At 38.3% G+C, this 121896-nt stretch overlaps 2 protein-coding genes across 3 annotated transcripts in view; both read left to right on the top strand.

Moving 5' to 3' along the window:
* Nucleotides 1–5242: 5242 nt before the first annotated feature.
* Nucleotides 5243–65751, top strand: LOC130921372 (sodium-coupled neutral amino acid transporter 3-like). Of its 2 annotated transcripts, XM_057845195.1 has the most exons (17): nt 5243–5474; nt 26735–26893; nt 27065–27085; nt 27242–27323; nt 27407–27522; nt 35039–35112; nt 35380–35472; nt 38568–38649; nt 47184–47266; nt 49296–49354; nt 49833–50003; nt 52905–52984; nt 53070–53170; nt 53978–54102; nt 54190–54334; nt 59600–59703; nt 59790–65751. In XM_057845195.1, the coding sequence occupies exons 2-17, from the start codon at nt 26790–26792 to the stop codon at nt 59892–59894; spliced, it is 1545 nt and encodes a 514-aa protein (XP_057701178.1). In that variant the 5' UTR covers nt 5243–5474; nt 26735–26789; the 3' UTR covers nt 59895–65751. The 2 variants fall into 2 exon arrangements, with proteins under 2 accessions (XP_057701178.1, XP_057701179.1); XM_057845196.1 differs by lacking the exon at nt 27065–27085.
* A 44951-nt stretch (nt 65752–110702) lies between these two features.
* LOC130921375 (serine protease 33-like) overlaps nt 110703–121896 on the top strand; it is a 23439-nt gene continuing 12245 nt past the window's right edge. The window contains exons 1-5 of the mRNA XM_057845198.1: nt 110703–110731; nt 110816–110937; nt 113991–114014; nt 116298–116472; nt 117215–117480. Coding sequence (XP_057701181.1) covers nt 110718–110731; nt 110816–110937; nt 113991–114014; nt 116298–116472; nt 117215–117480 — 601 coding nt within the window. The 5' untranslated portion in view covers nt 110703–110717. The remainder of the gene's footprint in view (nt 110732–110815; nt 110938–113990; nt 114015–116297; nt 116473–117214; nt 117481–121896) is intronic.

Below are 121896 nucleotides of genomic sequence, written 5' to 3'. Positions count from 1 at the left end.
TGGAGAAAAGAAAGAAAACCAAAGAACTGTCTGAGAACTTGAGAAGCAAAAATTTGAGGAAGCATGGGCAATCTCAAGGCTACAAGTCCATCTCCAAAGACCTGAATGTTTCTGTGTCTACCGTACACAGTGTCATCAATAAATTTTAAGCCCATGGCACTGTGGCTAACCTGCTGTTTCACTGTTTGACTGCGTGCATGGCATTATGAAGTCTGAAGACTACCAACACATTTTGCAGCATAATGTAGGGCCCAGGGTGAAAAAGCTGGGTCTCCTTCAGAGGTCATGGGTCTTCCAGCAGGACAATGACCCAAAACACACTTTCAAAAAGCACTAGAAAATGGTTTGAGAGAAAGCACTGGAGACTTGTAAAGTGGCCAGCAATGAGTCCAGACCTGAATCCCATAGAACACCTGTGGAGAGATCTGAAAATGGCAGTTTGGAGAAGGCACACTTCAGATCTCGGAGACCTGGAGTAGTTGACCATAGAAGAATGGTCTAAAATTCCAGCAGAGCATTGTAAGAAGAGAGGGGCGGAGCTGTCAACTGATCCCTACCTGGTGGTGTGGTGGCTCCGATGGCGGGGGAAGATTCTGGCCAAAACTGGCAGGCCCAAACATAATGTGAGGGTCTGCTGGCAACGTCTGGCAGAATCCCCTGTCAGAAAGAGCTTCAACACCCACCTCCGGCAGAACTTGTCCCTTGGGAGGTGGCTGACAAGGAGTCGGAGTGGGCCATGTTCCGCACCTCCATTGTTGAGGCGGCTGATCGAAGCTGTGGCCGTAAGGTGGTTGGTGTCTATCGTGGCAGCAATCCCCGAACCAGCGGTATGCGATGCCGTCAAGCTGAAGAAGGAGGCCTACCGGGCCTTTTTGGCCTGTGGGACTCCGGAGGCAGCTGACAGGTACCGGCTGGCCCAGCGGACTGCAGCTTCGGCGGTCGCCGAGGCAAAAACTCGGACATGATAGGAGTTTGGCGAGGTCATGGAAAACGACTTACAGACTGCTTCGAGAAAATTCTGGTGCACCATCTGTTGTCTGAGGAGAGGAAAGCAGTGTACCATTAACACGGTGTATAGTGAAGATGGGGTACTGCTGACATCGCCTCGGGACGTCCTGAGTCAGTGGGGAGAATACTTCGAAGACCACCTCAATTCCACCGACACGCCTTCCTTTGAGGAAGCAGAGTCTGGGGGCGACGAGGTGAACTCTCCGATCTCTGGGGTTGAAGTCACCAAGGTGGTTGGAAAGCTCCTCGGTGGCAAGGCCCCGGGGGTCAATGAGATGCGCCCGGAGTTCCTAAAGGCTTTGGATGTTCTACTACATCCCGAGGATATCGGGGACAGTACCTCTGGATTGGCAGACAGGGGTCGTGGTCCCCCTTTTTAAGAAAGGGGACCGGAGGGTGTGTTCCAATTATAGAGGGATCACACTCCTCAGCCTCCCCGATAAAGAGGTGTGTCCGTCAGGAAGTCGAATCTCAGATTCAGGAGGAGCAGTGTGGTTTTAGTCCCGGCCGTGGAACAGTGGACCAGCTCTACACCCTCTGCCGGGTCCTCTAGGGTGCATGGGAGTGTTTTGTGGATCTAGAGAAGGCGTTCGACCGTATGCCTCGGGAAGTCCTGTTGGGGGTGCTCCGGCAGTACGGGGTACAGAGCCCCTTGGTAATGGCTGTTTGGTCATTGTAAGACCGGTGTCAGAGTTTGGTCTACATTACCGGGAGTAAGTCGAATTTGTTCCCAGTGAGGGCCAAGGCTGCCCTTTGTTTCTGTTCATAATTTTTATGGATAGAATTTCTAGGCGCAGCCGAAGCATTGAGGGGGCCCGGTTTGGTGACCTCAGCATTGCATCTCTGATTTTAGCAGATGATGTGGTGCTGTTGGCTTCATCAAGCTGTCACCTCCAACTGTCACTGGAGCGGTTCGCAGCCGAGCGTGAAGCGGTTGGGATGGAGATCAGGACCTCCGAATCCGAGACCCTGGTCCTCAGGCGGAAAAGGGTGGAGTGCCCTCTCCGAGTCGGGGATGAGATCCTGCCCCAAGTAGAGGAGTTCAAGTATCTTTGGGTCTTGTTCACGAGTGAGGGTAGGAATCTGCAGTAATGCAGACTCTGCACCAGTCCTTAGTGGTGAAGGAGTTGAGCCAAAAGGCGAAGCACTCGATTTACCAGTCAATCTACGTTCCTAACCTCTCCTATGGTCACGAGCTGTGGGTCGTGACCGAAAGAACAAGATCCTGGATGCAAGTGGGCAAAATACGTGTCCGGGTGTCCGGGCTCCCCCTTAGGGATAGGGTGAGAAGATCGGTCATCCGGAAGGGACTCTGCGTCGAGCCGCTCCTCAGCATTGAGAGGAGCCAGCTGAGATGGCTCAGGCATCTGGTTCGAATGCCTCCTGGACGCCTCCACGGAGAGGTCTTCCGGGCATGTCCCATGCACCGGCGGGAGGCCCCGGGGATGACCCAGGACACGCTGGAGGGACTGTCTCTTGGCTGGCCTGGGAACACTTTGGGATCCCGCCGAAGGAGCTGGTTGAAGTGGCTGGGGAGAGGGAAGTCTGGGCTTCCCTGGTCAAGCTGCTGCCCCCGCAACCCAGCCCTGGAGCAAGCGGAAGCTAGTGGATGGATGGATAATTTAAAAAACAATCAAGAAATTAAGGAATTAATATAAACTATGCAATTTATTTTGACGCTGCCTATTAAAAGAATCAGAATCGAGAATGGTTTGGAACCGGAATCAAATGTGGAATCGGAATCGTTCAAATTCAAATGATGCACAACCCTACTTATGATAGTCTTATGAAACCGCTGTCAAAGTTTTACCTATTAACCCACATAAATCATCAAACAAGCCATACTGGACTACAGTATAAGACGCGGGAATTAAAATGAGTGAAAAAAGTAGCAGCTTATAGTCCGAACATTCCATTACTTGAAGACAGTATGATTAAATACGAATTGTTACAAACTTTACTGGTTTATCTCTGCTTGACAGTGTCAAGCAAAGATGTTTTTACAGCCGCACGCAGGACAATCTGCATATTGCCTATTTGACCTAAACAAACACTGAACAAAGATGGCAGTGACAATTGACCCCTGAGGGTTATATGTGGCCCCTTCTTGGCCCCTGTTCAGAAATATCTTAGAACCGCCACTGTTTCTAATATTAAATCTCTAAAAGCCAAATATCCAGACCCATGCTGCCCATAAGGCGAGCTAGGCAAATCCCTAAGGGTGCAGCAGTGTCCAAAAGGGCATCAAGAAAAATATTCAAATAATATTTGATGAAGGCAGTTTTCAAAAAATTATACAAAAGAACAACAAAACCGTTCGTAATAAGTCTATAAATAATAATGAAATCATTTTTCTAGTGTGCCTTCTGCCCATTTCATTTTTTCCTGTGATGCGATAATTTCACCACAGACCCTCGTCTCACCTCCCAGCAGACCAGCTAGCTACCTGAAGGTGCTATTTTTAGCCTCTGCAATTGAGCGACGTTATGGTGACAAGTCAACTCCATGAAAAGACAAAAGCCCTCAGGGTCAGAAGAAAAAGAAGAGAGCATAAACGTGAAGAAAAACAGAGGTTTGTTGTGATATTTTCAACAGCATAAGCACGTATTCTTAGCGCAACTGCCAGCTATCCGTTATTTACATAAGAGTTTATATGACTAACAGCATAATTTTGGTTTAGCAGTATCATTAGCCAGGCTGTTGTTTTAGAAATATTTTCAGTATTCAGCCAGCTGTGGATTAGTTTTATTCAGTTAAATTTACTGCCCCTCCCATTTTAGAGGAATTTGGACAAAGTGTATGGGGGGCTAAAATTGTCTTGCTTATTTTCATGTGATGTGAACCCATTTTACATTGTGTTAAATTGTGCTTTTCAAATAAATTTGCCTTGCCTAAAAGTGCCAAGGTTGATTAAATAAATACACCATGAAATATGCAATTAATAATTTCAAAGTTCTGTGGTACGGGGGACTAAAAGTGCCACGTATTTAAATGCAAACATTTGTTATTAAATGTGTCATTAATTCATTAAAATGGTGATCACGTTCATGTAAATTTTTTTTTGCTACCATTTATTTGTCATTATTATTGGATAGTCATGTGTAGTTGCAGTGCTTCAAGAATTTAATTTCTTTTAACTACGCCCATCAAAGATAGTGGCCAGATCCAATAGACAGGTACAGTAGGCTGCAAGAATTTAGGCGCTATTATGGTTATGTCATGCTGGTTTCACAATCAACAGCTATTTGACTAATATAATGTAACATTCCACTTTCTTCTCCTTGTAGATGCTCTTCTGAAATATTTTCCTTCTACCTCTGTACATCCTGGGCCATCTTTTACAGCAAACTCATCCACATCAGCACCAGGTCCAAGCCCACCAAGTCCAGGAAAGAAGTGCACCTTCCAAAACAACTGTCATATGAAAGTGCAATAGATGCTTTTGCATCAGTAAAGACAAGGTAAGTAAGGTTATCGGTCAAGGTGAAAAAAAAGTTTCATTTTAAAAGTGTTCTGTGTGTCTTTATATAGGTTTGTGTGGGTGGCTGTTAATCTATTTTGTAATAACATTTGTAATTTATTTTATTTGTTTTTTGATTGTTTTTTTTTGTTTTTTTTTTTTTTGGTGCTTTTGGGTAGTTATTAGAGCATTTTTCTTTTAATTTCTGCACTTGATCGTTGTTGTCTTTTTAATATATTACATATATTATATATTATATTTATAATAAATTACAAAGCGATAATGTCATTTTTTAGTGCTTTTTGTTCGGAGCCAGTGTACATTTTGTGCTCTAAAGGTCGGAAACTGCAACTCTTGGATTTGCTCAGATTAAAATTTGCAGGTGGATGTACTGTATTACTACTTCCCACCCGTTTCACCTCTTTATACGGGAAACGAGGGCTCATTTGCGAGTTTAGCGGACGTTCGCCGGAAATTTTAAGCTACTTTACTATTGATAACAACTTGTTGCGCCTATTTATTGAGACTGACATGATTTACACACACGCATGGACACACAACGAAACGAGTGACGACCATGTCTTTTTGGAATGGCGTGTTCTACCGTGAGGCTGAGCAGAAACGAGCGTGGTGATATGCGCACTGGCCTCCCCGTGCGTAAATGGTTTTCCACTTGAGCAACAGGAGGAGGAGGAGGAGGTCGTGTACTTGTGGGAAACGTGTGTGTACGCGCGCGCGCGTGGCGTGGGTGGGTGGTCGGCTAGGGGGGTTGGAACGACCAGAGGAGGCGGACCTTCTCCAACCCCCACAGTTTGAGCTGCAATGTGCTTCATAATGCCGACCATTTCTCCACAATCATTGCTCGCTGCTACTGAGGGGGGCGAACATCAAATTGTGCGTAAAACTCCCAAATACATTTAAATAAAGGCACCAAGAAAGACTGTCTCCTCTTCATCAGCGCGCCTGGGGAATTAATCCTGACCGTTTCACCGCCAGAACCATTTTGGTAAGACATATGTTCCTTCAATTCTTTTTTTCCTCCTAATTGATACGCTTCATTGTTTGTATTGCCCATGCTGTTGCCACACTGGATTGATCCGGTTAAAGGGACGAGCAGATAAATCAAAAGTCAACATGTCAGAGTATTGTAATTTGAGGACCACCAATCGGCGCACAATGTTAAGATTCGTGGCTTTGTTTTGTCTTGAGAGAAGCGTCTTAATTCAATAAACCAAAAGAAACCACTTGTTTGGGATCCTCTGCAGTGAGCGCATGTCACGACCATGTGGCAGAAGACTGACAGATTGTGTTCCATCTTTTGCCTCACATGGCTTCAAAAACATATATGGTAAAGTGCCCAGGTGTTTTTATTTTTATTTTTTTTAAATTTGGTGTATCAGGCTCTAATCAGCATAACTGTGGGACAGCAGCAGCAACACGCAAACACAAAATGCTTGTTAATGTTATTTAAAATGTTTATCTAATGAAGCTCGACTAATTGTGGGCTCTTTTGCCTAACATTTCCGAGGTTCTTGTTTAAAATCTCTTCACTCTGGTCTACCTGGGTTAGTTTTTTTTTTTTTCCTTCTGGGTATGCTGTCTTCCACTGATAGTCCAAAAACAAATCATATTTACAGAGATATACAGTGGGGAGAACAAGTATTTGATACACTGTCAATGGGAAAACCCATTGGCAGTGTATCAAATACTTGTTCTCCCCACTGTAGTAGTGATTGTGAATGGTCATTGGATTGGCTGGTGACCAATCCCACCCAGCTCAAGTACGACTCCAGTCAGTGTAATGTGTACAGTATGTGTGGGTTTTCTCTGGGTACTCAAGTGTCCTCCTACATCCCTAAAAATGCACAGTAGGGTGACTGAACGCTATAAATTGTCCGTGTGTTAGTGACAATGGCGTAAGTTTGCATAGGGATGTTAGGGACATAACACTAGCAACTTTTCAGGATGCTCAAATTGTCCCCACAAACTTTTAAGCAACCTTATTTGCAATATATAATGAGTTCAGTTACAGGGGTCATTTACAGTATCACAAAAGTGAGTACACCCCTCGCATTTCTGCAGATATTTAAGTATATCTTATAATGGGACAACACTGACAAAATGACAAAATGAATGTCTGTGTGCAGCTTGTATAATAGTTCATTTATTTTCCCCTCAAAATATAGTCCTTAATATCAAAACCCCTGGCAACAAAAGTGAGTACACCCCTTGGAAAAAATGTACAACGTACAAGAAAGCCCGCAAACAGTTTGCTGAAGACATGTCAACAAAGCACATCGACTATTGGAACCGTGTCCTAAGGTCTGATGAGACGGGCGGGCTTTCTTGTGTACAGTCTTCAGAAGAGGCGTCCTCCTGGGGTGACAGCCATGCACACCAATTTGATGTAGAGTGCTGCGTATGGTCTGAGCACTAACAGGCTGACCCCCCAACCCTCCTCTGCAACAATGTTGACAGCACTCCTGTAATGAATCACATGACATTTTGGAGGGAAAGCAACAAGCAGTACTCAATTTGGACATTTAGGGATGTATGTAGTTTCTAATAGGGTGTACTAACTTTTGTTGCCAGGGGTTTAGATATTAATGGCTATATTTTGAGTTATTTTGAGGGGAAAATAAATGAACTCTATTATATTAACTCCACACAGAATACTTTTCATTGTGTCAAAGTGTCATTTTGTCAGTGTTGTCCAATGAAAAGATATAGTGTCAAAGTGTCATTTTGTCAGTGTTGTCCAATGAAAAGATATACTTGAATATCTGCAGAAATGCGAGGGGTGTGCTCACTTTTGTGATACACTGTAGATCAGGGGTGTCCAAACTTTTTGCAAAGGGGGCCAGATTTGGTGAGGAAAAATGTGGGGGGCCGACCTTGGCCGACGTCCTTTATGTAGAACAATATTTTTAAGCAAATTTTAGCAAGCCATTCTGTGTGTCACATTTGCTTTATTATTTGTTTTTAATTAATAATTTCAACAGTCTCGCAACTAGCCTTTGCAGAGTTGTCTTTCGACTCTCGGGCTCCTGTGAAATACTGCTACTGTGAAATTAAACTAGCTTCAAGTTGCTTCAATTTCTCGCTGCGAATCTTCCCTGTAATCTTGTCGTACATGTCACTGTGTTTGGTGATATCGCCTCACATTGAACTCTTTAAAAACAGCGACTGTCTCTGCAAATGAGGCAGACACAGTTGTTGCGTATTTTAGTGAGGAAGTAGTCCAAATTCCACCTATCCTTGAATCGTCGGCCGTTGCAGTTAACTTTCCCTTTTTTTGTTGATTGTCGCCATTTTACAAAATTGGAAGTAAAGGGTCACACGGCGTAATGTTGCTTAGAGTGCTGCTGCCTTTTAGTGGGTAAATGAGGAGCAGCATTTAGTGTGTAAGCTACTTCATATGCTGGTAACAGTACTGCTGACCAATTTATTAAGTCTGTGTGCGGGCCAGACGTTATTTATTTTATGACAAAGGCTGGGGGCCGGATGAAATTTGACCACGGGCCGCATTTGCCCCCCGGGCCGGACTTTGTACATGTCTGCTGTAGATTGTCTTCCTATATTTTGTAAAGATAGAATTGACCGTAACATAATTAAGCGACTGAGTTTCATTATGTTTAGACTTACTTTTACCCCATTTTTTCCCTCAAACGCACGTTTGATTGGCTGATGACCAGTTAAATTCCCTTGTTTTCAGTGTAAATCTACCATGAAAAAGTGAAACTATCTGCCAGTGCTTCAAGTGAAATTTACGCACTTAAGATTTCTTGAAATAGGATTATTTTCAGCTAGCTATTTTACTTAACACTTAGTATTTTAAGCAAAAAGTGAGTATATTCAACCCCCCCAAAAATCAGAAATGTTCATAATTCAAGAATTGATATTGTTAAGAACATGATTTGAAAGCATTTTTTTCTTGCTAATGGTGAAAAATGACCAACTTTTGGACTTCAGGGTTTAATAAGAACAAATGGTTATATTTTCCTAAAGTAAAAGGAATAATCTAACAGGAATAATCTGACCCATTAATCTGTTAACTAGTCTTTGACACTCAAAACAAGATGGAGGAAATTATTCGACTAGATTTCAGATTAAGACGTTATAAATTAGCTGTGTGAAAGCTAGTGCAAGTCAAGCTAAATGTGTACATGCAGGTTATGCTGTTATATAGTCCCTACTGATATTGAGACCAAACCTACGTCCTTGGTTTGTGAGTTAAAAAGGTTTGTCTATTTGTGCCCTGCGATTGACTGGTACCCACTTCAGTGTCTCCCTACCTCTTACCCATAGTCACCTGTGATAGGCTTCGGCACCCCCACGACCTCTGTACAGATAATTGATGAGCGGTTTTGTCATGTTTGTTGACAAACCAATACAGTGGACTGCAAGTAATACAAAGTACGTAGAAGTAAGTCAGTGGACACTTGATCAGGTATACCTACACTGGATAATGAATTAAAGCCAGATAAAAGCATTTGCGGTGTTCATGAACAACTGTTTCTTTAAACAATTTTGCCAAAATGTATAACTACATAGCCACAACCTTGCAGATGGCCAATTGATTCCAACTTGGCTAATTTGCTGTTTGATGAAGTCCAACCTGATATCATCAGCTTTAAGCAAAGTACACAGCCACAGTAACTTCATGATGACTTCTTAGCATTATGCCAGTCAATTATAAATTAACAGTCAAAGATTACTGAGATCCATTCTAATACAATAGAATGGACTATAAACTGCAGCTGTCCACATTGTATTACAGGATATGCACATCAAACAAGGGGTGGGACTCAATTAAATAAAATAATCTAATTAAGGGTTTGTAATGAAATAAATCGTATTTGAATTCCAAAGCAATATTGATCCCGAAAAGTTATTTATTTTTTATATGACCGTAGTGTGCAGTATTGTGAAATTAATTGCAGTTAACTGCATATAAAACAGTTTTACCCAGGTAAAACCTAAAAGATCTGAAGTTGAAGTGCCATTTAAGACATTTAAATGGTGGGGAAAAACAAAACAAAAACAAGTTCACATCTGTCTTCTTTAACTGCATGAACTGCATTGATCTTTTGTAATTACATTATCATAATTAATGCGTCAAAGTCCCACCCCTAATCAAAACACATGCAGCTCATATAATGGTAAAAATAAATTATAAATTTGCCACACTGGGCTATATATGTTGCAGGGTTCAACTTGGGAGGAAAAAGTAGCGGTTTATAGTATTAAAATTACAGTGTTAAAGTCACAATTATTGATTTTTTTTTTTTTGATTAAGTGATTTTTTTTCCCCCACTTGAAATGAGTTATGATGCACTTTTGAGACAATGTGTGTATTTCCTCTTTTTTAATGTTTTATGAATAAACTCGCCTGACTAACTTTCACTTCAACATTTGCATCAAAATTTCTTTTTGGGTGTGCTTTTGAAAGCACACCCACCCTCAGCATTAAGAAAAATACCCCCAACTTGCCAACTTTCACGCGACTTTCAGCCTGATTAAAATACAATACCTGGGTGGAAAGTTAGTAAGGCCACCCATCAATAAATGACAAACGTGAGTGAGATGTCCATTTATTTGTTCTGTACTTAATTGAAAATATATGTATTTGTGAGTTTGGACACTGATGTGTTGACTTGGTACGTGGTGAGCATTTTGAAGATAAACCAGAAATAGTCAACAAACCAACTGTACTCATAAAAGTACAATGTAAGTCATGATGTGATCTGTGTACATTTTCAGCTGTCTGTGGTATAAAAAAATAACGAATGGCTGCTATAGATTTTTTAAAAGTTAAACATTACTCATTCTCTTTGAAGAAGAATGTGATCAGTTATCAAATTATACTTAGATTCCTGATATCTTTACCATTTTGAAGCGCTTGACAAGTTTCCAACTCGTGTGTGTGGGTCCAGTAAATTATTCAGTGAGTGCACTTTATTTGGTCAACCATTTTAGAAGAACAACATCAACAAAAAAAGAGAACATACTGTAAGTCTGGTCATTTAGAGTCAAAACGGGGTCATGTTTTTAACTTTAGCCACCGATCTGAACATTAACAACACGTTGTATGGATTTTTCCTGCTGGGTTCATCACAGTGGTCTTGTGTGCAGATCGGTCCAGTTGCGGCCAGCAACCTCGCCATGTGCACACCAGTGCAAGCAGACGTTGCACAGGTGTTTTCTACATGCGAGTAGTCAGCTGTACTCATTTGTCATGCTGGGAGGAAACCCATGAATATACCGTATGCACAGTATCATGGCTGCAGCTGAGTAATGTTTTTTTATCACCATTTTTAATAACCAATTAATCTATTCATTATTTTTGTATTGAAAAACATGACATTTGAAAACATCAGTGCAGAAAATGCCTAAATGTGGAAAAAAAAAAGGTAAAAATGTTTAATTATAAATTCAATTTATTCACACATTATTCAACGTATACAGTGCATGGACATTTACACACAGTTCATGTAATTAGATGCCCAAAAATAACACTCCAAAGAAGCTATTTAAAGCTTTTAGTAAGGGCCCAGCTTTCCACAAATATGGTATATTGGCCAGATATCCTTATCCTTATGAATGTGGACAGCATACACATACACACACCAATACACATGCATACATTTAACTATGGACAATTTCAACATTCTGGTTACATTGGATTTGATCTCAAATACCATACAGTGGTATGAAAAAATATCAACCTTTTGGAATTTCTCACATTTCTGCATAAAATCACCATCAAATGTGTTCTGATCTTTGTCAAAACCACACAGATCAAAAAACAGTGTCTGCTATACCTAAAACCACCCAAACATTTATAGGGTTTCATATTTTAATGAGGATAGCATGCAATCATGACAAAAGGGGGAAAAATAAGTAAGTGAACCATCACATTTAATATTTTGCCCCCCCCCCCCCCCCCCCTTTGGCGGCAATAACTTCAACCTGACGCTTCGTGTATCTGCGGATCAGTCTGGCACATCGATCAGGACAAATCTTGTCCCACTCTTCTCTACAAAACTGCTGTAGTTTAGTCTGATTCCTGCGATGTCCTGCATAAATTGCTGTGTTAAGGTCATGCCACAGCATCTCAATGGGGTTCAAGTCAGGACTTTGACTTGGCCACTCCAGAACGTGTATTTTGTTTTTCTGAAACCATTCTGAAGTTGATTTACTTCTGTGTTTTGGATCATTGTCTTGTTGCAGCATTATCCTCTTTTTAGCTTAACTGTCTGACAGACGGCCTCAGGTTTTCCTGCAAAACTTTTGAATTCATTCTTCCATTAATGATTGCAAGTTGTCCAGGTCCTTAGGCAGCAAAACAGCCCCAAATCATGATGCACCCTCCATCATGCTTCACGGTGGGGATGAGGTGTGGATGTTGGTGAGCTGTTCCATCTTTCCTCCACACATGACGTTGTGTGTTACTCCTAAACAATTCATCCATCCATCCATCCATCCATTTTTTCCCCGCTTATCCGAGGTCGATTCGCAGGGGCAGCAGCTTTGATCCGCCTGTCGATCTCCCGTTCCATTTTTCTGTCACTTGTGAACAGGACCCCGAGATACTTGAACTCCTCCACTTGGGGAAGGACCTCATCCCTGACCTGGAGAGGGCATTCCATCTATTCCCGACTGAGGATTATAGTCTCGGATTTAGAGGTGCTGATTCTCATCCCGACCGCTTCACACTTAGCTGCGAACCGCTCCAGTGAGAGCTGAAGGTCATGGCCTGATGAAGCCAACAACACCACATCATCTGCAAAAAGCAGGGATGCAATATTGAGGCCACCGAACCGGACCCCCTCAGTGCCTCGGCTGCGCCTAGATATTCTGTCCATAAAGGTGATGAACAGAACCGATGACATAGGGCAGCCTTTGCGGAGTCCAGCTCTCATTGGAAACGGATCCAACTTACAACCGGCTACACGGACCAAACTCTGACACCGGTCATACAGGGACCGGATCCCCCGTATCAGGAATTCCGATACCCCATACTCCAGGAGCACCCCCCACAGGACTCTCCGGGGGACACGGTCGAACGCCTTCTCCAAGTCCACAAAACACATGTAGACTGGTTGGGCGAACTCCCGTGATCCCCCGAGAACCCTGCTGAGGGTATAGAGCTGATCCACTGTTCCGCGGCCCGGACGAAAACAACACTGCTCCTCTTGAATCCGAGATTCGATTTCCCAACGGTTCCTCCTCTCCAGTACCCCTGAGTAGAACTTCCCAGGGAGCCTGAGTAGAGTGATCCCCCTACAGTAGGAACACATCCTCCGGTCCCCCTTTTTAAAAAGAGGGTCCACTGGGTTGAACCCCAATCTACAGGCAGCGAGTCGGGGGCGCAAAAAGTATGCCCACACCTGCTCGTCGCCTCTCACCATGGGCAACTCCAAAGTGGAATAGTGTCCAACCCCCCTCGAGAGAACTGGTACCAGAGCCCAAGCCATGTGTGGAGGTGAGCCCGACTACATCGAGTCGGAATTTCTCAACCTCACGCACAAGCTCGGCTCCTTCCCAACCAGAGAGGTGACATTCAACGTCCCAAAAGCCAGCTTCTGCAGCCGGGGATCGGATCGCCAACTACCTCTCCTTTGGCTGCCACCCAACATTCGACCCACCCGACCTTTTTGGCCCCTCCCACAAGTGCTGAGCCCATGGGAAGGAGAACCCACGTTACCTCTTCTGGCTGTGCCCGGCCGGACCCCATGGTTGAAAGACCGGCCACCAGGTGCTCGCCACCATGCCCCACCTCCAGGCCTGGCTTCAGAGAGGGGCCCCGGTGACCTGCGTCCGGGCGAAGGAAATCGTAAGTCATCATAGAAGGTCTTTGGAGTCATTCTTTGTCTTTGTCCAAACAATTCAACTTTGGTTTTATCAGTTCACATTCTTTTTTACCTCTCAGAGTATTCTGCGCTGAACTCATGGCATCATCTTTGGTGGATGGCCACTCCTTGGGAGCGAAGCAACAGTGCCAAACTCTCTCTATTTGTAGACAACTTCTCTGGCCGTCGATTGAGGAACATCCAGACTTTTAGGGATGGTTTTGAATCCTTTCTCAGCTTTAAACATATCAACAATCCTTGATCACAGGTCTTCAGACACCTCTTTTGACCAAGCCGTGATCCACATCAGACAATGCTTCTCATCAAGACAATTCTTACCCGGTGTGTGTTTTATAGTGGGCAGGACAGCTTTAAACCACTCATCAGTGATTAGGCACACACCTTACTTAAATTGTTGGGTAAAAATTGGTTTTAATTGCTCTTTAAGTCTCCTTAGGCAGAGGGTTCAATTACTTTTTCCCCCCTTCTGTCATTGTTTGCATGCTATCCTCATTAAAATACGAAAACCTATAAATGTTTGGGTGGTTTCAGTTAAAGCAGACACTGTTTTTACATCTGTGTAATTTTGAAAAAGATCAGATCACATTTGATGGTGATTTTATGCAGAAATTCCAAAAGGTTCAGATATTTTTTCATACCACTGGAGGAATGTTATTCAAACAATCAGCATATTAAACATACATTGCTAGGAGTTGTGTTTTGTTTTTTTTCTTAAAAACTGAGATGGAGTGTGACATTTTAAGGATTTTGTCAAGTTCATTCCAAATCTGTGGTCCTCTGCACACAATGCTGAAGCTTGGAGCCTCAAATACATTATCTTGTCTGTTATTTATTTGGGCTTTATCTAGATGAGACAAATGATCATCGACTCAATGTGGCAGGCAGTGCGGCGTCTCATGCAGCAATGCCACCATTGAATTCATTGTGGTTGGCTACAGTTTACCCAAGGAGCCGCTGAATTTCAAGCCTTACTTTTGAGAGCAGCAGCAAAAAATTACAACCTCCCTCACCAAAATACATCTGTCGTTTTCATGTGTCTTTTATGTAATGTGGACTTTGTGTAATATTGCTAGGGTTGCAGTTATCGATTACGTAAGTAATCGATTAATCTATCAATTCGAATAATCGAGTAATCGGATTACGAACATTTAATGCGTTGCAGAATAAATTTTAGGATCTGCTTATAAATAAATGTTTATGCTTGCAATAATATTTATTTTGGCTTGCCAAGATTACACTTTTAAAAGAGCATTAAATGCAAGTACAAAATAAAATTCCTGCTTCTTGAAACTATGCAAAGTTGCACTTTCATTTGACAAGAGCAATAATGCTTTTAAAAATAAATTAAACGACATGGTCTTAGCCTCAAATGCTAAATAAATAAATAAATAAGAATCTAAGTACAACAAAACAACAATTGACTAACTTGCGTCACAAAGGTCCGCTAGCTTAAATGCTATATAATGCTAACTTTTTTATTTTTATTTTTTTGCAATGTTTTAACAAATCGTTCAAACACATATTCCCACAAAAATACGGCTAAATGTACTTCTAATCTGAATAACGAAGGCATAAACAAACATATTAGTGCAATCAAAAACATGCCTTAAATTGGTCTTGACAGGGAGCAGCTGGATTCAGCCACGTTAGACGAGTTTTGTCATATTCACTGTTGCCACTAGAGGGCAGTGTATCTACTCGAATCAATAAAACTAAATGCGACACTTTCAAAACAAACCATTAATACATCACTCTAATTAAACAAATCTTTGAAGCAGCAAAATTTGATTCAAAGCTTTGTTTCCTAATCGAATTACTCAAGTTAATCGTTGCAGCATTGTATTGCACAGTGTAGCAGATAGCCAGCCGTGAGCAGTATCTCCCAGCTGTGGAATCGCTGCATTTGGGAGATCCTTCCTTTGGCGCATACAATCGCCTACAATACTTCCAAGTGTCTGCTAAATTTCAAGTGAATTTCAGCCAAATGTATGCATTTACTGATGACACGAGGTACCATGCGTGCTTCCTTGCCTGGCTGCTTGCTGCCGGCTGGCTGTTGTGCTCTAGCACAGCAAATTTGATAAGAGAGATGCTGCTTCTTGTGTTCACAAAACCCTGCTTGCATGGTAGATGAGTTCTGTAAGTATCATCCACTTTAACAAGCTATGGTAACAGGTATACATTTGGCACTTGGATGGGGCGTGGTTTGAGCACGGTCAGGTGACACAGTGATACCTGATGTCCGGCCTTTTAAAAAATTTTATTTTTTATTTTTTACTTACCTATGGTTTACTTCAAATTTGACTTGATAAACAACCCAATCAAATCATTTATTCTTGTTGACATCCACTGGACTGTTGCTGTCAAAGTTAAGCAAAATTCCTGTTATGTCTTGTGTGAATAGCTCTATTTTAGGCCATGCCACTGCATCTCAATCAAGTTGAGGTCAAGTTCAGCAACTGATAATCGTGCGGCTCAATGCAGAAAATGTACATCGCTGTGTAAACAATATGACGGTGGACCCACTTTCAGGAGGACCTGTTTGTAAGAGGCTACTGACGATGGACTTTGGCTTGACAAGAAAAATATTTGCTTATTTTGGATTTTTTTGCCTGAGGAACAAGGGCCAAGTGGAAACTTACCATTCTGTATTTGTTATTTTAGCACTTGATTTAAGTCATACAAATGATCAAGTAGATTGGTGGTAATGACAGTTTAGTTTCTGTTTGTAACTTAGAGGTGTCCTGGAATATTCAAAACTCCTGTTTTTAGACACTCATGTGTTGAGCATATCATCACATCCCCATTCCACTATTTGACTAAAACTTATATTCCATTGAAGAATTAACAGTGGTAGAGCAACTATTAAAATTGTGAATGTCTGGCAGAACATTTAACTGTTTTACAATTACGTGGTACCTTGACATACGATCCTTTCGACATCCAACGTAAAATTTGACTCATTAGTTTCGACATATGACGACATGCTCGAAATACGATGAGTTATGACAGCATCGCAACTCGCAAGTTCATTGTTTTCCCGCAAGACGGACAAACGGCGGATTTTCTTGTGAGACAAATCAACAGGGTCCCAAGAAGGTTAGTGAAGGTAGTGAAAAAAGCAAAAAGGTGACGCTTCCCATTGAAAATAAGAAGGGAATGATAGAAAAATATGAGCATGGTGCATGTGTGTGTGAGTGAAATGGCTAGACATCCGACCACCGTTCGCTAGTAAGTTACAAATGCTTTTGTTGTTTCATATTTTTTTTCATAAATTTTTTGTTTTACATGTGTCTTATTTAATGCATTTGTTAAATTAGAACACAGCTCACCGTATCCACATGCACCCGGCGTCTCCTCCCACCACTGTTCGCCAGTATCTATAAGTTAAGGTGACAATAAAAACGCTTTTTTAAAATTTCCATTTATTATTCGTTTTGCTATGTGTAACTACTATTACTAATTGTACTTGCAGTATTTGTTAAGGATTTATCGTAGGTTTTTGGGCTGTGGAACAAATCAATCAAATTATAATGTATTCTTATTGGAAAGTCCCGCTCAACATACAACCATTTCGACTTACAAACCATGTCCTGGAGCAAATTAAATCCGTATGTAGAGGTACCACTGTACTTTGTCCATCAGTTTGTTGTACGTGATGTGTTTAACTTTTTATGGAAGTTTCCTGTACGAAAACATGATGCAAACACATTTTAATATTTAGGCCACTAGTCAGTGATGGTGGGGTGGTACATTTACCTGACCTGGGTATAGGCAGCGCAGTATTAATTCCTACACGTTATGAGTGCAAATGGTTTTCATCCCTGTGCCTGTCTGTCCATCTGTATGCCTACATTACTTAACAGCATTTACAGTTTTATGAGAAACTACAAATATATCATTAGTGTTTAAGTCACAAAAGTCCCCCGGATTATGACTATTTCAAAAAGGGTTAAAAATAGCCGACCAATGAATTGGTCTGGCCAATAATAGACATGTCATCCAGATATAGTGTCCTGCTCTTCTTCTTTGGCAAAATATTTGTGGTTTGGAAGCAACTTCTGTTTCTTAGGTTAACATGTCGATAAATAGTTGCTTTTGCAACATAAAATGTCTTTGGCAGTCATCAGTGTCATTGACCTTGTGTTTGCCTTCCATCAGGCTCCTATATTGTTACAGTAAATAGAAAATAATGTCAAATTGTTTCTGTTCATGTTGCCTGTTTAGTACTTATTTACTAGGTGTTTTTTTTTTTTTAAATACATATTTATAATACTGTAGATGAGCAAGAAAAAAGTGGCAATCTCTAAATTGGCAACAATGATTCTGCATTTCTCAGTTTGTGGCCATGTTTGACGTGGAGACAGTGCATGTCAGTGCACTTGGGATGCTGCACATTTAGTGATGTGGCCACAGCTGCATAAAGTCTGGCGTAATGTGCAGGGTTTCACAAATGTTTCCATAAATTGCCGACTGCTTGGCAATTGTTTTTTGTGGCATTAAAAATTTGAGTAACAGTCACATGAAGAAACTCACCCATCGAGCCGTCGTCCTAGAGCTATATAAATATCTACAGCACAAATACATTTTGTTTTAAAACAATACCTTCCTCATATTTAAAATTTCATAAGTAGCCTTGGGCTGCACAGATACATACTGTAGATATGGATCAATCTATGAATTGGTCAACCAACTATTGAATTGAACATGTATTTATTTTATCAGCTATCAACCAGCCTCATTTTAATTGGCCCTCAGAAAACTATGAAAATATCATCGAATATGGCTCGCACCAAGAGCTCAAGTTCGGCCGATACTCTATTACACTACATTTGGGACCATATTTTGACTTCCAGAAAAGAGGACACTAGGCCTGGCCTCGAGATACTTAAATTTTACTTGAAGTTCACTCAAAGGAATAGCCAGTACGTAAAGTACGTAGTTGCTTATTCAGCTACTTTAGCCCTACGTAATAATACTTTTATTCTTGTTGTAATAGTATGAGAAAAAAGTCGAACTATTTGGCCTACTACGAGAATTAACGTGGAATTAATACTACTTTACGTAGCACGTTGCCACCTGTGTTAAAATCAACACTCATAGACTTCATTATGATACTGATGTGACATGGGGGGCAGGGCCGATTAATAGGGGGCCTATCTCCGTCAAAGCTGACCGAGTGGAAATTCTTGTGAATAAATGCGTAAATCCCTTAATTCTTTATAGATATGAGTGTAAAACGATGTAAAACGTCTCGATTCTTTGTTATAAGAGCAAAGAACCAGGCAGTTAGCATTTATTTTACGTAAATACAGTATGTCGAATGTGCTGCGGTCACTTCATGAAAACAAAGAGCTTTTTCCGTTGAAAATTCTTGTAAATAAATGCTTAAATTCCAGAATTCTTTATAGATATAGACGTAAAACAGTCACGATTCTTCGTTAAAAAAGCAAAGAACCGGGCAGTTAGCATTTATTTTGCGTAAATATGTCGAATGTACTGTGGCTGCCTTATGTAAACAAAGAGCTTTTGGTGTTGAAAATTCTTGTGAATAAATGCTTAAAATCCTAAATTCTTCATAGATATGGATGTAAAACAGTCTTGATTCTTGGTTAAAAGCAAAAAACTATGCAGTTAGCATTTAAATATTGCGGACTATGCACAGAAAAATACGAGTCATCATGATGGTTCAGAGTAACATAGGAAAAATATGCATATCAAGAAGTACAACTAACGATTATTTTTTATAATCGATTAATCGGACTATTAATTAAATGATTCATTGGATAAATGTCACTTACCTTCAACTTGGAAATATGATCCTTTTAACTTCATTTTCCTGGTCAGTCGGTGCCAAATAAAATCTTTGAAAGTGACTTTAATATCTGCACTTTCGAGTCATGTTGTCAGCAGCGCTCAATCTCAAATACTTAATTTTTTACAGTGCTTTAAAGACGCCACATGATTGGACAGGCAGGCGTGATCATAGAATAGGAAGCTTAAGTCTGATTGGTGTAATGGAGTCATGTGTTTATTGTTGCGACGTCTCATTTGTGAAACTAGTAGAGCCATCGTTGGCATTTGCTCTGGCAAAAAAAAAGTAAAATCTAATACTATATGTAGAATGAAAAACGTAATGATCATTGTAGCCCAAAGTAGCGGAATAAGAGTAGCGTCTCTTCTACACAGATCTAGTCAAGTAAAAGTAAAAAGTATGGCTTAGTAAAACTACTCTAAGAATTAAATTTTTCCCAAATAGTCACCCAAGTAAATGTAACGAAGTAAATGTAACGCTTTACTACCCACCTCTGGTTAGATGATGGTTCATAAAGTTTTTCTTCAAGTATTAATCACAAATTTTTAAACTCAAGCTTTTTATTAGAACTCTTGAAAGTAATGCCGTATCTTATGTTTTAATTTTGTGTTCAGTCTATAGATCATGGAGCTCTGTTCTGTCCTAAAGTGAACTGCTGACCACAGAGCAATGTGCATCAAGTGGTGGCCACCATCACAGATGAGCATGTGTTCTTGTGCACGTGGCCGAGGGTGAGCTGACGCTGCCAGGCTCTCTAGATTAAACCTCGTGCCTGTTCTTGATAGACCATGGCCACATGGGTAAGAAGTAATGTACATGTGCCTCCTCCCTTAAAAACCTGTACAACTGATACAACGGAAAATGTAGACGTGTCTTCAACAGTTTCTATGCATTTGCTTGAACATTTTCCAACCACCTGTTCAAAGACATCAAAATTCACAGCAAGCCATGCAGAGAGAGATATTTTGCTCTCTGAGCTCATGATGACATCTTCTTTTACAGCGTAACATCCGTGGAGCTATTCCTAATTTTTAAGAGTTGAAGAAGGAAATTAGCGTTCTGCAATTCTTTCACATGTTCACTTTCAAATTTAGGGGCACACTCGGTACATTTTACCACAAAAGAAATACTAAAATTTTTGTTTATTTTCACTTACTTTTTTATACACAGCCACACCATGCAAAGCAGAATCTCAAAATGTGTTCTTGGAACTGTGTTTTCCAAGAACAAGAACCAAGCAGGGTGAGGCAGCATTCAGTTTCTTTGCCCCTCACCTCTGGAAAAAGTTACTTGAAGGTCTGAAGTGTGATCAAACCATTAGCTCCTTTAAATCAGGGCTAAGGTAGTCCCCGGGTGATGACGTACCCGACTTACATGATTTCAACTTTACAATGACGGAGTTTCATCCGCCATTTTGTCTCCAGTGTTTTGTTTTTTTTTGTTTCTAATTTTGGCGCAGAAAGCATAGAACAGGTAGTACTTCCACACGCAAGTAAGAGCGCATGTACACATGAGGAAGAATGTATTTGCGCACACGAAGAAGAGCACATTTGCTCTCAGCTGAGTGAGAGAGAAAGGAGATAGATTGCAGCTGCAAGCCTGCGTGCACATTTGTTGCTTGTGAAGCATCCACAGAGGCAACGCCTGTATACAGTATAACACCTTTGGTACTGTTTATTGTGCGTTTTCAATTGTGGTCAAATACTTGGGCTGAGTTTATGTGATTATTTTTGATGATATGCGGATGCTAACTGATACATGCTAATCATTTGTTTAGATTGTTATTGCCGTATCAGCAGCTAGGTATAAATGCAAATTTAAATTGCTGGTATTGAAGAAGAAACTGATTTAATTTCATTTTTATTTTACTTTCATTCTGCAAGTGTTGATGTCATGAGCAGCTGAATAAAGTCAGCATCCAAACGGACGTCTGCCATTGTCATTTCAGAGCTTAGCTCGCTGTCTAGCTAGGACTTAGCTACAACGTCTTGGCGAGGACTGTACAACGACGTATAATACATGTTTTTGGATAATTATTTTGAGATTTGGGGGGTACTTAGGGGTACTTAAATGGTTAATTTTGACTTACGGGGAAATTCAGGTGACGTCTCCGACATAGGAACAGAACTTCAGGTCAAGTTATACAACCTTTGCTTTCTATTGATTTGTTGTTTATATTTCTATTTCCGGTTTCAATTTTTTTTTTTCTTTTTAGTATAGAACATAATAGAATAGCCGTTTATTGTCATTATACAGTTTTACAATGAAATTGTGGTGCATCTCCCTTCACAGTTCAGGACAAGTAAAAATCTCAAAAGTGGCTTGCAAGTATAAAAGTATAAAATCTAAATATAAAATTTGTTCAGGCAGTGCAAATAATCGAAATAGCAGCAGTTGACAGTGAAGACATTGAAAATTGCACCTTAATATTGCACGTAAATAAGTATTACACATAGAATAGTGTGAATAGAAGTGAAGTAGCAGCAGTTTGACAGTGAAGGCATTGAATATTGCATGTAAGTAAGTATTGCACATAGAATATTGCATGTAAATGAATATTGGACATTGGGTGATGTGGTGTTACATGTGGCAGTTCAGGGTGGAGATGGCTTTAGTAAAGAAACCGTTTCTCAGTCTGTTGAGGAACAGTTTCTTTGTGACATGCACAATTAGATAAAAAAACAAGCAAACAAAAAAAACTTACCTGCACAATCTTTTATGTAAGGGGCAAAATGCTACCATTTAAGCATCAGTCTGGAATCTTGATTGATGGGGGCCTCACACTACAAGATAATCGGGCTGTTAATTGTCCTCCAGAGAATCAGAAGAGCTATGTACATCTAGATCGCGGGTAAACGTCAGGAGAAGGAACATGAGGAGGATGGCTTGCAGGTTGTTTTTTAGTTTGAGTGTTCAAAGACCCTACTTGAGACCTGCTGTTTGCTCGCAGAATGGTTGAGAGCCATCAGGGAAATGATATTGTTTTGTAGAGAAGAGTAACTTCACTTCGATGAAAGGAAACAGACACATCAAATTATATCAATGACAAGGCTGGCAACCAACTCAGTGTGTACTCTGCCTGTTGCCCAAGGTTGGCTGGGAAAGGCTCCAGCACCTCTGCGACCCTGGTGAGGCATGTAAGACGTATGAATGACAGAATCATCTAATATCAGAATTAGAAATGCGGTCATCGAAAGAATCCACAGTGTTGTTCAATTTTGTTTTGGTTTTAAACCCTGTGCCCACATTCGTAAAGAGTGTCAGACAGTGTCTACATACAGTCGACATTCAGCCTTGTTTTTAGCCTGATATAAAGCCATGTTAATAGAGTAGCTTTTTAAAGGTGGTAAGGACTTTTACTTGAGTAATTGTTTTTCTTAGATACTTGTACTTTTACTCAAGTATTTTTTTGCATCTATATCTATACTTTTACTTAAGTAAAAAAAAAAAAAAAAAAAAAGGGGAGTATTTCACACACTACTGGACAGTTGACTATACAGAGCAGACCAAAAGTGGTTCAGGGAAAAGAAACTTGATGAACTTCTGATATTTAGGATGTTGATGATACATATTGTCTATGCCATATTTTGGGGGGGACAAACAACAACACAAGAATATTAACTAACAAAATTAGTTATTATCTGTTGCAACCTCCCTGCTATCATGTGAAACTAAAGCTGTGTCTCTGAGAAATTGCCTGGTTTGTGACACGCAGTACGCAAACAACCCAAAAACTCAAACAGAACTTGACCTTTGATTGTGCGATTTGTTTGCCAGGCCGAGCTGCGACTTTCTGGGAAGAGTTTTGCATTACCCAATCGATGCATCCTTACACTAAGTTGTCAAAGCTTTTGGTGAATGAATCTCAAGTCGGTTAGTGTTACAAGACAAGGTGTCATCAATGGAACCGTGTTACTGCAACGGAAGTAAGACAACAGAGAGCAATCAAATATTTGTTTATTTGTTCATTTTAATGCACCCACACAATGCACTGTACAAGCAAACAATACAAAGTAAAATAATACACACAGCTCTCAGTGTGATGCAGTAGTGTAATTTTAAACCAATACATGTATTGTTCAATTATTACTTCTGACAGCATAATTATCTACACAGCTACAGTATTGTAATATTTTGGATTTTTGAGGCACACCTAATGTACTATAATTAAGTGGCAGATGCTAGCACCACCCTAAAAGGAAATTATAAAACCAATTAAACCAATTTAACCAAAATGGTAATCAATTTAAATTCAGTTTCTCCAAAATTCAAACGTAGTAGTGGTAAATCAAATCACCAGTTACAGTCATTATTGCTGTTTTGTCCATGGTTTGCTGAATGCTTTCACTACTTTGAAATTGTGTTAGTCTAAATTGTTGAATATATATACATTATATATATATATTTATATATGATTGTCTGATGTTAAAGAAGCCAATGCTGTAATTGTCATTCCCAAAAGGCGTTTTCACATTATAAACATTTTACTCTGTAGAACATTTTATACGGACATAATTCTGGACAGTAACACTAGTCCAGATGCTAGCACTGATACTGTACCATGAAAGGTGTCATGAATGATTAGCTAATATTACAGTATGTAGCAGTAATTCTGAACAGCAGGTACGCCACAGGAAATGATCTAATTTCATATAATTGATTTTCTATATTATTACTATTATTATGATTATTATTATTAGAAAAAACCTTAAGTATGTTTATTTTTCATTTATCCAGCACCTAATACTTGACAGCTGGAACAATGCTCGTTATAGGCTTATTCCGCATGCAGTAATCCTATACATGCACAGTTTGCATCAATTTGCATACACACAATGCTAGATATTTATTACTCATACCTAATCCTGAATGATATGACCAAAATTGTTATCATCATAAATGTTTTCTCATCAGTCGAAATCGATAATTATCACGTAATTTTTTCTTTCAAATTTGAAGTCTGATTTTTGCCCCTGAGTGAAAGTTGACAAAACCAGATGCGGCTTTAACAAATCGTTAATGTTAGGACAAAGCCGCATGCATGGTGACAAATGACTACACGGCATTTCACAAATTTGAGGAACATTGCACAAAATTTTAAGTAAACAAAATGCAGAACATTGCACATGAGGTAAGCAAAATGCACAACATTGCAGAAAATCTGAGGTAGACATGCAATCCCAAAAAATTAAATAGCCTAACCATAAATGGACAAAATAATTTTAATTTACACTCAGCAACATGTTAAAGTCTGTTGTGCAGGAAGTCTTAAGGTGTCTGACAATGTCAACAAAATAAATAGACAAAAGAAAATGTTCAGTTTCAATAATGCGACAAATAAACAAACAAGACAGCCATTGCTTTAGAGGTTACGGGCCAGAAAAGTAAATCTGTTCACAGTATCAGGCTTTAATGCTGCTTCGTGATAGGTCCGGGGTGAAAGTGGGCCGGAACGGTCCGGAACGCCGTTCCAGTAAGAGATTCAGTGCCGGAAGGCAACTGTCAAAACCCCATGCTTAAAACAACCTACCTGGTTCAAGAGGAAAACAATCTACTAACATCAGATTTATCTACACAAGTGTTAACAACAAGCATAAAAAAGTGCTTGTTTAGCATCATCCGTTTCCACCGATATTTATTATTTATTTCTTCCATGGATGGCACGGAGCTCTCCGAAGCTGCAGCAGTTATGGGAGTCTGCAGTCCATGCGAACATCGGCAATCGCGCCGATGTTCGCATGGACTCAGTTGTCAGTTAAATTGGCTGACATACTGACATGTGATCAGCAAGGATAGTTAGCTCTGATAGGTTCAAATGCAAAAAAAAGTTTGTCTGGAGCAGCAAAAAAAGAAATAATGAACAAGCTTGCTGAATTAATGTGATAAAAATGGGCAATGTAACAGAAAATGTATCAGATCTATAAGAGAAAGGAAGGATTTGAAGATACTTATCTATTTAATTTAATTTAATTTAATTTAATTTAATTTAATTTAATTTAATTTAATTATATTGGCTTTGATGGGGAGGTTCAGAACATCTTTCATGTCAATCTGCACTTTGGACTTTTTTTTGTTCATTGATGTTAGGCTAATTTATTTCCTTATAATTTAAAACTGTCAATGTTTGTGAGATCTTCAAAATATATTCAATTTTACCGTTCATAATGTTAGTCATTTGTATTTATTTTTGTGAATATTTACTTGTATCTTTATTGTTAAAAAAAAAAAATAAATAAATAAAAATAAAAAAAAAGGAAATGTTTACATTACCTACACTTTTAATGTACATCCTATGTTCGTAAATAGTTATATGGGGCTATGCATTGCAAAGGTCCAGATAGTAAAATTTTAAAAAATTGAGGTTTTGCATTTAGATGTGAAGAAATGAAGGACAATGAAAATTAGGAGATAGAATATGTTGTTTCTGCTGTTTTTTTTATTTAAATACAATTTTGAATGAAAATCAGTTTCTCATGTTTGCCTTGTAATAGTATGTGTAATGCAGTAGCCTAATGCAGGTGTAAAACCATTTCTCGTGTTTATGTGTTATAGGTATAACTGTGCTCAAAGCAGTTTTCTCTGTATTTCATTGGTATTAGGAGGTTTCACCCAAAAAAAAAAAAAAATAAAAATTTACTCCGTGGCGACCTTCATGTCAAGGGGTTCTGGCAAGAAATTCTAGCCACTTTCACCCCTGGATAGGTCACAATGTTCCCTCCTGAATACCCTCACAGAGTTCACATCGCATCAATGCCCACGTCTCTCTGGTGTTCGGGTTGTGTAATTACTGTTTAAATCTATCGACTTTTATCAAACGTTTCTATTATTTCTGTTGACAAAAATTATGTGACGATAATTTCTTGTTATGGTTTTATCGCCCAGGGTTACTGATACCCTGTATGAACCATCCTGTGACTGTGACCAACTACACTCTGAATGAATCGGACCTTTTAGCGCAGCTGCTACGACCCGGGCTGGCGAAAGTGCGACAACCTGGCCAAAAGGCCAAACTCTGCGCGTTGACCTTAGTCTTAACCTCCTGTACTGACTCCATTTTGAAAGCTGGAAAAAGGCTTCGAAACACAGGCTGCCAATTTATTCAGGTCGACAGCGATCAAAAGGCAAAGCAAAACAGCAACAAACCCGGCGCGGAGGCAAACTGGTTCCAGGGGCGTAATATCACAAGTCAACAAAAGATTCCCCGAGAAAAATGACAAAAATTAAACATTGTCTTTTTGAAGGCTCTCGCGGGGCAGGCTGTGGACAGGGTTAAGGGTGTGTTTTGATCCTTTGTCTGGGGAGACCTAACATCATACTACAGAAAACCGTGACCCATGCTCATTGTCCAAATTCCCGTTTTCTTTTTTTGGGGAACCTGTCTGTTATCTGCTTGGAGCTTAGTTATTTGCTGTTTCTGCACTCAGTTCAAAGCAATATCAGTATTAATTTGGCACAATCTTGTCAAGTAAGTGTCTAGACTTGAAGTGAATTGATCAACTTTATTCAGAAGATTTGTGGCATGGTACCATCTTGTGGCACAAAAACCATCCTCCTCATGTTCCTTCTCCATTTTAGACACGACGTTTTGCTGCAACAACCAGTCCGAAGAGTGTCCGCTTCAGCTTTCACGATGGAGCAAGCTCAGTCAGAAATGAACATCTTATCCAACGGGAAAAGCCACAACATTGGAGATGACGTAGACGTGCCGATGAAGATGACGTTTCAAGATGATCAGTGAGTGTTTTTTATATTCCAGAAGCATGTACAGAACAGTCTCATGTGCATTTGCATTATTAATTAGCTTAATAACAAGTTGAGCGAGTGTCAACTAAATAGCTGTTTGCTTTTTTTTTTATTATTATTGCATGTTTATTTTATTGCCTGAATCGGTGGATCCGTCCACAGAAATGGGACTCAAACAATCAGGTACGACAGGTTTGATCTGCATTTTCTTTTTTATTTTTGTTACCTCTGTAGACCTCAAAGAATAATATGGTTTGAGCTCTAATAACAGTGGAACAAGTATTTGAGCATATGTTTAGCATTGACTTGCAGTAAAGACTATGCAATTTCTCATATTAGATTTGATGACCCAGATGGAGGACTGGAGAATGAAGAATTTCTGCCCAGTGCAGATGGAAAGAAACCAGTTCGATTCACAGATGTAAGTGAAAAATCTGAAGGGACTGCTAATACTAGTTGGGTTTTTTGGGGAGGAGATTAATATATGTTTATGTGTTTTATCAGTTCGAAGGTAAAACCTCCTTTGGTATGTCCGTCTTTAATCTGGGTAATGCCATTATGGGAAGTGGAATCCTCGGACTGGCTTACGCCATGGCCAACACCGGCATACTCCTCTTCTTGTGAGTAGTACCAATAATACACGCTGTTTTTTTGGGGGGGGATCAACTAGAGTGGCTATATTGACAGTTCTAAAGATTTTAGAGGGGGTACAGCATCTTGAGGAAAATGAAGTACCTTAATTTTTGGACTATAAGGCGCACCTGACTATAAGCTGCCACACACCAAATTTGACATGAAAACGGGATTTGTTCATAGATAAGCCGGACTGAACTATAAGCCGCAGCTGCCCTCACTGTGTTATGGAATATTTACACCAAAAGATATTAATCGATAAATGTCATAAGACCAAACGAACCACCATAAAACGTAGAACCAATTGGCAGCAAAGAAGCTTCATTTGGCCATTACTGCTCCCTTGAGAGAGACAGTCAACCTCTGCTGCCACCTGATGTCAATACTGTTGTTGTCCAACATGCCTCTTACGATGCTGCAGCGCAACATATGTAAATAACAATAAAAATTCATGTTCTGTGCTACTTATTTCCTCAGTTTGTCTTCCAGTTGTCTCATTAAATGCTCGCTGTGGTATTTGGTAACACTTTATTTGACAGTGGTGCCATAAGACCATCATAAATATGACATAACACTGCCTTGAGCATTAATGAACGCTTATGATAGAGGTTGTTTTGTGACATCTGGCAAATTATTTCACTTTTAAATACAGTGGGGCAAATAAGTATTTAGTCAACCACCAATTGTGCAAGTCCTACTTCTTTAAAAGATTAGAGAGACCTGTAATTGTCAACATGGGCAAACCTCAACCATGAGAGACAGAATGTGGAAAAAAAAACAGAAAATCACATTGTTTGATTTTTGAAGAATTTATTTCGAAATTAGAGTGGAAAATAAGTATTTGGTCACCTACAAACAAGCAAGATTTGTGGCTGTCAAAGAGGTCTAACTTCCTCAAACGAGGTCTAAAGAGGCTCCACTCGTTACCTGTATTAATGGCAGCTGTTTTAACTCATTATCGGTATAAAAGCCCCCTTTCCACAACATCAGTCAGTCACACACCAAACTCCACTATGGCCAAGACCAAAGAGCTGTCGAAGGACACCAGAGACAAAATTGTAGACCTGCACCAGGCTGGGAAGACTGAATCTGCAATAGGTAAAACGCTTGGTGTAAAGAAATCAACTGTGGGAGCAATTATTAGAAAATGGAAGACATACAAGACCACTGATAATTTCCCTCGATCTGGGGCTCCATGCAAGATCTCACCCCGTGGCGTCAAAATGATAACAAGAATGGTGAGCAAAAATCCCAGAACCACACGGGGGGACCTAGTGAATGACCTACAGAGACCTGGGACCACAGTAACAAAGGCTACTATCAGTAACACAATGCGCCGCCAGGGACTCAAATCCTGCACTGCCAGACGTGTCCCCCTGCTGAAGCCAATACACGTCCAGGCCCGTCTGCGTTTCGCTAGAGAGCATTTGAATGATCCAGAAGAGGACTGGGAGAATGTGTTATGGTCAGATGAAACCAAAATAGAACTTTTTGGTAGAAACACAGGTTCTCGTGTTTGGAGGAGAAAGAATATTGAATTGCATCTGAAGAACACCATGCCCACTGTGAAGCATGGGGGTGGAAACATCATGCTTCAGGGCTGTTTTTCTGCAAAGGGACCAGGACGACTGATCTGTGTGAAGGAAAGAATGAATGGAGCCATGTATCGAGAGATTTTGATTTTGAGATTCTCCTTCCATCAGCAAGGGCATTGAAGATGAGACGTGGCTGGGTCTTTCAGCATGACAATGATCCCAAACACACAGCCAGGGCAACAAAGGAGTGGCTTTGTAGGAAGCATTTCAAGGTCCTGGAGTGGCCTAGCCAGTCTCCATATCTCAACCCCATAGAAAATCTGTGGAGGGAGTTGAAAGTACGTGTTGCCCAATGACAGCCCCAAAACATCACTGCTCTAGAGGAGATCTGCATGGAGGAATGGGCCAAAATACCAGCAACAGTGTGTGAAAAGCTTGTGAAGAGTTATAGAAAACGTTTGGCCTCTGTTATTGCCAATAAAGGGTACATAACAAAGTATTGAGATGAACTTTTGGTATTGACCAAATACTTATTTTCCACCATGATTTGCAAATAAATTCTTTAAAAAATTAAACAATGTGATTTTCTGTTTTCCGCATTCTGTCTCTCACGGTTAAGGTTTACCCATGTTGACAATTACAGGCCTCTCTAATATTTTCAAGTGGGAGAACTTGCACAATTAGTGATTGACTAAATACTTATTTGCCCCACTGTAAATGTTAAAGATCCGAGCTGGACATAAATAAGGTTCGTGACATAATTTGCCAGATTATACGTAATGACATCTGTCATAGGCATTCATTAATGCCCATGATAGTGTCATATCATAATTATGGGAGTCTTTTGGCACCGCTGTGAAGTAAAGTGTTACCTATTAAACCAAATAAATCAACAAATAAGCCACACCGGACTATAAACCATTCAAGGATATTGAAATACATTAACTTTCAATTTTTAGACAATAATATGAAACTTTGAATATATGCAGTGATAAATTAGTTTGAAGATGCATTCACTGTAATATACTCTATTGATATTTTTTAGAATGTTAAATTGAGTTGGTAGCAGTATCACAGTAACAGCAATTTAAATGTGGGGAACAATATTGTTTTTGGCAGCCCTTTCAATTTTCATCAAAGTTTTAGTCTTTTGGACGATAATACTTATCAGTCTTAGTCATATTTTAGTAAACTCAAAATGTGTTTGTCTTCGTCTAGTTTATGTTGACGAAAACTCGAGACTAATTTCGTCTAGTTTTAGTCGACGCTCACTAAAAATGTTTTCGCCTGTAAATTTTTTTTTAAAATGACTCAAAAAATAAAGGTTTCCAACTACTGCATTTCGAATGAACAGTGACAGACGAGCACATATTCATACCTGTCAAGTTGTACGGTTTCAGCGTAATTTGTACAAGTGAGAACTGATTTTTAAATGTGTACGCCGTACGTTCAAAATCTGTACGTTTTTCGTGCAGTACGTTTTTTTTTTTCTCCGTTCAGATTTTGTCACCATTTGGGCAACGAGACAATGTGCTTTACTATGCGTTATGACGATGATTGAATGACGCAAGAAAAGTCAGACACGGAGAAAGAAGAGCAGAAGTGGGAAAGGGGGAGTTGTGAAGCCGTTGCAAACACGATGCTAGGCTAGGTGGCTCCAGTTATATCTGACTGTTGCCGACAGCCTACAAACTACGCCCACAGGATGCTACGCTAGATATCACATGTATATGAACTAGATACGAAATGATACACTTGCCAGCGTTGGTAGACAGCCGCCATCTTAAAGCAGTAGACTTCTCAGAAAGGCTCTGTTGTAATGAACCTTCCTACTGAACCAAAGTAACCTTTTATCTAAAATACTCCTAAATCGGCAAAATCTTGACTTGAATCTATCTTTAAATGATGAAACAGTTTAAAAACTTTCACATGTCGAAAATAGACAGAAGGGAACTCATGCAAAAATGGGAGTGATTTTAACTTTAACTGTTGATTCACAACATTAAATGACTTCCAAACATAGCAAAGGTTAATATGTTTTTTTTTCTTTTAATGGAAAACAAAACATGAAAGGTAACACCAGTTACTTTGCCAAGTAACTAATTACTCTTACATTCAGGTAACTGAGTTACTAACTCAATTAATTTTTGGGAGATGTAATTTGTGACTGTATTTAATTACTTTTTAAAAGTAAGATTAACAACACTGGTCATAAAGATGCAGTCTGCAGAATGAAAAGTGACGAAAGTGGAGATTTTAATCTGCCAATTTATTGCCGAACACAATTTGCCTAATGCTGATCATTTCTCAGAATTAGCAAAAGAAATGTTCCCTGACTCAAAGATTGCACTGGTAAGTTAATTTTATCAATTGACCTTTTTAATTTATAATTGGACACACTAACAAACTACTTGCAAGTCAAACTGAATTGCGAGCTGAAGTGCCATGAAGTGCAGCCATCAAGAGACATGACAGAAATTGCCAAAAGTGCTGCTTACAATTATAACAAAAGTCACTGTTAAATTATAGTAATCATTATGTAGCTGAAGATTTTGTTCTTTTATTGCACCAGGTTGTATGTGACAATGTTACCAATACAGTCATATTATTTTAAAATTTGAGTTTTACTTTTTGTTTCATATTGCACGCTATATAAACCGTTGTAAGATTAGTCACCAGTTTGCATGTTTTTAGCTCGTTATTGTCTCGTCATTGACATGAAAAAAGTGTTCGTTGACAAAATATTTTTCATTGTCGTCATCGTTAACAAAAACAGCAATGGCGGAGAAAAAGATAGATAAGGTATAATCAGTCCTTTTTTAAAGAATTCATTTTTAAGACACATGTTTTTAACTTGTGGGGGTAAATCTTTTTGTCATCATAGTTTACTAAAATCACCTAATTTGTTATTTATTGTAGCCTGGGAAGCTTGAACTGTCTTGCGACACAGTGTTAGCAGTTATATTCAGTAACATTCAAAGCCATAGAGTCTCACCCCTTGATGGAACTGCCATTTCTCATAATACTTACATAAGCGAGAGATACCACTGTTCTACATTTCCATTTGGTCAGAAGGCACGCCCATATTCATCTCCTTTCCCAAGCCCTACTTTTCACTAAATATTTATAGTTGGGTGAAGGTCTTGCAAGCCCCAACTGAGCTGAGATGGCGACAGGGCCCTGAGAAAACTCCACACCTTCACAAATTCACAGCTATTGTAGGCCCTCATGTTTTATAACTGCATTTCCTCAACTTAGACTGTTACAAGGATTTTACTTTCACCACATTAATGTACATCCGCAGAAACTAAGGGAGATTCAATCCAATAAACAAACAAAAAAATCTGCCTGTACAGACAAAAGAAGAACACTCAGAGAGTGCATACAATACCTCCCTCTTCTAAGTTAGTTTTACTTCATTGGCTTTTCTCAGGTGATGTGTAGAATGCAAGTTTGAGGCCAAACAGTGAGGTCATAAAGATTCCATACAAGTTGATTATTACACCTCCAAACATTGTTGAGGAAAGCTTGCAGTGGTGGGCAAGTCTTTGGTTTCAATGCACGGGGGTACAATTTCAGGGCAGACTGCTTGCCCATACAGACATCATGATCCTTATCTGCACCAATCTCATCACTTGTGCACCCTGCATTAAAACAAACACACAAGCAGACTAAATGACCAGTGGTTCCCAAGGCCATGTCTGACAGCTGCACTCGCACATAGAAAGCCAATCCAAATTTTATATATACACATATATTATATATATAGCAATTACTTTTTTATAATTGATTAATCAGATGATTAATTAAACGATTAATCAATTAATCAAATAAATGTCACACTTTTCAATTACTTTCACAATTAAATTTGAAGTTGTTTTAGGCATGTTGAAATTAACAATGAGGACAAAATGGATGACTAGTTCCTGCAAAAATAATATTTTATTACAGCTTCCTGATTTAACTGTAGTCTACAACTGTAGTTTTTTTTTAGTACTTAAAACTGTTAACGTTTTTAATAAAAGTTCTGAGTTTAAAACATCAAAAGTATTTCTTAGTACACAAATCAGAGAAAAGCCCGGTTCACTCAGATAAAAAAAAGTGCTGCTGATTGACATGTTTTTTCTTGTGGGCATAGCGCTGTTATACATTGTGTCAATGACTCATTTATTTTCTATAAACAAAGTAAACAACGAAATCAAATAAGGAGGTGGCAGACTGTAATGAATCAGTTTTATTTATGGTTTCTGTATAAAAAGAAATGAGGCAACTTTACTATCTTACAATAACGCAAGTGCTAATATGCTTCTCAAAAACGCAATACAAATCGACACTTAAGACACTGATGAACATATTTGCTAACTAGCTTAGCGCTCCATGCTCAGTAGTAATGTCTCATCAACACAGAATACAAACAATACATTTGGCTTCATTTACTCACCTCTGATGGAGGCACACTTGATAAAACAACACAAAAGACAATTTACCTCCCGTCTCCCGACACTTCCTATTTTATTGATTCAGCAACCCAATATGAGTGTAGCAATGATCTTTCTCTCTCTTGTTCAAACCACAGGCACGCGCAGCCTCACATTACACACAAACAAGGACCCAAATGGGACCGTTTATAGCTGGCATCAAAAATCGATTATCAATTAGTTGGCAACTAATATTTTCTACGGTGCTTTAAAGACGTAATCGTGGAATGGCAAGCTTGCGTCTTATTGGTATAATGGAGTCATGTGATTATTGTTGCGATGTCTTATTGGTAAAAGTGGTGGAGCTACTCTTGGCATCGCTGGCAAAAAAATATACATCTAATATGTAGAATAAAGAGGAAAAATGTAACGACTCTTGTGTAGACCAAAATAACGGAGTAAGAGTAGCGTTTTTTTTCCTCACAAATCTACTCAAGTATGACTTAGTAAAACTACTCTTAGAAGTGCAATTTTCTCAAAAACTTACCTAAGTATATGTAACAGATTACATGTAACGCGTTACTACCCACCTCTTTATGAGAGCGTGCATTGTCTTGAATTCCAAACTACAAGGTAAGGGAAGGGCCATAATTTATTGCGCATTAAAAAGATTAATGGCGTCAAAAAGGGTTTGCATTAACGCTGTTATTAACGCGTTTAACTGACAGCATTGATATTGTGTATATACTAGTATATGTATAATAGAGAGACTCTATTTGAAATGACTCTATTTTTTGTGGAACCTGTCACATTTAATTATACATTAACAGTTCAATATCACTAATATCAGGAGAAATCAAGTGGTTGAATAAGTTAAAAGTCTCTTGTAAAGACAGCGCATGATTCTTTCATTGCCATGACAACTGGGGATGGAGCAAATGCATGAATTGATTGGCTACTGAATGTTGCCAATTTTATGTCTATATTGATCAATTCTTTTCAGGCCTATTTTTAGAGAAAAAAAGATGGAAAAGACTTTACTGGAGACTGAGACATGCAAATACTAGTACTTGTGCAAAGCCAAGACTGTCGGGTTCATTCATGAAAATTGTTTCGATTGACAATGTGTGTGTACATTGTTTGAATTTTAAATTATTCTAAAGGTATTTTTAAATGTACAGTATTTATTTTTGTATTCATATTTGATATATAAATAAAGTGTTCAAAACATTTGAAAATTGTTTAGAATGAGACCATGTGCATATATAGTGTTTACATTTTAAACTTCATTTTATTTCAAAATTATGACAATGGTCAAGTTATATTTTCTTGGGCCTGAGAAATGTAATGTGTGACACACTCAATGCGCGACAGTTGAGAAATTTGATGGGAAGTGGAAAAAGAGCTAAACATGACTTCACAGAATTCACAACTCTGCAGTCATCAAATATATTATAATCTTCACCGCAGCCACTATAAGAATAAAAATGTAACAAACAAAAAACAAACCCAAAATGTAACATTACTGGATACTAATATGAATGTTGCAGGTTTCTTTTGACCGCAGTGGCTGCATTATCATCTTACTCCATTCATCTGATGCTCAAATCCTCTGGCATTGTGGGTAAGCATGTCTTAGCCTGTTGTAAAGAAACTCTATAACTTTGAATGATTAAATTACTGTCTTTCTGACGTGATATCAAGTTTTGGCAACGAGATGTTTGTTCTTATGCCACCTCTATTATTCCCTTATATGGATACAAATATGTATTAAGTGTTTTGTTATCTGTAATGAAACTCATAATGTTACCCTGTTGCACTTGCAGGAGAGCTGGCCCACCTTATACACAAAATCTCACCAAGATAATAAGTGATGATTTTGTGGTTTCAGGAATTCGGGCTTATGAACAACTGGGCTTCAGGGCCTTTGGCACACCCGGAAAAATGGCCGCTGGCATTGCAATCACTCTGCAGAACATTGGAGGTGAGTGGGTGGGATTAAGATTTATAGTGAGTATATTGCATTGATAACATTTTTTTTAAATGCCTGTATCACATCCAGATGACAGCTGCTTATTAATTTAAAGTAGCTAGAGTAGAGTATGACCAAATACAGTGGTAACTCTACTTATGACATTAATTGGTTCTGGAAGTAGTCTCGTAATCCAAAAACTTTGAAAATAGAGACAAGTTTTATACAATATATTTAAGATATACTGTATATACAGTGGTATGAAAAATTACCTGAACCTTTTGGAATCTCTCACATTTCTACATAAAATGACCACCAAATGTGATCTGATCTTTGTCAAAATCACACAGATGAAAAAACTGTCCGCTTTAACTGAAACCACCCAACATTTATAGGTTTTCATATTTTAATGAGGATGCATGCAAACAATGACAGAAGGGGAAAAAAAGTATGTGAACCATCACATTTAATATTTTGTGGCCCGCCCCTTTGGCAGCAATAACTTCAACCAGACGCTTCCTGTAGCTGCAGATCAGTTTGGCACATCGATCAGGACTAATCTTGGCCCATTCTTCTCTACAACACTGCTGTAGTTCAGTCTGATTCCTGGGTTGTCTGGCATTAGGCATCTACAGTAAATGGTGTTCAAGTGTGGACTTTGACTTGGCCACTCCAGAACTTGTATTTTGTTCTTCTGAAACCATTGTTGATTTATTTCTGTGTTCTGGATCATTGTCTTGTTGCAGCATCCATCCACTTTTTAGCTTCAACTGTCTGACAGACAGCCTGAGGTTTTCCTGCAAAACATCCTGATAAACTTTTGAATTCATTCTTCCTTTAATGATAGCAAGTTGTCCAGGCCCAGAGGCCGCAAAACATCCCCAAATCATGATGCTCCCACCACCATGCTTCACGGTGGGGATGAGTTGTTGATGTTGGTGAGCTTTTGCATTTTTCCTCCACAGATGATGTTGTGTGTTACTTTTTATTTTATTTTATACACACAATAAAACTAAACAGGTTTTACACATGCTTTAGGATACCACATGTAAGAAGGCGTATATGAGGAACTTATTTTCATTCAAAATTGCATTTTTTTTCAAGGATGTGCAAAATAACGCCATCTCCTAATTTTGTTTCCCTCATTTCCTCACTTCTAAAAGCAAAAAACCTCGGTTTTTACTACTTTAGAATATAACTTAAGAACAAAGGATGTACAATAAAATTGCAAATAATGTAAATAGCGCCTTATTTTTTATTTTTTTATGTACGGCATATTCCGCACTATAAGGAGCACCTAAAAGCCTTCAAATTTCTTAAAAGCGCCTTAGAATCTGATGTGCCTTATATATGGATCAATATTAGTTAATCGTCACATGACATTCCCTTCAACGCAGCTTCATCTGGTGGATGCATAATGCAACCCCAACAACTATTACTTCTGCACCTTGTAATGCGGTGCGCCCTCAATATGAAAACAGTTTTAAAATAGCCTTTTAAATAGGCTTTATTCTCTGGTGCGCCTTATAGCGCGAAAAATACAGTACGTTACTTCCATTTTTATAATTTAACAAAAATAAGTACAAATGACTCTTACATTATGCACATTGAAATGGAATATATTTTAATGGTGATGCAAACATCCACTTTTTCGTATCCATCCGTAATTTTTGGACTATAAGCCGTTACTTTTTTCCTTCATTTTGAATGCTAGAGTTTATAGTCCAGTGCGGTTTATTTGTTGATTCATTTGGGGTAATAGGTAACACTTCATTTGACAGTGGTGTCATAAGACCGTCATAATTATGACATGACACTATCGTGGGTATTACTGAATGCTCATGACAGATGTCATTAAGTGTCATCCGGCAAATTATGTCACAAACTCCATTTATGTCCAGCTTGGATCATTTACTTCCATTCAAAAGTGAGATCATTTGCCATATGACATTAAATAACATGTGTTATAAGCTTTCATTAATGCTCATAACAGTGTCATATTATGATTACGATTGTCTTATGACAGTCTTATGGCACCGCTGTCGAATAAAGTGTTACCAAATAACATAACTAGCAATTAATGAAACAACTGGAACGGTAACTGAAAAAATAATCGCTGCAATACATGCTAGGAGACATGTTGGACGACAACAATGTTGACAGCAGGTGGCAGCAGAGGTTGACTGTCTCCCCCAAGGGAGCAGTGATGGCCAAATTAAGTTTCTTGAAGCAATGAAGCTTTTCAGCCAATTGGTTAAAAGCTTCGTGGTGGTTCATTTGGTCTTATGACAGTCGTTTGATGCCGCTGTCAATTAAGTGTTACCAGTTAATATCTTTTGGCATAAATATCCCATAATACAGTGAGGATAGCCGCGGCTTACAGTCCAGTGCGGCTTATCTATTAACAAATGTCATTTTTGGTATCAAATTTGGTGGGTGGCGGCTTATAATGCAGTTTCCAATGGAAACTGCATTATATTAATGAGTATATTATATATTATTATTATTATAGTATGTATTAATGAGTTGTCTTCGAGATCGTAGTAGACATATTCCGGCCTTATTGTCGAGCCAGTTCACTGACATGGACACCACGCTCATATTTTTTAATTTTTTTTTATGATTTCCTTCTTAATTTCAATGGTAAGCGTCACCTTTTCCCTTTTTGCACCATCTGCACTAACCTTCTTTGGACCCATGTTGATTTCTCTCCCCTAAATATCCACCATGCGTCTGTCTTGCAGGAAGACAATAAAATTGCGACGCTGTCACAAATCATCATATTTCCAGCAAGTAGTCATATGTCGAGACAGATTGCGAGTCAAATTTTACGTCAGATGTCAAAAGGATTGCATGTCGAAGCGATGTCGAGGTACCACTGTACATTTGAATCATTCAACATACCTAACCTAACCGTTAATACCTCCAACGAGGATCTACAGAATTACTTAAACATATCTGTAATTCTGAACTTCTCTGAAATTCACCTCATTGGTTTGGTTCACTTGGATTGGATAGGAGCATCATCGACCCTTTGACTCTTCTCTGACACTGTGTCAGGTGTTAAAGCGAGTTCTACTCATGATTCTACTTTCTCTCTCTTGCAGCAATGTCCAGCTACCTGTACATTGTGAAATCAGAGCTACCTCTAGTCATCCAAGCTTTCTTGAAGGCTGACCCTAACGCAGAGTGAGTAGCAGCATTAATAGCACTACACTCGTGACGTTACAAGTGCACGGTCAAGGGCTTACCAGCTGGCATTAAGGGGTGTGATGTGGATGGACGCTTGTAATTGAACGCGTGTGAGGGGGGCTTGTCTCAATAGCTGTAAGCTGATTTGTTGTGGACACAATGTCAACCTTCAGTCAACTCGTGAGCAGTGTTCTACTGCTATATTTCGGTTGACCTACCATGGTCTGTCTTCATTACAGATTTTGTTTGTTTTTAAAGGGTTTAAACAGTGTGTTTTAGTTACTGTACCGGACAGTACAGCCACAGTTGTTGAACAACAGGATAACATACATAAACAGGGTTTTTACAGGTATTAGCAAATCTCATTTAATGCTTTTTAATGCCACTTTAAACAAATTTAATGCCTACGCCTCACTGCAGGTAGTTTCACACACACAAATTGTAAGTACAGTTGTCCAATAATGATTTTTAAACTGATAACCAATATCGTCCAACTCCAAAAATCTGATATCGATATCAAACCGATACCAATATATGGAACATGTTACCAATATATGCAGTCGTGGACTTAACACATAATGGCTAATTGTATTGTGATGCCCAACTGGATACTTTAACAATGATAAATGTAACAACTTAAAGGTTTTCCAATAAACATTCTATGAAAAATAAGGGAACAACTCAACTGAAGTTATGGAAAAAGTGCATATATTGTGCCATTATATTTATTTTTTAAATCAAAATAGTGCAAACATCTGTTTTTTTTTTTGTATCAGGTGCAAGTGCAAAATGCCAGTAAGGCACTGCCATATCACATACAGTATGGCTCACACAGTGCTTCTGTCTCAAAATAACAACAAAGGCACACATCTTCAGGACAGTGATTGAGGTGTGTAATGAGTTTATAAGTCATTATTTTTCAACCATTTATTGTTCATTTATATTTTTGCACCATGAATGGTCTGCTCACATAACAAATCCCAAGCATTTTCGTTTGGGGACCTCTAATGGTCAATAAGCATAACTGATAATGAAAAACCGATACCGACATTATTTGCTACCAGATAATATCAGACAACTCTAATAAATTATGTAAAATAAAAGATTTCTTTAACCGTCAAGTTTCCATTATTTTTAATGCATCGAATATTTACTTTAATGCTTTTTAAGGCCTGAATTTAGACAAAATCAGTTTAATGACTTTTAATACTTTTTAATTACCCGCATAAACCCTGATAAAGCACCCTCACGTAGGCCCAGACAATCACTCAGAGACGTCCTCTAGCTTGCGTTAACCAACCATATCTAACACGTCGACACTACAATTCATGCACTATTTTTTAAGAAATTTCATGTTTACGATCTTTCTTCACTGTGTGGTTCACTGTAGGTCAAAATTTATCTAAATAAAAGTGGCAGCAGCAGGTGCTGTGACACGGGGGCTTCATTCAGAGGGTGAGGACAAGTTTCCTCGGCGCCGCCCCTCATCGACGTTTCATGTTGGTCCTGCATGCCTCCTGCCACTTCAATCTATTGCATCAAACGGGGAGCATGGAACAAGTGGGAGGGAGTCGTGTCTCCATATATACAGCTCCTGGCTCTTAAAATAGTCGTTGATGAAGTGTGGCTGACGAACAAAATCCTGCCTTCCACTTAAAAAGTAATTAAAATACTATGATATAAATTTATTTTTAGCAGGACAAGATGTTAACACACTATAAGAGCTAAAAATAAAATTTATTGTTAATGTAGTTGTCCACACAGGGAGAAACTGAATACATGTATGTGAACTTGAGACTTCACTTGAATCTTCTGGCTCTCAAGCAAACAAAGTGTCGGGTTTCTGTTGGTTACATAAACACACGTTTATCAAGGGAAAGGAAGCATTCAACAGTGGTTTGTCCACTATTAGAGCTACTTTAACAAAATAAAAAACAGAAAAATGATGGGAACAGGTACATTTAAGGACCATTTATATAGGAACATTTTCAACTGTTTGGCTGTTCCTTATATATGACAACACTGTGATTATTCACACTTTACTTATAAGGTATTTCACATTAACTAATTGTACCATCTAAATACAGTTGCATCTCTACTTACGAACGTCACTACATACAGATTTTTCAGGTTAAGATACGCCTCAACAGGAAAATATTGCCTCTTGTTACGAAAGAAATTTTAGGATAAAATACAGTATGGCTACTACTCGCAGTTCCCAGAGTTTACTGAACGTAAAATACTTATAGCTGCTTTGTCATTGGCTATTGCCTAGCATTCCGGGCATCCATTTGGCTAAGAGGGACCTCTATTGTACGTGTGTATCCCAGTATCCTCTTCATTCGCTCCTTGTGTTCCGACAGCTTTACATGAGTTGTCATGAGTTCATTTTGTCTACACTTATAGATTAGTTGAATTTTTCTTTTATCACAGACAACTGATATGGTGACGTTGCCGTACGTGAGTGGAGTTACGGAACATATCCAAAGAGTCATGAAAAAGTACAACATAAACACACCGGTCAAACCACACACAACACTCCACCAGATATTGGTCCATCCAAAGGACAAAATCCATCCAGAAAACAAATGTAACTCCATACAGTACATGAAGTTCCATGCAAATCATGCAATTAATCATACAGAAAGAGACAAGCTTTATTACAAGAAAAACAGAATACAAGAAAGAGTGTGGGAAGGAGACAATAATAGGACAAACTAGGGCAATAAAAGAACAAGCACAACAGGAACATCACTAGTCAGCTATCACTGATCACTGCAAAAGGGAAAACCACATTATGGACTAGGAAAAGGCCAGAGTCATCCGTACCGAAGAAAACAAACATCAGCGCTGGATCAGGGAAGCCAATGAGATTCGCAAGCAGGGCCCGACGCCCACCAATTGGGACGAGGGAGCTGACACGCTCTTTACTACCTAGACCAGTATCCTGGAAGACCGAATGGTCAGCAGAGGGCGCGACTCGCCTGTCAATCTGACAGGTGAGTCACACCTTCATCCATCAGCTGATAAAGACGCGTCACACCAACACCAGTGACTTTCTGATGACGGCAGAAGTGTTCACCGAAACATGTCAGGTATTCAAAACAACCTAAAACAATTGTCTGTGATAAAAGAAAAATCCAACTAAGCTTTACATAAGTACAATAATAATAATGTTCAATAATCCAATTCTAACATGTATTTGTTAAATGCTTTAGATGCATGTTTATTCATTATAAAAGATATATGTCTGAATTTGGGGGGGCTTGGAACAGAAAATGTGTCTACTTACAGAATTTTCAAGTTACAAAACTACTTTCAGAACCAATTAATTTCGTAAGTAGAGTTATCATTGGACTGGAAAATCACAAGACTGGTTTGTTGATCCATTGACATGATTGATAATTGTCACCACTTTCTGATTGAAAAGAGACAGGGTGCAAAATAATGAAAAGAAAATAATGGAACTTGAAACAATCAAAATCTAATTGTGCCAATTTTATGTATATCTATTATCATTTTTACATCAAAGTAAGCAATAAGCAAATCATTCATTTTAAATACGTAATTGTATTGAACTCATAATAAAAGATGTAGAAAATGCCAAGAAAAAAGTACAGTAAGATTACTAATGAGAAAAAAAGTTAACCACCGATTTTATGTAAAATAAAGCCAATCTTTTTATAGCCTCTGATGCTAGCAAGGGTCAACTCCAATGTCACACAACCAATTTTTTCATTTTTCACATATTTTTTAACCCCAGGCTAATTTCCAAAATGTTCATGCTTCAAGACTTGAATCTAAAGAAAATTTAAAACTTTTATTAAACAGAACGGACAAGCAAAGTAGTAACACAATATCAAAAAGAAAGAGAAGTCAGTCTGCTTTTATCTCCTTGTACGTAGACAATAGATGATGGGATTCCATTACTTTGAATACATTTTATAAGTTTAAAAGTAGTGTATAATTTTTTCTAACAACCTGAAATTATTTTCTTGTCCTTATAATCTCTGAAGATGGGTGTACCAGAAGTTAGCTGGTAGGATGTTCCAAGACATATTGACCTGCAATGCTTGTATTTCCAAGTGATAGACTCACACAAAGAAGCATAACTTGCACTGTTCTGCTATTGTACACAGATGAATGTTTACACTTTAACATCATTCCCCCTTTGAGTTATTGGTTTTCCTTGGTATGCCGGGGGGGGAGAACTTTTCCCCCTTGTCATTAGGTATTCCATTGGCTGTCTGCCTTGAAGATGACAACCACAGATTGTTGACTTTAAACTGTTGTGGAGGGATGTCAAAACAATGAAAAAATACTGACTCCATCTAACAAAGGAGTAAGTCAGCCAGGGGCATCACTAGACCTATTACAATACTAGGGCACACTGCAACACTGGCGAGTGAGCAAACTTTTTTTTTTTTTTTTTTTTTAGCACTTATCTATCATAAAATGTCAGAAATAGGACTTTAAAATATATATTATCACACCAAAATGCAAGTTTCTGTAAAAAAAAAAAAAAAAAAAAAAGACGTTTTATTGTTTTTTCAGCCATCAGCATTTAAAATAAAATTGGGACATCCCTTGTTGATAGTCAAATCACCTCTGCTCATGCTCATCAACTTCCATCTCTCCTTTACCTTTCCTGCACTCTGCTGCTCTACTTTGTCTGGACAGAACTCACTGTAACTAAATGCAATTAATCAGTGTTTCTCAACTGGTATGTTCTGATCTAAAAGTGGTTTATTTTGCCTAAGTGGGTTACCTGGCTTACCTCTCTCATTCCTCCTTGCTGATTTATCCTTGCTGCGAGCAAATAACTTTCTAATATCCGTTGCAAGAGTAATGGTGTTTGAGTCAAATAAAAATAAAAAGTAAATCTTGTTACAAATCACAGGGACTGTAGTAACAAATAAAATGCTTGTAAAACATCTGGAAATTATAATGAGCAAACATAAAAATTTGTTAGAGGTTACATCCCAAAGATAGGCAATTAATTCACACAAATCGATTCTATTCATTTGGGTCGTCTCAACAAATAGCAATAAATAGCATCAGTATTGCTACAATTCAAATACCACTTATGATATTAACACAATATTAGACAAAGCTCTTGAGTGAGAGTCTCTCTTTACTCAAACTGCATTTAATTGTCATTGTATTTATAGCCTATCAGGTAAAATACGGAAGCTAGTCTGGCACTTTAATTTGCGACCGGAGTAGTTTACAGCGGTTGACTGATAGATAAAGAGTAAAGTTGAACCATTCAAATTCACAATTCATGGGAACAGACAACCAAACAAACTTCAACACAGAAGTAAAAACGAACAACAAGGACAGGCAGTTTATCTGGCACTAACCCGTAAAGCAGGTAGGGAGGTGCCATTTGCACCATCGACTGTATGATTGGCACACGCACCGTAGAAAAAGTGAATCTTTATTACATGGTGTCTATAATAAGCGCCAAACAGTAACTCAACTTGTGATGTATCATTGGCGCATTAAAATAGACTACCCTTCTTTGTAACTTTACAACGCATAAGAACTATTTTCCAACTTGGGAACTCAGATACCTCAACATACGGAAGTCATATGCCTATCGCAGCCAAAGTTACATGCATGAATTACCATATTAAGGAGCCATGTGCAGATTATGTAATGGAGTGAATGGAGTAATACGACTATATTAAATAGGCACATTCTGTAGAGCAGGGGTTTTCAACCCAGTCCTCAAGGCACACTGTGGGTCCTGGTTTTTGTTCCAGCCGATCCAGCAGAGACAGTTGAACCAATGAGGCTTCTGCTAAAACAAGCCACACCTGACTGCAATCAACTGATTGCACTTGTAAAACACCAGATTGGGGAAAAAGTGTTGTCATCTTGTTTGGTAAGAATGAAATCCTGCACCCACAGTGTGCCTTAGTGGAATAGGTTGGGAACCCCTGCTGTAGAGTGTAGATTATGCTATGTAGACTTAAAACTCCAAAGTTTTTTTTTTACTGATGAAATTTCTACTGTGGCACTGCAGATCAATAGACTCTACTCACATGACGTCACAAACACGCCTCCGAGCCATATTGTCCGTCTACTCGTCGTGTTGACGCATTACCGCTACGTAAATTCCTCCTATTATGGCGTGTTTTTCTGCTCGTTAACATTAATAATCAAAATGGTGAAGGCCTGTGTGGCAGTTGGTTGCAATAACAGAGAAGATAGACGGAGAGACTTGAAGTTCTACCGTATTCCGAGAGACCCGGAGAGGAGAGCGAGATGGACTGCTGCAATTCGACGAGAAAACTGGGCTCCAAACGATTACCACAGATTATGTAGTAGTCATTTTATATCTGGTAAGATGCATTTAATATATATTTAGAGGGTTTTGGGCTGACAACCACAATTAAGATCATTGCGATGCTAATCGCCGACAAAGTACAGTTTCAAATTCAAGATGCTTATTTCTTCCACCATCATTACATTTTGAATAATATTTAGCTGGTACCAAGTGAAAGAAGCTGGCCTCGTCTACGGATCATCAGTTAAACAGGTGTGTCCAAACCTTTTGCAAAGGGGGCCACATTTACTGTGGTAAAAATGCGGGGGGCTACCTTGGCTGATTCACATAGAACAATATATTTAAACAAATTTTAGCAAGCCCTTCTGTGTGTCACGTTTGCTTTATTATTATTTTTAATTCATAATTTCAACAGTCTCGTCTTTGTGGCGTTCTCTTTCGACACTCGGGCTCTTGCGAAATACTGCTGTTGTGAAATTGAACTAGCTTCAAGTTGCTATAATTTCTCGCTGCGTATCTTCCCTGTAATGTTGTCGTACATGTCAGCGTGTCTTGTTTGGTAATATTGCGTCACATCGAACTCTTTGAAAACAGCGACTGTCTCTTTCCAAATGAGGCAGACACAGTTGTTGCGGGTTTTATTGAAGAAATAGTCCAATATCCACCTATCCTTGAAGCGTCGGCCATCGCAGTCAACTCTAAAAAAAACTTTTTTTTTTATTATCGCCATTTTAGAAATCACACGGGGTAATGTTGCTTAGAGTGCTGCTCTTAATGTTTTTCAAAATTTCGTGAGAATAGGCTGAGTTTCTGTAGAAAAGATAGTTGTAGATATCAGGGTAGCAGATGTCAGGCAGAGAGGGCGAAGACAGCGGGTCGAAAAATATCGATTTAGGCATCAAATATGGATCTGGCGAATGGATAGACTGAAGCTTTTCCACATAACGCCTTTTATGCAATGCACCCAATGAGTTTACAGCGTCTGAAAGCACCGGGGCTTCCATGAATTGCACTATAAATTGCACGACAAATTGAAACCATTGTGAATACGGATAAACAAAGACGGACAATATGGCGGCCGGATACAGCAACACGTCATTCTGTGACGTTGGTGAGTAGGGTCTATACTGGGGCACGTGCCCCAGTGAAATATATCTGGCGACCCCCATGAGGTCGGCCATGGGGGATAGACAAAAAGTAATGACCTCTGTTGGCAAATCTTCAACTTACCAAAAAGTCATACAATTTAAAGTCACCTAAAAATAAATATTTGTGAAGGTGTAAATATAGCTAGTATTTGCCATTGGCTTTGTTACGCATTTTTATAGCTTGTTAGTTTGTGTTTGTATATTTTGTTGTAGTTTTTGCTCCCACCTGTAGGCCTATACAGAGCACGAATCATTAGGGGGAAGCTGCCATTTGTCTTGACATGTTTTCTCCTGTTTTTGTTTGTGCATGCAGTTAGGTTAGCAATAGTTTTTATTGTTACTTTTTGTATCATTATTAGGTTTTAGATTGGGTGTTACTCAGGACTCGGTTTTGTTTGTTTTGGCCTGGGCTGAGCCCGAAGAAAGGAAATAGTTGTGTATTTTTGCATTTTGTAAATAAACTTTCCTTTTTATTCATTTTGTCTCATTTCAAGTCTTATGTTGCATCTCACCAGATCCTATGCTGCGGCGTAACAGGAACGCAATGTACATGTCCACATTTCTTCCAATGCTTGAAATTAGAACAACTTAGAAGTCACCTAGCATTTGGAAGGTCTATGTACTGTACATACTGTATATACTGCAGGGTTTATGTTTTATGAGTATCATCAATAGAGGGCTTGTTGAACGGGGGCGTACATGTGGTGTCCGCATTTAGCAGATGGTGAGTCAGCTACAGGATTGAAAGCAAAGCAATGCCAGCATTGGATATTCTATTTGCGCCATGCATGTCTTGCCGCCTGCATCATTTGAGGGCATAAAGGAAATATGTGGCTTACATAGGGACATCAGTGTGTGGGGTTAAGCTTGTCCTTCTTTCTTGCAGCTGCGAGTGCTCTCCTTGTAAATCCTTAGTTATGTAGGATTCTATTTCAGTGGGACTGTGTAAGCAAACACTACACAACTTTAACTTGAAGGTTTTAACTGTTGGAAAAGGAAATCTGTTGCACTTTCTCATGAACAGTATAATCTAATAATTCTAAACAATGAACTAAATGAAAGTACACCTTTTTTCTTGTCCTTAACAGTCTTTGGTACTTGAATGGCAACTACCTGGTAATCATGGTATCTGCTAGTGTCATCCTGCCCCTGGCCCTGATGAAACAGCTAGGTGAGTTGACAGTCGACACTCTTCCACCACAAGATTTGTGTGCAAACAGCACATTGTCAAGACATTTGTAACTGTGCTAATGTGACTCTAAGCGCATATTATTCACACCTGCCTTTTTTGGTCCGGACCAAACTAAAAAAGCTCATGGTGTGCACCTTTTGGGCTTGTGTGAAATAACCAGCGAACTCTGGTGCAGAACAAGCAAACAGTTCGAGACCTTGTCGGATAGGTGGTCTCGGTTCACTTCCAAGCGGACCGTGGTCTGGGCTATAGCTGAAATCTTTTTTTTTTTTTTTTTTTTGCCTGCTAAAGGCTTCCATAGCCAGGAAATGTTGTTTGGTTAGCATCACAGTTCGTGGCTAGCAGTACGCCGGCTAATATGAATCGGGGTTCAACTTAGAGAAATGAGGATCGGAATGTCTACTGTCCTTGTAAAAGAAACGTGGCACCAAAGGCCTCTTATTCTCCAGATTTTCTACAAACACTTGTAATTGGCTAAACCAAATCATCATGACCATGTTTGCAGTACTCCGAAGCTCTGTGCTTGTTTACTTCCTTATTTTACTTCCCCGTCCAGACCGTTTTGTCCAATGATTGAACGGTTTTTGCACAAGTGTAGATTTGTTGTCAAATCCTTGCTCAAATTACAACGTGAAAAAGTAACCGCATCAAAAAATTCCGGACCAAATGTGTTTTGGTGCGGTCCAAAGAAAGCGAACTATGGACTGAATACGCCCTAAGACTACGGTCACCCTGCAAGATGTGATTCTGAATTTGGATGTTATCTATTTATTTTCTTGTTAAGTACAATGGTTTCATATCATTAACATTTTTAAGACAACTTTTACAGTCGACTTCTTCCGCGCCTGTAAAGTGACTCAGATGCTCACAAAATCTGATGTCAAGGGGAATTAACCCAAATCTCCGCAACGGTAGCAGTTCACAATGAATAAATAATCTAATTACATGACAAAAGCATCATTACTTAAAATAAAGTGCATAGTACTCAACAACAATGCTAATTATTTCTAGACCAAATCCATTGTCTTTTGCTCCTGATAGCTATTGTGGGCAGATTAAGTAGTAAGGCTTTACATTTACTCCATTATATTTACTTGAGTACCTTTTTTTAAAAAAAGTACTTCAAAGAATAGTTTTACAACACGATACTTTTTACTTTTATTTGAGTAGATGTTGAAGAAGAAACGCTACTCTTACTCTGTTACTTTGGGCTACACTAGAGTCGATACTTTTTCCTCTTCACCTAATTTTTGCCATGTAGAAGTGCCCACAGTGGCTCGACCAGTTTCACCAATGACACGTCGCAACAATAATCACAGGACTCCATTATACCAATCAGACGTAACAATACCATCAAATTTCCACACACAATCAAATCCTATGATCACGCCGGCGTGTTTAATCATGTAGCGTCTTTAAAGCGCCCTACAAACAAACTATTGCACACAGAGCGCTGCCGTCAACAATACCAGAAAGTGTGCATTTCAAACTCACTCCCAGTTTTTCCTGACAGCGATAAACCACTGCAAACTGGAAATATAATCATTTTTAATTTCATGGTAGAAAATATGTTTATCCACTAGAGGGCACTCATGCTCTTGGGGCGAGATGGGTGATGTTTAATTTCTGTGTATTTTTTCAGTCGAAATTCGATGATTTTGATGTGTTTTTATGGTCAAATATGGTCATGCAATAGGTTGTAGTAAAATAATAACAACAGTTTATATACATGACATTGTGCCTAGAAAAAAATATATACAATTGCTATAAAAATAAGTCAGACATAACAAGCAGTTACTCATTAATTCTTTTCATCGAATACTTTTTTACTTGTACGAGAGTACATATTTTGGATGGCTACTTTTCATTTTCCTTGAGTAATTTTATTTTGATGTAACACTACTCTTTAGTAAAACTCTTGGCTACTCCACCCAGCTCTGATTGTGGGTAGCTAATAGAGCAACTACGTAACTTCTGTAACAAGTTCCTCATTTTTGTCTTCCTTCAGGTTACCTCGGCTATACCAGCGGATTTTCGCTCAGCTGCATGGTGTTCTTCCTTACTGCGGTATGTTAATTACTCAGGAAACAATGTAAAAAGTTATGGGAAGTTCACAATAGGTAAATCGACCAATATATATTTGGTTTTATTACGCTTTTTCTGCTTTTCACATGTTCTTGACATCATGATACCAAGATGGCACCTATATGACAACAATAGTCACAGGGTGTCAACGGACTGTTGCAACTGAGAGACTGTAAAATGGCAAAGTAGTGGGCATCCTTGTTATGAATTTTATTATTCAGCACTTTGTCAAATAAATTTAACTTGTAAAGGTTGTGGCGAATTTAAGGTACTGTACTTCCTAAAATGTCACCAACAGCCGAAAATCCCCAACTTTTTTGAGTTGTACAGTGTTTATGTTCTGCTAACATTGTCCGTGTACTGCAAACTTTAGGAGCGCCATTTGTGTCTGAACAGAATCGTGACCATCATATGGATTTTTTTTTTCACCAAATGCCCTCTCTTCACACCTCTCAATCAGGTCATCTACAAGAAGTTCCAAATTCCGTGCCCCTTTGTGGAGTTCAACTCACTCAATGACACTGCAACTGACCACAACCTGAACATGTCAAACCACGTGGGCGATCACATCCTGGCTCACAAAGAGGACGATGCCATGTGCACGCCCAGTTTGTTCACCATCAACTCACAGGTAAGCCCACACACACTCTATTGCCATTAAACGATCTATGATTGAGGTAGTTGTTGGTTGTATCATATTGGACAAGACTCTCTCTCAAGACTAGGGTTGGGTATCGTTTGAATTTGAACGGTTCCGATTCCACGTTTTGATTCTGGTTCCAAACAATTCTGAATTCCGAATCTTTTAATAGGTAGGGTAAAAAACAAAGCATAGTTTACGTTAATTTCTTAACTTCTCGATTATTTTTCAAATGATTTAACTTTCAATTAACTATGATTTTCTCACAGGGCTATTTTTAACTTGTATATAAATATCAGTCTTTGAACTTGAGTATGATGAGCTTTCTTATAACAGGAGTGCACTTTCACAAAGATGTTTTTCTTTTCAAAAGCTCATGGAGAAAAAAATTACACATATTCTTTTGCCTATGTTTTAGTTTCATATGATGCTGCCATTTTACATGTTATTTAGCTCCCACTAATGGGTTAACCTGGTGCAGAATATGAAACAAACAAACAAAAAACAACTTGTAAAACCCAGTCCAGATTAGCAGTGGGTACAGTATAAAATCAGAAACAGTTTTTGTTGAGGAAAATGATCATATCTACCTTCTCAGGCAGTAAGCGTGAGCGTTCTGAACAGATAGTGTATCCTGCAGTGGAGAACACACATTCACTGGGTGTAGATGAGAGCATTCTGAACAGATAGTGTTTCCTGCAGCGGAGAACACACATTCACTGGGTGTAGATGAAGCTTGAACGCATAAATATGAGAAAGCGGGAAAAAGTCGCAAATATTACATAGGGGTAAGGTAGTTGTGAGACGCTAAGCACTTTAGATACATGTACCTTAGCTGAGAGCGACAACGAAGCATTAGTATAATTTAATAAAGATAAGGCAAAATAATAAGGATTTCCTTATTTGTAAAACAGATTCTAAAACAAAAATGCTTTTAATACTGTTGATCTTAACGGCAGCGGCAACACGCTATGTTAAGTGCTTAGCTGCTTATATTGCTACATTAGCCCGATGTAATAATATGACATATTGTCGTACTATTCCATCCATCCATCCATCCATCCATCCATCCATCCATCCATCCATCCATCCATCCATCCATCCATCCATCCATCCATCCATCCATCCATCCATCCATCCATCCATCCATCCATCCATCCATCCATCCATCCATCCATTATCCACAGGTTAATCCGGGGTTGGGTCGCGGGACAGAAGACAGATGTAATTTATTGTTTTACTTACATGATTCTGACTGGTTAGAGGACTGGCTCAGCGTGTCAAATACGCGACACTCAGCTATGCGCTACTCGGCACTTGTATTCCATGAAGCTGGAGGAGTTTAAGAATATTGGTTATGCAGCCACCTTTGCATGATATACAGGAGCTGTGTTGCAAATGTTGCACTGAGCTGAAAGGTCATTTTTCTTTGTCAAGTTGAGCCAAACTTTTGAGCGCCGCCGCACCATGTCCATGATTGAGATCAAGTCGCAAGGCACAAACACACGCTTCATGTGGCTTCTTCTTCATGGTGTTCGGCAGCTGTTTTTTCCGATCGGCGGTCAGGGCACCGAAACATGGAATCAAAATGTAAAAATTTGAACGGTTCCGGGAGCGTCGGAGTATTAGTCCCGGATCCCATCGATGCTCAATGCTCGATGTCCCACCCTACTCAAGACTTTGTAAAAATAGTTTAGGGAAGGCAGTTTTAGGTCCCTGTGTGCCAAGCAAGGTCCATAAAGGCTTGGGCAATGTTCCCTCTAAGCTGCATTTGTGCGCAATTGCGCAGTGCTTGCATATACTCAGCGCACAAACAAATCTATGCAGCGCACAAAATAAAACTGAACAGAAACATATTGTAGCGACACTAGGACTACTGTGGGCGTCGCAGCAATGTGTAAGCGTGACACTCCCGTTGATGGGTTACTACACCAGGATTGTATATAATGTAGTTGTGATGTGCATGTGGGTGGGTACGGAGAAAAATAAAGAGTGAAAAGTGAACCAGACTCCTGTGCTGATTTACTGGCGCAACATTCTGCTGCTAGTTTTTGCAAGCGCTACAGTATTAAATAATATCTAATTTTAGAACTGATAAAATGTAGTTAATTAGACCAACAAAATCATTTTGTTCAACTTAATGAGCAACAGGTGTCTAGCCAATAACTGTTGACTTCACTTATGTACGCAGCCAATCGTAGCATTGACAATGTTGTGCATATGTGGCCTGCCCATACGCGCCATGCAAGTTAGCTAGCTAACAACAGAGCAGTAAAGAGATGCAAATCATGGCGAAAGGAACGGGCAGCGATACTACACTCATCAAGCTAAAGTAAAAAAGAAATGTGTTTTTTCTAAATGGAATAGCTGTCGGATTATGTGCAAATAGAACAAGCAGTGAAACTGAGTGAGATTATTTTCTTTTCCGTTTTTTAACCTGTGCTGGATAGCTCCTTAAACATGAAGAACAGGAATTTAATAAACAAACTCCCATTGTCGTTCTTCATTATGTTTTATTTATTATCTCACCCATGCCACAACTGGACCTTACCCAGGCCAAAACAGGACTCTTCCAATGGTTAAAGCAGGAATCTCACATATAACATAGTAATTTCATTATTTTAATTAGCCATGAATATGGCTTATTCTTGCTATGATAGAAGGTTTCGAACAGGCACGATACTGGTGTGTGGCCACAGCGTACAAATCTGATGTTGCTCACAGTGGTCCCCAGTGTGCTCTGGGAGCTTGTGTGTCTGCTCAGACACATGAAAAATTATAGGGAACATTGGGCTTGGGTGAATTTTGTGTGGAAGAACTTCCATTAAAATGAACAATATTATTCCTTGTCTACTTTCTTTAGGTCTAAAGTATTATTGTGCTTCTCCATAGACGGCCTACACCATCCCCATCTTGGCTTTCGCCTTCGTTTGCCACCCGGAGGTCCTCCCAATTTACACTGAGCTCCGCAAGTGAGTTGTTTTTTGTTGTTGTTTTTTAAATGCAAGTTTTAATCATATACAATGTCACATGCAAATCATTTTTTAAATTTTGCAGCCCCACTAAAAAGAAGATGCAGAAGGTGTCCAATATTTCCATCTTTGTCATGTACACTATGTACTTTCTAGCAGCTCTCTTTGGCTACCTGACCTTCTACGGTGAGTGTTGAGACTGTTCGTATCTACTGCCTCTGCAATATTATGTAATAATGTATGATGTTTTAAACATTTTAGTTTTTTGTTGTTGTTGCTTTCTTTATTTGGTATCCACATTTCTAATGACTCAATTCTGTCAATAAATGTGTCATATGTTTTATGTGACAACTGTGTGTGTGTATATAAATATACAGTATACTGTATATGTCTATATCCGTATTGATATATGAATGGAACTCAGGTGACTTGAAGTTCCGCTCAGAGACCCCCAATTTAGCGACATTTCAAAATGTTCCTATATGCACGTGTAATACATCATTGGAAAGCTTAAAATCTCAATTTTCTGGGGGAACAACCTGTTTGGACCCTAGCATGTCGAAAGGGCAAAAATGCCTATGACCATACCTGCTGTGTCTGTTGAATTATCAAATATAAAACCATTCAGTCTCATTTTTTACTGTTGAAGGTTTATCCTAACAAATTGAATAAATATTAACAAGCTTCAAAACGTTTCGTTGAACATGCTTGGTTGTCAATGGGACATCAATATTAAAAATTTTGACCAAAAAACAAGGGATTTTTAAAAAATCTTTTTGGGTCCAAAATGGTGCTCATAACTGGTCAATGAAGAAAACGACTGTTTGGACATGAAGGTTATGGTGTCCTGAAAAAAGGGACCCCAACCAGCTCATTGTGAACATTTTTTTTTCTTTGAAATATAAAGGCAACATCATAGGCATGCAAATTCGGACAAAATAGGCTCAGGTGTTGAAGGGTTAAATTTTTTACTTTCTGAATTTGCTCCTATAGGCAACGTGGAACCAGAACTGCTGCACACTTACAGCCGTATTGATCCATACGACACTTTGATCCTATGTGTGCGAGTGGCTGTCCTCACCGCCGTCACACTCACAGTCCCCATTGTGTTATTCCCCGTGAGTTTACACATGGAGACTACAATACAATTCATTAATGTGATTAAATGTCTCATGTTACTTGGCAATGCGTTACATTATACACAGGTGCGCAGAGCTATCCAGCAGATGTTGTTCCCCACCAAGGCCTTCAGCTGGTTGCGTCACATCGCTATCGCTCTGATTCTGCTGACGTTTATCAACATGCTGGTCATTTTTGCTCCCAACATTCTGGGCATCTTCGGAATTATCGGTAAGTACAACATTAGATATTTGAAACTAAATTAAGAATAAATGCCAATGTATTTGGTATCATATCTCCAGACTGCTCCTAAATAGTTTGACACAATGCAAGTAAAATTTTCACCTACTTGCACCTGTGCAAGTAGGACTTTTGCGATTTATTATTATTATTATTTTTAAAAACATTATTATTCTTGATTTTTTTTGTGGCTGACGAGCCTCTACTCCACACTTGTTGGCGGAAATGCATTTATCAGTAATATAGAGGAAATTAGTGGAATTTAAAATATTGACAGGGTTCCTCTGGCTCATTGAAAGTTAAATTCAAGACTTATTAAATTTGCCTGAGACGGGGGCGGGCAGGACAGGACGTCAAGTCGTGTGATTTAGTTGTTGCTAAAAGTCACACCTAATCAATCGAATCACATCAGTGGAGCCACATAAACAACATTCAGTGTTTCACAAAAGTGAGTACACTCTTCGCATTTCTGCAGATATTTAAGTATATCTTTTCATGGGACAAAACTGACAAAATGACACTTTGACACAATGAAAAGTAGTCTGTGTGCAGCTTATATAATAGAGTTCATTTATTTTCCCCTCAAAATTACTCAAAATATAGCCATTGATATCTAAACCCCTGGAGACAAAAGTGAGTACACCCCATAGAAACTACGTACATCCCTAAACGTCCAAATTGAGTACTGCTTGTCATTTTCCCTCCAAAATGTCATGTGACTCATTACAGGAGTGCTGTCAGCATTGCTGTAGAGATTGAAGAGGTGGTAGGAAGCCTCTTCTGAAGATGGTACACAAGAAAGCCCGCAAACAGTTTGGTAAAGACATGTCAACAAAGCACATGGATTACTAGAACCATGTCCTATGGTCTGATGAGACGGGCCAGCTTACTTTTGTACGTCTTCAGAAGAGGCTTCCTCCTGGGGTGACAGCCATGCAAACCAATTTGATGTAGAGTGTGGCATATGGTCTGACCACTAACAGGCTGACCCCCCACCTCTTCAATCACTGCAGCAATGCTGAGAGCACTCCTGAAATGAGTCACATGACATTTTGGAGGGAAAATGACAAGCACTACTGCATTTGGACATTTAGGGATTTATCTAGTTTCTATGGGGTGTACTCACTTTTGTTGCCAGGGGATTAGATATTAATGGCTATATTTTGAGTTCTTTTGAGGGGAAAATAAATTAACTCTATTATATAAGCTGCACACAGACTATTTTTCATTGTGTCAAAGTGTCATTCCGTCAGTGTTGTCCCCTGAAAAGATATACTTAAATATCTGCAGAAATGTGAGGGGTGCGACAAGGCCAAGACGAGAAATATTACGAAAATGGAAGTAGGCTGATCTGGTGATGTGACCACGACAGACTTCAAGCACTAAATAAAATAAAATAAAATAATTCATTGTATATCATTAAGTAAATATCTTTCTGAAAGTGTCCCTTTTTTCCTTGTAAAGGCACTTATTTTAACGTGCAGGTGTGCCCAATAATATAGGCTAGTATTGCATATAAAACACTTATGGCTTACTTATTGTGTCTCTGTTTACAGTCTAAATCCACCGTGTTTGACATTCTGCTCTGTCAAGAACTGGAAATCTAAAAAACGTGACCATTACATGTTGACACAGAAAAGACAAAAAATGGATGGCCGAAAACAGTCAATATTATTGTCCCACTTATTCCACGAATTTGGGGTCATGTTTCATAGGCCAGAGGTTCGAGTTGAAGGCATTTCCGTTTACATGCTGCCAAGGGCGTCTTCAAAGCGGCCATTAGCTTGACAAACATGCAGGGGTACAAACATAGATTGCCTTTAAACATTCATCAGCAGTATGGCGGTATCAGGAGTGACAGGGAGTAAGACAAAATTAACACACATTCATACCTGTGAGTCTTGATTATAAGGGAAACACTTGTCGTGTATAGAGAGGAGCAGGGCGCTATTAATGCCCTCACTATACATTTGGAGTACCTTTGGAAGGAGGAGCGGTCTAAAACTGCCAAGTCAAAATCTAACAAGCTGAAAAAAATCCTACCAGAAAAGATTTCTGCATTACCATTAAAGCAAAAATACAAAAGAGCAACAGTGTTAAACTGGTGAACTTTTATTGAACCAAAACACCTATTTTATGTAAGAAGAATCTCATGCCATTCAATCAGAAATTCTGAAATAATGACAATCTGATCAGATGTTCAGTGTGAAATTTAGTCATCTGCCCACACTCCCTTTGGAGTCCTTGGAAATGTGTTTTGTTAACATGGACTTCAGAGCACCGCGGAATACGCACTTTTCACCTTAAAATATTATTATTACATTATCAGTAATGTGTATTTTTCATGTGTTTGAATAGGCCATAAAATATGCCACAGGAAAGAGCTAGAGTTGAAAATTACAAACACAGGAAAGCATCCTCATCTTTGCTTATCCTTTACAGGGTTTAAAGCCCATACCTCATAGACTTCATAACCTATTGACATGACACGGGAAACGGGGGCGATTCGTAGGGGGGCTATTTTCAAAAACTTCAAATTCAAATATTTACAAAACCAAAGCTGCTACCGACCTAAAACCAAAACAGGCACATACCTTAGCCATATATGAGTCTTCATGAGCAGCGGCATCCAAAAATTCAAAGTCGTTCCCTTATAAAATCTCGATTAATTATTTTCTATAGAAGTATAACAGAACTTAAAATGGCTATAAAAGTCTCAGGTTTTACATGTGATGCACAAAAAGCACCAAATGCAGAGATTATCACCTATATTTTCAGGATCAATAACAATATTTAACATAGGTTTTTGTCCAAAATAGCAACTTAATTTTTCAGTTTTTAAGTTTTCAACAGCAATTTAACATCAGAAACTGAATACTTGAGGAAAACATGCAGAATCAATCACAAATAATATGTAAATAGATAATTAATAAATTCTGTGTACAATCACAACTTATTATAGAATAGAATATCCCTTTATTATCATTATACACTATATACTGTTAGGGAATGAGGCTAGCGGCCGCCTTGCAAAAAAGGAGCTTTTCTGGCAGAAATTCTTGTGAATAAATGCTTAGATCCCCAAATTCTTAATAGATATGGACGTAAAATAGTCTTGATTCTTGGTTAAAAGCAAAAAAAACGTACAATAAGGGTTTATTTTATGTATATTGATGAAGAACCATGCTACTATGTTAGCGAATGAGGCTAGCGGCCGCCTGGCGTAAAAGGAGCTCTTCTGGCGAGAATTCTTGTGAATAAATGCTTAAATCCCAGAATTCTTCATTGATATGGACGTAAAACAGTCTCGATTCTTGATTAAAAGTAAACTATGAGGCTAGTCAATTATGAAAATTAGCCGCCTCCATGTGTAAACAAAGAAGAAAATTCCTGTGAATAAATGCTTCAATCATGCATGCATGGTACGAAAAATAAAAATATTTACCTTGAATCCTCGAACAATCAATCCTGAGACAATCCTTCCTGTTTGTATGCAGTACAACCTTCGTAGTTAAATCCAATCGTAAGTAAATCCAAGCTTAAATCCGATATGAACGTGTGCTGTCTTCGGCTATTACTAAATGAAGCTCGGCCCCCTCTGATAAGGCGTTGCGCAAAGAATGATGAAGTGACACGTCAATAGTGATGATATCTATGCATACCTTTAAGTAATTGATAGAAAATTCCAATTACAGAGGCACTCCGAGATACGAACGCTTCTGTACACGAAAAATTAATTTTTATGAAGAGTTTTTCGACGCATTCTTGCTTCATAGTACGGAAAAATTATTCATCATAATAAGATAATATGTACTGTAATATATAATTCCCATTCGCAGCAATGCAATAATGTAACTATTGTGTTGTCTACCTTATTATTCTAATAAGCAGACAAGGCATAAAACGTGAACAGTTTTGTTTTAACGCTACCAGTTGCGCAGTGTAGAGTACACTGCCTTGTATAACAAATTCTGGCCCCATCGGTAATCCCATTGAACGCTGGGTAATGGAGTAGAAAGGCCGCAAACAGTTTGCTGAAGACACGTCAACAAAGCACACGGATTACTGGAACCATGTCCTATGGTCTGATGAGACGGGCGGGCTTTCTTGTGTACCGTCTTCAGAAGAGGCTTCCTCCTGGGGTAACAGCCATGCGCACCAATTTAATGTAGAGTGGCGTATGGTCTGAGCACTTACAGGCTGACCCCCCCCCGCCTCTTCAATCTCTGCAGCAATGCTGTTCAGGGATGTTCGTATTTACTAAGGGGTGTACTCACTTTTGTTGCCAGGGGTTTAGATATTAATGGCTATATTTTGAGTTAGTTTGAGGGGAAAATAAATGAACTCTATTACTGTATTGGCCCGAATATAAGACGGCCCTGATTATAAGACGACCCCCTCTTTTTCAAGACTCAAGTTTGAAAAAAAGACTTATTGAACACTAAATTATTTTTCATACAGAAAATAATTACAGTACACCTGAAACAAATGATTATAACAATGTATTTGAGAGAAAAAGCATGTAATTTTCCCTCATTCAAATCTTAATACCTGAACATTTAAATTCGTAAACTAAAGTGCAGTCACATTTGTAAATTAATGGCTTCTGTTTTTTGAAATGTAAATAAACCAATCTATTGTGATAAAACAACAAAATTGCAATAACTGCCGTAACCATCAAAGTGAAGTCTAACTGTAACTGTAGTCTTGAAACAAATATGAATAAGGAAAAACATTGCAATAAAATATTGCAAACTGGTTAAACTTGAGAGTAGCTGAGATCTGTCATGATAGAACATCGCTTCAATGATATCTGGTGCCATCTAGCGTCGTGAATGGGTATAATGTCAAGACCGCGAATATAAGACGACCCCCTCTTTTTCAGTCTTATTTCAATGCAAAAAACACCGTCTTATATTCGGGCCAATATGGTATATAAGCTGCACACAGACTACCTTTCATTGTGTCAAAGTTTCATTTTGTCAGTGTTGGCCCATGAAAAGATATAGTTAAATATCTGCAGAAATGTGAGTGGTGTACTCACTTTTGTGATACACTGTAGCTATTTTTCCTGTTTCAAGAAATCTATGCGAGTAAAATTTACTTGAAGCACTAGCAGATAATACCACTTATTTCTAGTAGATTTTCACTGAAAACTAGGAAATTTAACTAGTTTTAAGGAGGTATGTTTTAGCAGTGCACTTGCTGTTCATTTCACATCAGTTTTGTTACACACTTTATGCTTCTTGGTTCCAGGTGCCACATCTGCTCCCTGTCTCATTTTCATCTTTCCTGCCGTCTTCTACATCCGCATTGTTCCCAAAGAAAGCGAACCGATGAACTCTCTTCCCAAGATCTTGGTGAGCCCATAAAGACCACTTCTACTTCTCAGTTGGGTGAAACCTCCTGCCATCTATTAATGCTATTCCTACACGTTTTTTTTTAGGCTGCCTGCTTTGCGGCTTTGGGTTTCTCCTTCATGATAATGAGTCTTAGTTTCATAATAATCGACTGGACGTCAGGGAACAGCAATTCCGGTGGTGGCCACTAGAACCTGCGTGAGTGTGTTGAAGAGCAACTAAAATTAAAAGCTTTCACATAAAAGTGTGAAGCAGAATAGCACACTTCTATTGATCGAGAGAAATGAAATTTTACTACAATGTTGTATACATACACTCACTAGCTACCTGATTAGGGACACCTAATCAAGCTCAGGCATCAATAATTTTATCATGTAATGTGTTTCGCAGTGGTGGTAACTGTACTGCATTACTTTGAAAGCTTTACATGTTCTCACAGGGTAACCAAGCAGTATCGAATATCCACTGCGGTGCAGTGCAGTTGACTACACACCCAATTAAATGATCAACTATTCAGGTTTTTATTATATTTATAATTGTGAAGGTACTGATACAGATCTAATTTGATTGTGGTGTGGCCTGTGAGTGTACAAGAGCATAATCGTCTTTAATTTGAACAAAAATTAACAAATACAATGATAAGCTTTGAGCTGATCTAGCCAAGTTAGCCACAAACAACATTAGATGCAAACAAAACAGTTTGCAATGCATACATTTACAATGGGTCTAAAAAAATGTCTCAAAAGTTTTTTCACCTGCGCAGGTAGAGGAAAGACATTCAAATCGAAGTGTGTATTTATAAACTGCTGTGTATTTTTTTTTTCTATTATTCCAAAAAACTGTGTTTAACTATTACTGAACTTAATTGCTGTGATACATTGTTTATAATTTGGTTTTGATTAATCAAGTGTGGCATAGATTGTCAAAATGATCGTAATTATGAAAAAAAAAAACTATATTTCATAAATTTGCACCTCTCTTCGTACTATTATGATTAAACACAATTAGCTGTCACATTATATTTTTATGGACGGAATCATACATATTTTTGTTATGTTTAGAGTTGACGTTGAACCTCAAACTTTGTATAGCTATTTTAAAATTCGGAATGACACAAGAAAGACTCGTAAAACACTGTTAAACTAATGATTGCCTTTACATTTTACATTAAGAAAAATATCAAATTATACTGTTTCTCAATTCAGGCTTACCCAACCACATTTCCAATTCAGTCATACAGTACATGTTCTGCTTGTCCTCGTTTGTGTCATCGGTTAAAAATTTTACTCAAGTAAGAGTAGTGTCACTTCAAAATAATATTGCTCAAGTAAAGGTAAAAGTAGTTATCCAAGAAATGGACTCAAGTACAAGTAAAAAAGTATTTTGTGAAAAGAATACTCAATGAGTAACATTGTGTGTAACTGCTTAAGATGTTAGATTTTTTTTTTTTAAACAATGTTTTTTTTGTTTTTTTTTTTAACCAGCACAAAGTTATATGAATTGTAAATATGATACAGTATATTAACCTATTACATACCCGTATTAAGCCAAATAAATGCAAAAAAAAATAACAATAAATGAATTCCGGCAAGAGAAAAAAAATGCAGAACTGAAGTATCCAAAGTCCAAAGAGCATGAGTGCCCTCTAATGGAGAAAATAGTTCCTAGTTTAAATAGTTGAATAGTGAATAGTTCCTTCTTCCTTCCTATTATGAAATTAAAAGGATCATATCTATGGTTTTCTGTCGTCAATTGGTGCCGAATAAAAACTGAAAGGGTGTAAAATCACCGCTTTCGAGTCAAGTTGACGGTTATGTCAAATACTTGGTTTTTTTTTTTTTTACGGTGCTTTAAAGATGCTATATGCTTGAACATAGAACGGCAAGCTTGACTCTGATTTGTATAATGGAGTCATGTGATCATTGTTGCAACGTCTCATTGGTGATACTGGTTGAGCTACTGTTAGCATCTTTGGCAAAAAAAAAAGAAGTAAAATCTAATCTGCAGAATAAAGAGGAACAATCTAACGACTAGTGTAACCCAAAGTAGCGGAGCAAGAGTAGCGTTTCTTCTTCACAAATCTACACAAAAGTAAAAAAAATATGGCTTAGTAAAACTACTCTTAGAAGTACATTTTTCTCTAAAAGTTACTCAAGTAAATGTAATGGAGTAAATGTAACGAGTTACTACCCACCTTTCGAACTGTGCAATCCAAGGCACCTATAGACAAACAAGCGTTAGATTAGCTCACATTCACTGGATTGTGCTGCCTTCATGTGATTTGGTAATAATGGTAAATACCACTTGTCGAGTGGAAAATTGCATGTGAACGCCCCCTCTAGTTCCATTTTCTATTGGAAAACTGGGATTTTATTTCATGATATCATGATAACCAAGATTCCGGGACGACCGTTTACTTTTCAAAATGGCGGAGTGCAAACAAGAAGTTGTGAATGGTAAGAAACTATGTTTTTTAAGAAGATGAATTTTTTAGAAGATTTTTTATTGTTTTTCTTATTTTACGTCAGCACCAAAATATAGAGTACACATTCTTAAACTTACTGTTTGCATTTAATGCAATCTTCTACTTGTAGTAGATAAATTAATAGCTCTTAAACCGTTTTGCCCACGCAACCAACCAAAATGAAATCCGTGCTATGTTTCTTTTTTTGCCATGACAACAAAAGCACATGAACAGGACGTACTCGTAACTACCAATTACCAAGTGGTGAGGATCATCTTTCCCAGAGCAGGTGAAGGCAGCATTAGTCTTCATTAGCCTTAGGTCTTTCCTACACAGAATAGGACCGTGGAGATTCACGCCTTGATTTCCTCATAGAACTAAAGATTGTATACTGAAATCCAACATAGCAAATTTATCAACAATTGTTATGTTTCACATTATAATGTATTTGTCAATATTTTAGTTCCATTATCATGTAGCAATGTTTGAAATATTAAATTAAAAAAAAAAAAAAAAAAAAAAAAACGATAAAAAATGATAAGAGTTCATTGAGATACTGCATGAGAAGAATAATTTTTGCCCTTTGAAATATACAAATAATCCATATCGGTCCCAAAAACAGTTTTATTTTTTTAAAAACTTTTTTTTTTTTTTTTAACAAGAAAAATTGCACAGTACAGTTTTTTACTTTATAACGATGCAAACTATTAACATTTGCTTTCCACATAACCTGAAGATTACAAAATATTTCTAATGTATTTCTTCTCATCAGGTATTACATCTTTAACACAAGGTGGTGGCTGGATGGTGTGTGCTTGTATTACAATTTTTTACCCTCATATCTCAAGACAAGAATTGGTCCAGGCAATAGCTTGTATCTCAAAAAAACTAAAGTAACTCATTTTAGTGTGTCAAGGCACCAAAAATGTAAAAATTCAAGGAGTCCTTGAGTTACGTTCCCATAACCCGTATTTCCACAGAAGTTGGATTTCACTGTTAAAGTCGAAATTGTAGTCAAAATATTTGTGTTAAAAAAAAAAAAAATACTGTAACGAAGCGGGTTGCATATATAGTATTCTTCTATTTAATGCTGCACCTAAACGCACTAAGGCCATGTCTACTACACCTAGCAGATTTTTTTTTTAATTACGTAAGATAAATACGTCTACACCTGCACGTTTGTAAAAAAAAAAAAAAAAAAAAAAAAAAAAGAAAAAACTTCCACAACCAACTGCATTCATTCATTTTAAGCACATTCATAACAATAATAGTTATTGTCCATAATAACCACTTTCTTCGTATTGGTTCTTCAATATGAAGCAAAGCAAGAGTTTGTAAAAACAATAAATAAATAAAAGGAAAAAAAAACACATAATTTACTCCAAATGTAAACATTGGTCTCATGTGTGATTTAGTGACAAAGTTTGTCGCAGCCAGTGACGTTTCCACAGTTAAATCTAGAAATAAGATGCTGTACTTAGCATTACTGCAGAGAGGTGAATGGAGAAGAATGAGAATGGTATGAGAGCTATTGTTTATTGCTAAACTTTTGGTCTGAATGAAGCATATCATAGCTTTCTTCTTTGGGGCCATAATGTGAAAAAACAAGGGCAAAAAAGGCAAAGAAACTACCGGCGCACAAACACAGACAAGCACTAAGCACATCTAAGCAGAAAGACCAGTGCTGGGGCCTAAATTGCAGATGAGGTATGGGTAGAGGTTGGTAGAATAGCCAAAAATTTTACTAAAGTAAGAGTAGCGTTACTTCCAAATAATATTACTCAAGTAAGAGTCAAAGTACCCATCCAAAAAAATGTACACAAGTACAAGTAAAAAAGTATCCAGTGAAAAGAATACTCTAGTAATGAGTAACATTTTGAGTAACTGCTTTTGTTTGGCTTTTTTTTAACATTTTTTTTTCTCTCTGCACAAACCTATCTATATGAAATGTTGTTATAATGATATTGTACAATAACCTATTACATAACCACATTAAGCCAAAGAAGTAACACAAAAAAAAAAAATCATTAAAGAGAGAAAAAGAAACAGTAACAAAGCATTATTTGTGAAGGCACTGCCCTCTAGTGGAGAAAATAGTTCCTAGTCTGAATAGTGAATACTGTAGTTCCTTCATAGTTACTATTATGAAATTAAAAGGATCGTATCTCCGGTTTTCGTGGTCAATCAGTGCCAAATAAAATATGGGAGAGAGTTTTAAATCCACGCTTTCGATTCATGTTGAGGGCATTGTTCTATGTCAGATACTTCATTTGTTACGGTGCTTTAAAGCCGCGTGATTGAACACTCTTTCGTGATCATAGAACTGCAAGCTTGCCTCTGATTGGTGAAATGGTGAAATTATTAATTATAATTGGTGAAAATTAGTAGCGCTATGCTTGGCAATAGCGATAATAGCATTACTAGCAAAAAAAAAAAATCTAATATGTAGAAGAAAGAGGAAAAATTTAACGACTCTTGTTGTGTAGGCTAAAGTAGCGGTGTAAGAGTAGCGTTTTTTTCTTCTTCATAGTAAAACTACTCTTAGAAGTACATTTTTCTCAAAAAGTCACTCAAGTAAATGTATTGGAGTACTTGTAATGCGTTACTACCCACCTCTGAATACGGGCATCATACAGTTAAAATGTCGTAGATAGAGGACATCGTAACCCAAGGAATCCCTGTATCGTAAAATGTTCTAATTCAACTGAGCTGCGACTCAAAATTTGACAAGTGTATTTGCCCTGTAGTACAACTGACAAACACACTGAGTGTATTGTCCCAAAAAATATAAAAATTAAAAGTCATTGTGGTCTCTAGAAGTGAGAAATAACTGAGACATTTTTCAAGGGAAAGGTAAGTGAAGGGCATTAAAACCATTAAGCCAAACCATGTTTGCCGATATAGTTAGTGTTAATGTTTTAGTATTTCTACTCACCCATTGACCACCATTTCATTTCAAGCTTTTAATTCTATTAATGTTGTGAACTGTTATTTTTATGGTGACTGCTTTTGTGAGAACACGCAACACTAACAACACGCATATACTGTGAGTACGTTTTGTGCTCATTGAAGTGTTTTTAATATTATTAATGGACGTATACTATATTCAATATAGTTTTAAATTGTAAAAGCACAAGAAAACATATTTTGTGATACTTTTTAAAGCGCAGTTTTCCATCAAAATGATCTGCTTGTGCCTAAAGGCGATTGTATATTCTAAAAAGATGCCACAATTTTATATATGTATAAGTATTATGTGTCGCCGTAGCTGTTCGGAATCAAATTGTTAAGGTATTTTCATAAGTTGTGAAAACCAAAGGAAAGTATTGTCTATCCCATTCAATGTATTTGTAGTGTTCTTATGTGCAACAGAGGTCTTGATTTAAAGGTGAAATGCCAAAATAACGACAACAACAACCTACCTGCTGTTTGAAAAAAGATGCCTTTAACTTTTGAACACACAAATGCAAAGTCAGTGAGTAGAACATGTTAAACATGCAAATGTACAATAGTTTCTGGAAATGAAAATTAAAGTTTATTAATAGCTTTTGGGAAATTAAACTTGGCTCTATATTGTGAATAAATGTTTTTTTTTGTGAGGCATACAGTACTGTAATTGCCGTAGTAGAGTGTAAAGTGTAAATACAAGGAAGTATTTTAGTTTGATAATAAAACAATTGTTGGTTTTCCATCCAGTCTTGTGTCATCTTTTCAGCCTACTTTTTTTATTTTTCTGAAACTATTTATAATTCTCACTTCTATAACATACTTAGGCTAGGTTCATACCGCAGGTCTTAATGCACAAATCCGATTTTTTGTCATATCTGTTTTTTTGGCGTGCCCATTCAGACTGCCTTTGTCCATTGAGACCGTTCAAGTATTACGCATGCGCACTAATTCGCAGCCTGACACGTGCTTAGCAAGAAGACCCGCATGTGCAGAAACATCAAAACAAATGACTGCACATGCTGGCTGTCATCCGTCATTCCAGGGAGATCATATTTTGATTTCCAAAAAGAGGACACAAATAACAGACATAAATAATCCTAAAAATAAAGGCTTATACAGTACGTGCATGTCACACACACAAACGGGCAGTTTGCCCCGACACTCGGCCATAAGCAGTCTTGAAATATTGCTGATATAGAGCAGAGAGAAAACACACCGATAACTCTCAGGCTTATCCTCGACTTTTTAAAAAAAATTTTTTATGACTGTTGTAAAGCTGGACCCTTCCCAAAAAGCCGTGTTCAAGGCAAGCTAGGCGCTAACGCACAGATGAGGGTGCGTAAACATGAGCACATCACCCCCATCCTTCACACACTACACTGGCTCCCTGTTCACCACCGTATTGAATTCAAAATCCTCCTTCACACCCATCCCTGTCTACACGGTGTAGCCCCCACCTCACATCACATACTTCAGCCAGAACCCAGTCAGGCCAACAGCACTCCCACCCAGGACTTTGCTCAAGACTATGGGCGACAGGGGCCTTTGCAGCTGCTGCTCCCCGTCTGTGGAACACCCTCCCAGACCACCTCAGAGCCCCGCAGATGGTGGATGCATTTAAAAAAGGACTAAAAACTCACCTTTTTAAAAAAGCTTATTCTAGCTAATTTTATTTGAATGTCTTACTTTTATCTGATTGGTATCTGATTATATCTGTGCTTGTGTGTATTTTGCTTTTAATCTTTTATTCTTAGTCTTTTTATGTATTTTATTTATTATTATTTTTCTTTTTTGGCAATGTGAACTTTGAGATTTGTTTTTCAAATGTAAAGTGCGTTATAAATAAAATGCATTATTATTATTATTATTGCACCGCTACCGTAGCGCCGTCTCTCTCGCTCTATGATGACGTAAGTGCTTCATGAATTCCGATTTGGGAGACTTGACAGTTCAGACCGTACGCGACATTCTGGAAAAATGTGGCCCAGATCGGATTCAAACCTCATACGAAAGTGATCGGATTTGAAATGGTCCACTTCTATGCAACTTGTCCTGTTCAGACCGTCAAGTTAATGCCTCGCTCGAGTCGGAAAAACACGAAAAAATCGGATTCATGCATTAAGACCTGCAGTATGAACCTAGCATAAGGTTGTTTTTGTATGATAGTCAATACAGTGATCCCTCGCGAATTCGCGCTTCAAACTTCACACCCTCAGTCCATTGCGGATTTTTTTTCAATTAAAAAAGAGAACAATAATATAGAGGAGCTGTCCTGAGCCGATCGCATAGTCTCACGCTTGTTCCCTCCCTCCCCCTGCTCTTAGTTCGTCAGAGAGTGAATTGGAGTTGTTTATTAAAGTAAATGATGACTGACAGACGGTTAAGCTTTGATCTTGCCAGAGACTCGACCTTCAAAGGGCCACATGCGTCAATCATCGTTTAACTTGTTAATAGTTGCTGTGGCAACTCATTGTATGTAAGTGAGCAGCTGGAGCGGATTTGAGTGGACACTCAATGAAGCATTTAATAAATTATTTTATTTTTTTCTTTTATCCCAGACAATTGTTTTAGGTTGTTTTATTTACCTGACATGTTTCAGGGACTACTTCTGCCTTAATCGGAGTGACAAAAGAAAAAAAAAAAAAAAAAATCAACTAATCTATAAGTGAAGACAAAATGAACTTAATACAACTAGCATTTGATTAGGACAAGCAATTTTTTAAATTTTTTTTAAAATATTTTTTTTTAACTTTACTTTTTATCTGAATGGATTGGGCGTCTGCGTTTTTTCTTGTTTAAAAATAATTCTATTGGACCGTAACATGTTTCAAACGTATCATAATTATTACATTTAAAGTGGTTAAAAAAACAATTATTGAAATAGATATATACATAAAAAAAAATTTTTATTATGCTTTGGGAAAAAGGTTAAAAAAAAAAAAAAAAAAAACGTCTTATATTTATCTCTTTCAAATGATAGATCTGAATAGATACATTGAACAGGGGGGCTACTTCACGTTTTTATTTTTTTTTTATTTTTTATTTTTTTTTATTTTTTACTTATCATGGGGGGTTCTGGTCCCCATTTACTGCGTAAATTGAGGGATCACTGTATTTTTAAATGTAATTTCTGCTGGCCAATTAAACATTTTGGAGTGCTGATGAAAAACAGCCCAGCGGTACATTACAAAACCATCTCCTGTTTGACAATTCAGGCATGGTTTAAAATGTTCATTTTATTTCATTAAATATGAATTTTTTATAGATTATGACCTACGGAATCACAGGAGTGCCAAATTTAAAATTGAATATAAGGAGAAATGAATAAATAAATGAACAAAAAATATAAAAGTATATTTTGTCATTGACTTTTACTTTTAGTCATTGAAAATCCCAAACAAAAACAAAAAAAAGACAATTTCTGTCAGTGACTTTTACTTTTAGTCTTTGAAAATCCCAAATGGAAAAAAAGAAACAATGACAATTTTTGTCAGTGACTTTTATGTTTTTATATTAAAAACAAACAAACAAAAAGCAATGGCAATTTTTGTCTTTTACTTTTGTCATTTAAAAACACAAACTGAAAAAACAATGACAAATTTTTTTCTTTGTAAAAGCAAAGGCAAAGACAATGATAAGCGAAATAGAAAAGGCAGAAGCGAAGAAAAAAATTGCTATTCTTTTTTCAGTTTGTGTTTCAATAACAAAAGTAAAAGTCGATGACAAAAATTGTCATTGTTTTTGTTTTCGTTTGACTTTTTTCATTGAGAAACACAATGTCTGAAATCATAGTTTTTATTTGTTTGTTTAGGATTTTCAATGATATAATGTTCATATTCATATTTTCATTTATTTATTCATTCATTCATTTATTACTCTGTATATTTATTTTTTCCATTCAATTATTCATTTATTCATTCTTTTTTTTTTTTTTTTTCTTTCTTTAATTTTGGCACTCCTGTGATTCTGTGCAATGACAACTGGAAGAACAAAAGTTTCTTCATATTGTCCCAATTATTTTGTATTTTGCTGTAAGAAATTTAGTATGTTAAATAAAAAACAAAATTTCTCTCAATAATGCTACAAAATTTCATTTTATTTTTGTATTTCATAAACTGCATTGTGAAATTTTGGTTAAGAAACAAATGTGAAGTTTTATTTATTTATTTATTTTATGTTATTTTATTTTATCCAGAATTTAAACCTGCATTGATAATCTGCGTTTGTCCGTTAGAGGTCGTTGTTTGTCAACCATCATTTTAACCGCATACCGTCATGCGCTTAAAATAATTACTCGTCAGTTAATGTATTTATTTCTTATACTAAAATCAACAAAATTGTAAGAAAAATAAAATTTAAAAAAATGATTCAGTTTTGTGTGTTTCCAGAGAAATCCTAAAGAGAAGGCGTCAATACAAGAGTCACAGCATGACCCAGCCAGTCTTTGATGAAAAATTAGTCATGTACTGTCAAGAATCCTCACTAACAAAACAGTTGTATTTCCTTGCCTCTTACCAGTGATGATTTAAAAAAAAATTGTATAAAGAGTAAAATTATAGATGTTCTGGGACAAAATGTAAATGTAGCTGAAACTCAAGTGTTATGCAATGTCATTTAAAATGTAAAAAAGATCATGAGCCCCCTCTGAAAAAATATTTAATCCATCACTCTTGATGAAAAACATATTTTGTTGTGTTTCTCAAAATACACGCAACTCATTGACCAAAACCATTTTAGCCATCTTGATGAAGAGATTAAAGTGAGGTATGACTCAGCAAAAATGACACTAATTGCATTGACTATAGAAAATGACTTTTTTTTTTCTTCTAAAACTAGTTTATCCTTGACCAGCAAAAAAAAAGCATCATGGTGAGTTCTGAAAATTAGTATTGATTTTTTTTTCTTCTTGAACTTATAGGAAACTTCTTTAGTGTTGTAATGAGATAGAACACTTTATTTTGTAAATATACAATGTGTGTATGTTTTTAATATTTTTTGTGTAACTGAGTATCTGCAACAACAAAATTCAAGATATGAACAGTATAACAGATCTAATGTAGTGTACATTGATAACTGAACTGGGTAAACAAAATTATAAAACGGTGTAATTTATGAGCTTTCTTTTAGAGACATGATTAAAACAAATTGTAGAACTATTTGTTTTCAATAACATTGGTTCCTACATTTTCTTGGAATAACCCACTTGTAATTTTATTGTTTTTTTCAGCCCCTTTTTAATAAAAGAGCTCATCTATTGTGTCTCAGTAACTGTGTGAATGAGGAATGTGAGTGACAAATGTTTGTGCAGGGTGGCGTTGTTCTTTGGCCCAGAGACAGATGGGATAGGCTGCCACACCGCAAAACACCTATTGGAAAAAAAAAAAAAAAAATGCAGCTTCGTTACATGACCCAACCACATCAACATTGAGTTTGCGTGTGTACAGTCCCTGACAAAATTCTTGACGCATAAGAACATAGTGACTTAAAATGGCATATAACTTTATTTCTAATTATTTCATTCTTACAATAAAACGTTTTAATGTTGAAGGCACTAATATAGACATTAATAACTGAGTGTAGAATGAAACCGTCAAAAAGTAGTGTGACCATACGCAGAGTTTAGGGGGTGGGGATGCAGGGGGGTCCAGCCCCCCCGGTGGCCGAAAAGTGTCATTACATGTAATTGAATTTCCTATACATAATTTTAAAATTAAGAGTTTTCCAGTAAAATATTGTCTATAAAAGTTGTAAAGCAAAAAAAAAAAAAACAAAAATGTATGAAGTGAACAAAAAACCGATATTTTTATAATGCTTCAAACTAATTTTTCGAACAGATCATGTGACTAGCACCTTAGACGTTCATTTGCTTTGCCAAAACCACCCGAGGACATAAGAGGCAAGATGTACATACGTTCTTTTTATAAACGTAAGCTTTCAAAAGCGACAAAAACTACTGAGCAAGAAACACGGATTAAAAATGTGGACCATGAAATGACAGAGAGCACCGGCAAAATGGTGAGAGGAGTTTCAATTTAAATTCAAAATTTAATTTAAAGATGTTTATTGTACAACAGAGCCACCACCCGTGTCTTGCCAATGTAGTTACCCCTGTCAAAAATTGTATCCCCTGGCCGCGGGAGCGCACATACACACATTAGTTATGAGTTATGTCAACTTGAACAATTAGTTGAAGCCAGAAAAGAACCACAGTTGTATATTTTGGACATCTACGTTTATTAAACTGGAGACACTCCATACAGGACTTGAATTATAGTAGTAACAGTTATAGGTCACCATACGAGTAAAACAGTAAAACATTGCCTTTTTTTTTTTTTTTTTTTTTTTTTACGTTCAGTACGTATGTTTCGTTATACGACAGAAAAAAAAAAGTTTTTTTTTTTGATGGATGGGCCATGTTTTAAAACCTTGTAGATAACTACATCACAAAAAAACGGAAATCAAGCAAATCAGTGAGGCACAGTGGCTCTGCCCATTGGATAAAATTTTTGACAGGGGTAACCACATTGGCACGACACCGGTGAGCTTACCGTATTCACTTCATGACGATTTTGGCGAAAAGTATAGCTGTGCTAAGCAGCTTGATTCAGAATTCCCCTCAAGAATGATGGGAAACAACAAAACGCTCATTTTCAACTTTTTGTTATAAATATTCTTGTAAGTTATTTTATTGCTGACACTGCGTTTCGGGTAAACAACATGTTATGCCACCCCTGCATCAAAAGTCAAACTCCGCTTAAGCTTTATTCACTGTATGTAGGCGCACCAATGATGGAGCCTACAAATGGTCAGAGAGGCCCAACCTACTCCACCCAAGATTAGAGCTCACGACAACTCAAAGCCATTGCGTTAGTTACAAATCGCAAGGCAGCATGATACACTCAATCAATCTTTTAAAGGGGTTGAGCAAATGCATCTTGATGCAAAAGATCAACATAAATCAGGACAGATAAAAAATTAGCTACAACAAGTTGCTTTCTTACCCTAAAAGAAAAACATAATAGGCCTATGTCACAAAAATAAAGGCCCAATTTAAATTGAAGCTTTTTCACTACGTAATTGGGTCACATGTGGCTGAAAGGTGAGCAATTCATGGACTAAAAAAACCATGCTCCTTCTGTCTAGCGTGCCCACAGCAGGTATAAAATGTGGTTTAATTTGTGAATTTTGAAGAACATACTGTAGATCTTTTTTCAGCTTCAGCTGAAGTAGAGAATCCTGAATATTAATAAACACATTACAATCGCCTGGACAAGGGAGGAGAGACAAGTGTACACATTTGGTAATATATTCATATGATATGCATTTTTTTTTTTTTTTTAAACCTCTCCTGTTAAGTTGCTTAGAAATAGAAAATGGTAAATCTGAGTGTGTTTGTAGTCTTAAACAGCTTTAATGTGCCAAAAAGGAGTATGGTGAACTTTCTATGTGGTTGTTTGTAATATGCTATTTGCTTAGAAGATGCAGCTGGATAGGACAGTCTTACAGAGTAGCCTTTAAGTGACTATGACATAAAAAAGCATGTATATTTTAAATTTCACGCTGTATTTTATGCTCCCGAATGAAATGGACCACTTGTATATGTGAGTAAAAGCGACCATTTTATTTATTCAATTTATCAATCCAGCTCCAGTCCCGGGTTTAGGACGAATGCGAATGTGACGTCAACCGGGTCAGCATCTCACAATACAGCATTGCTTTATAGAATGCAGATGGACTGCGGATTCAGTTGATTTTGCGGATTCTTTTATTTTTCGCATCACGCCAGCCAAATGGGCTGCAGGGTTTTGTTGCTGCACCAGGGAGAGGCGTGTGAGCCTTTTTGGGATTCAAACGGTTCCCGTTCACCCCGAGATTTGCTAAAACAAGTCAGACAAATGTGGGACCATTGGACTTACGAGAAAGTGGCTAAACTTTAGGTTTTTTATTATGTCAAATACTGGGATTATAGCACACGTTTTAATACGGAGGTGGCTTGCATTTTGTGGCTGACAATGCTCCTTGTCCACGGAGAATGCTACTCTGCGGACGACCGGCATCTTGTCGCACACCCCCATCGGTCCTCTTCACTTGCCTGCCGGGAGAGCGCTATACTCGGCTTATTGCCCTCTTCGTGTGCCCAGTGTTCTGTCAAATTTTGCACCCCATCAGAAATGTCAACTTTGTGTTAAAAATGGCCACGAATACAGCGATTACAAAGTAAACACTACAAACTTTCTTTAAATAAAGGAATATTTATTTACATTTGATCATGGACTGGACATGTAGAAAAGTTATCCTCAGACATATCCTGTCATGTTAGCTGCACATAACAACTGCACGCCGCTCTCTAACTGTTTACCTCTTAGTCGTGTAGTTAAGCAATAACTTACACCATATTCGTGTTGAACATGTATGCTTACGTTGTTCCTTGTTTATTTAGTACCCGTGGATAACATTGAGAGTCCAAATGAATGTAAAAGAGGGCTTATTCACAACAAAAACAGCTTTTGGAGCAAAATATTATAAGTAGAGTTGGGCATCGAGCATCGATGGGAACACTCCAATGTTACTGGAATCGTTCAAATTTTAAAATTTCGATTCCATGGTACGATGCCCTGACAGCCGAGCGGAAAAGAATTGCTCGAGTTCAAAGACTGATGTTTATATACAAGTTAAAATTAGCCCTGTGAGAAGTCCATATAATTAAAACATCATAGAGAAGTTAAGACTTCAATACAAACCATGCATTTTTTTTTTTTTAACCCTCCTTTTTTTTTTTTCGACCCGGCCTCTCGAGAATCGTTCGGAACCGGAATCCAAACCTGGAATCGGAACCAGAATCGTTCAATTTCAAACCATGCCCAACCCTAATTATAGGGTTGCAAAATTTGGCAGAACACCGGCAATAGACCACTATGCTCGGGTTGGGCTCGGGCAGCTACGCGCTCCTCTGACGTCAGCTGGTTTGTCCGGCAGTCATTCTCCAGCTGCTTCCCCGGCAAACGAGCTCTCCTGCGCGCAGCTGGGGAACGACGAACTGTCACTTGCTCGCCGCCGGGGGGTTGCTGATCGGCAAAGATAATCAACAACCCAGCTGCCGTGTGATATAATCCGGGGTAGGTTTGTGGGATTTTTCGCTTCGAAAGGCGAGAATAAGACTTTGAAACGCCACTCGGTTTAGAATGTCGGCTAGCTGTCACGCCTCCTGGTTTGTTTAAGCCCCCGGAAGCCAGGGCAGGAAAATAACAAAAGCCGGACTAACTCCGGTGGCATAAAATATCGTTCGGGAGGTGCGAGAAGTTGACAGTTTTGACCATTATGGAGTAATTTTGCCATGTCGTACTGAATAAATGCATTTTTAGTATTTCATATTCCATTTAGCACAAGACTTATCTTTCATGACCATACCATTTATTTAGTAGTTGGGGATAAATACTTAGATAAAAAGAATATTCTGTAAAAACATTGGAGTAGAGAAATTGAAACAATAACATTTTGCTGCTCACTTCGTCGCATTTTCCTCGTTCTGAATATTCATTCATTCATTTTCCATGCTGCTTTTCCTCACGAGGGTCGCAGAGGTGCTGGAGCCTATCCCAGCTAACTACGGGCAGAAGGCAGCGTACACCCCGAACTGGTTGCCAGCCAGTCGCAGGGCACTGTTTCTGAATAATTCCCCCTCAATGTGATTAATTCTAAATCAGATGAAATCGTGACCCTGCCGACGTCATCCTGCAGCTGGGGACGCTAGAGGGCTATAATGACAGTCAAGGTCTAAATGGCAGATAAAAAGACTCATTTTTCGTCATTTGCGCTTTGCCAAATTGTTGTATATAGTCTCAAAATATGATTCTAATTCACAAGACTTTTTTTTACCTGTAATAGGCACTTTAAGGAGGCATAGAAAAAGAACGAAATGTTGATACAAATTATGATTGAATATATGTATTTTACCTTGCTACAAGTAGCATTGCAAACTCTCTATCATAGGTTTTACCAATGCAATTTCATAGAGGCCGTTTCATACTAACGGCAGCCTAGTGTGAAAGATTGGCGGTCGTTTTGGACGAAGCGGAAATTGGAATTTTTGCCAAGAAGCGGGGCCTAAAATAGAGACTTGACTTGTTCTATTTTCACAGCGCCGCCACGCTGATGTCAACAACGCATCCAGTAGCAGAGGGGCTGGCGTGGTTCCATATCGGTGTTACTTATTTGTTACAATACTTATTTACTTTTAATATTAATCTGCAATATTCAATGCCTTCACTGTCAACTGCTGCTACTTCACTTCAATTATTTGCACTGCCTGATCATAAGACTACCTCATACATATTTTACAGTTGTGGTCAAAAGTTTACATACACTTGTGAAGAACATAATGTCATGGTTCTCTTGAGTATCCAGTTATTTCTACAACTCTGATTTTTCTCCGATAGAGTGATTGGAACAGATACTTCTTTGTCACAAAAAACATTCATGAAGTTTGGTTCTTTTATGACTTTATTATGGGTTAACAGAAAAAGTGATCAAATCTGCTGGGTCAAAAATATACATACATGGATCTGAAAAAGCGAATCATTGACTTGAACAAGTCAGGAAAGTCACTTGGAGCCATTTCAAAGCAGCTGCAGGTCCCAAGAGCAACAGTGCAAACAATTGTTTGTAAGTATAAAGTGCATGGCACTGTTTTGTCACTGCCACGATCAGGAAGAAAACGCAAGCTATCACCTGCTGCTGAGAGAAAATTGGTCAGGAGGGTGAAGATTCAACCGAGAATCACCAAAAAGCAGATCTGCCAAGAATTAAAGGCTGCTGGAACACAGGTGTCAGTGTCCACAGTCAAGCGTGTTTTGCATCTCCATGGACTGAGAGGCTGCCGTGCAAGAAAGAAGCCCTTGCTCCAAAAGCGGCACCTTAAGGCTCGACTGAAGTTTGCTGCTGATCACATGGACAAAGATAAGACCTTCTGGAGGAAAACTGTGGTCAGACGAAACAAAAATCAAGCTGTTTGGCCACAATGCCCAGCAAAATGTTTGGAGGAGAAAAGGTGAGGCCTTTAACCCCAAGTACACCATGCCTACCGTCAAGCACGGTGGTGGTAGTGTTATGCTGTGGGGCTGTTTTGCTGTCAGTGGAACTGGTGCTTTACAGAGAGTAAATGGGATAATGAAGAAGGAAGATTACCTTCAAATTCTTCAAGTTAACCTAACGTCATCAGCCCGAAGATTGGGTCTTGGGCGCAGTTGGGTGTTCCAACAGGACAATGATCCCAAACACACATCAAAAGTGATAATGGAATGGCTAAATCAGGCTAGAGTTAAGGTTTTCGAATGGCCTTCCCAAAGTCCTGACTTGAACTTGTGGACAATGCTGAAGAAACAAGTCCATGTCAGAAAGCCATCAAATTTAACTGAACTGCACCAATTCTGTCAAGAGGAGTGGTCAAAGATTCAACCAGAAGCTTGCCAGAAGCTTGTGGATGGCTACCAAAAGCGCCTAATTGAAGTGAAAATGGCCAAGGGACATGTTACAAAATATTAGCGCTGCTGTATGTATTCTATCAGCTATCATCATGCCCTCTACTCATTGAAATGGGAATAGTGGCTGTTTTCTTGTGCAACAATGAAAAACAAACGCATTGGTGCTTGGGACGATAGTAAATATGCTTGCAGCTATTCACTTCCTAACAGCGTCCACGTCAGGCTACGTGGCTCCTTCCATTTTGCGCTTGCTGTGGGCCGCTTGTCACACTGGACTGAGGGTAGTGTGAAAAGGCCTTCATACAACCCAACCCTTAATGGAACCCTGTATTAGGACAAATCACGTGTGGGTATTGATGAGTCATCATCCTTTTACTTAGAAAACTCGCTAATCCTTAACCCAGCATTTGTATTCCAGTGAGTGTCTAGTAATGCCTAATCATGTGTTGAATATTATCTGCGCCCCAGGACCCAGGGTGGACCACCCTGCCAACCTGATGCAACCCCCAACCAGATTCTGGGAACAGGGCAGGAGAACGCCCGGCCAGACACCCAATCAGGGCAAATATGAACTACAATTCATACCCTACCTTCAAATGGCTAAAACAAACATTCACATCAATGAACTTCACATGCATTTGACGAACTCCGATGTCCTGAAGAAAACCCACACAAGCACGTGGAATGAACATGCACGCGCCACAGAGGAATGCTAAAGTTGAGATTCCATACCTGTCAACCCGAGCCCGTTGGCAATCTTACAAATAGTGACATATGCCCTTACAAATTAATGACTAATCATACAACGGTGTATATAGCGTGCAATATGAAACAAAAATAAAACTCAATTTTTTAAATAATATGAATTTATTGGTAATATTGTCACATATAACCTGGTGCAATAAAAGAACAATATCTTCAGCTGTATCATGATTACTAAAATTTAACAGTGACCTTTGTTATAATTGTATGTAGCACTTTTGGCAATTTCTATCATGTCTTGATGGCTGCACTTCAGTTCGCAATTATGTTTGACTTAAAGGTAGTTGGTTAGTGTGTCCAATTATAAATTAAAAAGGTAAATTGATAAAATTAGCATACCGATGCAATCTTTGAGTCAGGGAACATTTCTTTTGCTAATTCTGAGAACTGATCAGCAATAGCTGCAGGCAAATTGTGTTCGGCAACAAAGTGGCAGAATGAAATCTCCGCTTTCGTCACTTTTAATTCTGCAGACTTCATCTTTATGACCAGTGTTGTCAATCATACTTTTAAGAAGTAATTGATTAGTTACAAATTGCTTCTCCCAAAAAGTACTTGAGTTAGTAACTCAGTTACCTGAAGGAAAGTGAGTTATTAATTACTTGGCAAAGTAACTGGTGTTTTTTTTCTTGTTTTTTCCCCATTAAAAATAAATAAATAAATAAAACATAGTAACCTTTGCTATGTTTGGAAATCGTTTAATATTGTGAATCAACTGTTAAAGTTAAAATTGCTACCGTTTTTGCATTAGTTCCCATCTGTCTACTTTCGATATGTTAAATTTTTAAAACTGTTTTATCATTTAAAGATAGATTCAAGTCAAGATTTTGCCAATTTAGGAGTATTCTAGATTAAAAGTCACTTAAATTCGCTAGGAAGGTTCACTACAACAAAGCCTTTCTGAGAAGTCTACTGCTTCAAAATGGCGGCTGTTTATTAACGCCGCCGTCTGTCATTTCGCATGTAGTGCTATAAGCATTTGATATAGGTGTGGATTGTAGGCTGTCAGCAACAGTCAGGAAATATTGGAGCCACCTAGCCCAGAATCGCGTTTGCTACAGCGTCACAACACTCTTCTGTCTGAGTGTCTCTGACTTTTCTCGCGTCATTCAACCAGCGTAGTAACGCACATTGTCTCATTGCCGAAACGGTGACAAAATCCGAACGGAGAAAAACAAAATGTAATGCACGAAAAACGTACAGATCTTGAACGTACGGTGTACACATTTAAAAATCAGTGCTCACGTGTACAAATTACGCCGAAACCGTACAACTTGACAGGTATGAGATTCAAACCGATAACATCTTGACTGTGTCGTCATCGTTTTGTAATGTTATTAATTTAATTTTATTGGGTAGTTGCTGGCATGACAATGGTACAATTAAAGTTGTGTTTTTCCCCTATGTACATGTCATTGCCTTTCAAACCTGATAGTTGTACATTTTACTCCGCCCATCCACACCCTTGTTACAATCAGCTTTCTCTATCTACTTGCTTCCTCCAGGAGTGCCTCGTTATGCTTCGGTTTGTATTAAATTATCTGTTTGCCCTGCCCGCTTCATGGAAACATTTTGCAATGTGCAGTGTGGCCTTGTCACATGTCATATCATCTGATGGGGTGAGTCACAGCCAGTAATAAACCGGTTCTCTGAACTCTTATTTAATTTTGATCCGGTTGTTCAAGTACTTTTTGTTTCCCATGCTTGTTAGCAAACATATTTTCCAGCATACGCTGCTTTGCCGAAACCTGCTTCTTGCGTTTTGGAGTTCCTGCTTTACTCTCGACTGACTTCTAATTCAAATTTATAACTGAATGTACAGTGCCTTGCAAAAGTATTCGGCCCCCTTGAATCTTGCAACCTTTCGCCACATTTCAGGCTTCAAACATAAAGATATGAAATTTAATTTTTTTGTCAAGAATCAACAACAAGTGGGACACAGTCGTGAAGTGGAACAACATCTATTGGATAATTTAAACTTTTTTAACAAATAAAAAACTGAAAAGTGGGGCGTGCAATATTATTCGGCCCCTTTACTTTCAGTGCAGCAAACTCACTCCAGAAGTTCAGTGAGGATCTCTGAATGATCCAATGTTGTCCTAAATGACCGATGATGATAAATAGGATCCACCTGTGTGTAATCAAGTCTCCGTATAAATGCACCTGCTCTGTGATAGTCTCAGGGTTCTGTTTAAAGTGCAGAGAGCATTATGAAAACCAAGGAACACACCAGGCAGGTCCGAGATACTGTTGTGGAGAAGTTTAAAGCTGGATTTGGATACAAAAAGATTTCCCAAGCTTTAAACATCTCAAGGAGCACTGTGCAAGCCATCATATTGAAATGGAAGGAACATCAGACCACTGCAAATCTACCAAGACCCGGCCGTCCTTCCAAACTTTCTTCTCAAACAAGGAGAAAACTGATCAGAGATGCAGCCAAGAGGCCCATGATCACTCTGGATGAACTGCAGAGATCTACAGCTGAGGTGGGAGAGTCTGTCCATAGGACAACAATCAGTCGTACACTGCACAAATCTGGCCTTTATGGAAGAGTGGCAAGAAGAAAGCCATTTCTCAAAGATATCCATAAAAAGTCTCGTTTAAAGTTTGCCACAAGCCACCTGGGAGACACACCAAACATGTGGAAGAAGGTGCTCTGGTCAGATGAAACCAAAATTGAACTTTTTGGCCACAATGCAAAACGATATGTTTGGCCTAAAAGCAACACAGCTCATCACCCTGAACACACCATCCCCACTGTCAAACATGGTGGTGGCAGCATCATGGTTTGGGCCTGCTTTTCTTCAGCAGGGACAGGGAAGATGGTTAAAATTGACGGGAAGATGGATGCAGCCAAATACAGGAACATTCTGGAAGAAAACCTGTTGGTATCTGCACAAGACCTGAGACTGGGACGGAGATTTATCTTCCAACAGGACAATGATCCAAAACATAAAGCCAAATCTACAATGGAATGGTTAAAAAATAAACGTATCCAGGTGTTAGAATGGCCAAGTCAAAGTCCAGACCTGAATCCAATCGAGAATTTGTGGAAAGAGCTGAAGACTACTGTTCACAAACACTCTTCATCCAACCTCACTGAGCTCGAGCTGTTTTGCAAGGAAGAATGGGCAAGAATGTCAGTCTCTCGATGTGCAAAACTGATAGAAACATACCCCAAGCGACTTGCAGCTGTAATTGGAGCAAAAGGTGGCGCTACAAAGTATTAACGCAAGGGGGCCGAATAATATTGCACGCCCCACTTTTCAGTTTTTTATTTGTTAAAAAAGTTTAAATTATCCAATAAATTTTGTTCCACTTCACGATTGTGTCCCACTTGTTGTTGATTATTGACAAAAAATTAAAATTTTATATCTTTATGTTTGAAGCCTGAAATGTGGCGAAAGGTTGCAAGGTTCAAGGGGGCCGAATACTTTTGCAAGGCACTGTAACACTAGACTTGTCTTTCAATTGTCTCAAGCAGGCCTACTGTTTCTTCGAGCTATAATTAACACATCTGCCTTTCAGTCTGGGGTTAAAGGTCTGAATCTTGGTTCTGTGGGGAGAATGCATGTTTTTGGGGAAGCTTTTCTCAGGGTAAACCCAGCTTCCTCCCATATTACAAAAACATACTTCTTAAATTAATTGAAGACTATAAATTGTCTCTAGGTGGAATTGTATGTCTCCATGTTTGCTGTGGCCAGCCCAGGGTGTACCACATACGATAAAACCAATTACACAATTTGATTCTAGCTAGCTCCATTAGCTAGTTTGTGCTCAAACAAACAGTTCAAGGCATCATTGCAATACATCAAAGATGTGTTTCACTCTTGATCTCTATTATACAAGCCCTCATGTTTCGATTCTATAGACTCGTCCGACTGCATGTGTTGAAACAAAGCTTGTTTTTGTCCAAACAAACACTTCATGACAATGCAATGACTTCAATCTTTTCTCTAGTATTTTACCTTTTGAATTACTTCAGAGCTGCCAACACACGCAATTGCCTGTTTTCTCACGCACACACGCCACACATCCAATTTCTCACGCAAAAAAAAACACAATCTGATTTTGGGCCGAGACTCCTTCGTTTCTTTTTCAAACTCTCCGACAGTAGATAGCGCTTCTCGCCACTGTAACCCTATTCGCTGCATAAACATCCTAGTTGCGACAGAAGAAAACCTTCAAGAAGACAATCGAGGGAGAAACTCGAATGGAGAAAGAATCTCTGAAGGAAGTCACAATCTGAAGATTAAGTATGTTATAATTGGTGACATATAACGTCAATTAAGTACCCACTCTTTTAAACTTTAAATCTTGAAAGAAATTTGTTTGTGTTTGTGCGTGTGAACTTGATTTTGAGTTGTAAATGTAAACTCAGTTCCCATAACAAGCAGCACGAGATCACCTTGTTAGCCTCGTAGTATTGCCTACTGCAAGCATGCTCAAAACATCAGCTCATACAGGCATGAAAATCACTCACGTTTCGGCGAAATTCGCCATTTTGAAGTCAAAAAGGGGTGACCTACGTGAATTGTGTAGATCTGAGGAGAACATTTGGGGGGGGGTCGTTAATCCATCTAACTAACTAACGAAATTTTATTTTATTGAAGTTGTTACACCTGTCGCGATATGCAATGAATCCATTTATCGCAAGTTAAATAAAAATGAGGGCGATAATTTTCACGGCTGCGTTTTATCACCGCGTGCAAGCATACATTTGTGCGTGCGTGTATATGACATATGAGACTACAGTTGTTGTGTCCAGATGTTTATTGGTCAACAACACACCGTAGAATTACAGTTCACGCATACAAAATAAGGAAACAGATCTAAACACTGTAAACGTTAGCATTGCTACACTGAGACTAATGGGAAAAAGACAACTTACGTTAGCCTGCTATAAAACATAGTCTTTTCCAAAATGCAAACTTGCGGTTAAAAGGTGACACTTCAAACATGAAAATCGCTGGTTAACAGCATTTGCAAACGAAAAAATGACCCAAAAAATCTATTAGTGACACCACAAGCAATGACGAAAAGTGCTTTTTAGGGAGCGTAAAATTGTTAGCGGTTTAGCGAATGTACTTCCGGTGAACATTTCAAAATAAAGGCACGTCACGTTTGTCATAAACAACGATTTCTGGAGTTAATCCCACGTACATCAGAATTAATACTATAATATGTAAATACTATAATACTACAGAATTCAGATTTTACACCAAGAATAACTTTAAAATGACACCTTTTTTAAAAATTATGATTGGCAATTAATATAATTATTATAATACTATTATATAGTATAGTAGTATACTATAATAATAATTAGGGTTGTTCCGATCATGTTTTTTTGCTCCCGATCCGATCCCGATCGTTTTTTTTTTTTTAGTATCTGCAGATCCCAATATTTCCCGATCCGATTGCTGTTTTTTGCTCCCGATTCAATTCCAATCATTCCCGATAATTTTTCCCGATCATATACATTTTGGCAATGCATTAAGAAAAAAATGAATAAAACTCGGACAAATATATACATTCAACATACAGTACATAAGTACTGTATTTGTTTATTATGACAATAAATCCTCAAGATGGCATTTACATTATTAACATTCTTTCTGTGAGAGGGATCCACGGATAAAAAGACTTGTAATTCTTAAAGGATAAATGTGACTTTGTATATTGTGACTAAATATTGCCATCTAGTGTATTTGTTGAGCTTTCAGTAAATGATACTGTAGCATTTAACTGTTCTGCCCAAATGCATGATGGGAAGTGCAACCATTACTGTGCGTAGTGGCACCAATTGATATATCTTCTCTGCGTTGGGAAATAACATAGGGTGTTAAGGAAAAGATCAACTACTACCTATCTTCCCCACATTGCTTCCCACGATGTTTCTAATGGTTGAAAGAGGGATTTTAAGGCTTTAGCCAACTAAAGAAAGGCTCCAAAGGCTGCCAAAATTCACTCTACTCATTTTACGCTTCCTTTTAGCTCTATATATAGGTAAAACGGCGCCATTATACTGTAGATTGACCGCGACTGCGTGAGTGGGTTGGGCAGCACATGCGTGAATTGCGTTAAATATTTTAACATGATTAATTTAAAAACAATTAATTACCGCCATTAACGCGATAAATTTGATAGCCCTACTTTAAGCCAAAACTAAAGACTCTCGATGAGTGTAAGAAGTTTTGTCTGTAACATTAAATACAAATATAAAACGATTTAATAAAAAAAAAAAAAAAAAAAAAAAAATGAATAAGGCATGTCCGATATTTTTTTGCCGATTCCGATACTTTGAAAATGACTTGATCGGACCCGATCGATCGGGACATCTTTAATAATAATGCTAGACATTTTTTTTATATGAATTGTTTTGAATAATGTTGGAAAGGCGAAGTCAGTGTTTTGAATCTATTTACCTTCCATTTTTTTGCACTAGTAAATTCTATCAACTAAGCCGGCACAATATATCGTTTGAACATTGCCATCGCAGTGTGCGCATGCGGGATAGTCACATCGCAGGATGTGCTAATTTTTTTCTTTTTTCCAACATTTAAACTTTTGTTTTACTCCATTAACGCAGCAAGTGTGCAGATCCTGGATTAAACTGAGTTATAAAAATTAGGGCCCATGGCGCCATTTTTCAGAGCATCGGAATTTAAAAACAACATACATTCATGTTTTTCTGCTTCATGCTAATACAGCACCACAGTGTCTCACTCTCCCTCCGGTTAGGCAGCGCGACCAAACTTTTTTTCTTTGTCAACAGTGCAGCTGTCCCGAACGGAGCTATTCAAGTTATTTGGTTAAAATTTTGTCGTTTTAATATCGCAATATAATATCGCAAACTCCCCAAAAATCGCAATGATAGTTTTTTTCCGATATCGTTCAGGCCTACTATCAGCATTTGACCTCAGTGTTCATGTGTGATTAATTATTGTTATTTACATGTTTATTTGCATTTAAATAAAGAATTTGAGTGTTCCAAAATGTTTTTGTGCGTCAACAAAAATTTCATTGCTATATTAGTAAAAAAAAAAAAGTATATATATATATATTTTTTTTTTTTCTTTTTTTTTTTTCGACTAATTGTAACAATAGTCGGCTGACTGATCGGGAGAAAATTAGTCGTTTGGGACAGCCCTACCGGAACATATTTCCCCCACACCCTTCTCACCTTTTTAACCCCTGACCCATTTTCATGCCTGCATATAGCATTGTTTGTTTAGTATTAGGCCGTGTTCACACTTGGCGCTTTTTTCCAGAAAAAAGGGCTGCCTCCTGCTCCTACTGAGCGCTTTCTGAGCTCCTGTTGTGCGAGTATTCTAAGCGGGATTCTATCTTAAACGTCACCATACATAACGGTTAGTAATGTTGGTCAACCAAATAGGCTAATGTTGTCCATCGTTAGCATTTTAATTTATGTATTAAATTTGTTTAATAAAATGCTACTGGTATCAGCTTTGACATTTGAGGAAGAGGAGGAGGCTCCTGAACCAGCAAGGCGCCCTTAATGGATGCATGACATCCTCCGCAAAAGGGAGTCGCAGGGACTTTAAATAACCTGGTCCCGGATCATTTGTGACTCATGTCATATAACTCTGTGTAGTGTGAAATGGCAATGGCCAGTTATCCGACTGAGACTAATGCCCCACAAACCACCAGAAAGCTGGGCACAACATGGGTACAACGCCAAATTAATTCTAATTCCCTGATATTTGAGCCACCAACTTGTGTGCCTGCGTGCGGGGCAAAATTTTGGTCACCCCCAACACAATCTCACTCCAAGGTTTTTCTAAAAGTTGGCAGCTCTGTTACTTGTATACTTGATAAACTCATCCGACTGCCATTGTGAATCAGCCGAAGTTAATTTTAACGAAACAAATGTGTTTCGCAACCATTGAGTAGCGCAGCCACTTATTCATTGATGTGCAGGAACATGTTTTTTCTACTATAAGAAAATACATTACCGTTCAAAAGTTTGGGGTGACAGTTTTCAACGGAAATAACATTAAACAAATCAGAAAAACACTCTACACATTATTAATGTGGTAAATGACTATAGTAGCTGGAAACGTAGGTTTTAATGCAATATCTACGTAGTTTTGTAAATAGGCTTATTAACAGCAAACATCACTCCAGTGTTCTAATGGTACATTGTGCTTGCTATTTGTCTTAGAAAGATAATGGATGAATAGAAAACCTTTTGCTATGATGTTGGCACAGCTCAAAACATTTTAGGTGGTTAGAGAAGCTATAAAACGGATCTTCCTTTGAGCTAGTTGGGTATCTGGAACATCACCTTTGTGGGTTTGAATAAACTCTCAAAATGGCCAGAAAAAGACAACTTTCAAGTGAAACTCGACAATCTGTTCTTGGAAATGAAAGCTATTCCATAAGAGAAATTACCAAGAAATTGAAGATCTCCTATAACGCTATGTACCCCTTGTGTACTCCCTTCAGAGAGCAGCACAAACAAGATCAAACCAGAGTAGAAAGAGAAGCGGGAGGCCCGCTGCACAACCAAGCAAGAAGACAAGTACGTAAGTGTCTCTAGTTTGAGAAATAGATGCCTCGCAGGTCCTCATCTAGCAGCTTTATTGAATAGTACCCCGTAAAACACCAGTGTCAATGTCGACAGTGAAGAGACGATTCCGGGATGCTGGTTTTCAGGACAGCGTGGCAAAGGAAAAAGCTTTATCTGAGACTGGATAATAAAAGGAAACAATTAATATGGGCGAAAAAACACAAACATTGGATGGAGGAAGATTGGAAAAAAGTGTTATGGACAGACGAATCAAAGTTTGAGGTCTTTGGACTTTGGATCAAAGAAAAGAACATTTGACACACAAAACAACTGGAAAGATGCTGGAAGAGTGCCCAATGCCATCTGTCAACAATGTTGAAGGTAATGTGATGGTCTGGGGTTGCTTGGTGTTGGTAAAGTGGGAGATTTGTACAAGATCAACGGGATTTTAAATAAAAAGGAATCTCTCTCCATTTTGGAACACCATGCCATACCCTGTGGACAACGCTTGACTGGAGTCAATTTCATCCTTCAACATCACACTGACCCAAAGCACACCTCCAAATTATGCAAGAACTATTTAGGAAAGAAGCAGGCAGCTGGTATTCCATCTGTAATGGTGTGGCCAGCACAGTCAACAGATCTCAAACCCATTGAGCTGGGAGCAGCTTAACCGTATGGTACGCAAGAAGTGCCGATCAAGCCAATCCAACTTGTGGGAGGTGTTTCTGGAAGCATGGAGTAAAGTTTATTTTCTCTTCTTTCTCTTCTTCTCAACAAATTAACAGCTGGTACCCCATAGGTCTGCAAAGCTGTAATTGTTGCAAAATGAGCATTCTTCGATAAAAGCAAAGTTTGATGGAGAAAATTATTATTTAAAATAAAAATCTTTATTTCCAACCTTGTCAATGTGTTGACTTTATTTTCTATTCATTTTGAAACGCATTTTAAAAATAAAAGTGTGGGTTGTCTGGGTGACCCCAAACTTTTGAACAGTAATATATTAGGGGTGTAACGGTACACAAAAATCTTGGTTCGGTATGTACCTCGGTTTTGAGGTCACGGTTCGGTTCATTTTCGGTACAGTAAGAAAACAAAATGCAAAATATAAATGTGCTAGTTGTTTATTACACACTTCTGTGCTTTCAACAATAGGAACATTAGCCTATACAAAGCTAGAATTCTGCTCCAAAAGTTGCGGGTGTTTAAAGATAATAATCCAACAACAATTTGCCTTTCAGACCCGGCGTATTGGTCAGCTTTATTTCTGAAAGAAAGAAGAAAAAAGAAGTCCTGTGCTAAAGAGAAAAGCAATCCCAATGACAAATATTTTAACATGTATTTTACAAATGAAATGCCTCAATGAATCATTTCTTTTTTCTTATGAACGGTTTTCAAAAGCTTTATTGGTGGATTTTCTCAAGTTAAAGCGCCACACAGAAATTAATAAATTTAATTGTGTAAGCAGGGTCTGTGCGTTATTCTTATTATTTAATTACAGGTGTTTTAGCTCATTTCCAATTATTTTATTTAAATGGGCTATTATTTTTTTATTATGTGTTTATATTTTACAAATGTGATTTAGTATTCATTTATATTGTATATTTTATGTTGTATAACTTTAGTTCCTATGTGAATATTAGTTCCTACTTGTTTTGTTGTAGTAGGAGGGTTTTGTATTGAACACGGGGCCATGTTAGTTATTATTAAAGCAGAGAAGACAGCAGTAAATCAACAAAGACAAGTCAACTGTGCCCCGATCTACCACTCTAGAGATCTGATGGACTCAAAAAGTGGGTTACGATTGCATATTAGTTTGAAAATCGACCGGATCCACCGTATTTTTACACGAGTGACTTCCAGTCTGCCCGATACTAGCTAGTAGCGTTGATAGGCTGTATTGGCACCATGGAAAAAATGCTTAGAAAATGGATTTTGTTCCACTGAAATGGATCTACATGACCTCTGCATTGTAATTTACATACGTTGCTAATTACTGCCCAAAAAAAAGTTTTACTCACGGTTTCCAGTCATTTTTTAGTAATTAGCGTTTTTGTGTCGGTCTTTTTTTAACCCGTGGCGCAGTGATATTGATACGGCGGAGTCGTATCGTCAGTGTGTGAAGCCATTTTAGGTCACGTGCACCAATAGGAGACGAGGATTGTTGCTATGCGCTTCTAAAACAAACAATATGGCGGCGACCGTGTCAAGCTACGACACGAGCGAAGATGAACAAAAGATAAGAAAACCGCATTTGAAATTTAGTCAAAAGGCATCGAAACGATGCTATATGCATCTCTCATCTGTCCAAGGGCGAAAAAGGGCAGGAATTTGGCCGAAACGGCGGGCAACTTGCTAAGCCTGCGTGGTTGCGTCAGACAATGGCTTTCTCTCCAGGCTCCGTCGAAGGATCTTGCTGAAAATGCGTCGACAGGGATTTTTAACGACATTGACTACAGGTAAGCCACACACACGCCTTTTGTTGTGAATAACTATGGGAGTTGGGGGGCTTCTGGTCAGATCACATATGAAGTTAAGACTTGCAATGTGAGTTCTGGGCTGTAGTGGTCATTATTATGATGTTAGATTGTTAACTTTGAGTAAAAAGTTTAGACTGACAAATAACATAGTATTTAGTTTGTTTAACTGTAGTTCCAAAAACCTATTTGATAATTTTATTCAGGAAAAAATGGCAGAATAGACAAGCCTACATAATTTGGATTGGAAGATTATGTAAATATGATATGGATGAAACAGTTCTCACATGGTTTATGTGTGTGTGCGTGTTTTTCAGAACTGAAACACTCTTCACTGACAGCTACAACTACTTCTGTGAGACCGTCGTCCATTAAAAGATTAGAGTTGACCAGGAAGTGCAGCGAATGAACAAGCTTGTGGAAATATGGCTTTATTGGGACCATGGAAAAAGTGCTTAGAAAATGGATTTCATTCCACTACGCTGGATCTATGCGTTCAATGCATTTTTTCAAAGCCAATACCCTCCTAACTTAATCACCAGCCAGAAATATATCTTGATGTGAATACACAAAAATACAGATCTAGTGTTGCTGTTTTTGCTTGTTTTAAGTGTTATATTAATTCTGGCAACACAAAATCTTTATCAAATGTCATAAACACAACTAGCAAACATTTGAAACAAGTATTATTGCCTTAGTATACACATAGGTGAATTCAGAATGAGAAATGTAGCTAATTTCTTGAAGGAAACACTTCAACATTAATGATTTGCACCCAGCACAATGAAATATATATTGAATTAAGCTAAAGGCTTATGTGTCATATTAAAAATATCACAACCTACTATGCAATGAAATATATAAAATAAAAAATGCACGCCATGATCATAAATAGCTGAAAATCAACCAAATTGCTACCACACCCTCCTAAATGTGAATCATGGCAAAAATGGAATAAGACAAAAAAATTACAGGGTGATCAAAAAAATAATGTGCCAAAATCATAAGGTGATACTTAAAAAATGAAAGACATCACAAAAGAAGTGATGGACACGTGCTGAAGATAACTTCCAAGTTTTATTTCATGTTTCACAAGTGCTCAAATGTGAGCACACCCAGCAGCACGGACAAAATCAAGCCACGATGAGAATTCCTCTCAAACGTGTGCATGTCGCAGTTATTGTCTTGATTGCAACTGTTGTTCGATATTTCACATCATCAGTACTTGCTGGACGTGTTGGTATGTTAAAGACAAAGTTCGTTATCCATCTTTATGGCACATAACGTATGTTATACACTAAGTGTATGTTCCACCACTTCCAGCAAATATTGATGACATGAAAGATTGAATAACAGATGCAATCAACGCGGGAGGGAGGAATTCTCATGTCAACTTGATGTTGTCCATGCTGCTGGTGATGGCCATATTTGAGTACTATGAAAACATGAAATTAAACTTAGTTACTTCCTACATCTGTCCAAGGTAGTTTTTTTTTTTAATGTTTTTCGTTTTTGACATGGCATTTTGATTTTGGCACAGCCTTTTTTAATCACGCTGTATATACACAAAAGGTTGGGATCATTCAAGTATGGTACTGTTGGTACACATTTATTTAAACATGGAACTGTCTCATACTATAAAAATACACATTATTACACATACAAATATTGAAATATCGAATAAAAAAAAATAGAATAGAAATAAAAGAATAATAAAACTGTACATGACAACATTACTCCTCAAAATCGCTTTCATCAAAGTCATCATCCCATCCAAGTGTCTTCTGTTTCTTTGGAAACATTCTCACATGCTTGGCACCGATATAAATCAGTACAAGAAAGTTTTGCAGACATACAGGAACATCTTCCCATGTCACAATTGGTTGCCTTTCAACTACAGTTGACTACTTGCAAAACAGTATCAGTGGCAGGATTTTTAGTCATCCATGTCACTGCCAACTGCCCATCCTCAATGTCCCACACATTCCCAATGGGTGAAGGGGCACACATTTTAACTGTCAGACGACGTTTCATAATTGCTGCTTGATAGTTTGTTGTCCTGCAATGTTGGTACAGAGCATCAGTTTTGGGGGGAATAGAATGTTCTGGCAAGACTGACGAGGCCATACAGAAAGATCTGCATTTGGCATCATTTTTGGCATATAACTGGCCAAACAGGTGGCACACGTATTTCCACAACGTGTTAAATGTTTGTAGGTCAAGTTTAAAACTGCTGCCCAGCTTTGCAAACCCAGTCAGGTATTCTTTTTTATGACGTGCAAAAGAAAATGTTATTTTGCCTTTGCCATGAAAGGCACAAGCAGAGTCACAACCTGTGAATGTATGGATGCCAATGAGTGCTGAAGACACACGAGTGCCAGGAGCTGCAGAGACCTTAGAGACGTCAGTCCTCGTTCTGTTGCCTCCTCCTGTGAAAAAATGCAATTTACACTGTAAATCTATCTGCAGGCTTACAGCAATCACTGCCACGTCAGTATCAGGGCTTTTATTGACTACAGCTTGATGTTCTTGAGCCAAAAGGTTTATTTAACCATTGTCACCCATAACTGGTATGCAATAAAAAGTTATACTGGATTCACTTTCAACACACTGTACCCTATATACATTTTATAACAAAGTGGTATTGATATCTGGGCTAAAAAATGGTATCGTTACAACACTAGTTTAAATAAGAATTTTTTTAGCATAAGTTAATAACAATTAACCTTGTAGTAAAGGCGTGCGTGTGGCTTACCTGTAGTCAATGTCGTTAAAAATTCCAGTCGACGCATTTTCAGCAAGATCCTTCGACGGAGCCTGGGGAGAAAGCCATTGTCTGATGCAACCACGCGGCCTCTGCACGTTTTTTCCAAATTCCTGCCCTTTTTCGCCCTTGGACAGTTGAGAGATGCATATAGCATCGTTTCGATGCCTTTTCACTAAATTCCAAATGCGGTTTTCTTATCTTTTGTTCATCTTCGCTCGTGTCGTAGCTTGACACGGTCGCCGCCATATTGTTTGTTTTAGAAGCGCATAGCAACAATCCACGTCTCCTATTGGTGCACGTGACCTAAAATGGCTTCACACACTGACGATATGACTCCGCCGTATCAATATCACTGCGCCACGGGGAAAAAAAAGACCGACACGAAAACGCTAATTACTAAAAAATGACTGGAAACCGTGAGTAGATCTTTTTTTTTTTTAGTAGTAATTAGCAACGTATGTAAATTACAATGCAGAGGTCATGTAGATCCATTTCAGTGGAACGAACCAACACAATTTTGGCTCAGCCAATACAGCCTATGACGCAGGAGGGCCGCGTCTCACGTCAAATAATAAACTCTAGCGTTCTTTTCGCGTGCGTCACGTTGAGCCGCTTCTGGGACGCGTCTGTGTGGATTGGATGATTGACTTTAACACCCGTGGTTTTCACTGTGTTCTCGCGGTGGCCACGTTGTCGCGCCGTTGAGGTTTCTGGGTTATACTGTCCTACCGTGTTGGTCCTCGTTATAGTAGAGAAGAACGAGTAAATATAATCTACACAAAGAAACTGTAACCCGATCAACTCGCAGCCTCTAAAAGTAAGGGTTACATTACATCAGAAACTCATTCGGTACGCCTCCATTCTGATCCGAGCACCTCGTACCGAAACGGTTCAATACAGATACATGTACTGTTACACCCTTATAATATTTATATATATTTTACTCTGTGCCCTATTAATGAGGTATAGCAGTCGTCTTGTATTGTTGGTAGAGTTACGTCCTTTAATAAAGCTGGTCTTATCATTATGATTTATAGTGGGAAGACATTGTTCTAATTAATCTAACAGCTAAAACCTTTGCAATAATTTTAATGTCTGTATTCATTAATAGCTTTCTGATTGGGTTAGGTCTTCCCCTACTTTTGGTAGTAGTTTGATTACTGCAATGTTCATATTGTCTCTAATTTGACCCTTTGCACTGATTTCTTGTACCATTCTATTGAAAAGTGGTGGCAGCATATTCCAAAAGTGTTTGAGATACGATGCCAAAAATCTGTCCGGTCCCGGTGTTATACTTGTTGGCATGTCCTTTAAGGCATTCCATAGTTCAGCGAGGGTTAGTTGGGTATCTAGCAATTGTTTACTATCTAAAGTTATTTGGGGGATGTTACGATTATTAACAAATAAGTGAGTGTCTTCCTTATTATGTTCATTCGTCACCGAGCATAAATTTTTGTAGTAGCTTTAAAAGGTTTCATTAATTTTCTCTGGTGATTTTGTTATTATGCCGTGTGAATCTTGCATTGTTGTAATTAATTTTTTTCTTTGCTACGTTCTAGTTGGTTTGCTAAAAATTTCCCAGATTTATTATTTTGCTCAAAGTTGGTATATCGTAGTTACTGGAGCAGAAATTGAGTTTGTTTTAGATAGAATGCTATCCAGCCGTTCTTTGGTACCGAAGAGTTCTTCTTTACTAGGATTTTTGGCATATTCCTCAGTCAGTTGCTTGATTTTTTATTTTCAATTTGTTTTCCAACTTCTGTTCTTGCTTTTTTAATGCAATCAATATGAGATGATCTTGCCTCGAATTGCGCATTTCCCTGTTTCCCAAAGCAAAGATGGTGAAATGTTAGGGGAGTCGTTAAGTACCATAAAGTCTTTCCATTCTTTCTGCACGAATCTATCAAATGCTGGATCGTCTAATAAGGAATCATTACAGCGCCAGATTGGGTGGGGTATTGTAAGGGAGTCAATTTTAAGAGCTAAAGAAATTGGTGCATAATCACTGATGATTACTGGATGTATTCTTGGTGAAATATTGTTAAAAGCAGAGTTATTCGCTAGAAAGAAGTTAATTCTTGAGCACGAACCATGACCTCGAAATTGAAAAGGTATATTCCCGGTGTTAAATGCTTTGTTCTCCAAACGTCACTTAAGCCGAAATTGTCTTTATATTTCCTAAGGGTTCTTGCAATTTGTGATTGTTTAGTGAGTTTCAAATTAGACCTATCTATTGATGGATCAAGTGTTGTGTTAAAGTTCTTTTCCCATGTTCATTCTCATCATTTTGTGGAATGAAAAACTGTTCAATTTACCAACATTTACCAACTCTTCAACAATTGATCCAGTAAAGTCAAGTTGGCTATGTATGTCAGTCAAAGAGAAAAACTGTAGCCTTCTCTTACTGTCATTTATACAACTTGGTCTTGGGGAAGAGCAAAGGCAAGGTTAGGATCAAAATTTTGTTCCTGTTAGACAACCATGAATAGACTCGTCTGACTGCATGTGCTGGAACAAAGCTTGTTTTTCTCAGAACAAACACTTCATTACAATGCAATGACTTCCTTTTTTGTCTAGTATTTCACACCTATTGAATTACTTGTATACTGGATAAACTCATCCGACTGCATTTGTGAATCAGCCGAGGTTGAGTTTAACGAAACAAACGTGTTTCGCAACCATTGAGAAGCGCAGCCACTTATTCATGGATTTGAATGAACATGTTTTTTTCTACTGTAAGACTAATATATACTAGGAAATAGCCTATCTATTATTTGTACCCTAATAATGAGGTTTAACAGTCATCTTATACAACCCCTAGCAAAAAGTATGGAATCACCAGTCTCGGACGAGCTCTCACTCGGACATTTTCTCATGTCGACCAAACTCAGATAAAAAGCTTGAAAAAATAATGAATTAGTTCAGAAACACTAAAAGAAATGAATAAAAAAAACATTGTGATGGTCAGTAAATGTTACTTTTATAGAGCAAGTGTAGGGAAATATATACGGAATCACTCCATTCTGAGGAAAAATATATGGAATCATGAGAAATAAACAAAGAAATAACAATCAAAACACATCTCTAGTATTTAGTAGCACCACATCCAGCTTTTATGACAGCTTGCAGTCTCTGAGGCATTGACTTGATGAGTACTCTCCAGCTCTCTTTGATTGCAGTTGCCAGATCATCCTTGCAGGTCGGAGCCTTGCTGTGGACCATTTTTTTCAATTTCCACCACAGGTTTTCAATAGGGTTGAGATCTGGGCTATTTGCAGGCCATGACATTGACTGGATGAGTCTTTCTCCAAGGAATGCTTTAACAGTTTTAGCTCTGTGGCATGATGCATTGTCATCTTGGAAAATGCAAACATATTTTCAATTGAAGGGATAAGAAAGCTCTCTAAAATTTCAATGTAAACTTGTGCATTTATTGAAGATTTAACCAGAGCCATCTCCCCAGTGCCTTTGTCTGACATGTAGCCCCATATCATCAAGGACTGATGGAATTTTGATGTTTTCTTCAGGCAGTCATCTTTGTAAATCTCACTGGAACAGCACCAAACAAAAGTTCCAGCATCATCACCTTGTCAAATGTCAAGAATATGCATTGGAGAAGGTGTCAAGAGTCAAGAATCTGCATTAGACAAGGTTATCTAATGCAGATTAGACAAGGTTATCCAATTCTTGACTCTTGACACCTAGCAGTCATCTTTGTAAATCTCTCTGGAACAGCACCAAACAAAAGTTCCAGCATCATCATCTTGTTAAGAGTCAAGAATTGCATCACCAAGGTGTCAAGAGTCAAGAATTGGATCACTTTTTTTTCTTTTTTTTCTTTTTAAATCTGATGAATATGAGATTATCTTGCCTCAAATTAAGCATTTCCCCGTTTCTCTAAACAATGATGGTGAACTGTTTGGGGAGTCGTTAAGTACCATAAAGTCTTTCCATTCTTTCTTCACGAATGTATCAAATGCTGTATCGTCTAATAAAGAATCACTACAGCACCAAATTGAGTGGGGTATCGTTTGGGAGTCAATTTTAAGAGCTACAGAAATTGGTGCATGATCACTGATGATTACTGGATGTATTCTTGATGAAATATTGTTAATAGCGGACTTATTCGCTAGAAAGAAATCAATTCTTGAGCACGAACCATGACCTAGAAATTGAAAAGTATATTCCCTTTGTGTTAAATGCTTTGTTCTCTAAATGTCACTTAAGCCGATATCGTCTACATATTTCCTTAGGGTTCTTGCAGTTTGAGATTGTTTTGTGAGTTTCAAATTAGAGCTATCTATTTTTGGATCAAGTGTTGTGTTAAAGTTATTTTCTCATTTTCATTCTCATCATTTTGTGGAATGAAAAAGTGAAAAACACATTTACTAACTCTTCAACAACTGATCCAGTAAAGTCAAGTTGGCTATGTATGTCAGTCAAAGGGAAAAACCGTAGCCTACGCTTACCCTCATTTATACAACTTGGTCTTGGGGAAGAGCACAGGCAAGATTAGGATCAAACTTTTGTTCCTGCGAGACTACCAAGAATGGACTCGTCTGACTGCACGTGCTGGAAAAAACTTGTTTTTCTCAGAACAAACACTTCATGACATTGCAATGATTTCCTTTTTCTTTCTTTAGTATTTCACACCTATTGACAGGGGTGCACATAATTTTTTTGCCCAGGTTCTCAGAGGAGGACCTGGAGATGTGGCTTGGTCCTAATTGAGCTTGAGAGCCAACCCGCCTGATGCAATAAAATTATGACAAGCTTTACTTAGAGCCAATTACCTTTAATTAATTATATTAACAATAAATGCTTGATTAACATCAACTGGCACAACAAAACTGCCATTACTTTGAAGTGAAATGTAAAGAAATAAACATTAAAGCACTAATTCAAAATAAAGGGTATTATGTGGCTCCCACATTAACTCCAAGCCTTTGTAAAAGTGGGATGTCCTCCTCATAAGAGCTCATTGAATGTGCATGTTTAGCTTTTTGAAATGCGAGCAAAAACACGTTTGTCAGTGCGTGGCGCTGTTCTTCATTAACTTTATTCCGCCACTCGTCCATAGGGTGAGTGGGGTCCTGTCTGACATCGCCACATTGCCACATGCGTTGTTTTTTTCGTGCTTTTCAAAGTTTGGATGGCTGAAATTATTTGACCCTGTATAAAATGCGCTGCTCTTATCAGTGACATTGGGATTCTCACGGCAAATTTTGCACCACATTTCCGTGCGAGCATCATTTGCTTCTAGCCATGTTACCTCCTGCAGCCACTTTTCAGCAAAAATCATTTTTTTCGATAGCTCCGGTGACGTCTCTGTTGTCTGTCTGTCTTTTCACGGGGGTGGGGGAACACGGAAATAATTACTCAGTGGGGCCTGCCTCTTTGACATTTTGAGAGGTGATTTTCTCATGTCCGCCGCAAATACAGTGGTCAGCCATCGGTACGCAAAAGCGTATGGAAGCCGTTGAGGGCCAGCGCGTTTGTCTACGTCCAGTACGCATGCGGGCAAGCGGACAACTTATGTGCACCCCTGCCTATTGAATTACTTGTATACTAGATAAACTCATCCGACGCGTTTTTGAAACAGCAGAGGTTATGTTTAACAAAACAAACATGTTGCACAACCATTGAGTAGCGCAGCCACTCAATTACTGTAAGACGCGAAATGCAATAAATCAAATTATCGCAGGGTAAATAAAAATGAGGGCGGCTGCAATTTAACGCCATGTGCGTGGGTGTGTTTCCGTGTGCTGAGGGCACTAATGGGAAAATGACAATGTACTGTACTAATCGCTTTAGCCTGCTATAAAACATTTGTAGTCTTCTCCACAACGCATAATTGTGATGAAAACATGAAAACTCGCTGGATTACAGCATTTGCTAACGATGCGAACAAAAAAAACAAACAAACAAAAAATCTATTACTGACACGACATGACGAGAATAGAATAGAATAGAATAGAATAGAATAGAATAGAATAGAATAGAATAGAATAGAATAGAATAGAATAGAATAGAATAGCCCTTTGTTGTCATTATACAGTTGTATAATGAAATTATGGAGCATCTCCCTTTACAGTACAGGATAAGTTAAAATCTCAAGAAGTGACTTGCAAGTATGAAAGTATAAAATCTAGATAAATATAAATATAAAGTGTGTAAGCAGTGCAAATAATCGAGCTGAAGTAGCAGCAGTTTGACAGTGAAGGCATTGAATATTGCATGTTAATTTTGCACGTAAGTAAGTATTGCACATAGAATATTGCATGTAAATGAATATTGGACATTGGTATTACATATGGCAGGTCAGGGTGAAGATAGCTTTAGCAAAGAAACTGTTCCTCAGTCTGTTTTTTCTTGCTATTAAACACCTTTAGCGTCTCCCAGAGGGAAGCAGTTCAAACAGCTGGAAACCAGGATGTGAACTGTCCTCCTTGAGGATGTTTAGAGCTCTGCTGAGGCACCGGGAGGAGTAGATATCCATCAGGGAGGGGAGAGGACAGTCAATGATCCTCTGTGCTGCCTTGACTCTCCTCTGAAGCCTCTCCCTGTCTGCAGCAGTGCACCTCCTGTACCAGGTGGAAATACAGTATGTTAGCAGGCTCTCAATGGTAGTAGAAGGTCGGCAGCAGATTCCTGTCCAGCCTTTTTTTCCTGAGGACTCTCAGGAAGTGCAGATGCTGCTGAGCCTTCTTTGTTGAAAACTGTTATATTTGCTGTCCCTGAGAGGTCATCTGAGATATGGACTCCCAGGAACCTGAAGGTGTGGACCGTCTCCACACACGCGATGTTGATGTATAGGGGCGGCGGATCGGTTCTCTTACTCCTGAAGTCCATGATGACCTTTTTGGTTTTGGTGGTATTCAGGGCCAGGTTGTTGTCTGAGCACCAGGCTGAGAGTTTGTGGACTGCCTCTCTGTATGTTAAGGCCCCTGCTCCCTGAGCCCTGCTCCTCCTCCTTGTGTGTGTGTCTTGATTGCAGTATTGGACAGCTACTGACTATTTGGACACAGACTGCCTGCACATACTTCAATAAACAACTGTTACCACTGCCACCTTGCCTTCCTTCCATGCAACAACAGATACAAACTTTTTTAGCGACAACAACTGTTTAAAAAAAAAAAAAAAAGAAGACATTGTAGGTGACACTTTACAATAAGGGTCCCTTAATTGACATTAGTTAATGCATTTTTAGACAATAAATAATGTTTCGGTAACATTACAATAATTAATATAATTGCTTATCAACATTTATTAATATATATATTGACATGAGTTAAAGCATTAGTTAATGCATTAGATAAGGCATAACCAGCCAGTAACTAATCGTTTGGTAAAATTAAAAATATGTATAGGCCTCTATAGGATTAGGCTTTAGGGTTAGTTAACTAAGAATTTAATGCTTAAGGGACACATGTGCAACACTTTACAATAAGGGTCCAAAAAGCATTCAATAATGGTTAATAAAGGTTAAGGGGGGGACTTTTATAATTTCTTAGGTAAGGGACACATGTGCTACACTTTACAATAAGGGTCCATCAAATATTCAGTAATGGTTAATTAAGGTTAAGTAATACTTATGAGGTACGTTCACGTGAAATAATACCATACTTAAGGTTAGGTTAACAGCACCCAAGGACTCACAGAGCAATGTTTCTCATTTCAAAATAACAATCACTAGTACTAGTATACATTAATAATTATTAATGTATACTAATGTATATGGGAATTAATGTTAAGTAATGTATTGTGTGTGTACACACACATATATATATATATATATATATATATATATATATATATATATATATATATATGCATATATGTATGTGTGTGTGTGTGTAAATCACATTGTTTGATTTTTAAAGAATTTATTTGCAAATCATGGTGGAAAATAAGTATTTGGGCAATCCCAAAAGTTTATCTAGTTGAGAATTGATCAATGATTCAAGAATTTATCCAAAATTCTTGAATCATTGATCAATTCTCAACTACGTTCTTTTATTGACTCATCTAACATACTTCAGCCGCAACAGTCTGGTTTTCGCCCAGGTCACAGTACAATTACAGCTTCAGTTTCTGTCCTAAATAACATTGTCTCCTTTCTTGATAATAAACAGTTCTGTGCTGCTCTTTTCATTGATCTTTCAAAGGCATTCGATACCGTTGATCATAAAATTCTATTTCATAAACTGCAGGCCATAGGTTTAGACGTTAATGCCCTCAACTGGTTTAAGTCCTACCTTACAGACAGAATACAAACTGTTGCTGCTGACGCTGTTCAATCAAGTCCACTTACTATTAAAAATGGGGTGCCGCAGGGCTCTATCCTTGGACCACTCCTTTTTACGTTATACATTAAAAATATTTTTCTTCCTAATCAATATTGTAATGTCCACTTTTTTGCTGATGATTGTATTCTATACGCGCCCAGTTCTTCCCCATCTCTAGCTCTGACTCATTTACAGACTGCTTTTGATAGCTTACAAATATCTCTCCATAATCACAGATTAATTTTAAATTCTGAAAAAACTAAATACATAGTTTTCTCCACTTCCACTATGACTGACAATGACTTACCCGGAATCAAATCCCTAAATGGTACTCAAATTACTCTCACTGATTAATACAAATACTTAGGAATTTGGATTGACAGTACTTTATCATTCAAAACTCATATTCATCATGTAATCAGTAAACTTAAATTTAAACTTAGCTTCCTGTACAGAATCAAAGGCTGTCTGTCAACTTTTAACCGACAAACCATTGTATTATCTTCTTTTGTTTCTGTACTTGATTATGGGGACATCCTGTACTGTCATGCAGCTCCATCAACTCTTCAACAGTTAAACCCGGTTTATCACAGTGCACTACGTTTCATCACCAATGACAATTTCTACAGTCATCATTGTACCCTTTATCAAAACGTTGGTTGGTCCTCATTACAGTCAAGAAGAAATATCCATATCATGTTATTCATCTATAAGGCTTTACTGTGCAAACTTCCGAATTACCTCACATCTGTCCTGTCATTCAAATCCAGTAACTACAAAACACGATCATCCAACTACTTAACCCTGAACATTCCATCCACTCGCACTAATGTTGGCAGAACTGGCTATAGCTACTATGCTCCTCTTAAATGGAACGAATTGCAAACCACTCTTAAACTACAGTCAATCATTCATCTTGGTGATTTTAAATGTCTTTTGTCTGATGTTTTTACTGATTATTGTACCTGTTTCCGTTAGTGTATTTTGTGTTGTTTGATATTTGTGAATGTTTCTTTTTGCTCAGGCCTCTCTTGTAAAAGAGATATTAATCTCAATGAGACTGCCTGATAAAATAAAGATTAAAAAAATAAAATAAAAAAAAATCTCAATACTTTGGTATGTACGCTTTGTTGGCAATAACTAAGGCCAAACATTTTCTGTAACTCTTCACAAGCTTTTCACACACTGTTGCTGGTATTTTGGCCCATTCCTCCATGCAGATCTCCTCTAGAGCAGTGATGTTTTGGGTCTGTCGTTAGGCAACACGCACTTTCAACTCCCTCCACAGATTTTCTATGGGATTGAGATCTGGTGACTGGCTAGGCCACTCCAGCACCTTGAAATGCTTCTTACGAAGCCACTCCTTTGTTGCCCTGGCTGTGTGTTTGAGATCATTGTCATGCTTAAAGACCCAGCCACGTCTCATCTTCAATGCCCTTGCTGATGGAAGGGGATTTTCACTCAAAATCTCTCGATACATGGCCCCATTCATTCTGTCCTTTACACAGATCAGTCGTCCTTGTCCCTTTACAAAAAACTGCCCCAAAGCACAATGTTTCCACCCCCATGTTTCACAGTGGGTATGGTGTTCTTCGGATGCAATTCGTTATTCTTTCTCCTCCAAACACAAGAGCCTGTGTTTCTACAAAAAAGTTCTATTTTGGTTTCATCTAACCATAACACATTCTCCCAGTCCTCTTCTTGATCATCCAAATGCTCTCTAGCGAACCGCAGACAGGCCTGGACGTTTGCTGGCTTCAGCAGGGGGGCACGTCTGGCAGTGCAGGATTTGAGTTACTGGCGGCGCATTGTGTTACTGATAGTAGCCTTTGTTACTGTGGTCCCAGCTCTCTCTATCATTTTGACGCCACGGGGTGAGATCTTGCATGGAGCCCCAGATCGAGGGAGATTATCAGTGGTCTTGTATGTCTTCCATTTTCTAATAATTGCTCCCACAGTTGATTTCTTTACACCAAGCGTTTTACCTATTGCAGATTCAATCTTCCCAGCCTGGTGCAGGTCTAAAATTTTGTCTCTGGTGTCCTTCGACAGCTCTTTGGTCTTGGCCATAGTGAAGTTTGGAGTGTGACTGACTGTTGTGGACAGGTGTCTTTTATACCGATAATGAGTTAAAACAGGTGCCAATAATACAGGTAATGTGTGGAGCCTCGTTAGACCTCGTTAGAAGAAGTTAGACCTCTTTTACAGCCAGAAATCTTGCTTGTTTGTAGGTGACCAAAATTTAAAAATCAAACAATGTGATTTTCTGTTTTTTTTTTTTTTTTCACATTCTGTCTCTCATGGTTGAGGTTTACCCATGTTGACAATTACAGGCCTCTCTACTCTTTTCAAGTAGGAGAACTTGCACAAGTGGTGGTTGACTAAATACTTTTTTGCTACACTATATATATATATATATATATATATATATATATATATATATATATATATATATATATATATATATATATATATATATATATATATATATATAAAATATATACTACCGTTAAAAAGTTTTGAACCGTAGTGTGTCATATGGGATTTTTCATTATGTACAGTCCAGTTCAAAAGTTAAGGGTCAAAGCGACCCCAAACTTTTGAACAGTAGTGTGTATATATACTTTTTTTTTTACATTGAGCTTATGACACAGTGAGGGACAATTTGCACTTTAATTTTGTAAGCAGTAGAACAGGCTTAGTGTACATTAACTTCCACAAAGAAAAACAATGAACAGCATGTCATGACCTGAAATGTCATGTGCAGGCACGATGACATAACGAAGCTGAATCATCACATAACAAATTAAATAGCATAACTAGCAAGTAATGAAACAACTGGAACAGTATGTGAAGAAATAATTAACACAGAACACAGAACTTTAAATGTTCTTTACAGCACCACAATGCATGCCTGGAGACATAAGGCACTCCTAGCGACACTCCTAGCGACACTAGAATATTCTTTATTTTTATAACGGTAACTTATCTACACTATACAATCTTTGAAAATAATTTGGAGTATATTATAATATTCAAAACTTTTTAGATGTATTATTAATTCTGTAAAGAAAAAACATACAAACAAAAAATCTGGATGCCTTGACAATGAGCAACTACAGTGGTATGAAAAAGTATCTGAACCTTTTGGAATTTCTCACATTTCTGCATAAAATCATCATCAAATGTGATCTGATTTTTGTCAAAATCACACAGATGAAAATGCAGTGTATGTTTCAACTAAAACCACCCAAACATTTATAGGATTTCTTATTTTAATGAGGATAGCATGCAAACAACGACAGAAGGGGGAAAAATAAGTAAGTTAACCCTCTGCCTAGGGAGACTTAAAGAGCATTTGTAACCAATTTTTACCATTTTTTTTTTTTTGCCCACTATAAAACACACACCGGGTAAGAATAGTCTTGATGAGAAGCATTGTCTAATGTGCATCATGGCTCAAAAGAGCTGTCTGAAGACCTGCGATCAAGGATTGTTGATTTGTAAAAAGCTGGGAAAGAATACAAAACCATCTCTAAAAGTATGGATGTTTATCAATCGACAGTCAGAGAAGCTGTCTACAAATGGAGTTTGGCACTGTTGCTTCTCTCCCAAAGAGTGGACGCCCTCCAAAGATGATGCCAAGAGTTCAGCACAGAATACTCAGAGGTAAAAAAAAAAAAAAAAAAACCTAGAGTGTCTGCTAAAGACTTACAGAAATCACGGCCACAGTCCAGTATCTTTGTGCACACATCAACTATATGTAAAACAAGGTCCAAGAACGGTGTTCAAGAAAGGACTCCGCAGAGGAATTCACTGCTGTCTAAATAAACATTTTTGCTCGTTTAATGTTCACAAAAAGGCACTTGGATACTCCGTAGAGGTTTTGGCTAAATATTTTGTGGACTGATCAAACCAAAGTTGAATTGTTTGGGAGTAACACACAACGTCATGTGGGGAGGAAAAATCGAACAGCTCACCAACATCCACACCTCATCCCCACTGTGAAGCATGGTGGAGGGAACATCATGATTTGGGGGGGTTTTCTGCCTCGGGGCCTGGACCACTTGCAATCATTAATGAAAGAATGAATTTAAAAGTTTATCAGGAAAACCTGAGGCTGTCTGTCAGACATTTGAAACTAAAAAGAGGATGGATGCTGCAACAAGACAATGTTATTAAACACAGAAGTAAATCAACTTCAGCGCGGTTTCAGAAATACACGTCCTGGAGTGGCAAAATTAAAGTCCATACTTGAACCCCATTGAGATTAGGGATGGGAATCGAAATCCGATTCCAATTCGGAACCGGTTCCGAGTGTTTCGAGGCCTCAACATCACAATGAAAAAGCCTTAACGATCCCTTTAACGATTCCTAAAGACACGTATTGCGTCGTGACGTGTCTTGTTGTCCAGACGCATCAAACAAGCATGGCGCCAAGAACCACTCACTCCAAAGTGTGACTACACTTCACCAGGAAAGAGTGTGAAAATGAAAGGTTACGACGGGTAAGCACAAGCATTGCAGCCATAAACATAACAATGACAGCATGTAGGTTCAAACGCTCGAAAGTGTGTCTTCACTTCACGAGGAAAAATTACAACAAAGCGACTTGCAGTCATTGCAAGGTGGAGATAACTGCATCGGGAGGGAATACGACTGCGCTGTCCTAACAGAGAGGCTAAGGCTCAGTCCTGGCTATACAGCAAGCTAAACTCCCAAATGACGATGCAGAAGACGTTGGTATAATTTGCTGACTTCATTCAACCATCACTTGAAGAGTGAAACTAAGAATAGAAATGAAACAAATCAATTTCGTCCCCAATAACAAACAGGTTTGCATCAACGTAAATCAGCGATGATCAGCTGTTAATAACAGTAATAACAAATGGTTAGCATTCGTTCGCTAGCATTAGCACATCGTTCAAACCACTACACAGCTGGATTTAAGTGTCCGATCGCGAGTGGAAACACAACAACAACACAAAAGATAATACATACAGGCGTTGCCTCTGTAGATATTAACATTAACAAAGAACGTAGGCTCGTAGAAGTGTTTCCCTCTCTCACTAACTTGCTCACTCGCTTGGATGCGGCATTTCTTCTTCGGGTGTAAGCGCGCTCTTCTTCACGTGAGGGCGTTCTTCTTCGCGTCAGGAAGCGCAAGGGCGCCCCCACTTGAGCGTGTAAACGCCACAAAAAGTAAAAGGCATGCATTTCAATGTAATGGTAAATAATACACGTTAACCCAGCTGTCCCCAAACTGCGGCCCGCGGCCCAAATACGGCCCGCCTCCACATTTGGTCCGGCCATTTTGTATTTTATTTTTTCTCAATCGTGTTAATTATTTTCTGGCCTTTTCCTTGAAGAATTCAGAGAGGGTTATTTGGTTATTATCAATTTAATTAATAGTGTTTTTATTATTAATTATTATTATTATTATTATATTATATTATTATTTTTATTTTATTTACTTTCATTCCGTGAAGAATCCAGAAAGGGTTATTTGATTGTGGCTTTCTGAAAAGCAATAATTTTTTACATTTATGCACTTCTGCAATCGTCACACTTTTTCTGTTACAAACTGACCCCGGCCCCTCATCAGAAAAGGGAAAAGTTATGTGGCCCTCACAGGAAAAAGTTTGGGGACCCCTGCTTTAACACATATTGCCAAAGTCAGAACAACAACCTATCTGCCAATATGTACCAATATTTTTTATTTCTATTAGATAAATGTTTCAGTAAAATGTTACACATTCTTGTGTATTTGCCACTTATTGCCACAGTTAACATTGAGGCTTTGGGCCTCTTTTGATCTCGTTGTGAGTTTGTAAGGTTGTGACTTCTGATTAAACTAACTCGATGCCAATCAAAACGTTTGTTCTTCTTTTTCCCCAAATTAGAATCGATAAGAGAATCGATGAAGAATTGAATCGTTAAGCAATATCGATAATGGAATCGGAATCGTAAAAATCCTATCAATTCCCATCCCTAATTGAGATGCTGTGGCATGACCTAAAAGCAGCCACGGATGGAATCGGACTGAACTACAGCAGTGTTGTCGAGAAGAATGGGCCAAGATTTGTCCTGATTGATGTGCCAGACTAATCTGCAGCTACAGGAAGCGTCTGGTTGAAGTTACTGTTGCCAAAGGGGGGGGGGGGGGGGGGTGTCACAAAATATTAAATGTGATGGTTCACTTACTTATTTTTCCCTCTTCTGTCATTGTTTGCATACTACCCTCATTAAAAAATGAAAACCTATAATTGTTTGGGGTGTTTCAGTTAAAGCAGATACTGTTTCTACATCTGTGTGATTTTGACAAAGCTCACATTTTATGGTGATTTTATGCCGAAATGTGAGAAATTCCAAAAGGTTCAGATACTATGTCATACCACTGTACAAGCCATTATCACATCTGCCATTCTTGGGTGAAATGATTGAAAGGGTTGCTTTTTAGCAGATCTAAGTTTTTATGATGCAAAACAATCTTTTAACTCATGTCAGTCTGGATTTCACCCACACGACAGCACCGACTTTGTCAAGTCCTAAATGATATTTGTTGGAACATGGATGCAAATCATCTGGTATTACTGGATCTCATATATAGATCTCATATGTAGTATATTAAATTTATAAGACCAAATGGCATCCTTGAAGACTCTCCGACTAGTTTACAAAGTGGCAGGCGGTGTGGAAGTGAAGATCGACATGTTTGTTCCACTTGAACAAATAGAGACTTTATTTCACGCAGAAGTCTGATGTCTACTCCGCCAATGTATGCACACCTGAAAACATTGCGGCCAACGTATATCGTTTTATATAATCAACAAAAAACAATTTCTATAACTACCATATTTCCATAAAATTCCAACACCACGTATTGATAGTAGCACTTATACGTTTGCTTACCGTGCACCTAATCAGCCTGTTGTTATATTTTATTTTTATTTTAGCAACTGTTTGTAGTGCCTTTTATTAATGGTCTGATGTGACCACAAAGGTTGATGGGAAATTTTTAAGGCACCGTTATGCCTGCCCGTGTACTGTGATCAATAGCTGCTCTTTCAAGTTGAGTGCTGTATGAGACACAAGAGCAGAAAGTAAAAACAAAAAACCTGTTTATCCATACTCAGTCCCCACGGCACTTGCTACATTATTTGAACATGCTTTTCAAGACGAGATGACCTTTCTTTTGTTTGGATTTCACTAAATACATTTCCGTGTGAAAATGCACTTACAGTTAGATGACATAATTTTTCAAAGGGTGCCAATAATTTTGCCCAGCCCATTTTTGGAGTTTTGTGTAAAATGATAATGATTTACATTTTTCTGCATTCTCGTTTTTTCATTGCAAACAAAATAAATGAAGATATTACTACCAAAGCATTTGTAATTGCAATCATTTTATCGGAGAAATTGAGCATTATCTGACAATATTGCAGGGGTGCCAATACTTTTGGCCAGCACTGTATGTTGCCTAGGTGCCGTTACCTAGCTTACCCCTCTCATTCCTCCTTGCTGATTTATCCTCGATATGGGCAAATAACTTTCTAGTATCCATTTGCAAGAGTAATGCTGTTTTAGTCAAATAGAAATAAAAATTCTCTGACACTAACTTGTTATGTTATGTGCATGGAGTGAATAGAGTAATATGACCATATTAAATAGGCACATTCTGTAGATTACGCTCTGAAGATTTAGAACTCCAAAGTTTTTTTGTTTTTTACCCGTGAAATTTACCCTGGGGCACGTGCCCCAGTGAAATATGTCTGGCGAGGCCCATGCGGTCAAGTGCAAGAATATTTTGTCTTAGACATGTAATGTTGGTTTAATCTAATCGGAATGTGGTCTTAGTTTTATTAAGCTACCAGTGGTGTTAATCTTACTTTTGAAAAGTAATTAGTAACTGTTACACATTTCTTCTCCCAAAAAGTAATTCCCCATTGTAAGAGTAATTAAGAGTGTTGTAAGAGTAATTAGTTACTCAGCGAAGTAACTCACGTTTCATTTTCCATGCATTATTACATTATACATTCTATCACATCTTTCATATCAAATACTGTATGTTTATATTAACTGATTGAATTAAAATGATGTTTTCATTCCCCCCAAAATGTAGGTCACACTTTTTTACATTTTTTTCTTTTTTAAAATTTCACCTATATAAGAGTGTAACGGCATTCTTCAACTTTCAAATGCTGTGGAGAAAAAAAGCCTTTTTGTTTTTCCTGTTGTACTGAACCCTGACCGAACCGTGACCTCCGTACCAAGGTATGTACTGAACCGTAACGTGTATCGTCACCAGGGCTGTCAACAGACTTGCAGGGGCCCGGGGGCAAGAGACAATTATAGGCCCCCCCCACCTCGCACCTGCCACCGGCTTGTCATGACAACATACACAGTACTTTAAATGCTTTGCAAGCAATGACAATGTACATTTTCAAATTATTTAATTTGAGATGGACACTTAAATTTAACAGACCGTAATGTGATGTGACACAATATAAACAATTTCCAACTATTGTCCCATGTAGGCTGCAATACAATACAACTGAGAGTGCTATGCCTGCCTGCTAAGTAACAAAACAGTATAACTAAACATCTTGTGCCTGCCCCTTCCACATCCCTGGGGTTATCAAGCCCACAAACAGTGATGCGCCTAGATTTTTTGACAGCAAAGTCATTTATAACATCAGTGAAATCCAGTCTTTGAGCAAGCTCACGCTGTTCAGCCTTGCGCACCTCTACCCCACTGACTAATATACATATCTCTGATCTCCCACCACCTTCTCTCACCTCGGCTCAACGCGAGCAGCATGTCTTGTCATACTGCAGCTCAATAGGCTACAAGCGGCCGGTGACAGACTCGAATCGGGCTTTGGGCACAGTGATCGCGAATGTAAGTATTCAGTGTTAGCGGCTGTTGTTCACTTACCGACATCACCATCCACAGCCAACTCTAGCCCAAATTCTCTGGCTTCTTGTCCCCCTTTTAAAAACTATCATTTTTTTCTCGTTCACCTCTATGATCTTCATCTATTTTTCTTTTTTTTCTTTTCTGCGCACCCGATTTATGACGACTCGCCATGTTTAGAGTTTATGACAATGACAGATTTTAATTTCATGCTTCAGGCCACGTACATATTGTAGCCTTGAGTGCGCCAGAGTTGTGCAAAAAAAGGAAAAAATATATATTTGAAATATTTAATATGTTAACGTTTTTAAGTAGGCTATATATCGAGTAGAACAAAATATTTAATCAAACATGATTTCAGTAAAAAAAATATGTGAATGTAAAGTAACATAAATTAAGGGCCATTCAGGGGCCCCTGTGGTCCTGAGGCCCGGGACAACATAACCGGTTGCATGCCCCCCCCGTCGACGGGCTTGAATGTCACACTCCTAATCATAGATCGCCTTAGGGCCCCAACCAGTAGGGAGCCCTTAACCAGCTGCACTTGCCTCAACGAGCAACGGCTTGGGCCACCGGAGCCAGCACCCCCCCCAATTATTCGTCATGTATAATGTCAGCATACCAAACAAACAAATAACAAAACAAAAAAAGAAAGCCATTTGAATGCTGCATTTATATTATCTCTCCCCCACACACATGCACTACAATTGACTGTTCCACGACGACGGACTGAGTATCACTCGCTTAGCTTCATGTAGCACCGTTTAGCTTCGCTTAGCTCCGTTTAGCATTGCTGAGCTGTTCGTTAGCTTCACTTAACTCTCCCGCGTTTTTCACGCCACTAAGCTTGCTATTTTTGCAGCATACTTGCTACTTTGTACGTCGGCTATCGTTTATTTCGAACACATGAGCGAACGTGCGCTCCATGAGAGCCAAAGTGCAGTGAGCGAGGGAGAAGTTGAGAACAGGCCGCTAATGCCTCTTTTAACTTTCTTCTTCTTCACACCGAACATAAAATACACGACAGCACAGTGAGCACACCCTGTGGCGAAACAATGCAGTACAGTTCCAATCAGTCACGCAATAACACTCAACAGCTGGTTAATAGCATTTGCTAATGAAAAAAACTAAATCTATTAGTGACACCACGAGCAATGACGAAGAATGTTTTTCACGGAGTGTAAAGCTTTCGGTTAGCAGTCATATAAATAACGATTTCTGGAGTTAATCCCACATACCTCAGAATTAATATTATAATATGTAGAGTATATACGACAGAATACAGATTCTACACTAAGAATAGCTTTCAAATGACACTCTTTATGACAAATATGATTGGCAATGAATAATTATTATAATTATTATACTACTATTATATACGTATAGTAGTATACTATAATAATAATAATAATGCTAGAATTTTTTTTTAAGAATTGTTTTGAACAATGTTGGAAAGGCAAAGTCAGTGTTCTGAATCTGTTTACTTTCCATTCTTCTGCACTAGTAAATGCTATCAGCATTTAACCTCATTGTTTATTTGTGATTAATTATTGTTATTTACATGATTATTTGTACTTTAATAAATAATGTAAGTGTTCCAAAATGGTTTTGTGAATTAATAAGCGTCAACAAAAATGTCACTGCTAAATTAGCAAAAAAAAAAAAGAAAATTATTAGATTTGTCGACTAATCGTAAAACAAGTCGGCTGACTAATCAGGAAAAAATTTGTCGTTTAGGACAGCACTAGTGTACCGGAACATATTTCCTCCACACCCTTCACACCTTTTTAACCCCTGACTCATGAAGCGGGCCCCTGGATATGTTCGCCTTAGGCCCCAAAATTGCCAAGTCTGCCACTGCCCCTAATATAGATAAATTTTTACATGTGCAGGTGAGGCTCTGAATCTCCTTCCTCTCATGTCTTTGCGCTAGTTGTTTTGATTAAAAAAACATAAATTTATGTTAGTTATTACATTGTAATGTCCACCATGACAACTAAATGATGATAATGCAAACTCAGCAGAAAAACAGTACTATTATTATACTAGTATTATTTTCAATTAATTGTACACACCTGGACACCGCGAACCGGATGTAGAAAAAGATGCCTGAGAATTTAAGATGACGCTCGCCACACTAAATGCTAATGCTAACGAGAACGTGAATGCTGTGCTAACGCTCCAAGCCACCTAGCCAAACATTGTGTATGCAACGGTGTCAAAATCCTCTTCCCTCCTCCCGATCTGCACTCTCTAGGGCAGCGAGGCAGGCGGATCAGATAACTTATGCTTAAATCAGCTGTAGTAACGTGTCCCTTCACATCCCGAGTAATTTATTCATGATTGTTAGATAGATGGCATTGTGTAAAGGATTATGTGGCATGAAAGGTGAGTACACCTGACACCCTTTGAATGCAGATACATAATGACGCAGATAATTATTTTCCTTCTGGGCGTGTTTCTGCTGACAAGAGTGCCACACCTGTATGAAAGCAGACTTCACCTCCTTGTCTTCTTCAGACTCTTCAATCACAACAACAACAACATGACATTTTATCATCTTGGGTTTTTGCTTCTCACGTTCCTAGTGCCAGGTGAGTTCTGCCTCATTTTCTTTTGTAATGCAACTTCTCATATCCTGTACATTGTACAGTATCTTGTGTGAAGCGTTGTAAATCTTACTTTACAAAATAATTATTTACAAATTACTTCTTCCAAGAAGTAGTTGAGTTTGTAACTCCAATAATAACAAAGCAAAAACAGGCGGCTGCGACGTGCGACCGCCAACACTCGCTTTTTAGCCCGTCCTCACATTCTCTCTACTCGCTCCCCACTACGCTCAACACAGCTCCCCAAGCACGAGAATATCTGTAAGGGGCCGCGTGTAGTTACGAGCTTTACACTATTAACTGACTGAAGAATAAGAACACTATATACAGTATTTATCGAATATATTACAGTCTGTTAATAAAACACAAATGTAAAATTTTGACCAATAACCAATGTTGTTAATAACGGCGTGAGAATATTACGCCGTTGCCAACGGCGTTATTTTTTACAGTAGTGAGTAATCTAATTAATTACTTTTCTCATCTTGGCAACGCCATTACCGTTACTGAGGCGGGAAAGGTGTGCGTTACGATGCGTTACTATGATGGTTGAATGACGCGAGAAAAGTCTTGAGAGAGACGGACTCATGGAGACGAGAGAGCAGAGCAGGAGTGGGGAGGCCGTTGCAAATGCTATGCTAGGTGGCTCCAATAATACCTGACTGTAGCCGGTAGCCTTCAAACTACACCCACATGACGCTACGGTAGATATCACATATTATAGAAATAGATGCAAATGACAGACACGGCGGCATTAGCAACCTGTATAAAGAACAAGATGCATTAGTAAACAGCTGCAATGTTAAAGCAGTAGATCTCTCAGGAAGGCTATATTGTTGAGAACCTTCCTAGCGAACCTAAGTAACTTTTTATCTAAAATGCTCCTAAATCGGCAAAATCTTGACTTAAATCTATCTTTAAATGAAAGTAGACAGAAGGGAATTAATGCAATAACCGGAGCAATTTTAACAACTTTAACGGTTGATTCACAACATTAAATGACGTCCAAACATAGCAAAGGTTACTATCTAGTTATCGCAATATCCCCAATACCCCTGTGTCTAGTTAAGTTTCCTTTAAACTTTACATTGTGTGACCTGTTTTTTTTGTTTTTTTTTAACATGAAAAATTATCACCAGTCACTTTGCCAAGTAACTAATTACTCTTACATTCAGGTAACTAAGTTATTGACGCAATTACTTTTTGGGAGAAGTAATTTGTAACTGTAAGTAATTACTTTTTTAAAGTAAGATTAACAACACTGCCAATAACCAGTGCAAATCTCTGAAACTGTATATTAGGTCTACTGCACAATAAGCAGAACATTACAGTTAAATATTCTGTAAAGTTACAGTTATAAATAAACAGTTCAATAAACAGAGCAATATCCAACACTTAGCGAGAAGTAGTGCGGGTGTTTTTCCAGTTTGAGAATGCTACCTTTTAAATTCCCTGGCCCGTCGCCATTATTGCTGTCTTGTTGTGTTAATGTGTTCAGGGGCACTGGAAATCACTCACAGCAGGGGGTGCTGAGGGTCTTATTTTGTTTTCCCATCCAAAACAGCCGTTTCAGTCCAAATTTGTCATGTTTGCGCCTTTTCGTGCACAATGGCAGTACACACGCATGCTGGATAGTTGACATACGACTACTAGGCTACGACAAATACAGCGTTCTATTTCACCTACAGTGTGTGTTGGAGTTTTTGTATTGGAAATAAAAGCACCCGTGTTTTATAATGCCCACGGCTAGACGACGCAATGACACAAAAACACATATGAAAACTAAAAGGTCCGATTAGCCTCGGTTTAACACCACTTTTCACAACACTCAAATAAATTGCAAACTAATATCCAACAACGCTCTACATGACAGCAGCTCAACAGCAACAACACAGTACTCCAGGTGTGGCATAAGTGGAAAGCCAAAGTGCTAGCTGAACAGGGGACGGACCAGCAATAGGAGGGGAAGACGGTAAAAGTTGTCATCCAGCATTGCTCAACAACAACAACAACAGCAACAACAAACAATAATATGGCTACAATGCAAACTATTTGAGGTTGTCCACAGTTTAAAGCTGCAGCTAACTTTTCCATGCAGGGCAGTATTATGAACTATCATAATCATCTTCATTTTCTACCTGAAATTAAATTAGAGAAAATTTAGCTGTTTTTGTAAAGAAAAAAATCACTTTTTGCTCCATGTTAAGGTAAGGGTACCGCCGTTGCACAGATGGGAAAATTAGATTACTCACTCCAGTGCTGAAAAAAATAACGCCGTTAGAAATGCCGTTATACCCTAACACCGTTATTGAAAAGACTGGTCGTGTGTTATTTACATTGTGGCTGTCACACATGAATAAGTGTCAAAGCAACGGATTCCGTCACAATTTAAACAGCTTTGAAGTCTGCCTCTTACGTGTTGACAGCCTTCTTTGCACACGTCTTCCTTGGGATTAATTTCTTGAAATGCATCTGTCAGGTAATTGTTCAAATCACTGACACTTCTTGTTTTTTGATGTGAAACTTATTTCCTCAAAAGAGTTCGGGGGTACCAAATGTTCCAACCCACTTTGTTCTAAAAGTTTCAGCATTTTGAAAATTCCAATAACTAAAACAATTGTATTTATGAAATTCTAATAAATTAGGAGCACAATTGTAAGAATGTAAATTATACATAGACCTCTTCCACATAATGTGTAAACTTTTGACTCACCCAATAAATAGATAAATACTTATCGTGGACACTCATGATTAAAAAAATATAATATAGATAAAGAAATCATTTCTTCAATCTTCATTGACGAATGAATCATATATATTCTGTAAAATTCAAAATAATTGCATGTCAATTCAAAACACTATTACTCAGTACACCATTTAAACTTAATCTCCAAGAATGACTGACTTCCTTTAGCCTATAGCTCTCGTTAATGTGTTAGAAACATTTTCTCAACATATTTTTTTCAATGATAATTTGTAACGTGTGTTGGCTTGCCCACATTCCATGTTGAATATATATTTATTTTTTTGTCTTGTAGGAGGCACTGGGCAAAATGACATTGGTGAGTTATGTTTTGCTTTTAATTGTATTTTACATAATGATGAAAAATGCTTTGTCATGCCTTACACTGCATGCAGATTTGTGTGAGTTCTGTCCATACTTAAATCCGGCACTTGTTTACATGTCCACATGAAGTCAAGCAAATTCTAAACTGAACGCTTCTGTAAATGCTAATACAAATGCTAGCATACTATTTAAAAAAACGGATTCCAAGTATTTTTCTTTATGTCATTCACAGCAAAGGTTAAGCTCAAGGTAGTGAACTAATGTAAGATATGCACCAGGTCGTAAACGACATTCTTCATACAAACCTCAAATATTCTTGGCATTCCGTCAAGGCCCTTTCAGATTTATGGCCCACTAAATTCCCATGTAAGGTGACGTGGAATTTAACCCGTGTTAGCGACTCGGCGCCTCTGTGCAGGGAGGGTGGCTGGCGAGATTTTATAACCCTGACATTGTCATTTTTGGTCGGCATCGGCAGCAAAATATCCACACATTTGTAACGATGGACGATGGTTTCTCTTATTTGGCTGTACAAGCCAGTAACAGTTGAATTTTGTTACGGTATTGGCCCGAATATAAGACGGTGTTTTTTGCATTGAAATAAGCCTGAAAAAGTGGGGGTCATCTTCTATTCGTGGTCTAGGCATTATACCCATTCACGATGCTAGATGGCGCCAGATATCATTGAAGCGATGTTCTGTCATGACAGATCTCAGCTATTCTCAAGTTTAAGCAGTTTGCATTATTTTATAGCAATGTTTTTCCTTATTCAGATTTGTTTCAAGACTACAGTTACAATTAGACTTCACTTTGATGGTTAATGCAGTTATTGCAATTTTGTTGTTTTATCACAAAAGATTGGTTTATTTACATTTCAAAAACCAGAAGCCATTCATTTACGAATGTGATTGCACTTTAGTTTACATATTTAAATGTTCAGATATTAAGATTTAAATTAGGCAAAATAACATGCTTTTTCTCTCAAATATATTGTTATAATCATTTGTTTCAGATGTACTGTAATTATTTTCTGTATAAAAATTAATTTGGTGTTCAGAAAGTCTTTATTTCAAACTTGAGTCTTGATAAAAGTCGTCTTATAATCAGGGCCGTCTTATATTCGGGCCAATACGGTATATTTCCAGTTTAATTTTGCTATTTTCAGTTTGCCATGTTGATAATAGTGATGTTTGTTTACCGCTTTTTGTCTGAATGCAAAGAAAGAGGAAATGGCGATCAACCCACCATGATATTTACGTCATCAGCCTTCGCGCTGTGACCCAGGAATTAAATGCCAGTTTTCACACATGCCACATCCCGGGTAATTCTGGGATATTATACTCAGACGCGACGTGATAAATGTCCGCGTAATCTCAGTGTCTTTGTCAGTGTCAGTTGCTTTCACACATAAGGGCTACCTGCTTAAACCCCGGGATTTAAACGGTGTTCAGGTATGTGTGAAAGGGGCTTGAGTGTCTTGTGGCCTTGTGACTCACTTGTTTGGGTTATGAAAAGGTGTCAGAGGAAGATACTAGTCACAGAAAGATAGAAAGTTAAAGATAAGATAGATTGTTGCAAGGATAAGGGACTAGTGTGTATGTAATAACTGAACTGCCAATAATAATTCTTCCGGGATGAGCAGGAACAAGCAGAATATTTAATCAGTTGTAAGAACCGTTCAAAGAGCATTTATTGAGGTTGAGTTATTTCATCTTTCACCTAAAAAATAGAATATTCTGTCCATTGCACTTATGAAAAAATATTTTTGTTTGCTTTAAATGACTTAAAAAAATATTTTACTGCTCCGAGTAAAACAATTAAAAAAGTTTGAAGCCGTTCACATAATCAGCCTGTTGGGACTGCGTGCGCCTCATAACAGGCGCACGTCAACTTTCCACTGAGCAAACCAGTTCATTTATTTGTCAGGTAGATGACAAGAGCGGCGGCAAAAATGACACTGTTCTACAGGTAAGGTAAAAAGCCTTGCTAATTGGTTCACATCTATAAGCCATCCCACCCATCTTCCAAGCCGCATGCCTGCACATATCCACAAGGGTGCCAAAACCTGATCTAAAATATTTACCTGCCAGAAAGATAAGGCGCAAGTCTAGACCGGTGGTCGACACACACACACACACACACAAAAAACAAATACTGTAGCGCATAGCCCATACTGTCTGTGTGAATGTGTGTGCGCGTGCAAATGTGAATGGAAACCAATAAAAACTGAGTTTTCTGTGGCAATGCTATTGCTAAGTGCTGTGCTCTTGTGAGACAGAATGTGGCATGGCGTCGCTCAACACCAGGATCGTGGGAGGTACAGAGGCGCCCGCGGGGAATTGGCCCTGGATAGCGAGCTTGCAAAGACAACGTCAACACTCTTGTGGAGCGTCGCTGATCACCCGGGAATGGCTGGTGTGTGCCGCTCACTGCTTCCCATTCACCCCAGAAGAGTAAGCCTCTCATGACTTGATATATATACAGTGAATTCTCTCAAAACTTAAAACCCTCTTGTAATAGGTAAAATTCAGCAACATAGTAAGCACATATTATTTATAAATTGTAAATTCCCCACATGATATGAACACATTCATATACTGTATATCAATACATATAATTATACATATACAATATATTTTCGAATTATTGTTTAATGCCTGTTCACACCCTTGTTGTGAAGTTCTCCAACAATGAGGACACAAGCGCTTGCTTCCCAAAATTTGTCAGTCTCAGTTAAAGTATATTGCAACCTAAGAAAAAAACAGAACGAACATTGAATAAACAGTATTTAAATACTAAAATGCTCTACCATATCAAATGTTTACTCTACAGAAAATACATCTGCCATAATATATACGTACTTGTCTCAGCTGCACCGTGCCTCCCTGAATTTGGCAATTTTTAATAAAAAAAACAATCTAAAAATGATGAAGTTAAAATGGATAATTAATTAAAAAACATTTTCATGGTATAATTTTTTCTTTCCATGACGGCCATCTCCACTGACCGCACGTCACTTACCCATATGCACATTGTACGTTTTTTAATATCTCAATGTAACCTGTTTCACAAATAAATAATAAAAACAAATTAACAAAGCAGGGGTGTGAACAATAAACCACAATAAAACGTTGGAGTACTGTGGACTATGCCGACTGGTGTGATTAATTATCTGGTTTGTATAACTGCCAACAGAGAGCCCTTCAGTGAATTGCGGATACTTCTGGGATACCAATCCCTGGATCTGGATAATCCCAACGGGGTGAACGTTTCGGTACTGCTTGTCATCCCCCACGAGGACTACAACAATGTGACCATCGAGAATGACATCGCCCTGATACGGATTCCCCCTGTTAATTACACCGTCTACATCCGGCCTGTGTGCCTCGCCGCTCCCGACACTTTCGTCGGAGCCGGAACCGATATCTGGATCACCGGATGGGGCAGAATTAACGAAGGCGGTACATGCATCTCTTTACCTAGATTTTTCTATTTGCTACACTATATTTTTTAATTTATTAAAAATGTTTCTTTGTTTTCTTATTCATGCCAGCAAAATGGTGATAGGCAGAACAATTCAGAAGGCTGAATAAACCAGAATAATGTTTTTAACAAAGCGGACCTGCTAAGCACCGTGCCGCCAATATGAATATAATAGACCTTCAAATAAATATTAATAATTAATTAAAATAATTAATATACTGCTATTAGTAATCTTAAGAAAAAAAGTGTGTCTATATGTCTTTACATATACAGTGCTGGACAAAAGTATTGGTACCCCTGCAATTCTGTCAGATAATGCTCAATATCTCCCAGAAAATGATTGCAATTACAAATGCTTTGGTAGTAATATCTTCATTTATTTTGCTTGCAATGAAAAAACACAAAAAAGAATGAAAAAAAAATTAAATCATTATCATTTCACACAAAACTCCAAAAATGAGCCGGACAAGAGTATTGGCACCCTTTGAAAAATCATGTGATGCTTCTGTAATTTGTGTAATTAACAGCAAATGTTACTTACCTGTGGCACACAACCGGTGGTGTCAAAATCACACTTGCAGCCAGTTAAAATGGATTAAAGTTGACTCAACCTCTGTCCACTGTCCTTGTGTGTACCACATTGAGCATGGAGAAAAGAAAGAAGACCAAAGAACTGTCTGAGGACTTGAGAACATGTGAAAATATTCTGAGAAAAATTGTGTGGAAGCATGTGCAATATCAAGGCTACAAGTCCATCTCCAAAGACCTGTGTTCTGTGTTCATGTTCCTGTGTCTACCATGCACAGTGTCATCAATAAGTGTAAAGCCCATGGCACTGTGAATAACCTCCCTAGATGTGGACGGAAAAGAAAAATGAACGAGAGATTTCAACAAAAGATAATGTGGATGGTGGATAAAGAACCTCGATTAACATCCAAACAAGTTCAAGCTGTCCCGCAGTCCGATGGTACAACCATGTCAACCCGTACTATCGGTCGGCGTCTGAATGAAAAAGGACTCTATGGTAGTATAGCCAGGAAGACCCCACTTCTGACCCAGAGACATAAAAAATCCAGGTTGGAGTTTGTCAAAACTTACCTGAGAAAACCAAAAAGGTTTTGGAAGAATGTTCTCCCCACAGTCAAACATGGCGGAGGTTCCCTGATGTTTTGGGGTTGCTTTGCTATCTCTGGCACTGGACTGCTTGACCTTGTGCATGGCATTATGAAGTCTGAAGACTACCAACAAATTTTGCGGCATAATGTAAGGCCCAGAGTGAGAAAGCTGGGTCTCCCTCAGAGGTCATGGATCTTCCAGCAGGACAATGACCCAATACACACTTCAAAAAGCACTAGAAAATGGTTTGAGAAAAAGCACTGGAGACTTCTAAAGTGGCCAGCAATGAGTCCAGACCTGAATCCCATAGAACACATGTGGAGAGATCTGAAAATGGCAGTTTGGAGAAGGCACCCTTCAAATCTCAGAGACCTGGAGCAGTTGGCCAAAGAAGGATGGCCTAAAATTCCAGCAGAGCATTGTAAGAAACTCATTGATGGATACTGGAAGTGGTTGCTCCCAATTATTTTGTCTAAAGGTTGTGCTATTAGGCTGAGGGTGCCAATTCTTCTGTCAGGCCCATTTTTGGAGTTTTGTGTAAAATGACAATGATTTAATTTTTTTTGTCATTCTTTTTTGTGTTTTTTCATTCTAAGCAAAATAAATGAAGATATTACTACCAAAGCATTAGTAATTGGAATCATTTTCTGGGAGAAATTGAGCATTATCTGAAAGAATTGCAGCGGAGCCAATACTTTTGTCAGCCAGCATTATATATACGTACAAAGCCTCTGGGCCTTCAGGGCCCTTTTGCTCTCCTGGCTTTATTCCATTTAATTCCATTGGCTGGGACCCCGTGAGGGGTGGATAATGTCGCGGACATGTCTGACTACTCCTGCACTACAATTCCCTTTACTGAACGTCTAACATACATACATACAGGGTGACCCCAAAAAAATGTTTACACTGCCATAATACAACTTAAATGCCATGTTTATTCGGTTTGGAATTAGAATTTATTCACAAATTATACATTATTGTAAAGAACATGTACAGTACAATCTATTTTTCAATGTGTCCTCCCTTAAGTGTCACAACAGCCTCGAGGCGCCTGCGGAACGCTTGACAGGTCTTCTTTATGTAGGATGCTGTCATCTTTTCCCAAGATCTAACAATGGACCTCTCCAAGGCTGCCACAGAAGTTTGTGGCTTCTTACAGGCACTGTCCTCCACAGTTGCCCATATGCTATAATCCAGGGGATTGAGATCTGGACTCTGGGGTGGCCACATATCACCTTGTCAATCAACTTTTTGGTCCGCACAGATCGGGTTTTCCAGACCCAGGTTTTCGTGAGGCTGTTCCAATATCTTTCAGCTTCTTTTTAACTTAGTAGACTGCACATCTGGATATTCTCAGATTTACTGCAATCTCAGTAGGTGTCAGACCAGCACGCAGCAATTCAGGTACAGCTAAAGTTTTCTTCATTTTCAGCAGAAGCACAGGAATTGTAGAGACGAGAGATTACCAGCTGCATTAAGTGACCTTAATGAATCACTTAAGCATGACAACCTATTTAGATATGTTTCAATGGCTTTTAAACAAGCAGTCAACTGAGTGTAAACTTTTTTTTGGGTCACCCTGTATATACATACATACATACATACAGTGGGTTCACGCATGGATAGGTATTACAAATTGGTTTACAACTGCTGGTTATTGTTGTGTTTGGGAGCCCTTTTAATTTTTCGTCTTAGTCTTTTGTACGATAATACTTATTAGTTATATTCAAGTAATCTCAAAATGTCTTCGTCTAGTTCTTGTTGACGAAAACTCCAGACTAATTTGGTTTGGTTTTAGTCAAGTTACTAAAAATGTTTTCGTCTTAAAATAAAAAAAAAATAAAAAAAAAAAACTTACTCAAAAAAATAAGTAACTAAAGGTTTCCTACTATTTCACATGAACATTGACAGACGAGCACATATTGTAGTGTCTACAAGGACAATGGCAACTTGGTGATTATTCACACTCATCAGTAAAACAGTAAGCACTGTAATGTCATTATTTTCATTTAATTATATCCACCTTGACGCCGCGAACTGTATGTAAAAAAAAGTTGTCCAAAAGTTTGAGAGGACGGTCGCTGTTAGCGTTAGCCTAACGTGAACGCTATGCTAATGCTATGAGTTACATTTAGTGTGTGATAATCACTCAGCACAGACCTTTAAAGGCTAAAGCAACATCGCATATTTTCTCTAGCCAAGAAAACAAATATTACTTGTGTGCAAGCCTGCATGGAGACTGCAGAGACACACTGGTGAGTCGGGAAAGGGGAGAAGGGTCTGCAGCGCGTCAAGAGTGACGCAATCAGACACTGCTACAATGAATGCTAACTACCCATAAAATCTCACGCATTGTGAACATGTGACGGAAACTATTGCGCACTTTCGTTTCGTTCTCGTCTCGTCAAACGAAAACTGCCGTTCTTCTCGTTATGTTTTAGTCTGCTAAAACACATTTTTAGCTTGTTGTCTTGTCATCGTCGTGAAAAAACTGTTCGTTGACGATATATTTTCTTTATCATCATTGTTGACGAAAACAACACTGATGCTAGTGTAAGGATTAACAACTACACATTTTAAAGTAGGATGCTAAATCATTACTGATGTCAGTTGATTTTTCCTAACATTGGCTTCCTGACTACACATTAAACACTAGCTGTGCACCCTTGTCACAGTCCTGTCTGACCTGTCTTCTCTCTTTCCTTCTCCACATGTTGTCCCTTCAGTCAAAGTTTTTGTAGAGAGCTTGCAATTCCATATATAGTTAGGTTGCAAAATATATTCAATCTGTTCCGTGTACATTGCAAATACATCGTATACCAGACTCCCTTGTGGCAGATCAATACGGTTGCTGCCATGGGTTAGGTCCATACCGCAGGTCTCGTTGCACAAATGTGATTTTTTCGTGTTTTTCCGACGTGGACCATTTCAAATCCGATCTGGGTCACTTTCGCATGTATTAAAATCCGATCTGGGCCTCATTTTTTCAGAATGTTGATGCAGTGTGAACTGTCAAGTCTCCCAAATCGGACTTCATTCCAGCATGCGTAGTCTCCTTTTCATGCTTCTGTGCATGCGGGCCAGTTAATTTAGCACATGTCGGACTGTGAGTTATTGCGCATAAATACCGTACTTTCCACACTATAAGGCGCATCGGCGTACAAGGCGCATCTTCAATGAACGGCCTATTTTGTTTTCATATATAGAGTGCACCTCATTATAAGGCGCAGTGTTAATAGTAGTGGTTGGGGTTGCGTTATACATCCACTAGATGGTAC

Source organism: Corythoichthys intestinalis, chromosome 9 (genome assembly GCF_030265065.1).
Source record: "Corythoichthys intestinalis isolate RoL2023-P3 chromosome 9, ASM3026506v1, whole genome shotgun sequence".
Lineage (NCBI taxonomy): Eukaryota > Metazoa > Chordata > Actinopteri > Syngnathiformes > Syngnathidae > Corythoichthys > Corythoichthys intestinalis.
Note: the sequence above shows the minus strand (reverse complement) of the source record. Positions and strands in the feature narration are given on the sequence as shown.

Excerpts from the sequence above, each read along its gene's own strand:
- LOC130921372 (XM_057845195.1), top strand. The coding sequence starts at position 26,790 with ATGGAGCAAGCTCAGTCAGAAATGAACATCTTATCCAACGGGAAAAGC. Across the intron at positions 50,004-52,904 it reads TGTTCACCATCAACTCACAG|ACGGCCTACACCATCCCCAT; the intron begins GTAAGCCCACAC and ends GCTTCTCCATAG. Across the intron at positions 59,704-59,789 it reads ACTCTCTTCCCAAGATCTTG|GCTGCCTGCTTTGCGGCTTT; the intron begins GTGAGCCCATAA and ends GTTTTTTTTTAG.